Raw genomic sequence first — 144179 nt, forward strand, 5'->3', positions numbered from 1 at the left:
CTTATGAAATATTTAAGGACCTTATTTTATACAGAAATATCTGCTTAGTAACAGGCAGATAACTAGACCAAACATTGATTTCTAAATGACTACAATGTTTCCAGATTGAAAGTGAGAAGATCTTACATATTAGCATTGTGCTCATGTCTTCTGCTGATCTTTTGCTCTTATTATAGAAATTTGCCATAAAAGAAAAAAACAGACATTATTATAAAACATCATACTGGTCCTTCAGGCTTAACCCTAAAGGCACACATATAGCAGGATAAAGCATCCTTAGCTTTGATTGACTTCAGGTAAACGTCACAGTTGACAACCAAACATGCAGTAGTAACTCCACCTCATAATGAGATTTAGAAATAATCTGGTGAGAAACACAGGAACACAATTGGGAAACTGAACCAGAAGGAGCCCACTTGAAGCTTAAGCTAAAGATTTTACTCCCAGCTTTTGCCCAGATAGAGACCTTCATTTTTAACATCTCTCTGACTAGCTTATGGCATTTCTCTTGAATGGTTGATTACTGACTTAATCATCTATCAGACAATCATACCCAAATTCAAAATTCAAAACAGTTTCAGTTATAGTCCAAAAAGACAGTCCATTCAACCCAACAGTTATCTTGTAAATTTCTTTTCCCCTCCCCTCCTCTATAAATAACTTCTTAGACAAAAATATGAAAATATATATAAATAACATATGCACAAAATCATTCTATACATAATTTTATTTATCAGTTCTTTCTCAGTATACAGATAGCATCTTTCTTTGCATGTCCTTTGAGTATTTATAGTAATCAAAATAACTTAGTTGACAAAATTGTTCATAAAAACAATATTGCTGTTACTATATACATGCTCTTTTGGTTCTGCTCATTTGGCTCTTCATTATTTCATGCAAATCTATCCATATTTTTCTAAAATCAAGAACCTACAGTCTATTAGACGCTGTGAATTCCCAGGAGCAGGAACTGTCTTTTTCTTTGTATCCTTAGGACTTAGCATAATGTCTGTCACATAGTAGATATCTAATGAATATTTATTAATTGACTGATTACAAAGGAAAGGAAAACCAATTACTACTCTGTAGGTGCTTATTGTCTAATAGGGGAGACAAACTGCAGGAACAAAAAACTATCAATGAATAAAGCAATAAATGGGATGAATTGGAAATAGGTTCCCCCTCCCCCCCAGGCAATTGGGGTTAAGTGACTTGTCCAAGGTCACACAGCTAGCAAGCATTAAGTATCTGAGGCTAGATTTGAACTCAGGTCTTCCTGACTTCAGGGCTGGAGCTCTATCCACTGTGCTACCTAACTGCCCCAAAATGGAGAGTTTTATAGAGAAGCTACTGGAATTAAACAGAACTGGCAAAGCTTTCTGGTAGAAAGTAAAAATTTAGCTGAGGCTTAAAGGAAAATAGAGATGCCAGGAGATAGAGATGAAGAGGGAGAGAATTCCAAGCATTAAAGATAATCTGAAAATACATTGAAGAGGGAGATGAAGTGTCTTTTACAAAGAACAGATTGTAGAATAAGCCTAGAACAGGGGGAGCATATAAATAGGAGTAAGGTTTATGCCACTGGACATGTGGGAATATAGCAGACTGTGAAGATCTTGAAAAGTCAAACAGGATTTTTTATTCGATTCTGCAGGCAACTACTGGGAATTTATTAAGTGAGAGGGATGGGAAAGAGTTGACATGATCAGACTTTCCCTTTGGGAAATTCATTCTGAAAGCTGAGTGAAGGATGGACTGGAATTGAGAGAGACTTGAAACAGAGAGATCAACCAGAAGACTATTGCAAAGACAACACCCCAGATATGAATAGATTTATTAAAGTTATAAAGGAAGGGGCAGCTGGATGATACATTGGATAGTGTACCAGTCTAGGAGTCAGGAGGACCTGAGTTCAAATTTGGCCTCAGACATCTTATATTTACTAGGTCTGTGACCTGGAAAAAGTCACAACCCCAATTGCTCTTTAATTTTTTAAAAATCAATTTTTTAAAGCAGAGTTTAAGGGAAACCAGAAAGATGTTTATCAGCATTTATAAAGTAATAGTACCACAACTGAGTAACTCTCTTCCCCAATCTTGAGACTAAAAAGTCTCATTCCTTAACTATAGTGCCTGGTAGAGAACCAGCAAGAGGCAACCATGGGCTGTTATTTAAATTTAGCATTCCTTTCTGTAAATCCTTACAGAGTTGGTTTTCCTCACAATTCTCACCTTAGTAACTCTCAGCAAATATCATTGGTTGCTTTCTACATTACAGATCTGTTTGGTCACACTGCTTTTTTTTCTCAGCTCCAAGAAGATGGCGGGTATTTATTTTTGTTACAGGATCCCCTTTTATGATCTTTTGGTTGCTGCATTTGTATTCTCTCAAAGATGGCAGAAGATATATTGTTCTGCATCTTACAGACAGAATATAAATTTGAAATTCCCAGTAGATGGTTATTATTCCCTTTCCCAGGGAACTAGCTCTCTGTCATGGTCCACTAGGGAAAGGGCTTCCCAGAGACTATTTCTATAGAATAGATTTAGAGCCCCCAAAATACTTCCTCAACAGAATATCTCCATTTCTAGTATCTTCTTTTGTTCTCATGGCTCAGAATTCAAAGAAAGTTTTCCTGGAAAGTGGAGGGGGTGGGGATGTTGGGTAAGGATCTCTCTTGATGTATCTTCCTTTCCATATTGGCTCATAGTAACTGAAAGGTAGAGAAAATATATTATATTGTGTTTGTTGCAATATTTTTTATGCAGGCATTTGACTTTTTAGGCTAAAATGCCATCTCCACCAAGCTGTCTCATATATTCATATGCATATATACACATGTGTATTTAAGATTTTTTTAATAGATGCTACCACAGAGGCAATTTTGTTCAATAGTTTTATGATAGTGAAGCATAAAACAGAGAAAATGTGTTTCCCAAAAGTTTTCAACATATTCACAGAGAAGGTCCAACATGGAGTTCAAGTTGGAGAGTGTTCTCTATGGATTCTCCTTCTTATGGGATCATAGCATTAGGAATATCCAGAAATGAAGGCACTTACATTCTTATAGAGAAGACAACATGCAAACAACTATGAATGAACAAGATGTGGACAGGATAAAATAGAAATAATTTTAGAAGGAAGCCATTGACATTAAGGAAGATAGTGTATGATTGCATCACACATAACCACAACATAATTTCCTCAGTGAGTTCCACAATTATGAAGGATTCCAACACACAGGAAAAAGCAAGAGAATAAAGAATATCTGTTGTTTAAATTATGACATGCCATTGAATCCAATATGTTCCTCCATCACTACTTATAACTTGGATAGACACTGCAAATAGATAATGATGAACTCCAATTTGAGGGAAGAAGTGGTGGAGGGAATCAATATTTATTTGGGCCTACTATGTGCTGGAAATTGTGTTAAGCTCTTTTTATAAATTTGTTCCTTACAATAACTTTGGGAAGTAGATACTTTTCCATTTTATACTTGAGTAAAGTGAGATAAAAAGGGGTTAAGTGAGTTGCCTGGAATAATACAGTTAGTTAGTGTCTGAGGCCAGCTAGTTAGTGTCTGAGGCTAGCTTTGAACTCAGTACTTCTTGATTCCATCCACACCACTCTTAACCATTTTGTCATCAGCTAGTTATTGACTACAGGAAGCAAAACAAGTTGATTTTTTGAAACTGTGCAACACTTTTGATGTTCCCAAGCTGCTCCCTGAAACAAAAATTCATATTTTAAAGATAGATAATCTCTTAATGATACTACATGACTGTGAATTATGGAATATCAGCACAACCTGTGACAAATCAATTTGCAGGTAACCCAAAAAGCAATTAATAATGATGGCTTGCATGGCTTTGGAAATGTGTAATTGGAAAAGAAGGATCATGCAGCAAAAAATCAGAATAACATCCAGGATATTATAATGGTACCTAAATTCGAGAAAACTAGAAGGATGCTTGCAACATTGAGGGGACCTTTCATGGAGAATTTACAGCAAACATAGAAAAAAGTTCTACAAGATGAAATAAAGATGGGTTGTTATGTGCATCAGTTCTCTTATCAATGAAGTTATAAATCCTTTGAAATACTGAAGTATGAGGACTCTAATGATTAAGTCATGGGATTTTTGGCAATTCTTTCACTCGATCTTAATACCTCAGTTTCTCAGATTCTCTAATACCTCTATTTTAAAGAAAGGCAAAACACTACCTTCACAAAAATTTTGTGAGGAAAGTACTTTGTAAAACCTTAAAGTGAAAGAGCATTAAATAAACCTTTTGAAAATACTCAGAATAAAACAAAATAAAGTTCAGAAGGAACCACAAACAATGCAATTTTGTTGCACTGTTGTTAATCTGATAAAAAAATTTTTTAAAGAAAATTATGATTTATAGAACTACAGGGTTCATATATATTTTTTTCTTGGCCTATTAAAATATTAGTGTTTCTTAATTGTCAAGTTCTTAATAAGAAATTTTTCAAAAAATAAAATAAAATCTTAAAAGTGTTATGTAAACAAATGATATTGATAATGTGGAATGAATACATTGTGACTGTTAGGATAAAGATCATAGTTAAACATTTATTTTTTTAAGAAAGTAACATGAACAGCAAGTGATTTTTCTTGTGGTTGGTTGGCTGTTTCAGTCATGTCTGACATTTTAAGACCTTATTTGAGGTTTTTTTATTATTTTAATATTTTATTCATCCCAAAATTACATCTAAAAACAATTTCAATATTGTTGTCTGGACAGTGACAAGGTGAGAACTCACCTGGTAATCCTAACAAGCTACTATAAATATTTTTGTGAAATTATGTTCTTTTCCATTTTGTTTTTTGATCTGTGTAAGATATAGAGCTAGTAGTGGTATTTCTGGGGAACAGGTTATACATGGCTTTATAGCCCTTTAGATACAGTTCCAAATTTCCAGAATAGTTGAATTAGCATATAACTCCACCAACAATGCATTTGTATTTCAATTTTCCCATATCCCCTTCAACATTTGTTATTTTTTCCTTTTCTGACATATTAGCCATTCTGATAGATATATAGTATGGCACTTCATAGTTGTTTTAATATACATTAATTCTCTAATCAATAGTGATTTAAAGCATTTTTTCATATCATTATAGGAAGCTTTGATTATTTTATCTGCCTGTTCATATTCTTTTTTTTTTTTTAATTTAACACATAGAAAGTGTTATATATCTGAGGTCATATTTGAACTCAGGTCCTCCTGACTTCAGGGCTGGTGCTCTATCTACTGCACTACCTAGCTGCCTCTGCCTGTTCATATTCTTTGACCAATTATCAGTTGAGAGATTACTCGTATTCTTAAAAATTCAACTCAGTTCTTTTTTTGAGAAATGAGATCATTATCAGAGAAACTTACTATATTTTTTCATAGTTATGACTATTTACCCCTTTTGACTAATTCTCTCTCTTTCTCTCACTCTTTCACTCTCTGTCTCTCTCTCATTTCACCCCATCCTCAAAAGTGTTTTGCTTCTGACTACCACCTCCCCCCAAACTTCCCTCCCTTCTATCAGCACCCTCCCTTATTCCCTACTCCTTCAATTTTCTTTTGGAGTAATATGGATTTTGATACACAACTGAGCATGTATGTTATTTCCTCTTTGAGCCAATTCTGATGAGAGTAATTTTTTTCCTTTTTTATTATAGCTTTTTATTTACAAGATATATGCATGGGTAATTTTACAGCATTAACAATTGCCAAGCCTTTTGTTCCATTTTTCCCCTCCTTCCCTCTACCCCCTCCCCTAGGTGGAAGTTGACCAATACATGTTACATATGTTAAAGTATAAATTGAATTATATATATATATATATATATATATGTCCAAACAGTTATTTTGCTGTACAAAAAGAATCGGACTTTGAAATAGTATACAATTACCTTGTGAAGGAAATAAAAAATGCAGGTGGACGAAAATAAGGGTATTGGGAATTCTATGTAGTAGTTCATAGTGATGAGAGTAATATTTAAGCATTGCCTGCCATCCCTCCCATCTTCCCCTCCACTGTAAAAGTTTTTTGCACTTCTTTTATGCAACATAATTTACCTCATTCTACTCTCCCTTTCCCTTTCTCCCAGTGCATTCTTCTTTCTCAACCCTTAATATTAATTTTTTTTAGATATGATCCCATCATAGTCGACTCAAACCATTTGTCTTTGCCTTTTGTCTATGTATACTCCTTCTAACTCCCTGATAATTATAAAGTTCTCAGGAGTTATAAGTATTTTATGAATAGGAATATAAACAGTATAACCTTATTGAATCCCTTATGATTTCTTTCCTAGTTACCTTTTTTTGCTTCCTCTTGAGTCTTGTATTTGAAAGTCAAATTTTCTATTCAGTTCCAGTCTTTTCAATTGAAAGTTCTCTATTTCATTGAATATCCATTTTTTCCCTGAAGGATTATGCTCAATTTTGCCAATAGTTTGTTCTTGGTTGTAATCTTAGCTCTTTTACCCTCCAGAATATCAAATTCCAAGTCTTCTGACTCTTTAAAGTAGAAACCGCTAAATCTTGTGTTTTCCTGATTGTGACTCCACCATATTTGAATTGTTTCTCTCTGTCTCTTTATAACATTTTCTCCCTGATCTGGAATTTGGTTATAATATTTCCCCCAGCCTAGGGGAAGGGGGAGATGGGGAAGGAGGGAGAAAATTTTGGAACACAAGGTTTTGCAGAGTGAATTTGAAAACTATCTTTATTACCCATGCATATATCTGGTAAATAAAAACTATAATTAAATTAAAAAAGAAAAAGAAAACTATCTTTGCATGTATTTTGAAAAATAAAAAATTATTTTAAAAGTGTTTTGTAGTTTTATTCATATATTTCTCCGCAATATCTTAGTAGCTAAACTCCAACTTATTTTATACATTTTGTAGCTATTTTGAATGAAATTTCTTTTTTCATATCTTCCTTCAGGGTTTTTGCTGGTAATATACAAAAGAGCCAATGATTATTTTGTGTATTTTTCTGCTACTTTGTTGAAGTTGTTTCAATTAATTTTTATCTTACTCTAGGGGCTCTTTAAGTAAACATCACAAAATGATAATTTTTGTTTCTTATTCTTATGCTTATTTTTTTCAACTTATGTTTCTAGTTGTATTATAGCTAGAATTTCTAGAACTACATAGAATACTAGTGGTAACAATAGGCATCTTTGTTTTATTCGTGATCTCTAAATGGTTTCTAATGATCTGTAATATTTCTCCATTATAAAAAATGCTAGTTTGTGATTTTAATATATTAACAATCCATTTACCATTTGGTTTTTAATTTTCAATATAAAAGGATGTCTTATCTTGTCAAAATTCTTTTCTCTCATCTAACTTTGTGCAAGTCACTTAACTACTCAATATCTGATTTTCATTATCTATTAAAATGAGGAGCTTAAAATAGATGACCTTTAAGGTCACTTCCAGCTTTTTAGCTATGATCTTATGATTCTCTCTGTGTGTCTTTGTCTGTATCTCTTATTCACTTTCACTGTTGGGGTGGTGGTATTTAGTTGTTTCAGTCATATCCAACTCTTCATGATCCAACTTCAGGTTTTCTTTGCAAAGACAGTGCAGTGTTTTGCCATTTCCTTCTCCAGCTTACTTTACAGATAGTAAACCGTAGTAAATAGGGCTACTTGGCCAGGGTCACATAGTATTTAAAGTCAGATTTGAACTCAGAAAGATGAATCTTTCTTCCTCCAGGCCTGATGATCTATCCATTGTACCACCGAAGTCACTAAGACTATTCTAATATTTTTTTCATCAGTATTCATTAGGGATGCTACTCTCTCTCTCTCTCTCTCTCTCTCTCTCTCTCTCTCTCTCTCTCTCTCTCTCTCTCTCTCTCTCTCTCTCTCTCTATATATATATATATATATATATATATATATACATTTTTCCCCCCAGCATTTTCTCTTCCTAGTTTAGTTGTCAAAATCTCATAAAAGTGGTGTGATAGTATCTTTTCTGTTTCTATTTTTGCAAGCAATTTTCAAATTATTGGGGTTCTTTGAGTTTTATATAGAATTTATTTCTAAATCAGTTTGGTACTGTACTTTTCTCCTTTTAGAAATTTGTTTCTAGCTCATTCAATGTCTTTTCCCAAGATTATAATGTTTAACCCTCAATATTTTGTTCTATAAATATAAATAATTTATAATTTTAGTAAATTTTCATTTCATTTAAATTACAATTTTGTTGGCATATAATCAGAGAAAAGTTTATATTTTCTTTCATTTATTCTTCATTTATTGTGAATTCAGAAAACATTTTAGATATTGAAAGATTTTCCTTTCTTTTTTGATCAAATTAGTTTATCTATTTTTAGCTCCTCCCAAAAAAACCCAGCTCCTAATTTTATTCACCAAATACTTTTATTTTATTTTCAGAATGCTTTTGTTTGAATGGTTTTTAAAATTTGTTGCTTTTCATATATTTTACATGCACATGCAATTTTCTGACTTATTTTTCTTTTTTTCTTTTGAGGAAAATGTTTGAGAGATTTAAATCTTTCCCTAAAGACTACTTTAGCTGCTTCACAAAAGTTTTGATATGGTGTTTTATTATTATTTTTTAAATTATCTAGTGTTTCTTTTGAGTTTTTTCTTTGCCTTCCTATTTTTTTTTAAAAGCCTGTCAGTTGTTAAAAATTAAATTATTTCGCTTTCACTTAAGTCTGATTCCTTTCTTCAGAAGATTTTATTAATTATAATTATTGTGTCATGGTTAGTAAAGGATTTGACATTTTTATATTTCTTAATTTGAGAGGTTTCTCTGTTCTTGCATATTGTCAATTTTTGTAGAGATGTCATGTACAACTAACAAATATACACTTTTTAAAAAGTTAGTATTTCATGTTACCAGAAAATAGCTAACTTTTCTAAAATTCTATTCAGATCTTTAATTTCAGGCCTTATTTTAATAGATCTTTAAAACCTATTTAGGTCTTTAAATATAATTTTAAAATTTCATAGTTTTGTTATATTTGCTTAAGTCTGAAATGATCACATTGCAACTTCTAACTTCTATGGTTTTGGTATCTATTTCTGCCTATAATTTGATTAACTTTTATATCAAATATTTAGATATTTTGCTATTTGGGATTGATATTTTCCATTATTTAGGATGCTTTTAATTCAGTTTTTTAAAGTTTTATCTATTTTAATCATGTACTTTTTTATTATTGCCTTATTTGAAATAATTACCCCTCTTGCTTTTTAAAAATATTTATCTGAAGCATAATAAATTCTCTTCCAGCCCCTCATTTTAACTCTATATAAATTTGTTTCAAGTATATATCTTATAAATAATGTGTTAAACTCAGATTTCTAGTTCATTCTGTTACTCTACTATTTTATGGAAAAATTTAAACTGTGTTCACTATTAACAATTATTAGTTATATATTTATTTCCCTCATAGTTTCTTAGACTTTTTCTTATTTTTCCTACCTCTTTTTTTTTCAAGAATAGAAGAAAACTATGTGATAGATACTAGTAATCTATAATTTCTGTTCCTATCACTTATTTCCCAATGTTGTTGTGAAGATTAAATGAGATAATATTTATAAAGACTTAATACAATATTTGCCATCTACTGGGTACTATATAAGTACTGTTGTAATTAATATCATGATCATCATCATCACATCATTACTATTTCTTTACTCTTCCTACATATGCATTAAGCCAAATAATCTCTGCTTCTTAAACTTTCTCTTTCTCATTTAACACCCTTTTAAATTAGTCCATTGAAGATGAAGTCTATTGTGCTTGTGATGATTTCCTTTCTGAATCTACTGTACATCTTATTCCCCACTCCTTTCTTTCTCCCTGTTTAGTTTTTACACCAAATTCTGTATATTTTTGTGTATCTTTTACCCTTTCCCTCTTCCCTGGACTAGATAGTACTGAGATTCATGAAATACTTACCACCCTAAACACTCCCTCTGTGTCTGTAAAATTCTCATGTATCCCATTTAGGAGAGATAAATTCTTTTCTTCTACTCCCTCTCTCCTTCTCTAGAGTGCCATTTTCCCCTCTCTTCTTTTCTTTCTTAAAACCAGCAAAATGGAACAAAACTGTGTGTTGGCCTTGTGGTTATCTTTTTAAACTTCTTTTTTGATCCTTGAAGCTATTAGAATTCTTAAGTGACTCCTAACTCTTCCTCACCCAAGAGAATATAATCACTCCATCATTTTAAATTTCTTCCACTTTGTCAAAAGTGTCTTTTAGATTTCTCTTTATTTCAAAGTTTTTTATTTCAAGTTTCTACTCAACTCCAATCTTTTCATCAGGAATGATTAAAGCTTCTCTTATCCATTAAATATCCATTTTTTTCCCTTGTTGGATTTACTTGGTTTTGCAGGATAAGTTGTTCTTGGTTAAAAAGTCTTCAACTTTTAGTAAAATATTGTATTTTAAGATTTTCTCTTCTTAAAAGTAGTTGCTGCCAAATTTTATGTGATTCTGACTATAGTTGGTACTTGAGCTCTTTCTTTCTGGCTGCCTATAGTATTTTTTTAATTCATCATGGAAGTTATGGATTTTGGCCATGATATTTGTGATTGTTTTCAGTTTGGAACTCTTTTGTGATGATCAGTGTGTTCTTTCTGCTTTTGCTTTGCCTTCCTGTTCTAATAGATCTAGGCAACTTTCCTTTGTGATTATTTAAAATATAAAATCTAGGATTTTTATTTGGTCATTGTGTTAAGAGATTTGGGTGATTCCTAAATCATCTCTTCTCAATCTGCTTTTCAAGTTAGTTGTTTTTTGATAGAAGATACCTTGCCTTTTTTATTTTATTAATTCTGTGGTTTTATTCTAATACTTCTTATCTCATTGAGTCATTTAGTTTTATTTGCTTCATTCTACTTTTTTTTATTATAGCTTTTTATTTACAAGATATATGCATGGGTAATTTTACAGCATTGACAATTGCCAAGCCTTTTGTTCCATTTTTTTCCCCTCTTTCCCCCCATCCCCCCCAGATGGCAGGTTGACCAATACATGTTAAAAATGTTAAAGTATAAATTAAATACAATATGTCATTCTAATTTTAGGAAGTCCATCACTTGTAATACTTTCCATTATCTGTCATCATTCTTTAGAGCTCTTATTTCAATTATAATGTCATTTTAATCTTTTTATTTCTTGTAGCCATTTGTGGAGTTCTTGTGGCCAAGACAATTTTTTCCCCTGAAACTCTAATTATACTTGTTGACTTGCTCTCTTCTATGTTTACCTCTTGGATATTTTAACTCATAATATTCCTTAATTATTGAAGTCCCTCTTTGTGCAGTCAATAAGGAACTTTAAGTTAAAAACAAGTCTGAGATTATTGGTTTTAGGTTTCATTTTTACCTTTTCTCCCTTTCATTGTCCTTTATAGTAAGCACTTGTTCAGATTACAACAAAAACTAGTGTATCTTTATCCAGAGAGGGGGAAAAACACTTGTAAAAAACATAGCAGCAAAGAAACTCTTATGGGTAGCAATGTTAATTGGCCGTGTAGCAATGAAGTAGAAAAGAGGAAGTGAAGATACCAGTGTGGTAATTAGGTAATCCAGGTAAACAGTAAATTCTGTGTAGGCAGATCATTTAAGGCGGCTAAATCTGATAAGGTTTCCACTGTTGAAAATTATGTGTTTGTGGTTTCAGGGATTATCCTTAACAGTAACTCACTGCTAGGTCATATCTGCTTTGTCCCTCTTTCCTTTGCCTGGAAAGCAAAAGTTGTCAGACTTCTCTTGTTGACTCACAAGGTTTCCATCTACTACCATCATCCTTTAGTTCAACTTCTCAATGGTTAAACACTTCCTATCATCTCCCTTGGTGATAAGGAATTACATTCTGTTCGGAACATTCTTTTGTTTACTCATTATCAAACTCAATTTCTGGCTTGAGATTTTAGGACCGCTACATGCTCTGCTGCTTTTATACTCTTGGGTGGCATGGGTAGGTCATTTTTTTTTCCTCTCTTTTTCTTTTTGGACCCCTCCCATTAGCCTTCACTTCCCCTAGTATGTCTGGACTCAAAAAAATTGGTAATATTTAATGTTCTCAATCAGAGACCTGTAGTCTTCCATCCTGCTTTCCCCTGGAACATCCCTGGTTAGAGTGCCTCAGGTTTCTGCCTCTCCTGGAACATTTCAGATCAAGGCTCTTCCACTACCTACCTCACCTCTTGACCTTAGGCAACTCTGGCAAGACCATTATTACCAGCTTCAAGACTATTTGCCTGAAATCATACTGGATTCTCTACTGGGACCACCCCTTCTAGACATGATTTCTGGACATCTTTGAGCTGCATGGAGGAAATTGTTGTTTCTCTTTGGATTTCTTGATCATTATTCAATCTGGTACCCCCTTTTTGTAGTTTCTACTAAAATATAATACTATATACTATATATAGTATATATATATATATGTACATATATATACATATATTACATATACTACATATATGTACTAGAATATATTTAGGAAAACTGTGACTTTTCACAATACTATCTTTTTATTATTAATTATCTCTTTTTGGTGAGGCAATTGGGGTTAAGTGGCTTGCCCAAGGTCACATAGCTAGGAAGTGTTACATTTTTGAAGTCACATTTGAACTCAAGTCCTCCTGATTCAAGGCTTGATGCTCTATTCACTGCACCATCTAGCTGCCCCCATAAATACTAACAATGATTAGTCAGTGTTAAAGACTATTAAATTATAAACTTCTTCAGGGACAGGCAATATTGTTTTTCATTTTTATGTTATTAGTTCCTAGAAGAGTGACTAACACAGAATGGATGTTTTTTGTTGAAGTGAACTGATTTGGATTTTATGCTTGAAAGATATGCAAGAAGAGCAGAGTAGAGGAGGAAGAGCATTCTTCCTCAAGGGTGGGATAGGGAACCCCAGGAAGCAGAGTCATGTGCTTTGTGTTGGGGTAGTATTATTGTTTGTGCTTTATTAAGTCAATTCTGGGAAGCACACAATTATAGAACATCAGAATTGGAACAGCTTGAAAGGACATGTGGTCTATGTGTATCTGAACAAGAATTCTGTATTGTAGCCATGTAGCCTTTTGAAGATCTCCAATGAGAAGGAACACACAGATTTTATATTTCTTGACTAGGGTATATAGCTACAGAGTCTTGTTTTTATTTTTGTATTTCAATTTGAGAAGTAGGTGAAAGGGAAAGGAAATATAATGGCAGAGTTGCAAAAAAGAGGGTCATTGAAACTTTTTTTATTATTATTATTAGAAGAGAAAAGAAGAAATGACAAAAGGAAATACAGAAAAGCAGGATAGTTTGAAAATAACATAATCAATTTATCATTTACTTAACAAAGAAAATTAAGTTATGTAGCAGATTCACAGTTTTATGTACAATCCCATGTTTACTCTATTTTATATAGAAAAAAGCTCATTTATTTGATATTTTCTCAGATTAAAAATAAGATAAAATGCAAAAAAAAAAAAAAAAAAGAGAGAGAAGGAACTGCCTCCCTTTAATTTTAAAATTAACTGTAATTGCTCAGAGACTTTTGCTTTCATAAATACTAATTTTGGTTTTTCTTTTTTACTTCTGAAAATACTATTATTCCAAGTTCTGTCCTTTCTGACCAAGTACTACAAGTCCAATATTTCATAAATGGCTATTCCAAACAATCTATGATTTCATTACTGTGGGTTCTCCCCCCACTAATTACAATTTTTCTATGTATAAGTTGCTCTGTTTAAAGTCTTTGTGGCCCTCTCTAGTATGTTTATTCTAGTGGAGACATCCTCATCAGAGATGCTGAGCCTCAGGATTTTAGAAGCAAGAGAGTGCCTCCTCTGATAGATATTCATCTGTCAGAAATCCTGAGCCTCAAGATGCCAAAGGTACTATATATAGAGCCAGTGTTTTAGATGACTCCAAGATTGGAGTTGGGAGCTCTGTGCTCACTCCATATATGGAGTATTTTCTGGGTGTGCATCATCCTGTCATCCTATGATACAGATACAGAGCTGATATCAAACATGAGTTCAGTCCAGCTCCCAGAAACCCAATTACCATGAAAGTTATTTGCAGCTGTTGGGGTCTCACAATTAAAATACTGTAAGCCCCAGGATATTAGATGTGTTAGAGATGCTGATTAGATAAGGATTCACACCCATCAAAGATCTAGATCCTTAGGGATCCAAAGAGAGCTTAGTATTTCTATCATGTGCAGGACGATTCTGAATATGCTTCATGCCCACCACCTGGAGGCAAGGCTACTGACATGGCAGAGATCATGAGTTTATTTAGGCCTCAGAAACTGAAGCATATTGCTAGTCTATATGCCTGAGTATAATTTCCTAATGTCTTCAACCATTTATAGGTTCTGCTCTCCCATCTTTGAAGTGAATACCATTGGTGCCGTTTCGCCAAACAGTCATAATGAGAAGAAGACCCTGATTATTGTTTTGGTTTTTTTTTTTTCCATGCTCTGGTAGGCAAACTTTCAGCTTCTGCTCTACTTATCCCACTTTTTCAGAGATTTTCAGAAATCACTTCTTCCTATTACCACTATTTGGTGTATTCTTTGTAGGCAGTAGATAGTACAGGGGATAGATTGCTAGACTTATAGTCAGGAAAATTCTAAGTTCAAATTTGACCTCAGATACTTACTATGTGATCCTAGGCAAGTCACTTAATTTGTTTGCTTCAGGTTTTTCATCTCTGAAAGAAAATAATAGCACCTACCTCTCAGTGATATTGTGAGAACTGAATAATATTTATTTGTAAAGCATTTTGCAAAACCTAAAAAGCTATATTAATGCTAGTTACTATCACTCTTAATCATAAACACTTCAGTCTTATTACATGCATACTTTATATCCTCCTCTACCCTCACTGTGCCCTCTGAAAGCCTTTTTCTGACTTTTAAAAAAATAAGTTTTTATTTATTATTTGCTATTTCTTATATTATTATAGTATCCTATGAATCCCTTCTCTTCCCAGAAAGCCATCCTATATGAGAAACAGAAAATTTTTAGGGAAGAAAAAAAAGTCAACACAATTGATGCCTGCTCTAATTTTTTTTTAATGTAAACTTTTTTCCCCCAATTATATGTAAAGATACTTTTCAACATTCATTTTTGTAAGATTTTAAGTTCCACAATTTCTCCCTCCCTTCCTTCCCTTCCCCCTTTCCAAGATAGTAAACGATCTAAAACAGATTATACATGTGCAATCATGTTAAACATATTCCCACATTAATCATGTTATGAAAGAAACAGAACAAAAGGAAAAAAGCCACAAACATACTCGTGGGTGTTTTCAAGCACACATACACACACGTACACACACATAACCCCCTCCCCCCCCAAGAAAGTGAAAATAGCATGCTTCAGTCTGCATTAGGCTCCATTAGTTCTTTCTCTGGAGGTGGATCATATTTTCCCACAAGTCTTTTGGAATTGCTTTAGATGACTATTGCTGAGAAGAGCTAATTCTATCATAGTTGATCATTGCACAATGTTGCTGTTATTTGTACAGTGTTCTGGCTCTGCTCCTTTCACTTAAGCTGCTATAATGTTAATAAACTTCTTTTCATCTTCAATCTCTTTATTTCACACTTTTTCCAACTTCACACATTACATGGTACATTCCCGGAAGACACCTCCTTTAGTCCTGGGTTCTCTTCTTCTCTAAAACACAAGTACCCTCCCACCCCCAAATGTCCAGCCAGGGTTTCCCCACCTTGTAACTGGGATTTGAAGCCCCTTGTTTACATTTATCCCTATTAGGATTCATTAGATTCAGCTCCTATGTCCTAGCTCATTTTGTATCTTGCCTCTGCAACCAATATATTAGCTGATCCTTCTGACTTTGTCCTTTGCAAATCGAATGAGCATGACACACATATCTTTTAATCCAAATCATTGATTAAAAAAAAAATGGTTTGTTTTATATTTTAATGTATTTAATATGTATTGGACTACCTCCAGCTAGGGGAGGGGTGGGGGAAGGAGGGAAAATTTGCAACAAAAACTTTTGCAAGAGTCAATATTGAAAAATTACCCATGCACACATTTTGTTAATAAAAAGCTTTAATTTTAAAAAACTGATAAAGGTAAAAAAAATTTAGTTTGTAAGACCCAGGGCTATACATATCTCTGGGGCGCTCCCATAGACACTGTATTCTCAGTCAACGTTCATGATTGACCTGTGGGTCCAGTCATTCAATTAATTTCAAAACTACACAACTTTTATCATCTCATCAGTACGTCTCTGAAGGATCTCTCCGGAATTGTTTTCACTCCTGGAAATACGGTGGATTGTACCAAATCAACTGTTCTCAAAGGACCCCTGAGGATCCCTGAGACGGGGGTGCAAGAGATCCAAGCTATTTCCAGAATAATGCTATGACGTTAATTGTCTATTACAATACTCCTCCCGTTACCGACTAGACCGATTCGTGAGGTGGGACCTTCCTCCTATATCCCAAACAAAATGAAGACAGTGCAGTAGATATTAGAAGTGCAGCTGTCCGCAACACGGACAGGAGAGATTTGGAAAAACAGGTTTAAAAATGTCACTTTTCTCACTGATTTTTTTATTTTGTAAAATACTTATTTTTCATAAAAGTACCTTAGTTAACATATAACTGATTTATTGTTTTCAAATGAATTATGTTTACATTTCATGTTTTTGTTTCTGCCGCAGCGAGTATCAACATAATCCACAAAACCCGAAAGCCTTTGGGGTCTCTGGGAATTTTCGAAAGGCTCTCTTAGTGACGTCCGGCCCAGAGCCCAGGAAGTTTTAGATCTCTGGTCCTGAGTGAGCGCGCATGCACCCCCCGGACCTTGGTGGATCGCTGCAGACCGCCCTGATTACCCCCATACGGAGTGTCTCAGCTGTAACCTAAACTCCTCTGGTTGACCGCCAACCTCTCGGCCTCAACTTTCCAGTCTGTAAACCGGGAACAAGGTCCTAGCTCCTGAGGCCCCTCCCGGGGAGGACTGGAAGAGGAGTCCGACCCGCGGGAGCCCACAAAGCCCCAAACGCGCCCCGGGGAGCGACACCGCGGAACAGCCAACAGAACTCGGGCCCTTCCCGCCGGAATATCTGACGCATTCGCGCCATCCCACCTCCCAGAACCCCAGAGCTCCCGCCCCTTCTCCACAGAAGCCGCCGCTCCTGCGCCCCGAGAGGAGCCAGGCGTTGTGGATCCATAGCTCTAGACTCCTCAGTGTTCGGCGATCAGCTCCAAATGCCTACGCCCGCCGACGCTGCCGCGTTACTATGGAGACGGAGCTGCCAGTGACAGCGGCCTGATCCTCGCCCGGGCCGGGCCCTGGGAGGGCGCCGCGGGCGCAGCCCAGAGCCGCGTGGGTGAGTGAGGGGCTTTCGGAGGGGAACTCGAGGAACCAGCAGGAGATAAAAAAGTTCCTGGGGTGGGGACGCTATGTGGAGATGGGGATTTTATGGGTAGTGCTCCGCCCCTGGCCTGGACTCGAGCCTCCCCCTCCCCCTCTTAGGCTTCCCCTCTCCTATCACTTTGCTTACTTTCTCCGGCTTTCCAGCTCCTCTTCGCCCCTGGCCCTCCTTCTTACCCCTCCTCTTCTTTCCAGCTCCCCCTCTCTTCTGTTAAACGCTCCCTCGCTTTCTCCTCCTCTTCTTCCCTCCTCGCCCCTTCTCTTCTTTCCCTTTATTTCACCTCTCCCCTCATTTCCTCTTCTCTCTTCCCTTCCCTTCTCCCCTCCCCTCTTCTCTTTTCCTTTCCTCCCCATCCCCCCCTTTTCTCCTTTCCACATTTCCGTAACTCCCCTGGGTTCAGTTAAAGCGCGCCTCGGTTAAAGGCAGACTCCCCCCACACCGCATGCGCAGCCCCATTTCTCCGTGGATGCCAGGCCTGCATCCTCAGCTGGTTATTCTATGGGCCTCTCCACATCAGCCTGTCCTAACCAGGACTTGCTATATTGTGACCCAACTTGGCCCTCTTTCTAACGTTCCCTCGGCCCTCGGAGCTACCCTTGAATGGCCCCTCTTCCTCATCCAGTCCTCCCGGAGCCTTGTTCATTTCACCTCCTCCCCAGCACCTCTCCCTCGGATTGACGCTACCACCTCCTAATTGGCCTCAGTCCTTCCAGGCTCTTCCCCTCAATGTCTTCTGCCCTTTAGCCAAAACCTAAAACCCTAAACCACAGCTCGGGTCCTGCCGCTTCCTCCTGCAGAAATCCACAAAAACTTCTTAATGGCTCAGGATAAAACAACATCTTCAGGCCTGGTGTTTTAAAGCCCTTTTCTCCCCTCCCCCCTTCCACATGACTCTTACCTACTTTTATTTCGGATTACTCATCAGTTCTTCCACTGGTACCTGTTCTCTACACTGGGCATTTCCACTTCCTTTACATAGGGGGGCCTCTATATCTTCCTCCTGTCATATCCCTAGCTCCTTCAAAGAGTGGGTCAGCCCTCTCTCCTTATCCCTCTTGTTATTAACACTCTCTTGAAAGTACTTTGCATTTACTTACATACATTTTGGCCTCCTCAGTAGAATGTCAGCTCGTTGAGAGAAGACTTTGTGGTTTTTGTCATTATATTCCGAATGCCTTCACAAAGTACGTTCCACATAATAAGGATTTAATATTTGTTGGATTAGAAGGATAGTGACTTTGGGGCAATGGATATACAAGATAATGGAAACAACGAGAAAGTGTGTGATAGAAAGCGCATAGTCTCTGGAGTTAGAGGACAGCATTTCAGATCTCATCTCTGAAGCATCTTGTGTGACCATGGGTGCATGTCCCCCCTCCTCCCTCTCAGAGCCTCCAGCATCTCCTCTGAAAAACTGGGGAGTTGAACTAAATGTCCTTTAAAGCTCTTTGCAGCTATAGGTCTGTGGTTCTTTGTAAGGAAGAAGAGAATTGAGATGCACATCGGTGGGAATATAGAAAAGAGACAGGGGATCAGGAGATGGTCATGGAGGTGGTAAGCTGAAAATGCTGAGATGAAGGAATTGGGGAGTCAGAAAATGGGATCTAAAAGATAGGGACACAATGAGTTATAATATGCATATAAGAAGTGTGGAAATTCAAGGAATTTAAGAAGATGAGGAATAGAAAAATGGGGGAAATAAAGAGAGGAGATGCTAGACAGGGAAGAGCTACTATAAATGATTTCATGTAAACATGATTGCAAATGGGTATCAATTTCTTTCATCTGCATGATGGGAATTTTTATTTCCTTTTAGGTAAATAAAGGACTATCTTGACAAAAAGTCATTAGTCTCTCAAGGTGTTTTTGCCATAAAGGAAAAGCCAGTTGCAAATCCACTATATGTAATAAAACATTGATGTGTGATAGTAACAGCAGATCTTTGGATAAACTTGGGTTTAGGAGCTTATTTTCAGGTTGTAAAATGTACCTTTTTTTAGTGAGACAAGATACATCCTGGAAATAATGTAATTTAGGATGAGTTTCAACATTACTTAAGGTACTGACCAATTTGGGGATAAAACTCATTGCTTGATGTATATTTAGCAATGTGTATAAATGCACTGGATGCCATTGTAGCAAAAAGACTGTGGCCTCAGCCCAGTTATTTTGATACATAGTATTTCTTGCATGTAGTTAAGTCTGTAATGTTAGCAATAATATGTAGCTGCTTTTTCTTACAAAGGACAAATTCTGTCCTATTTTTCACTCTCTCATGATCCAGCTCTTGTCATGGAAATATTTGTCTACAAGTAAGATGTGACTGTACTTGCAAGTGGCTTTTAATCACAGATAAACAAGGAAGCTTCAAGCCCAAGAATCCAGGATCCTGATTACCTGGTTTCATGAAATAAGTGAGTGGGTACTTGTGTTCTGCTGTGAAGTAACCGAGGTACAGAAAACCCAGGGATAGTAAACAGATTCTCTTACACAGGGAGGAGGAATGAATGGGCGAGTTCCTCTAGCTGAGAAAGCTTTGTCTGAGGGTTATGCCCGGCTTCGTTATAGAGACACCTCCTTGCTTATCTGGCAGCAACAGCAGCAAAAGTTGGAATCTGGACCCCCTGGGACTTACTTGAGTAGGAGCCGGAGCATGTGGTACTCACAATATGGAAATGAGGCCATATTAGTAAGAGACAAAAACAAACTCGAAGTCTCTCGGGATACTGGACAATCAAAATTTTGCACAATTATGTAATTTTGATGTGAACACTTAATTCTTGAGTCCAAACATCAAGAATTAGCCAAGACTGGACTTGGCTATGTTATTTCTCATCATTCCTGAGATGATTTTTTTGGAACATTAAGCCCCTCAAGGGTCAACTTTTCAAACATCAAGTGTTATATGGAAGAGAGGAAGAATAAAGTAGAATTTCTACACTCTGAAGACAATTTAGTTCTAATTGTAAATAAAACAATACTGCTGCTACATTTGGCTACATTTAGACTATCCCATATAATGAAAAACTGTGAGGTATTGCTCGACAAGGATTTGGTCACCCCATGATCTTGTTAACTGTGTACAGTAATTTTTTCTGCTTCTAAATGGATCGATATAAAATGCCCATTTAGCCAAAACAAAACAAAACAAAACAAAAAACCTTGGAGTGGCATGTTTGTGGGATTTTGTTGTATTTTTTTAAAAATGCAAACTTCTGCCTACTAAATAAGAGTACTGATGTCAAAAACAACAGACTTCATTTCACATGCAGTACTACCAATAGCTAGATAATACAAGTTTATGTTTGTAGTTGAATTTCAACGTATGTCACCATAATTCCATTAGGAATTTGGTTACCCTGGATATTTCTAACTTGTGGTTGAGATTGTTCACGTTTTATTTAACAGTGATGATTTATATGTATTATGTTGTGGCATGTCATGCATTTAGGGCTTGTCCACAAGTACATTCATAGTAGCATTAAGGAAACAGATAATTTTCAAACACTATGATAGACTCTAAAGAGTTAAATTTAATCATTTGAATGGCTAAACAAGGTAGGTTTGCAACTTGACAGTGTTTCAATATATATCCTCTTGTATACTCTGTTACATTCCACCATCATTTACAATATTTAATGTATTTTTGGTTCTGTGTTTTGCATACATACTGATATGGATATCCTAAATTGGTGGTTTCTGTAATCAGTCATTTTATATGGATTTGCTGTCTGCTGTAATTAAAATCTTCTTGGCTACATAAATGTGGAAATGTTTTCTGTCACAGCTGACGTCTCTTTTCTAAATAATCCCCCTTTTTAGATGTCTGGCAAAGAACTCGAGGAGCTAACAATGATCCTGTCATGTGAAGTCCATAGGCCTTGATAAGATTGATAAGATGGTTATATTATTGTCCACACAAGAATAAATTTGTGGTTTTCTTAAGATACATTTAGGTTATTTTACAAGAGAAAAACTGGGTTCATTTCAAATATCCATAAGGTTGACAGATGCTACTCTTAAGATGTGTCCTGATTTACAAACCCTTTCTCCACTGTGGCAAAGCCAATTTGTAGGTTTTGTCATTGGCTTGTCCATGGCTGCGTAGCCAAATCATGCTACTCTGTTGGTAGTACAGTACTGCTTGCTTAGTTCACTGAAATCCTTTTTTGCCTGCAGAAGTGTCAGTTAGGACATTGATGGGCAGTAACAGGGACTTATTTACTGTTCAGTCATGTCCTAGTCTTTGTTAACTAGGAAAGATACTGGAGGAGTTGATGAGAATTGAGTAGCCTAGGGTCAGGCAGATGGAGTCTGGGGACGGATTTGAACTCTGGAAGATGAGTCTTCCTGACTCCAGGCCCAGCACTCTAATCCACTGCGCGGTCTAGCTGCCAAGTGACTTCTGGAGCACTGAGCCTCCCACACTTAAAGATGATCAGTCTACCAGAATATTGCAACTTTGCTTCCTTTTGGTGCCTGGCAAAAGCAGAGACAAAGCTCTTAGGTGCTTTGTCAGTTTTGACACCACAGTTTTACTCTCAACTATATCTACTCCTTTTTTTTCAGGTTAGATTTATTTCAGGTTATGTTTCATACGTATGTCTAAAAACCTAACAAAATTTTTAATAAAATTGTTTTCTTTCCCACCATCTACTGAGAAAAAAAATCAAAATAAACTCTGTACCAAATATAATCAAGTAAAACAAATTCCTGCATCAGCCTTGTCTAAAAATATGAGACAGCTAGGTGGTTCAGTGGGTGGTGCAATGGGCCTGGAGTCAGAAAAAAAAAAAAACCTGAGTTCAAATCCAGCCTCGGACACTTAAAAGCTCAGCAAGTTACTTAACCTTATTTGCCTTAATCCACTGGAGAAATGGCAAACCACATGGATAGTTAATAGTGTACTAGAGTTCACAGAGTCATGCATCAAACATGATTGATTAACATCTCAGATTATCTCTTGTCAGGGGGAGCTAGATGTTATGGTGGATAGAGCACTGAGCTTAGAATCAGTAAACCTCATCTTCATGAGTTCAAATCTAACCTCAGACACTTACTAGCTGAGTGATCCTGGGCAAGTCACTGAACCCAGTTTGCTTCATCAATAAAATGAGCTGGAAAAGGTCAACATCTCAGATTATCTCTTGTCAGGGGGAGCTAGATGTTATGGTGGATAGAGCACTGAGCTTAGAATCAGTAAACCTCATCTTCATGAGTTCAAATCTGGTCTCAGACACTTACTAGCTGAGTGATCCTGGGCAAGTCACTGAACCCAGTTTGCTTCATCAATAAAATGAGCTGGAAAAGGAAATGCAGACAGCTGCAATGTATTTGCCAAGAAAACCCTCAAAATGGGATCATGGAGAGTCAAGAACTGAAATGATTAAACAAATATATATCTCCTTCTGCAGCATGCTTCCTCATCCTCTGGAATCTCGGTGGGTCATTTGATTGCTCAAAGTTAAATAGATACCTGACTTTAAAAACAAATACCACTAGGCACTATTTCACCGAGTTGAAAGGGCCTTATAGATCATTTGGTCAAAAAGAAAAAACTTTCATAAAGGGAAAAAAAAAAAAAAAAAAAGGCTCTGAGGGTCAAATGACCTTCCCATAATCACACAGCCAGTTTGTCAGAGCTTGAATTTGAATTATCCGTCAAAGACATTTTTCAAGTCTAATTCTTACATACATACATTTTTATTGCCCATCCCATAATATAAAAACTTTTCCAAGAAAGTAAATGTTAATTCAATCCTGAAGATAAATGGGAATTTTTTCTTTTAAAAGAAATAGTGTTTACACAATTTTATTACTTCAGTGTGTCTGATAAGTTATATGCACACATATGTTTCCTTTCAATAACAAAAAGTAAGCATTCTGCTAAAAAAGAGGAAAAGTTTGTTTTTAAAATACTCCAATGCAAAAAAGCTAAACATTGGATGTAGGAATGTAATGAAAATATTGCTTTAAGGATTAAAAGAAAAATAAAAACAAAATAGAGAAAATGGTATGAAGTGATACAGAATAAAAATAGCAGAGTTAAAGAATATTATACAAAATTGCACTAAGGTAAATAAAGTCAACATTCAAAGCAACCTGAGAAGACAAATCGATGATGCAGTAAAATTAACAAAACCAAAACAATTTTTACAGTAACATTGTTTTAATGTAATGACCAGCAGTGATTTCAGAGGACCTCTGAGGAAGCAGGCACCTACCTCCCCACAGGTTCAGGATACAGAATTTGACATTTTGGGCCAATATGTTTTGCTTTGCTATGCATTTTTTTTTTCCCAATGGAAGGAGGAATCGGAGGAAAAAAATGCATGTTAATTGAAACTTTTTTTAAAGTCAACATTGAGAAGCAAAAACATTTTTATCAAATGCAGTTTCTATTCCATGTTATAAAACACAAAAGACATTTCTCTCCTTTTTTAACATTAAAAACTCCATTCTAAGGAAATATACTTTGTATATATTTTATTTTTTAAAAAGTTTTTATTTTTGTCTTTTGTACAAAATTATTTTTTTAAGTTGAGAAAAAAATCTTCCATTAATTCCATATGGAATAGTAGAATTTGGCTTTAAGTGGAAATATAAGGATACATTAATGAAGTATCCACTGTATGCATTCATAATTACCTCAACCATGTTTTTTAGCATTGAGTAAAATGTATAAAACATGCTGTTAAATGTCCATTTTCTTTTGATTATCTCATTTTGGTAGGGAAATGACCCTGGATGCTCAGTATTTATGCTGTCAGAACACTAACTCTGATAGGGAGAGATAAAAGTTAAAACAAACAAACAAAAAAAAACAACCTTAGGGACCTGGCAAACAGACTTTCTGTCTGTTGTCCAAGGATCATCCTATTGAAGTTCAAAGAGGCTAAAGTTCATGTTGACCACATGTAAATTTCTCAATTACAACAATTCACTATGACAGAGAACACATAGTAGTGGTGACTTGCATTAACGAATAGAATATCCACACTTAACAGTGTTACAGATCCTGGAAGTATTGAAATCAAAAGATGTGAAACTGAAGAAGAGAGATGTTGTATGAAGAAGCATACAAAAGAGAACACTTTTTTTGTTGCTGTTTATTATGAAAACAAAACAAATGCCCCAGGAGAAGGGTCCATGATTACCAGTAACATCAAAGAGTACTTGCTACCTTTTTTTTTTTTTTTTATTCAGTTGTGTTGAGGCCAGCATTGCAATAAACAAGCTAAAACTACTTTACATTGACTCATTTTCAGTAACTGACATTTACAGGAATATACTAGAAACGGCACTAAAAAGTTTAAGAAAAGAGTTACGGTAAACTTGCATGCACATCATACAGAAAAGTAACATTTTAAATATAAAAAAGAAAAACTTTCTGGAAGTGTTATGCCAGTATCACGGAATAGCGCTAAAACTGTGTCAAATCCTACATTGTTGGTTTTGTGTCTTATCTCCAAACAATTGTAAAAGATGTAAATGCTGTAAAAATGTATCTTTACATTTTAAAAGCAAGATAATGCTGCCCAGTCTGAGAAATTTTTTCTAAGTAAATTATGAATTCTATATAAGGCCTGCCCCACAGCCTCTATGATTTTATTTATATTTTAGAATAGTTTGTCCTTTTTTGACCCCTTATTAAAAAGCTTTTTTGTAATGCCTCTCTGACCCCATCCTGCTTTTAAAAATATTCTTTCCCCAAAAGTGAAAATTTAATATTGGTCTACAGTTTTCAGGACTAGAATGATTCTAATTAGATAACTGCAGTCTTCCTTACCACAGAGGAAATGGTAAATAACCTGATACTGGGTATATTGGGAGGTTCTCTTCTCCTCTCCCCACCAAAGGGGAAAAAAAAAATAAGTTTTGCAGTTTGAAACAGGGAAAACATAAGTTTTAAAACTATAGCACCATGAAATTACAGTTCTTTTTGTTGACTTTGCCATGAGTCAAATACAAAGTCAACAGATTCTTTCTGGATAAAGGAGTAAATTTCATTAGCTTAGGAGATATATTAATCCCTGCCCTCTTAAAATAAACTGATAATGAAATGCTTTGAAATTTCTCACCTGTACAAATATTTAGAATTATGTAGATTTTCCCCCTTTCATTTTTTTCCACAAGTGAAACTTTTTTTTCCCCATTCTTTGTTCATTAGTGATTATAACCACAAAAAGAGGACTCTTAAGAAGCCACTACTCAGCATCTCTTGGTGGTTTTATGGTATATATTTCACACTAGAATTGGTTTTGTATTTAATAGATGTTACAAATCATACCATGTGAGACTTGTCTATTCATTCCCTCAAAATAATAGTTTAAATATATATTTAAATTTTTAAATAAAATATCTGAAAATCAGGGCAAAATTATAAAATGGTAAGCTAAAAATTATCTTTAATAGAACAAAGGTGAATAAAAGTTTTAGTAAACTGGCTCAGTACTCCCTTTTGCATGTTAATTTAAAAAAAAAACCCATCAAAACAAACCAAAAACCCAGTAGTTAGCAACTAATATTCCTTCATCCATTTCCTCATCACAGTATGACAAAAAAGGATAGGTGGTGGAGTCAGAAGAGATTTTTTAAAAAGTTTTCCCTATTATCATATCACATATGAAGATTCCACTGAAATGCTGGTGGATATCACTTAGAGATCCATGAAAAAAATAGTCCAACTACTGAATGAGATATATCAGTTCCCATCTAGTACTCAATTCATTGATTTTATTACATGAATATAAGTGAAAATTAGGTTTTGATACATAACTTCTGCGCTAAAGCATAAACACTGGAGCAGGGAGCCAAAGTGGGGCCAAAAAAGGCATGTGAAGAGGTCCATGACAACCTCCTTCAAACACAGAGGAAGCACTTGAATGGGCCTAGGTCTCCAGAGGCCAGAATTTTCCTGCCTCCACTGCTAGAAGCCTGGGCCTCATAGCCTCTGGGGGCCACACCATCATGCCAAAGGCCAGGATAAGGCAGGGCAAGGACTACATCTTTTATACAAGCTGGGCATATAACCCTTTCATTCTTAGTCCATTGGCAATGCCTGACCCTCATTCTGGGCAAATTGGGCATCCCTGTGCTAAAGGCTGTGTGACAGCCTGCTGGAAAGACAAAAACAAAACATAACCTTCTGTTAAACTCTGTATATTATTATTATTATTTTACAATAAAAAGTTAAAAATCAAGACTTCGATTTACTATACATTTTTTTTCTCAGATTACAAAGTTTATATTATATAACTGGGGGTTCCCTAAATTGATTTATTTTAAAACTGCCCTAAAGAGACCTGTGGCAAATACCAAAAAAAAGGAAAAAAAGGAAAAACAAAATAACAAAAAAAAATTTTTTTTTAATGTGCTGCAGCTGGAAGTTATCTATACCTGTAAGTCTCTAAACTCTGTACAAAAAGAACCCAACAAAAGAAGTTGTAGTAGTAGGAAGAGGAGGAAAAGAACAAGAAGATGATGAAGAATGAGAGTACATAAACATGATTGAGCACCAACACAGGCAACAGGAAACTGTAGCACCTGTAGGTTAAAAGTCCAACATATTTAAATAGGGTCTCAGAGTCTTATCTTTTGTTTAAATCATTTAAAAAGGTCTGCATTTCTGCTGTTATTTTTATGCAGTTTCTTTGTTGTTATTTTTTTCAAAAATGACCAATGATGTTAATAAATAAAGTATTTATATATACATGAAATCAGGGAGAATGGTTATGGAGTGCGCTGCAGCAGTGCAGGTTATGCATTAAGCTGGACTGTCATAGAAAATTGCTAAGCCTTACAAAAAAAAAAGTCTCCTTTTTTTCTTTTTTTTTTTTCTTTTTTTTTTTTTTTTTCTGTGTTGAGGTAAAAGTTTCAGTGTTTGGAAACCTGCACTCTGCATAACACAGCAGTGGCGTTCCCTCCTAGGAGCTCCCATAGTCACAAGAATTGAAAAATTCAATATCCACACCCCTTTTCCCCATCCTCCCATTCCCACACCCACTCAATTCTCAGGTTAGGAGCTGTAGCTCTCTTCCCTTTGCTTAAACCCAGCCCTAGTTCTCACAAAACAGGTACATTGTTATCATCCACCATATAAGTGTACTTATTGGGGGGGAAAAGATGATAGCATTGGATATCATTACACTGTAGACTTGAGGTTAAGAATACTAGTGCTAATAACAAATACAACAACTATTTCCAAAGCTAACATCTTTTGGATTCAGTACCGTTTTATAGAAGTTTCCTTAAAAAGTCCTTCTGGGGCTGAAGATCAGGGTTTGGGTTTAAGAAAAGGGATGTTTGCAAGAACTTTTTTAGACCACATCTTAAAAGATTTTTTCTATGGATATATATCATTAGTATTTGAAGTTCTTGCTATCTCCAAGCATTCAGCTTCAGACAAGATTAAAAAGACTTTATGCAAGAGTCAACTCCTTTTTTCATAAAGTCTAATACACACACACACAAAAAGATCTTTGACCTATTAAAGCAAAAATTGGAAGATATCATTTATAACACTGAATTAAAAAAGAAAACCTGCACACCATGGAACAAAAGTAGTATATTAACCATAGAAGGGAACACTGCAGAGTTATTATTGTGAGTGATGTCCATTTTTTTTGTTTAAGTCCAGAGTTTATTCTGAGTCACTGCTGTCAGAGCTGGATCCACTTGAACTGCTGCTTCCAGATTCTGAGGAGCTGCTGCTGCTAAGACGGGATGGACCTCCAGAGGGGGCAGAACCAGATTTTTCTGATGGGAATATATAGTGGGTTAGAATTCATTCATTTCATTCATCCATTTATTCATTCAGTCATCCATTCATTTATTCAAGTGCCTTTTGAATTCAGAGCACCATTATTTTAAGTTGGGTTTTCAAAGTTATCCTTATGATTAATATGAATTAGTTAAAAAAAAAAAACCAACACAAAACTACACTGGATGCAAAATGGGAGAACCATTGGGACATAGTAGAAAACAAACCACATTCTGGAAAGAATCATAGAACTTAAAAAAAAAAAAAAAAAAAAAAAAGACTTCACAAGAATAGAATTGGTTGGAATGGTTAACAGTGCTTGTCAGGCTCTTTCTAGGGCACTGTCCAAAACTATATTTCATAATCTGAAGAATATAAAAATCTGACTTGAGAGAGGATTTATTTAGTGAGTCTAAATCACATTTTTTAAAAAAGAGACTAAGAAGTTGAAAAAAGAAAATAAGGAAAGGTTGAGGAGCTCATTTACTTACCTTGAAGATGAAGGTTAAGAAAGGTGTGGGGAAAACCATACCTTTCAGGAATTAGATTAAAAAGAACCCACTCCCTGGCACTAACTGAGGAGTTATCCACAGGGAATTGGTGGAGTCTCCTCTGGGGATTTAAAAATAAAAGCATTTTTTTATGTCTTTATGACAAAAGTTTTATAGTCTCTTACAGATCTCATTATCTGACAAGCAGAAGCACCACAATGATTCTTAATCTATACCTTCTCAGTGGTTCTATGACTTCCACCAAAGAATAACTGAATAAAATTTAATTTTACTGGTAATCACAAATGGGTATCTAATATAAGCAAGCTCATAAGAAATTCAGGCTTATATAGCCCTTATCTCTTGGTAATTCACCCCCAAGCCTCTTTTCTGCTTTGCTTCATCACCAGTTTAAATTCTGAAAAGTAATAGGGAAAAGGTTTGAGCCATGAAAATTACCTGTGCCTAACAATCACTCCTCCTTCCACCCTGCTGTTTCCCAGAAAAACCCTCTGAATTAAAGACAAAATTCTCCACTGAAGAAAAAATGCCGAAATACCTTTCTTAGCAGGTTTCTTGTTGTTATTTAGCTGCCCACTCACGTCCTGTAGCCTCTTTTCTAACTCTTTCTTCTTTTCCTGAGCTAACTCTTCTTTAGATTTTGCTGCTTGCTTTTTCCCCGTTGCAGCTGTGAAGGAATATATAATATCTGAGACTGTACATTGGAAGGGGTGATATAGAAAAGGAGCCTGTCAAGGATAATATTCATTTTACAGGACCGAGAACTGTGCAACTCCATTTTAGTTACTTGATCATTGCTGTGTTGTTGCATGGTCATTAGGGGGCTCTCTGGGTGATTGAGTAACCAAAGAGTCCCTTAAACCGATTCCCAGGAATAGTTTGGGCTTTGGAATGAACTCACTTTCCTCTGTAGCTTTTATTCTAAAGTCAAGGTTCAGAGTCTTAAAAAATAAAAATGTTCATGTAATAAACTACATAGTTTAAAGGTAACTTACCACACAATTAAATGGTCAATAGTTATAGTGTGGTTTCTTTAAAGGTAACTTACCACACAATTAAATGGTCAATAGTTATAGTGTGGTTTCAGAAAGTGGATTCATCTTTTCTGCTCTGGTAAAAATAAGCTATCCCACTAACAAGTTCGGAAACTTCCATTTGTCCCCAAACTTTAAGTTACTTGATATATTTTGTAAATCTGATTTGTGAAAAAAACGCAGCTATGCATACACATGAGAGCACAGCCTGCTGCTTTTTCTCCCCTCCTCTGAAATGAGACTATAAGCCAGGATTCTCGACGAGTTCACCTTTGTCTTAGCAGACAGACACAATATGGGTTGAATATGTACTCACACTCCCAAGACCACTAAGGCTCCATCAGTCCTTGTGATCCAGACCGTTCATTCACTGATCATCAGCCAAGATCAAGAAGCAATGACTCCCATGAGAGGAAGGGAAAAGGGGAACAGGGGAGAAGAACGACACGGAGCAGCATGGGGGACCTTCCTTTGAAACATCTGGTTGGGGCCCCAGTCAAAAGCAGGATCTCGAACTAGACGGAAAACTGGTCTGGCCTCCACAAGGAAGTAGTTATAAAATATTAAATACAAGAAAAAGCCAAAACCCAGATTTTGTGCCACTGCTTCTGCAAGTCCAGCATGGTCAATAGTCAATGGAGCTGGGAAGGGAGGTACAGTGTAAGGATTCTTCAAGGTGCCCAGATGTAGGCAGACAAACTAAGTCCTAAATGACGGAAAAGGGAGGGAATCTTCACCTGCTAAGGTCATAGAGGAGCTACCCACCTAAATAGCAGCCCTGCTTCTTGCCACATACCAATAAAGATCTAAGTTCTGGCACTCAAAAATATGGCTAAGTTCCTAATTTTTATTCAAAAGCACTGGCTCATCAGCAGACTAGTAGCTGAGTAGCCTGGTAGGGGCTGAAACTTCTCTCAGCTCCAATAAACTAGACAGGTTTTCAAGAGCAGTATAGGGATCAGGGTGAATAAAAAACATTCAATAAGATTCTACATTAACCCTATGGCCAGTCAAGAATAGTTCTTGCCAGCATCCTGAGAAGGCATTAAGAAAGCAAAGAGAAGGAAAAAAAGTGAAAGAGATGGGATTTCTTGTGAGGACGGGGTATGTTGGAGAGAAATAGGGTATACAACCATTTGGTCATTTTCTCTTGAAACAAAACAAGGTAAAGTTTGTCACTCCAGAGTCATGAGGGCTATATAGGGAGATGGGTGAAAGAGTGAGAGAGGGAGAATTAGTAGGGAATCAATCACTTACAAAATGGTTTTCTTTGTTTTTTCTGTAAACATGACTTGACATATCTCTCCAGTTCTCGCAAAGTGGTGGGTTTCAGAGTTTCAAAATCAATTTCTATCTCATCAGGATTGGAGTCCCTGAGGGAAGGCTCCCGGGACTGAATGATATGGACCACCCGGCCCAGTTTCTCCCCGGGCAGCCGGTTGATGTCCAGGCTGAGCTGCCGCTTTTCATCATAGGTCATTGGCAAACCCTCTTCCTCCTCATCTGAGTCATAAGAGGCAGATGTCTGTTTTCCACCTTTCTTAGGTTGCCTGGAAGTGGAAAAAAAACAGCACACATTCCACAGAATGACACCCTAGAATCCAATGTTCCCAGAGTTTCTTGTTTTATTATGTTATCCTGAGGATGTACAAAGTTCAATCATCAGTCAGGGATCATCAGTCCCTATCTTAATGTGACTACTTCATAACACCTTCCAGTTAGATACAAAGCCCTGATACTATTTCTATCATCACACAAAATATGTAAGAATACATAAACCTCTGGTTGGGACTAAGCCTTGTCAAGAGTATCAAGCTCACCTTCACAATGTTCTGATTGTTAGTCTCTTTGAAAGACTTTTCTAGTCTTTCCATCTCTACTGTTAACTAGATGTGCCTTAATCTTTGCCATGTCTTTTTGATGCCTCATGATGCTTCTGGTATAGAGTATCTCTGACCTGTGTATATTCTTCTACTAATGGTTGACAGTGTGGAGGAGTGGGAAGCTTCCTTTACTTTCCAATTTCTCATCATGCTTGATTGGAAAATGATAAAACTTCTCTTCCTTCACCCACTTTCCCCCTCTTTTCTAGTTCATCTCATGGAAGTGATGGCTCTGTTTACTCTGAAAGTGTATGTCAGTGGATGGAGGGAAACAAATATGCATGATCAATCACAGGTCAAAGGATTTAAGCTAAAAGTATCTCTAGAAAATCCTCAATGCCAATCCCTTTATTTTAATGATGAGGCTCAGAGAGGAGAAAAAAGTAGTGAGAGTCCAAGTTAGTAGCAGTCCACTGACTCTGAAATCCAATTCTCTTTTTTTTATTGAAGTTTTTTTTATTTTCAAAACATTTACAAAGATAATTTTCTCAACACTGACCCTTGAAAAACCTTGTGTTCCAATTTTCCTCACTTCCTCCTACCCTCCAAAAATGATGGCCTATAATCCAATATATGTTAAATATAGTAAAAATATATGTTAAATCCAAAATAGATGTACCTATTTATATAATTATCTTACTGCAAAAGAAAAATCAGATGAAAAAGTTAAAAAAAAAATTAAGAAAATTCAAGCAAACCATAACAAAAAGAGTGAAATGCTACATTCCACCCTCAGTTCCCACAATCCTTTCTTTGCATGTTCTCATCATCACAAGATCATTGGAACAGGCCTGAATTATCTCATTCAATTCTCTTTCTGCTAAATTCCACTGACTATAAGCTCCTGTATCTGGGGGCTCTCTGTATGGCTACAGGGAGAACCTCAGCATTGTAGGAAGATGGAAACCAAGAAAACTAAAATGAGTTGGAAGAACAGCTGAGACCAGCAGGGTCATTACCTTCTGAAGCAAATAAGCTAGAAATAGAATAGGTTTCTCTAGATGGAGATATACATATGATATATATCATATATGTTAAGTATATATACATACATACTTCTTGTGTACAAATATGTATAAACATGCATACACATATACCTGTCTATATAGGCATTTATAACTATTTTCAGAAAGAAGGACTATACTTGTGATTTCTCTAGGATATGAAAATTCCCAGGTGAGGAAACTCTTTCTGGTAACCTAGCTAGCACCCTATCTGTGACTTATTGCTTTAAGAGAACAATTTAAGAATGCTGAGAAGTAAACTCACCTAGAATACAGAGGTCTTGAACTCAGGGCTTTCTAGCTTCAAGCACAGCTTTTTTATCCATCAAATCATCCTTTCCTTCTACAAAGGTATTTATATGACCTAGCCACTTAGATGAAAAGGACCATGATGTAATATTAATTGAATCAAGAAAAGGACTATTGCCCATTCTTCTGTATCCTAATCCTTGATCTAAAAAGGGACCAAGACAATAAAACAATAAAATCACATTCATCTGTACATGAAACTTCTAAACTCTCTAAGTTATCTATGAATTCCTATAGATTGGTAGTCGCCATAATCAGAATTGTGTCAATAAACACTTTACAAAGAAGCATCTGTTTTACAATGGGAAAAGCACTGAATTTGGAAACAACCACGCTCCCATTTTCAGTCCTGGCTCTGCCACTTGTTTGTGTGATGTTGGGCAATTATTTTCTGTATCCTTCATTACCAGTCCCTCAGGACCTCTCTGTTCTTCTAGTCCATCATGCCTCATCTCTTTGTCCTCCCTTCACTGTCTTGGCCAGTTATCCAGTTCAACTGTGTACTTTCCTCCATACTTGAATGCTCTGACTCCTTTTATTACCACTATCCAAGCCCTATTAATTTTCAACCCTAAGTATCATCCACTACCCACCTTCTCTGTAACTACTCTTTGAGTTGCTGAATGTTGCTTGAGAAAGAAAGTATGCAACTGTGCTACATAGGTCCAATACAAATTGATATTTCTCTGGTCAAATTACTCTATGTTCTCACTTCTACTCAGCTACCCATTCATTCTTTTCTAACTTATTTCTACAACATCTCCCAGAATGAATGTTCGAAAACTTCTACTCTTTATTCAAGTCCCTAAACTCCCTCACTGCCAGCTCTCTAATTAAGATGAACTTTATTTCCTACAAGGCCAGAATCGTGAGTTCCCTTGCTTCATCTATTTTACATCTCAAAACCCAGCTTGATCAGCTCTTCTCTCCTCCTCTTATAGAGGGAGCAAATGCACTTGGATAATGAAGCACATGAAACTAATTGCCAATTGGATGGTTCCCTATTAACTTGTTTGAAGGTTGACCTTCCCCAGCTATTCTGTGCTGACTTGATTGGTGGGACAAAGAGGGGGAAGTGACGTGTATGGGAGGAGTAGGAGGAGGAAGAGGAATTGAGACGCTCACTCTGAGTCTCTCGTGATGATGGAGCAAGGAAGGTGTGTGGGGAGATTGCTAAATTTAATCCCCTGACCTTGACCGTAAAAGATCAAGAATAAAGACGTTTAGTGATCCTGACTCCGGCTAATTTCTGGGAAGACAGAGTTCCAGTACTCCTCTGCTTCAGTTTCAGAGTCTTTGCCAAGACAGCTCTCTCCACTTGTGTCATTCAACTCATTCTTTCCTCCTCTGCCCCCATTTTTCGATCTCTATCTTCTCTGCTAATAATAAATCTGTTCATTAGCTCCATAATTTTAAAAAACCCACCCTGTTATTCCCTCAACCTATCATTCTATATATTTCAAATACGATTATATATATATGTATATATATATGTGTATATATATATGTATATATATATATATATATATGTATATATATGTATATATATAAAATATTTTCATTATTAACTTCCTAGAAAATAATCTACATTTGTTGCCTCTACTTATCACCCACTAATTTCTCTACTCTTTATAATCTGGATATCATTCAACTCAAATGTCTGATAGTTTTATTCATTTTCCTTCTCCTTCACTATTTTTCAGATTCTAATAATATAAACTACTAATCCCTCTCCTCTTGAGAGGGAGTCCTCCTGCACTTTCTCTCCTTCCTTGGCCTCCTTGACACAGAGATCTCAGTTCATTTTCTTGCCCATTTCCCAATTTTCTTTGATGGATCATCATTCCATCAATGCTCCATAAGCAGCTTTTTCTCCCAAGCATCTGTCCCAGGCTTGCTTCTATTCTTTATATTCACTTCTTTGGTAACCTCATCTCTGCCCTTATGTTCATTTATCATTTCCATTTAGCTAACTTTCAAATCTTTTTATCCAGCTATAACCTCACATCTCAACTTCAGGCCTGGTTCTCAATCCATTTCAGCTTAACCCAATGGTACCTCAAACTCAATTATGTCCAAAGAGGGAGCTCTCATCTTCTTCCCTAAATGTTCTTTTCTTCCAAACTTTCCCTCTATCTCTGTCAAGATCACATCCTCATTCTGATCATCTATATTTGAAACATTGGAGTTTTCTTTGCTCTCTTTTTCTCACTCCCCATATCCAATTGGTACTGAGTCCTGCCAATTCTTCCTCCACACACTCACATTCATTTACTTTTCTCCACCCACATGACAACTACTCTAGTTCAGAGCCACAATTAGACTTCTTAACCTCTCTCTTTTCTTATTTTCTCTCTCTATGACTCTCCACTCTTCATAAAGCTTCCAAAATAATCCTCTGGAGGCACAGATCTGGCCTTGTCATATACCTGCTTAATAATATGATTGTCCCTCACACACACCATGTTAGAATTAAAACTGGACTATGCTGGTCATTGAAGTCAACCTGCAGTCTCCTCTCTTGAACCTGTAACTCTTGTCTCTAGAATGTACTTCCTTCCTTTTCATCTCTATTTCTCAGAATCCTCTTGCCTCCTTCCAGGTTCAACTAAGGTGCCAACTTATATGGGAAACCTTTCCTGACTCCCTATAGTTGTTGCTGTTCTCTCCATCCTCAAATTATCAAGTATTTACTTATCTGTTTAAAAATCAGATTCCATTTTCTTTACTAGAAGATAAGCTCCTTTTCAACAATGCAGCATTTCAAGGCAATTCCAATAGACTTGTGATGGAGAGTGCTATCCACATATAGAGAAAGAACTATAGAGACTGAATGTGGATCAAAGCATACTATTTTCACCTTTTTTTTTGTTTGCTTGTTTTTCTCTTTTCTCATCTTTTCCTCTTTGACCTCATTTTTTGCATAGCATGATGAGTGTGGAAAATTTTTTTTAGAACTGCACATGTTTAAAACTATACCAGACTGCTTGCTGTCTTTTGGGGGGGGGGTGTAGAGAAGGGGAGAGAGAAAATTTTGGAACACAAGATTTTGCAGGGGAGAATGTTGAAGACTATCTTTGCATGTATTTGGAAAAATAAAATATTAAAATTAAAATTAAGGTAGGAAAAGATAAAGATAAGTTCAAGAATATTAGCTGTTTTGTCTTTCCATCCCTAGTTCTTCACATGATTTTTTTGTATACAGGCATTTAATAAGGGCTTATTCAGCTGAACTGAACTTCTAAAGAAAATTGTCTAGGGACAAGCAATCACAAGGAAATTCACCAGCTTCTTCAAGCTCCAAAGAATGATGAGCCCCTCAAGATTGCCTGGGCAAAGATAAATGCCACTAGTCTTGATACCCAGACTCCAGACCCATACTGGAGAATACAATTCTGTTGGAACATACCTGCTTGCTGTTGTTGTACTGTTGGCCTTTTTAGCTGGTGCTTTCTTCTGCTGGGTTTGTTTGGTCGGCTGAGCCACCTTTGCTTTTTTTTCCTCCTCGGCCTTCACCTTGTGCTTCTCTTTCTCCTTCTCCTTGTCCTTCTTTTTCTTCTCTTTCTCTTTTTTCTCTTTTTTTTTCTTTGGTTTATTCACGGGCGCCTGTGACAGAGCAGCTAGCTGCTCATGTACCGCTTTCAGCTGAAAGATAACACCCAGGAGAAGATGAGAGTAGGGAACAAAGAGCATTTACTAGAAAGCTACTAGCAAAAGTCTATGGGAAAGACGAAATCAAATGGAAATTGCATTGTAAATTTTTTTTTTTTATTCATTTTTCCAAATTATCCCCTCCCTCCCTCCACTCCCTCCCCCCTATGGCAGGTAATCCCATACATTTTACATGTGTTACAATATAACCTAGATACAAATATATGTGTGTAAATACCATTTTCTTGTTGCACATTAATTATTAGCTTCCGAAGGTATAAGTAACCTGGGTAGATAGACAGTAGTGCTAACAATTTACATTCGCTTCCCAGTGTTCCTTCTCTGGGTATAGTTATTTCTGTCCATCATTGATCAACTGGAAGTGAGTTGGATCTTCTTTATGTTGAAGATTTCCACTTCCATCAGAATACCTCCTCATACAGTATTGTTGTTGAAGTGTATAGTGATCTTCTGGTTCTGCTCATTTCACTCAGCAACAGTTGATTTAAGTCTCTCCAAGCCTCTCTGTATTCCTCCTGCTGGTCATTTCTTACAGAGCAATAATATTCCATAACCTTCATATACCACAATTTACCCAACCATTCTCCAATTGATAAATGGTCAAAGGATATGAACAGACAATTCTCAGATGATGAAATTGAAATTATATCCACTCATATGAAAGAGTGTTCCAAATCACTACTGATCAGAGAAATGCAAATTAAGACAACTCTGAGATACACACCTGTCAGATTGGCTAAGATGACAGGAACAAATAATGATGAATATTGGAGGGGATGTGAGAAAACTGGGACACTGATACATTGTTGGTGGAGTTGTGAAAGAATCCAACCATTCTGGAGAACAATCTGGAATTATGCCCAAAAAGTTATCAAAATGTGCATACCCTTTGACCCAGCATTGCTGTTATTGGGATTATATCCCAAAGAAATACTAAAGAGTGGAAAGGGACCTGTATGTGCCAAAATGTTTGTGGCAGCTCTTTTTGTTGTAGCTAAAAACTGGAAGTTGAATGGATGTCCATCAATTGCATTGTAAATTTTGAGAATTCTCAGGCTAAATACCCCTTTCAAAGGCCCCCACATCCAGAATGAGGTAGTGGAAAGGACTTAAGACTCAGGAGCCAAGAGATCTAAGTTTAAATACTGGCTCCCTGCTTATTATTTGTGTCCCACAGCATAACTAGTTGCCTTTTGGAATTTCAGTTTCCTCATCTGTAAAAACAGGATAAAACAATTCTAGTTACCTAACAGAGTTATTCAGAGGAAAATGTTTTATAAACCTTAAAGTAACAAATAAATAAGTTTATTTTATTATTGAGGTTTCTCTGCCTTAGGCAGAAATGCATCTAATCTATCCTAAATAGATAGGACTCTCTGAGCTTTACACATTTGCAGGGAAGCAGGTTCAACCACTGGTTTTAGGACTGAAGCAAGGTCTACCTGAGGCATAACTTAGATTCCCCTCTCTTTCAGGTTATAACTGAAAGCAATGATCTCTCTACAACTTGCTTCGAATGTATGTGTGCTCAGTCGTTTTCTTCAGTTATATCTGACTGTTCCCCATTTAGGGCTTTTCTTGGCAAAGATACTGGAGTAGCTTGCCAATTTTTTACTCCAGGTCACTTTACAAATGAAAAAAGGCAACAAGGTGACTTGCTCAGGGTCACACAGCTAGTAAGCTTCTGAGACCAGATTTGAACTGAGAAAAATAAGTGTTTCTGCCTTCAGGCCTGGCACCCTATCATTGGAATCACCTAAGCTGCTCTTTGCTTTAAAAAAATTCTTTATGATAGGAGACAACGTGGCCAATCAGTAATCAGTCTAAAAGCTCACATTAATGTAATCCCACAAAGGTCACCTTGCCAGGTTATAAGCAAAGAACTGCAAATCAATCCACTATTGGTCAAAAATATAAATGAGTAAATATAACCAAGGCCTTGAGTCAGCTTCCCATGACCTTTCTGAATGTGGTTTGTAGAAGGCTGGGCAGGCATCCCTCTGTGGCTGCAGATTAAGCACCCTTTAGGCCCATCCCCTATGGTAACCCATGTAATGACTGCTACTGATAACAATTATCAAGTTTTCTCCATCTTCCCAACATATTTCAAAGATGTAAGTTGTGGTTATTGATTCATACCCTGCCAATGAAGAAGCCACATCGGGCTTATTAGCACAGCATAAAAAGTAGTCCCTGAAAGGCTTTTTAGGCTATAATAATGTGGAGGTGAGGGAGAAACACAAAGTGTCCCCCCAAGCCCAGAATATTCTCCTCTGCTTTTTTATCTATTGGAGTCTCTAAATTCCACTTCCTCTACAAAGCCTTTTCTGATTCCTCCAAGTTTTTAGTACTGGCTCCCCTACCTCCTCCACTCCCCAACCACTTTTCATTTATCTCTGCATTATATTCCCTCCCTAAATTTTAAGTTCTGTGAGGGTAGAGACTTTTATTTATGTCTTTGCAAATCCAGGATCTAGATACAATATCTTGCATATAGTTGGTGTTTACTAAATGATTATTTTATATTGAATCAAATTAGGAAATGGCTGAGGACCAGTAGTAGAGGTAACTGGACTGGGAGTGGGTAATTAAGACTTTTTTTTCCTTTTTTTTTTTGCTGAGGCAATCGGGGTTAAGTGACTTGCCCAGAGTTACACAGCTGGGAAGTGTTAAGTGTCTGAGGCCACATTTGAACACAGGTCCTCCTGACTTCAGGGCTGATGCTCTAACCACTGCACTATCTAGCTACTCTGGTAATTAAGTCTTAATACTGTTAACTAGCACAGGAAAAATTGTTGGTGAAAAACGAATGTCAGTGAGTTATTTACTATTTAGCCACTTTATTTTGTAAATTATTTTATAATAATAATTTTTAAAACCTATAATAACAGATGTTGTTTAGTGATTTCATTTATGTCCAATTCTTTGTGATCTCCCATTCAGTGTTTTCTTAGCAAAGATACCATTTGCCATTTCCTTCTCCAGTTCATTTGACAGATGACAAAACTGAGGCAAACAGGGGGGCACACACAATTAGAAAGTGTCTGAGGTCAGATTTGAACTCAGGAAGATGAGTCTTCCTGACTCCCGATGGGGTACTTGATCCACTACGCCACCTAGCACTTCACAATTAACACTTAAGATTTGCAAAGCATTTTGCTACATTGTTTCATAAACATCACAACAATTCTGTGAAGTAGGTTATCATGGCTATTATTTCCTTTTTACAGATGAAGAAAGTAATGCTCAGAAAGATTAAGTAATTTGTTGATAGTCACATAGTAAGTGTTGGAGGTGGAATTTGAATCCAGGTCTTCCCTGATTCCAAGTCCATTCTATTTACTATACCATGCTTTGAACTAGGTAATAAAATATATAGAAAACATGTCTCTAAATAATCTCTGAAAATACTCCTCTCTGGATATTTCCCTAAGGAAGATAAAGAATGGGATCCAATGAATTGTAATCACATGGATTCTAAGATTTGTACGTTCATTTAAGAGTGTAAATTATTCAATAAACTACTCTCTAATCAGATCTTAGTGTGATGCTGCTCCGTTTTCCTAGATTTCATACCTAATAAGGAAGGTATTCAGCTATTCCACAAGATATCAATGCACAAGTATTTATTAAGTATGTGCCAGAAATGGTGCTAGTTACTAGGGACAAGAAGCAAAAAAAATGAAAGCATCTTTTCCCTCAAAGAAGTCAAATTTTATCAAGCTTCCAAATCAGTTTGGTTTTAAGAAAAAATAAAACTCATTTCCAACTGTAAATTGACCACTTATCTCTCTCTCTCACAAACTCTTTCAAACATCTCTTATCTTTCTAAGAAGTTTCTAAGAAGCAATGACATGTGTCCCACCTGTTCCTGGAGTTCTGCCAGTCTGGTTGCTCGCTCTTCTTCCGAATCTGAACTATCCGAGTCAGAGGAACTCTCCTCACTGCTATGGCTGCTCTCCGTGCTTTTACTGACGACAGGTGCAGCTGGGGGTGCCGGAGGGGGGGCCTCCACAGGTTCATCAGGCATTTTTGCAAACCTCATCTCAAACACATCCTGAAGAATTATTAGCAAAAGGATTGTTTCAAAAGGTAGCAGAGCCCTACCATAACCCCACTTTGGAGTTGAAGTTCTTGTTACTCTGGTTCAGTTTTCTCTGAACCATCTCTCTAGCACACTGAACAGCTCAACCTGATGGCCTCCTCTCTGTGCTTAGCTAAATAATTGATCTCTCTCTCTCTCTCTCTCTCTCTCTCTCTCTCTTTTTTGGCTGAGGCAATTGGGGTTAAGTGAGTTGCCCAGGGTCACACAGCTAGGAAGTATTAAGTATCTGAGGCCAAATTTGAACTCAGGTGTTCCTGACTTCAGGGCTGGTGCTCTATCCACTGAACCACCTAGCTGCCACCTAACTCACTCTTAAAATCAACAGGTGTCCTCTGTGTCAGAACCAAAGTTCCTCCAGCTCAGGATCCTGTCTTTGAGAGGGACAACCAAGGATGGTTATAGGGAGGATAAGAGTTGCCTTAAAGGATGTCACTTTAAGAGCTAGGAGGTGCTAAATGAATACTTAGTATGTATTATGAGCAGGGCCCTATGAAATTAGAAATGCTGCCCAGCCTCAGTGAGCTTACCTTCCACCTGCTCTTAATAACCTGCTACAAAAACTGGTCACTTACAAAAGCAACTAAAACCTTTTCAAACTAATTTACTTTTTTTTTTCTTGAACATTCTATCTGGGTAAAGAGTTATAGAGTTTCTCACCATCCTGATGTATCAGAGAAGACATACTTCTGCCTGTCCTACAGCTCTGTCCTTTTACTTTAAATGGATCCCATAATACAAGGCTTGGTGAACAAGTGTGTGTTCTTCCCCTCTCTATGTCCTTCATGGTTTCAGATATTTTAATCACATTCCAATTTCAGCTTTCCTCCTTCCAAGTGGAAGAAGAGTTTTTAGTCTATGCCATTGGGGCAGCACTGAGATCCCTTGGGGCTATTTGAGAAGAAAATGATGAAAGTTCAGTAAGAGAGTTATAGGACAAGAAAACCTATGCTTGCAATACAAACATCTATCACTACCAGCCCTCATTCTCTAACTTAGGTACTGACTTTGGAACTTCTGCAGAATCCAATCATTTCTAAATTTAAAAATTGCTATTTCTTACTCCTTAAATCAAACTGAAAACATTTCCTTTGCAAAAGCACTGGAATCTGATTTCTATTATCCAGCTTTTATAACTAGCCATTGTAACAACTAATTATGTTCATTAGTAATTACAATTAATTTGCTTCTTTGGACTTATTACTAATGAGCACTTTTCACAGAATTAAAAACCTCCCCTGATTATTTCAACTACCTTTTCAACTCTTCAAAATGTCATTTGGTCTATATTAGTCACACAACCAAGTTAGTGTCTCTCTTCCTTCAGGATCAACTGACCTACTATTATTGGCTGAAAATCTTCCATGCACCCAGCACATCAGTCCCCTTCCTGCCCCTACCTAGTATATAATAATGTCCAATTACCAAAATTGTGTTTTCTTTCCTTAAAGCCAAACATTATTACATTAACAAAGTGCTTAGGAGAGAAAATCCACCAATAGTAGAATATAATTATGAAAAAATGGGCAGTGCCAGGTTTTAAGTAATATTGTTATCTGTGCTATGCTGTCAATTTTTCCACCGAGTTAAGGAGATAAAAGGTTGGTATCTAATGTAAGAAAGCTATGGCCAAATTTAGATAAAAGGCTGTTATCTAATATAAGAAAGCTATGGTCAAATTTAGGGAAAATATGGAAAGTATTCCAGCCATTACACTATCCCCTTGCTTAACAATGTTTTAAATTTCCTGTCCATAAAGAGATGGTACCTGAAATATAGGGGCTTAGCAGAAGATCCTAAAGAGTGAATAGTCTAGTACTTCAAAGACTACTTAATTTAAGAGAGCAAGGAAAGACAAACTGAGAATGTTTTCCTTGCTCTCACACCTCAAAATTCAAATTCCTTTAAAACTTAAGATATTTTTAAATAAAGAGTTGCCCTTTTGGTCTTGGATGCTACTTCCTTGGCAATGATGAAAATTTCTGTAAATCAAAGTGACAATACATTTATATGGCACTTTGAAGTTTACAAAGCAATTTCCCCACAACAACCCAATGAGATGGATAGAACCAGATACTATTAGTCTTTTATGGACAAGCAAAATGAAGAGTCAGACAAGTTAAGAGGTGTGTATTTATGGCTATAATGAGCAAAGGCTTTTCTCTTCTGTTTATATCATACATTGTACAATCTCTTCTGATTCTTTACAACTAGACTGATAGCTTCCTGAGGCCAATAGTCCTACTTTAAATAGCAATTTCTTTAGTATCAACCTTAATACCAACTGATATATTTAACAACTTCATTTTTCAGCCTTTCCTGAGCTTTATCAGCTCAAAAGCACCACAGTTTTGGTTGGTCTACAATCCAAGCATAGGCAGATTAAATGTCTCCCAAAGTTTAGATCTATGGATGCATAATGCACATATTCTTCCCTCAGCCTAGAGGAGGTGGGAGGGTGGGAAGAAGGCTGCTTTGATTCTTCAGGGAAAGAGATACCTTTATAGATGGATTTACCTGAAGTTTCCTGGCCATGGCCACCACCTCATGGTCTGGAGGATTGTACTTGTAACAATTGGAGAACATTAACCGTATATCAGCTGCAAAGCCTTGTGCATCCTGGTACTCACGGCTGTCCATTTTCTTCTGCAAATATACAATCAAAACAGGGTAAATGTGTGCAATTAATTGATTGACTTGATCTTATCTCTTTTCTGAGGTGCTCCTAGAGTGCAGTGTTTAAACATATGCATGTGTTTCTGTGTTGTTATAGCTACATATCTGTATTCAAGTTAGCATAGAAATAAAATGGTTACTTATCAGTTCATATTTGTCACATTCTAGTAGCATAAGGAAAGACTAAATATCTTCAGTTTGGAATGGGAAAACCAAAACTCAGAGAGGTCAAAGATTTTGTTCTAAATCAATCAAATAAAAGTTATTCAAGTATAGAATCAGGACTAGGACCCCATTTCTTCTGACTCCCTACCTAGGACAATGTTCAATCTATTAAATTATTTTTCAAAGAAAAAAAAAAGGGGGGGGAAGATTTTATGTTAATCTGGCTCCCAGATAATTGTATTTCAGTATTTCAAAAGGAAGACTGGCAGATTATCCTCTCTAGTCTCTCACAAAATAAAAAAATTAAAAAAAAAAAAGATTTAATTCTAAATAAAATAGCAAGAAAATAATTCTTCCTAAGTTTTATAAAGATTATAGATTTACAAATATAAAACACAACAGAAATTCTACCCTGACAAGGTTTACTGTGATACTGAGAACTCATAAAATCATTTTTCTTTATACTTTCCCAGTAAGATTTATATATCACAAGATCTTTTTTTTCAATTGACAATGATAAATTTGTTTTAGCTTGAATTAGCTAACACATTAAGAAACATTTCTTTGAATCAACTAGTCTTGTAGAATTACATACAAACTTACAGAATTAATAAAGTCAGACACTAATTCATTTTACAGAATTGGAATCTTCGGATCTAAGAAAATTTCATTATATCATGTGTTAGATAACAATACCTATTACCAAAGGAAAAGTGTTATAGCACAGCTCTATTGTAAGTATATGCCCCTAAACCTCCCCCAAAAGGGGGGAATAAATAAGGCTCTAAATCCAGGGAAATTAAGAGCAGGATTGGAAATCTCAGGTTTAGGAAAAAATTCCTGAATCTGAAGGTGAGATGAAGGAAATGGTCAGGACGACCAAGTACTGCAAAGAGCTATAGAAGCACTCCTAGCATGCCATTAGAGTAGCCTTTATTGGATTTCCTTACCCAAACGTTTGCCTCTCAATTGTGATTTTGCCTGCAGAACAAACCTCTGGTTATTATAAAATTAACAGGCAAACAGAGTTTGTTTTTTAGAAATCCATCTTACTGTGTATCTTTAAGGAGGCTATTAAGAGCTATTGAGGGATACCTATAGGAACAGATACCGAATTCAAATGACATAGATTTCTATAGTACTTTTAGAAAAACTAAACTTTAATTGGCTAAAAGATTTCAAAAACAACCTGTGAATTAAGAGTCATAAACTCTTGATTTGCTGTATTATTAGAGGCATTAGAGACATGGTAGTTAGTGTAGATTACTTCCCCCCACTCGTTTCCCCCCCCCAAAAAAAAATCATGCTTATTTTGTTGCAATGATCAGTCTTTAGCAAAAATTATCTTTACATTTGGCTTAAATGACCATTAAAGTGAATCTGCACTGAGTACCTAATGATTGATTGGTGGGGAGAGTAGTAGTACCAGGATTATAATAGGTAAGGGGATAAACTGGCCTGGGATTAAAAATATGAATATCTAAATAAGAATAAAAAAAAAATTTATGAGTAACAAAACTTAGAGAGCTAGATAAAGTTATGTAGAACATGACAGCTATCTCTACATGACTAAATCACTATCATGTGGAAAAGCGATAATGTTTATTTTTGTGTTTTCTAAGGGCAGAACTAGAACCTGCCAGAAATTATAGGCAGGCATATCTTGGATCAATATAAGAACTTCCTGACAAGGAGTTATCCAACAATGAAACAGACTGCCTAGGGAGCCTTCGTGTTCATAGTCACTAAAAGTATTTAAGAAAAGGCTAGATAACCATTCATTATGGACACTAGAGTAGAGAATTTGCTAAATGATCTCTAAGATCTTTTCCAAATCTAGGATTATATGATTTAAAAGCAAAATGAAGCAGATATAATTGGATTATGTGTTGAGTTGAACATTTCCATATTGTTTTAATATAGGAAAAAATTCTGGACTTGTGCCATAGTCTGGTTATGAAAATTGCACCTATGATTTCTGGTGCCATATGCATATATCCCCCTCAGAGTTGATGCTTGCAAAAATCTCAGTACTTTACTACATAGCTTTCATGTATTTCACATACCAGACAAAAATCCCTTTAGAGTTTAAACTCAAATCTAGACAATAACCACACCCTGAGTTTCCCTCCCCCCTTAGATTATAAATTTATGTTTTGCCTATCTCAAATTTTCTTAAAATCATATCACAAAACAAAGATTAGATTTTCTCTTTGAGCCTTCTGGTTTTGAGGCCATAGTTAATAAATATGGTTTACACATTGTTTCATTTGGTTTCATTGGTTGAGGGGAAGAGGTAGCAGAGAATATGTGCCAGTCCATTTTCTTACATCATAACTAAAGATCTAAAGCTCTCTAAAACCAATTAGAATAGAAAAGTTTACTTTTCAAATTTTTTTATCCTTGCTTCTAAGGCAAATCAAATCCCTAGAATAAATTACGGTAAAGGACATTTTGTTTTGGTCTAAATTCAAAACCCACTCATTATCCCACTGACAATCTAAAATCAGTGCAATAACAAATGCCCAGAAAAACTCATAATGCAAAAAAGTATAAAGGAGGGATAGAGGGATTGGAGTGGGGAAGAGAAATCAATTACTGCCTTCTAAGTTGCCTTTGGCTGGAAAATGTTCTACTTCGTCTTTTTGGGCGTTCTCATGCTCTATCTAAAATTTGTTCAGAAACGTTTAAAAGAATTTGGAGCAGTTTTGGGGAGAGGCTGGCCAACTTCCTGACTTTACTCTGACATCAAAATTAATCATTTCCTAAAACTAATTTGGTGATGTTTCTAGTACCCAACTGTGACTGTCCACCTGGGCTTGTAAGGATGTTATGACAAAGGTAACTCTGATCCTTCTAACAGCATTTGAAAAGGTCCATGGCATCCTTGGAATTCATAGGTTCTTGTCATAACCTGACCATCCTCCACATTTTTGTGGCTTAGGAACAAACTCTTAAACATTAAATACATGTGTTGAGTGATGGAGAATTATTAGGATTAGCTGACATGTCAATCTTTTTGGTCTAAATAATGGAAAATGGAATTGTAAAATTAAACCATCTCAATTCCTCCAAAGCAGGACCACTTCAAAAGTCACAAAAACAAAAGCACTACTACATACATGCATACATGTACAAAGGCAAAAGGGTTTCAAGGGCAAAGCAGGAGAGATGCTAACCCATTTAGTAATATTTCTCTCTATCCCAGGCATTCAAGTCAACAGAATTGGGACTGAGAGATCAGAGGATCATGGTTTTATAACAGAAGTGACCTGAAAGGCCATTTAGTCTAACTTTTCTCATTTTGCAGAAAGTGACTTGCTTAATTGTCATTTAATAGCTGGTAAATCCAGGATTCTAATCTAGAACTCTGATTCCAAGTCCAGAGTTTTTTTCCCACCTCTGCACTTGTATTCAAGTTAAGGGATTTTGAGAATAACGACCCTATGACAGAGTGGTTTGGTTGTCACTGCTTTTAAAGGGCTCTAGTAACAAAGACAAGACAGCAAAGCAATATGAGCTAGCTGCCTTTTGTAGCTACAAGAGCAGAAACCCCTAAGAAGCACTGACTTCACAGGCATCATTGCCTGCACTTGTTTTGGAAGAAATCTTTTCACCCATTTGATATCCAAATCCATAGAAGCTGCACAGTACCTGAAACATATGGTAGGTACTTTATAAATGCTGTTGACTGAGTCATTCCATTCTTTTAACAAACCCCAAATACCTGGCTCTTCTTAAGGCTAACATACTTACATAGTATGTCTCTTCTGATGGCATCAAAACTGTAGCATGAGCTGAAAATTAAGTCAGGATGAGTTTTGGTCACTCTACCATTAACCAGCTATATGAACTAGGGCCAGTCATTTCTCAAATTTAGACCATGGTCTCACCATCTGTCAAATAATGGGGTCAGACTATATGAACTTTCAAATTCCTCTAATTCAGTGAGCATTTCATTCACCCTTTTCATATCTCTGATGTATGGAAAGAAGACAGGAAATGCTTTTATCTTACAGATGCAAAAAATCAGGGCCCAAATAATCAAATAGCTTATACAAAGTCAGTAGCAGAGTAGAGATTTGGGAATAAAATTTTTAAAAAGGCAATTTGGGAATGTTCAAATTGTAATATTAACCTATTTGTTGACCATTCTAAGTCACGAGGTGGGAAGAACCTAGGGCTTCATCTATGTAACAAAACAAGACCTAAAGACAATGACAAGTATCACACAATTGCAACATAATTTGGAACCAAGATCAACCTTATAATAGAGTCTGAAAATGTTGACTTCATTATATTAGTTCAGTATAATGTGGAATCTGATATGCCACAAGTGAACCCATTCCCCTATTACATTAAAACCCTACTCCAAAGCAACCTAGATAGTAATTGCTTACTCCATGCCCTACTCTCCCCAATGCCATAATAAACCATTAGATATGGTTTGTCTCTATTTTGAAGATGCCATAGTTAGAACTTACAGGAGTTAAGGTATGTGCTGAGGAATTGAGAAGCAACATCAAGAAGATAAAATACTGTTCAAGTTGAAGTTACTATCAAATAAGTCTGACCTACAAAGGCCTAAAATTAAGATTTAGGCCTTATGGTCAGCAAGACAGACGATGACTCTCCCTCTGTAAAGAGCAGAGCTCAGGCAACCACGCTAGAGCTGCTCACAAAAAGTCACATGAAATGGGCCACTGAATGCCCCAATTGCCAATGGCATTCTTCAGAATATAAGCAACAAAAACAAAGTTGGATTTGGGCTGGAGCTTAGAAAGAGATCTGTTGGAATTGAAATGCTGCAGGGGACAAAAGTTCTCAATGAGAAACTCATGTGTTGTTCTAGCCAAAGCTCATGAGGAAGGAGAGAAAAAAAATAAAGATTTATGTCAATGAGCAAGGTCACAGATGGCTCAAACTCTATGAAGATCAACCAAAAGTAAAGTAAGAAATTCAAAATCCAAGTTTGAGCCAAGAGGCCTTAACCTCTGTTTTCATCCATTTTTTTCTTTATTCTTATTCTTACTTCCCTATTTCAAAAATACAGACTCATTCCTATTCTCTGATTAGACAACTCTACTCAACCCTAAAAAATGTATAGTCCTTACTGTCGTGTTTCAGGGGGTCAAAAAAAAGATTGAACAAAAAAGGACCCACCCCCGTTTCACCAGGAAAAATGGAAGATGGACGCTACCAGGGGCCTGCGCCACGTCTCTACCCTGTACCCACACTTCACCACCACTGGTTTGTTTAGGTTACCAATAGTGACCAGAAAGGCAGGTCTGTGAATTTATAAGCAGGAGACTTGAGAAGTTAAGTACAATAGGTGTACTTAGAAACTCTTAATTCCTTACCCTTTCTGAACAAGGACCCCACCCAGATGCCTGAAGACAGCTGGCCCTTTGACAAGAAGAGGTAAGTCACTAAGTTAGGCAGAAGGTGGCAACTATATATGGTTAATACATGTTAATAACAATTCATATTAACTTAGCACCTGTGGGCTCAGGATGTCAAAGGGCTTTTTGTTCTCAATTACCCCCAGTTACAAAGGGGGAGACTGAGATAGTGTTCTGTGTCACACAGCCAACCAGTGACACTAGTGCCCTGCATCCTTGAACCCTCAGTCTTGTATTATAATTCTTAGGCCATATTCTTTCCTGCCGGCATGAAGTATAACAACAGCCGACGATCAGGGCAAGAAGCTGTCAAAGCAGCTAATTCAGCTGAGGTCTCAAGAAGGAAATGGGATTCAACAGTTTCAAAGAACGGGGTTGTTGGGGAGCAAGATCACCAACCAACCACCCAGTATGGTTTGGGTTCAGGGGAATGGACTGTCAGTGGTCCCTTCCAGCCCCAGGAGGCCTAAGGCAATATTTTGTGCAGAGATCTCTGGGAGGTTCAAGATCACCTTTCCTAAAACTGACCCACCCCATGGAGCTGCCTAAAAGGTCAGAGAAAGCTCCAATGGGCTAGACACACGTTAGACGTGGCACATACTTTAACAGTACTGAGATCCATAGGGTGTTTGATAATATCGTGATAATCATGGAGTTCCAAAGCCTCTGCATCCACAGGCTTGTAAAACGGCCAGGCGTAGGCAGCATGTTTCTTAGAAAGCATCTCTTTGAGGATGCTGTCACAGTACTTGAGGTGCTCGGAGAGTTTGCCCTTCTTCCCCGCATGTTGGGGGACCTCCCCATCTTCCAGATCTTTCTTTGGTGGTTTAATGGGTCTGCCTCCACTCTCTCGTCGGGCGACCACCTTGGCCTGCTTAGGGTCTGACAGCGGGGTGGGCGACTCACTCCGGCTGGCGGTGATTGCTGAGGTTGTCGGCGTGGTCGTATCTGCTTTTCTCTTCACTCCCTTTTTCTAAAACAAAGAGGAAGAGAAGGGAAGAATTTGTGAATGACAGCAACAACTATTACTTGTATAACAATGGTCACAGGATCACAGATGGAAAGGATCTTCGAGATTATCTAAAATATATTGCTAATAACAATTCATATTAATTTAGAACCTATGGGCTCAGGATGTCAAAGGGCTTTTTGTTCTCCATTATTCCCACGTTATGAGGGGGGAAACTGATCCATAGTGTCTAGCATCAAGGTTCTTTGAAATGATCAGACCCCATTTCCTTCCTAGACCTCCACTGAATTAGCTTGCTTCAACAATTGCCTGCCCTGATCATCAGTTGTTAACAGAAAAGAATCTGACCTAGAATTATAATACAAAACTGAGGGTTAGAGGCAGGGCTCTGGTGTCACTAGTTGGTTACTTAATTCAAAACCCTTATTTTGCAGATGTTAAAATGTAGCATACTCTCCTCCTCCCCCCAATGCTAGTGGACTAAGTCACTGAGGCCCCTGGTCTACAGTAGGGCAGACATGCTTACTTAAACCACTTGGATGAGCAGGCAGTCACCTACCAACAGTGCTTCCTGTGAGATCTGCCTTCTCCATTGTGCTGTTAAGATTCTAAACAAGGCAACATGGTCACCTGAAGAGAGAGCAAGGCTGACCTATTAAGCCACCAGCACATGGAGAAGGGCGGCAAACTTCTCAAATACTATGAGAATCCTCAAAGAGATGCTTTCTAAGAAGATGGCTTTTTCCATCTGTCTTAAATCTATACCCTCTCTCTCAATTAAAATATGAACTCCTCAAAATCAGGGACTGTCCTGCTTAGCAGAGTGATCAATACACAGTGTTTGATAAATGCTTTTTCATTCATTAAGAGATCTAAACATCCGATAGGTATTAAAGGTAAAGCTGAGACTGAAATACAGGTCCCCAACTCCAAAGCCAGCAAAAGCACTCTTTCCACTACACCATTTTTTTTTTTTCGGTCAAGGAATTCAGCAGAAATCATGATCACTTGCTGGATAAAAAGCAATGCAGGATGCAGTATCACAAAGAATATAAGAAAACAGCTCACTTTGTAAAAGCGACACTGGAATACCTGGAACTCTCCTAGAAAACAAAGCCCATGATTGCACAACTATCGGGGCTCAGAGTTCTCAGCTCCATCATGTACTCCATAAGGACAGAGTCCACATTGATTGTGGACTCTCTCATGGATATAAAGCATTGTATAAAGCTTAATGCTGTATCTGACTCTGAGACCCCATATGAAGTTTTCTTGGCAAAAATACTTGAGTGGTTTGCCATTTCTTTGCCAGCTCGTTTTAAAGATTAGGAACTAAGGCATCAGGATTTAGTGATTTGCCCATGACATACAAGTATCTGAGCTGCATTTTGAACTCAAAGATTCATCTTTCTGATTTTAAGTTGAGTGCACTGTACACCTCATCACCTAGCAGTCATTACTATCTAGCCCGGGGTCCTGATGCATGAAGAAATGCTTATTGCATATTTGTTGAATAAATAGTCACCTCTCATATGCAGAATATTGTGTTACAGATATCTGGAGGAACTTTCTGCCCTCAAGGAATTTTTAGTTTAGTTTAAAAATTGAGACATCTATGTAAAATGAGAAATTGTGTGTTGAGGAGGAGCCTGGGGTCCAATGTGCCTGACTGAAACTTATCTGTGATCTTGAATAAATCATTTAACTTCTCTGGGCCTGTAAAAGGGAAGGAAGTTGGACTAGATGACCTTTAACGTTCCCTCTAACTCTAAATCTATGATAGTGTGGATACTGGACTTGGGGGCCAGAGAGAATCTCAATAAACATATCTCTCTACCATTTCAGGAAGCTCTCAAAAGACAAAGATATTTTTCTGCTTCTTCATAGCCCCCAACCATTTGGCACCATGTCAGCACATTCATTTTGACCTGAACCAAATATTTATTAAACTGTAAGCCAAGCACAACTAGGTGTTAGTTGAATTGAGTTGCATTATTACTAGAAGCAATTGTTAACACTGATAATGAAGAGGAGGATATTTGTTTACCCTTTTATAGTGCCTTATAGTTTATAAGTATCATCATGTCATAATGACACAAGGGAGATAGTGCATATGTTATTATTATTAACAAAATGATATAGGAGAAAGAGACTTGAATTTGGAGTTAGCAGTCATGGGGTTGGATCCTGGAGCTCACAGGTAGCTTTTGGACAAGACATTTCATTTGAGATTTGAGTCTTTTCATTTGTAAAAAGAGATATAATAATGCTTGCAGCTATGGTAATATGACTGGATTCTTGAACAAGAAGTAAAAAAGACCTCGTTTCAGAGCCAACTCCAACCTACATTGGTTCTGTAACCCTGGAGAAAGCATTTAACCAGCCTCTCAGTACCCTGGCCAATTCTGTAAGAATTCTATATGTTGCAAAGAAGTTATCAATATACATCAATGGAGAGAATTTCCTCACCAGGAGTTCCCTAGATAGATAAAATCACAGTCCAAAATAATAATGAAAACAAGTAATAATATTGTTTATACTACAAAACTAACAAGGTTTTTATGGGGCAAGCATTCTGAAAGCATGTATGTTAATACATGATGAGGAAAGTGTGTTCAGGAAGATGAAGGAACCTCCCCCAACATATCCCAAGCTGATAGGCAGTACAAACAGGACCTTCAGTTCAGGTTTTAGGTGTCCAAGTTCAGTGCTCTTTTCACTATATCCCTTTTCCCTCCCCACTACTCCCACCCCAAATACTGCCTCCTTCTCTGAACTCAAATTTCATCTACTCTGTACAAATCCTATATGGGACTATTTATTTACATGCTGTCTCTACATTAGACTGAAAGCTTCTTGAAGGCAAGGGCTGTCTTTGCCTTTCTTTGTATCTCTTACAAGTATTTAATAAATACCTGTCAATTAACTGATACTGTTAAATTAAAAATGGTCCTTTTGTAATACAAGTGAAGACAGCACTGGATTGATCCCCTAAATGAATCCTCCCTTCTTTTACAAAGGCTACATACTACACTTGACAACCTGTTCATAATCACCATCTACTTTACATAAGATGGTGTAAACCCTTCACTGGGTCAAATCAATGATCCATGAAGTTGTTCCATCACTCAATATAAATTTAAGACAACTGATGAGCTCAAATCAAAAGACAAAATTCTAGTTTTTTCATCCAAAGAACACCAAAAAGCAGTTTTCCCATCAGGCAAATTAAGAGAGACTATGTGCTATGTGCCTGAATAGAAACAGACCAACCCTGGATAAATCAGGCTGCAGTAAAAAAAAAAAAAAAAAAAAAAAAAAAAATTAATTAAAATGGAACACGTATTCAAGACTCAATTAGCATTCTTCATGTTGCTGCTCCTCATTCCCATTGATAAGACATAGTATAACTCTGATTAAGTGTGGGAAGGGCTGGCAAACATGTCCGTGCCAGAATAAATTTTAGTGAGTTGATTTTATCTGAGAGTCTGAAATAATCAATCCTCCTACTCTGGCAGGAGATTCTAATATTAATAGCACATTTTTTTAAGGCATAGAGGGAGAAAAAAAATAAAAATAAAATAAAAAACAAAAAACAGACAACATTAGCAATTCATGTGAAATTAAACAAAGCATTCAAGTCTGTAGCTAGAGACAGAGTTTGATAATTCTTCCCTGCCAAGTCTGGCCACCTACCTCCAAAAGCCTATAGGGCGCAAAGGGTATTGCACCATGGAATCTACTCAAAATCTATTCACAACTTACAGCCTGGGGACTTGGGAAGGAAAGACATTTTTTCTTACCTTTACTACGGGTGGTGTAGGTGGAACCACAGGCATGATGGGAGTGGCAGGAGGAGGTGGGGCCACAGTGGAAGGGACCGTGACAGATGGGACATTTGCAGTGATGGTTGGCACTGGAGTTGCTGCAATCACTGGCGTCTGGGAGACAGCAGGAGGTACATTCTGAAAGGGAGTCGGTGGGGAAACAGAGGACACGGCTGCCGCTTGCTGTGCTCCTTGAAAGTAAGACGAAGAAAGATAAATCCATCTGATATCTGCTCTCCTCCCACAACCAAATCAAATTAGGAGCCAAACTGACCTCCTCCATAAAGCTTTGTGGATCACCCTAGCCAGAAGTGAACTGTCTCCTCCTCTGCATTTTTAAAACATTCTTGTCTGTACTACTCACATGGCCTTTATGCATTGAGAATTGTGCATTTTTTTGTAATTACTGTGCTCTTTTATTTCCTCAAAGTCTGTCAGCTCATAGAGAAAAGGAAAAAGTCATACTCCAAATAACACAGTGCTTTTCTTTGCATGCAGAAGGTGCTCAATAATGACATGCCAAGCAAATGAATGAGCATGGTTATAAACTTCACAATAGATTAGAAGGAATGAATTATTTCTACATCTTTTCAATGAAATCACTAGTTTATGCAAATCCTAAGCTGGTGAACCCTGCCATGACCTGGATGACAGCAGCACAGTCAAACTCTTACCAAGCAGGGATCTCTTCTCAGTGTCAATTCACTTGGTGTCTTGGTTCATAAATCACCTAGGACCACCAAGCCTCAGACTACTGCCCAAGACTCATCTATTAACAAAGCTTCTGCCCTTCCTCCCTCCTCCCTTCAACACTGTTGGCCAATGAAAGATGACTAAGAAGAGACAGTACCTTTCACTTCTAACACCAGAATATAGGTTTGGGATTTTTTAAAGTGCTTTCCACAGTTAGCAAAACCATTTGACTAAAATATAATCCTCTTATTATTCTTCTTTTCAGATGAAGAAACTGAGACTTAAGAGAATCTGAATGATCCACAAAAGGATTCAGAACCAGGTCTTCCTAACTCCAGGTACAGTATTCTTTCAACCACATCAGTGGTTCCTTCAAGCCTGGTCCTGGGACTCCTGGGAATCTCTGAGACCCTTTCATAGGGTCTTTAAGGTCAAGACCATTTAATACTAAGATACTATAATTTCTGGTACAATAAAATTCTTGCTAAGGGGGGGGTGTTCCTTAGTTTTTAAATATAAAGGAGTTCCAACACTAAAAAGTTTTAGCACCCACTGCACTGTGCCATGCTACTGCTCACAATCCCTCTCTTCCTTCCCCAGGACCCTGGAGGATGATGTATTCCATTCATCAAAATACCTGTATTAAAAAAAAAAAAAAAAAAAAGAACATATCCCTATATGAGAGGAAAGCCAAATCACTAAGATATGTTAACTGAACAAACTGATTCATACATTCATTCCTTTTCATTCACTATTTGCCAAGTATGGACAGGGTACTGTGCTGATGGTATGTATATAGGGTGTCTTGCTTGTTCTGTAGCAGCCATGATCTATTCCACAAATAGGCAGCATGAGGCCAAAGAGAACACATTTAAAAAAAGGATCACTGTCATTGTGAGGCTACTTCAGGAACAGTAGGATATGTTCATTTCTTTGTCTCAACCTTAAAAAAAAAAAAAAGAAAAGCCAGGTGTTATCAACTCCACATCCCACAGTTACCTGCACTCTGTGCTCCCGCTGCTGGTTTTCGACCTTTGCCCTTAGGAGCTGGTGGTAATAATTCCACTTCCTCTTGGGGCATCTGGGCTACCTTCTGCAGAAAAATTTTCTCTAGGGCTTGGGCCATGAGGACTATATCATCTGTGGGCTGGAGAAACAGAACAAGGCCTGGTCATCAGTGACTGGAAGAAAGACCAGTGCTGAAACAACTATTGTTGAAAACTAAAATTTGGGAGGTTCAGATGAGAGGAAAAACTGGATAATGGTGCTAGAGTTGCACTGGAAAAACAAAATAGCCATACCCCCAATCAGACTAAGGGAGAGTATGCTCTTCTTATAGCAAATAGAGCCAAGATACATTCAGGGCAATCCCGAGAGGTTGACTCTAAGGAGGTAATGACATTGGGTATTATACCAAATCAAGTCCTGAAGAGCTACAATTAAAGGGGTATTCTCTGATCTGGGCTCTGACTCACTATTAACACTGGGATATATCACTTTACCCAAACACTTGCTCTTTCAACACCAAAAAAAGCTTCAGACCAAGAAATTGGAGCAGAATAAAGCAATGTGGTTACTCCTAAGTGGGTATTTCATATCATTTCAAGAGGACACTTTGGAAGGGTAAATTATCCCTCATCAAAAGATAAAAGCCAAAGGCTTGGTATTCCTCATACAGTGTTGCTACTTTAAAAAGAAAAAAAAAAAAGCCAATCTTTTACCTTGTTATAAATATAACAATTTGTAAACATTGTGTTGAAATCCTGCATACATTCACTCGCACTCCAATAATAATTGTTTTCCAGTCTCTTCTTAATAGTCCCCATGTCCATTGGATTTTTAATTATTTTATGATAATCCTGTGGGAGAGATTTTAAATGTATCAGTCCTTCATAAGTCTTTTAAAACAAGCCCACTGTGCTCTCTTGCCACTTTTTTGGTCTCCCATATAAGCCAGCATCCAAGAATTTTTGTGACTCTTATCACTAGTTTAAAACAAGGCAAAGATATTAAGTAAAATAAAGGAAAAGTAAATCAAAAGTAAACTAAGGTTAATAGAAACATTTGTCCACTTCTCCTATCTCTAGCTATTATGCTAAAGTGATCTAAAAACTCTTGATGTCAGGGAAAAGATCCCATCCTCTTTTTAACCTTATAAAGAAAAAAGATACTTTCTCTGGTAATAGGTGATAGAAAGACAGACAGCCTAACTTAAAAAAAAAAACAAAAACAAAAACAAAAAAAAAAAACCATTAAGATTGAAGGGAAAGGCTGTGCCTTTTCATAAAAGAACCCTAATTTATATAACCAGAAGGAGACAGCTCTCATGGTACACAATAAGATCAGAAATACTATGTAGATTTGCAACGCCATATACTGGGGATGCCCTTATCTAAGAGATCAGCTTTTTATGGATGTAAGATTAAAGGCTCAGGATGAATTTGTTAATCAAAATGAAATATCAAACAAAGCACCCTCTACAAGGAAGATGAAGTCATCTTACTTCAGGCAGTTCTGTGATGTGAGTATTCCCTCCACTGATACAGACTGCAATCCTTCTAATAAACTTAGTACGTAGTCTTAGAAGGTGTTTCTATGGCCCACAAAATTCTCCAGGACAATTCTCAAGGCTACCAACAAACTCAAGATCAGGACTTTCCAACTGCAAGAATCCTTTTTAATTCTGTAGCACCTTCCAGAACCTAGAAGCTACAATCATGACCCTTGGAAACCCAAGGTTACCTCCAAACCATAATGGGGCATCAGTAATGGAAGGGAGATATTAGCTGGCCTATAAATTCAGGGTTTTACATAATTTCCTTATCTCATCTGATCCTCACAATAACCCTATGAAACAGCTAAAGCAGGGATTGTCATCATCCCCATTTTACAGGTGAGGAAACAGATAAATGAAATAACTTGCCCCTAGAATCAAAGCTGTAGAGCTGAATCTTGAACTCATTCCTACTTATTCCAGGTCTAGTGACTTCTAAATAGGCTGGCAAAAGGAGGATTCTAGAAAGATGTAGGTGGCTAGATATCTATTATCAAAGCTCAAAACACAAAGAACAACATACTCACAGGTAAATTCAATTTAATTGCATCTACTGGTTGATAGAAGGGCCAAGCAAACTGATGCTTCCACAAAGTTTTCACCACAACATTCTGCATGTACTGCAGCTGATTGGTTTTCCTCCCAGGCTTGTTGGGATTGGTGACTTCTGGGGGGGGTGGATTCACAGGGCCCTGAGGAGCCGGAATCGCTGATGTTACTGTCGACATTTTCTGAAGTCTCGATCTCACTTACTGTCACAGCAGCAGCTAGGAGATTCTCTTTCTTTCTTTATGCTCCCCGAATAGGATTGACATCCCATTTCCAGGGCCCAACCATGCAACCTGTATCAATAGGAAGAATGACAAAGAAACAAACTGAAGACACCAAGTACTAACATCTCTAAAGACTTTGGGACGCTCTGCCACTATTCTTCATGTGACCTGGGAGCAGACAGTAAGCATATCCATTCAAGGGCCTGACTGTCAATTCACCCATGTGACAGGCTAGAGCAAAAATAAATAAAATTAAATAAAATTTAATTTAATTTAATTTAAAAAAAAAGAAAAGAAAAGAAAAGCAGCCCCCAGCCTCCTAGCAACTTTGTTACCTTAGAGCACATTCCAGTCACCATTTGTCTGTAAAGTTTGTTTTTTTCAACCCTCATCTGTCATGTGGCGACCTCTCTCAAAAGATGGCTTAAAAAAAATTAGGAGTGCAAAGAAATACAAGTGTTTATGAAAGATAAAATATTCCCAGGTCACATGTCTCACTGATATTGAGAGAGAGTGAAAATGCAACAGCATTAAGGTGATTAGGCAGCAGGTGGTAGAGAAGCATTCTGGGAGATATTGTTACCTGGTGCATTCTAACTAATGCTCACTTAGACACCAAGTTAAAACTCCCCCTGCTACCTACTTGTTGGAAGATGATTGGTTTCCACTGATATCTAAACCTTTCTTGATTGTAGCAATTTAAAAAAATGTTTACAGGTAGAAAATTTAAAAATCGATCTACATAGTCAATGAAATACAGGCAGAGCTATAGTAGAAATATAGACATTCACAGTACTACACAGGCAACTGACTACCTGAGCTTCACCTCCCTTATATACTAGGATTCTAATGTAACCATGAGAACCAAGGAGAAGGGGTTTGTGATGGTTAAGAGATTGTGACATGAGTGATCACTCAGCCAATCAGATTTTAGGAAGGGAATCCACCCTGAGAGAGGCCCAGAGAAGGCAGATAGCCGTCTGAACCCCATTCATCCTGTCCATCTCGGTTCCACATCTTTTATGCAGATAATTATTCATTTCTTAAATGGAAATCTGAACATTAAGAAACTTAAGAGTCCAGGTACCTACAAGGCCCTTGAATGTCTATATTTCTGTGAACAATACCATCATATCCTGAAAATGTAAAGGTCAGGGTGCTCTTCCACAGGACAATACCAATTGACTAATTCAAGCAGGATCTAAGGGAAAAACAAAACTAGCTGGCCAATACCCCAATTGTTAGTTGGAGGGTTGGGAAACTGGCTCCCTGGAGGGCAAGGAATCTCAGAGCTTGCTTCTGGCGGGGAGCCTGGAGCCATCTCTGTGGGGGGCTGGGAAAGAAATCAGGGCAGCTATTCCAAGGAGTCCCTCTGGACTGTCTTCACTCATCTGGCCAATGGACATGACTAAACTTAGATTTGTCTCTCCATTGGTCCCATGCAGATTTTACCTACCCCAAGTCTCAACTTGAACGTCTCTCATCTTGAATAAACAAACGTTTTAAAAGAGGACCATGTGTCACTGCCCTATTTGCAGGTTTACTTTCTTCTATCTATACCATCCAAAGAACTTATGGGGAAAATACTCGATCAGGCACATTTCTTCCATTTCCAGACGATTCTATTAAGTTAAACCTGTTTCTTTCACCATCAACTTCCAAGCCAAAGGGCAGATTCATTAGTAATCTGCTCTATTACATGAACAGTCACTAAACCTGGTTAAAATCTACACAAAATAACCTTTTTGCCTCTTTTAGCTTTTTCAAAGGACTCTCAATTGTAATCACTCCAAAAAAGCTTAGTAGAATTAGAATTAAAATTTTCTCTAAAGCACACTTCTCATTTCCCCAAATCTTGACTTCTTTCATTCAAATAAGTCGTCCTCTTCCCTGCCTCCAAAAGCACACATATGGGAAAATTATACATATCTATGTGAATATGTTAAGATAAGCAAGGACTAAGCTTTGGTTTGCTATGTATAGAGTTTAGATAAATATTAAGCAAGAGAAATGTTTTGTTGGTTCAATGTCCAGTATGTCTGTGTTGGTTTCAGTGGCCATTAGACTGCTTTCATGACTGTCTGGACCCTTCATTTCAAATAAAAGACAGCTAAAAAGTTTCCCAGTTCCCAATTGAACTGAACCCAGTGAGGCTGCCTGGCTCATTCATCCCCTAGTGGATTCCTGCTTCTGGGCTAATGTGACTAACTGCCCTCTGCCTGTTTTGTTTTTTTTTTAATTAAGGAAATATAAATCTTCATTCATCATTTTTATCTTCTTCTGCAGAGGCACTGACTTCACAAGCTTTGTATCTGGCTACAAATTTCTGACTGGAAAACAGACAGAAGGGAACTAAATTCTCTGCCAGGTTACAAAGTCACCAGTGGGAAGAAGAAAACCACTTGATTATTCATTGTAATAACATCAACTCCTCAAATTTCTAAACTACTGCAGGTCCTAGGATCTAGAACCAAAAGGGTTTTTTAAAGGTCATCTAATGGTAGCTTAAACTCCTCCCTCCCAATCTTACAGATGAGGAAACAGAACCTGAAAGATGCCCATCTTGTCCAAAGTCACCCATGTAGCCAAATAAAGACTGAAACACTGACTACAAATCCAAGGTTCTTTATTATGTCACATTTACAAAGGATTTTCTTCACAGCAAACATATAGGAGATAAGTATTCTTATCCCCGAATGAGAAAAGTGAGGCTCTGAGAGGTTTTTTGTTTGTTTCTTTTGTTTTGCTCTGTGTCACCCAACTTGTTAACAACAGCAAGGCTTAGGTCCAAAGCCAGGTCTCCTGACTCCAAGACCAACATTTCTCCCTCATCTATCTCCCCCTCGCACACGACCCCTTCCTCGGCTCCTGTAAACCATCTCCTTTCTCTCCTGCCAGTGTCTCCTACATTTAACAAAAATAAAAAAGGTCAATGGCTACCAATGGTTAAATATTTCTGCAGATGTTTGGGACAACAGTTGGATGCTGAATCTCTTCCAGTGACCATGGCTATTCCAAAGAATCAGTTTCCCTGAACTACTTGCTAGTCAAAGAACAGAAGTATGAATACTCATGGTCTCTTCCCCTGGCTTCAAGCTAAAAGGTTTGGAAAGTACAAACACCAGATATAGATTGGCTAAGTCAAGAAACAAGGAAAAGCATAGAGATATACAGTCTGACAAAATGCCAGCCAAGGGTGAGAAAAGAGATGGATTGTTTGAGATATCCAGGTGTAATCACCTTTAAGGAAAATAACTCACTTACTTTGGTGCTTGGAAGTTAAAACAAGCACGTGAATCTGAACTAAAGGAACTAAAGAGTAAGGAAGGGAAGAGAGAAAGTGAAAGTCCTCTGAGGCATACTTATTCATCAATAAGCAAGGGCCATTTAAATAAGAACTGGGATCTTGACATAAAAACCTATAGAGTCAGAAAGGCCAAAGGCCTTCCTCAAACAACTGTAGCTCTTCTCTCCTTCCTCTTCCTCCCCTTGTTCTAACTCTTTCCACCTCCCAAATTAACAATGCTGACTTAACTCATCAAAGCAAGATTAGACTTTCATTCTTCTCAGTCTACCAAGAGGCCTGCAGAGTGCATCCTAGAAAGAAAAGCCAGTTGACTGGAAGCAATATGATTTGCCTTCCTAGTCCTAACTCTCTGATTTACAATGCTGCCTTGGGTCTATTACAAAGTCTTTTTAACATCAGCTATTTCTCCATAATACTTCTCACCTTTTTAACATAAACTGCAAAAGAGGAAAGCCTGGGATATTTGGAACAACTTCAGGAAACAAGTTTCAAAGAATATCAGACTATGATTCTAAAGGGAAGTGCTGGCTCTCACAGGCTGCAGGCAAATCATAGAACTCTTAGGTTAAAACTGGATCTTAAGCCATTCAGCCTATCTCCCATTCCCTAGGGCAGTAGTTCTCAAAATTTTGTTCTCAGTATCTCTTTATATAATTAAAAATTATTGAGGATCTGTCCAAAGAGTTCGTTATATGGGTTATTTTGAGATAGTTACCATTATTAGAAATAAATAATTTTAAATTTGTAGACCCTCTGTAAGGATTTCAGATTATCTCTAGGATTCTCTGGACCACATTTTGGCAACCAATGCTTTAGAGAGCCTTTCAACATATTTGTTATTTTGGGAGAGTAATGGGGGAGGGGATGGAGGGAGGCAACTATGCAGTCTACAAGCAGTCCCAATGACTGAAACTAGTATTCAGGGCGCATTGATGAGGGTTGGAGGAGAAAACCCTGGCCCCTAAAATTAAGAGGCAGCCTTGACTCCCACCAAAAAGTAGAAATTAAAGAGTAGCTGCTTCTCTTCATATGGGTTTGATTAAAAATATGTTGCAAATAGGACAAAGGGAAGAAAAAAGCCCTCTTTGACCTTTGCCAAACACAAACAAACAAAAACTACAACATACTTTCTATCAATGACACAAAAGAACAGATGTGTGCAAAGTAATTGAAGTCTGACTTCCTGTTAATCCAAGAAATTCAGGCCTCAGAGCAGAGCTGTGGGCTCAATGGGAGGCCCTAGGAGGGGGAAGGGCAGGAATGGAGTGCAAGTCTCCAAACACAGGAGGATTCAACGATAGACACACTCCATGCTGCTCTGCTGATTTTGCTGCTGTTGTTCAATCCGCCTTTGAAGCCTGGGAGATCAGTACTATTGGAAGAAAAAGAATTGCCAAAGACAGAAATGCACTGAAGCATTTCAGTTTTGTGTTGCACATTTGCCAAAAATGGACGCAATGCTAGCTATACAAGTTAGTGTGTGTTTCAAAAATAATGTTTATCATGGAATTAACCCAACATCAACTCCTCTGGGACTCTGTGAGGGTCTTATTACATGCTCAGGACGTGCTACGTTCAGGATGTGCGTGTGAGGAGAGAGTTGTAACAAAATCCACAAGTCTGACACAAAAGCTATCTTTGTCACTGGCACACACCTGCACTGCCAGGGACAGATGCCCAGGTGCCCAGATCCCCTAACCACCGCCTCCCAGCCCCTCTCTGGTAAGACCTAATGGAAGAAGGCACCTCTCATAAGGATCCAAACACTCAATACCCAATTTTTTTTAATCCTTTTGGCTTCTCCCGTATTACTAAAATGACCAAAGGAAATGCTCAACAGTCTCATCAAGCCAAGCGGAGGGAAATATCTTGGGAAAGGGAGGAAATGAAAGGAGGCTTTTGGGAGCAAGGGAAAAAATGCCTAGGAACAAGGAATAGGAGTTTTAAGTTGAAAAGAACTTTAAAAGATATAGAACTTAAACCCCTCATTCTGCTGAGACTCAGAAAGGGACAATGACTTGTACAACCAAATGACACAGGTAGTTAAGTGGCACACTTGGGATTCCAACGCAGACCTTTTGACTCCACATTCACTGTTTTTGCAACAAAGTCCAGAAAGTTTCCCTAGGGCTTGTGAATCTTTTATATTTTCACAAGATCAATGGATCATAAAAGTATCAACATGGGGCATATCCAGAAGAGATGGTTAAAAACACTAAGCCTCTCCAGAGAAGTAAAAATCAATTCCAAACCTTACTAGTTGAGTAAAGGGTTATGATAAATATAATATAAATTGGAATATAATTGGTTATCTGTGTGCATGCCTTAAACTCCTCCACTAGACTAAAAGCCCTTCAAAGGCATATCATTTGTTTTAGCTGTGTTCTCTCTTCTAGTCACTAGTACACACATTGCCATATAGTAAACACATCACAAAAGTTAGCTGAGAAAAATGTATGAACAGCTAGCTGAATCTATGGACTCATATCCCCAATCTAATTCATCAGACGGTTAATTATGGCAACAGTCTTGGCAACTGGACATTTCCATACTAGGCTGGGAAATGAAAGTGGGTCAATTTAAAAGCCAGGAAGGCAAGGGCTATGGACAATGATGCTACCATTGTCTCAGTACACAACAGAACCAACTTTTCAAAAGATATCTATCCATCTAGGCTGAGAAGGTCTTGCCAATCAATGGACAGACTCACTCTTTCCCCTTCTCTTAATTTGATACTATCAAGCACTGACCCAGCAAATGGCATTACCAGATCAGGGACTGGCTATTTAAATTTAAAAAAAAAAAAAATCTAGGTTCTACCCAATCTACATCAGAGATTGATTACTTTGCTGGTAATCCCTTTGAAATTGGAGTCTGGGGAAGTAAAATAGATGATAATAGATTTTACACACACACACACACACACACACATGTTCACAAGGGAAGTTATTGCCTCCAAATATAGTGGCTGGGCAGGCCAGGAGAGAAAAACTGAATGAGTCACCCATTGTAGATTTCTGAAGCCTAACAAAAGCAATCTACCACAGAACAGAACCCCCAATTGGATAACACCAATCATTTGTCATCTGGGTCTTCTACTGGGCGAAGGGGGAGGGGAATGGATTCCTGAGGGGCAGGAAAGAGGCAAAGTGAAAGGAATCTGAAAACAATCCTACTGTTTCCAAACAAAATTGAGATCTTAGTGACTTCAAATCACTTCACATCTTCCTCTCTCAAAGACCATGGCACATTTAACAAGCACCTACTAGGTGACTGGTCATTTTTTACATGCAGGGATGCTTTTTAGTAATACAAATTTTAAGTTGGAAAAAACCTCACTTAGAGATGATTTGCAACAAGACCACAAAGGCAATGAACACATATGAAATTCAAGTCGTGGCTACTTGTGGTCATTAAGATTATGCTGTGTTTTCTCATAAACTCAATGCTACTTTGTCAGAATGCTACTCAGTCTTACTTTGCTTCCCATCTGTTTCTATGGGCTAGCCAAGCTGTGCACATGTCTGACCATGTCACTAGCCTGCTCGATAAACTTCAGTGACTCCCTATAATATGTAGCATCAAGTAAAACATACTGTTTTGCATTTAAAGTCTTTCAGAACTTGGCCACTTTCTACCTTCTAGCCTTGTACATTCCTTCCCTTCAAGCCCTCTAAACATACAAACTGGCCTGCTGGCTGTTCCTTATATATCACATTCTATTTTTCTGTCTCCATGTCTTTGTGCAAGCATTTCTCTTCACCTCCACCCTTTAAAATCCTTAGGTTCCTTCCAAGTACAGATCAGATACCACTTCCTATTTGAGGCCTTTTCTGACCTCTTCTTCTCAGCTACCAGCTGTTGGTGCTCCTTACCTCATCCATCCACCCAAAAATCTTGTGTATATTATGTTTATACTTCTATGTCTAGATGTTGTTCTCCCTGATAAGCTCTTTAAGGACTGTTTCTTTTTTCTCTTTCATCCCTGTATAATGCCTACATAGTAGGTGCTTAATAAGTGCTTGATCGATTGGTTATACTATTGGCCAAATTCCGATCCTAAAATTATTTAGAAAGCTCACAGTATAGATAGATGTGATTCCAACACTGACATGATGGCATCCTAATATGCAGGACAATTTCCTAAATTGCAAGGGGGAATGACAATAATCCCATATTTCTGAAGTACTTCAAAGTTTATAATGAGCTTTCCCCACAGGATCATAGATTGAGAGATGGAAAATTTTCTAGTTCAACTTATTTTACAGCTGAGGAAAATGCAGCCCAAAGAAATAGTTATTAGTCCACAGTGATAGTGTTAGTATAGTGCTGTTTGAATTCACTGCTGTTTACTCCAAATCCAACATTCCTCTTATATCACTTTGCCCTTTCCCTGGGGCAGGAATATAAAACAAGCACTATTTATTTCCATTTTACAGATGAGGGAACTGAGGATCTGGGAAGTTATATGACTTGCCTAGAGGCACAAGAATTGTACAGCTAAGTATCAGAGTTGGGATTTGAGACTACCTCTCTTGCCTCCAAATTCAATACTTTTTCCAACGAATGGGTAAAGACAAGAATACTATGCAAGACTGTACATTCATCCTCAAGTAGAACTAAGAGCCAGAAATACACATTTCAGAGATGTGGTATGCTTCCAAAATTCCTGGAGAAGACTCAGAATAGTCTTCAGGGCCAGTTGCTCAGTTGGCTTGATTTTGGGGGGGGGGAAAAAAAAACAAAATAAAACACTAGATTTAAAGCCTGAACAACTGGGCTCTATTCCCAGCCATGCAGCAATCTACCTATATGATAATGGACAAATTTCTCATTCTCAAGTATAAATGTCTGAAATGAGGAATTTGGACTAGATGACATCTAAGATCCTTCCTGCTCTAAATACTGGAATCTCTAGATCTTTTCCCAATGAAGGATCTTCTCTTTGCTTTTCTTTTCAATAAGGAGGGAAAGAGGGACTCCATAATAACAAGATTCTCCTCTTTCCCTTTCGTTTCCCTAAGCTGGCTTAGTTTGACGGCAGAAGGAGGCCCTCTCCTGTATCCAGCCATAGCTATAGGAAGCTCAGTCTCCTGGAGACGATCCCCATTAAGAGGTAGTGGGGGAGGGGAGGGGATGAGAGCCAGACAGAGTCAGTATCTAGAGAAATCTGGTGGGGTGGGGAGCCAGCGCCTGTCCCTAGAGCTGCCAGGAAAAAATCCCCCAAAGTAGAACAACTAGAAACAAAATAAAAATGCAATCTCCCAAATCAAGAGCTTGTCCTCCAATTCACAAATATCCTTAAGTAGTCTTTCCCCTTTCCCCTCAAAGGAATGAGCCACATTTTGGTACCCCTGATCTTCATTTCAGGCTTCACTATTTAGAACAAGTCTAGGTATATAAAAAGAGGTTTTGAACTGGTTGCTCGGCATTTCCCATCCATTATAGTCAACACAACAGTTTAAAGCCCATCAGGACTGGAAACCATTTTCTATAATGGGAGCCTAAAGGTTTTTTTGATACATATAATGTAGCACCAATTAATTTTCCTACTTAAACCTCTCATAGTAAAGGAGCATTTAAAAATCTGTTCCCCAAGCTGTCAGCTGTATGGCATTCACCACACAACACACCCCAGCAACCACTTTATTCCAAAAGCTATTTATTGCAGACACAAAAATCTTATTGAAATAAAATAGGACAAGCCTCCCATTCACTCATGAGGCTTTGTGTTCTGAATGTTTGTACAACAGCAGAGTAGTCTTACTCAGCAGATACTGCACTTTCTAGTTCTGTTTGTAAAACTATTTAAATTAATCCCAAAAGCACGTTTTAAAGTATCTTCCCTTCAGAGTAATTCAGACATCACTGAAAATTTACCATGTCCCTTAAACATGGTATATTTTAAAATATGTGTATATAAATTTAATTACCATTAATAAAAACAAATACACAAAATTAAGAATAAAAATAGAATCTTACAAAAAATCCATAGAATATAACAAAGTAGAAGCAAACAAATTAATAAAAAACAAACAATTGAGGAAGATGTTTACTCTGTGCCCCTTTCCAAATTTGTCTCAGGTTCCACTTCCTTAGGTTTTGCTTTCCCTTTTTTAAAGTACAGTAGTGGTCAACAAAACGCCAAATATGAAGCTGAACAAAAGAGGTAATGTGAACAGGCAATGCATATCTGGGTCAAGACAATCTGAAGATTGCTGAGAAATGAAACATTGAAACAAGTCACAAAGCACTACAGTTATGAAAGAAAACCCAGAAAGTAGATGACTTGCAGTAAGACCTTGAAAACTGGCAAATTGTAAAGTTGGATTCTAGGAACTGAATCATCCAAGACAAACATATGTTGAAATGCCAAAAAAGTTCATTGGACTAAAAACTACATACAGAAGATGCATCTATGCCATAAATTGGAACAAATTCTGATAACCTAAAATTATCTCCATGTTGTTGTAATAATCTTGATTTTTATTAGTTTGAACTCTGGAGTTTGGAGATAGAAGATTTTCTCAAACCACAGGCAAGAAGTTCCTTTCCTTAGATGGAACTTTATCATAGTATCTATAAAACAGAACAGTGTGAAGTAATAGAAAGAGCACTGGAGGAAGGGGGACAGCTAGGTGGCGCCGTGGATAGAGCACCAGCCCTGAATTCAGGAGGACCAGAGTTCAAATTTAGTCTCAGATACTTAACACTTCCTAGCTGTGTGACCCTGGGTAAGTCACTTAACCCCAGCCTCAGAAAAAGAAAAAAAAAAAAAAAAAGAAAGAAAGAAAGAGCATTGGGTTAACTGTCAGGATTCCTGGGTTCCATTTCTGGCCCCAAATCTGTTTCTTCATCTGTCAAATAAGAGCTGACTGATACATGGTCTTTTTCAACCATATATTTTTAAATAAGTTCTACATTTTCTGACCTTCCTAGTTTAAGCTATATTATATGCTATTATAACATATATTCTAAGGTCCCTTCTTGCTTTAATATTCTATGATTCAAAGAGCAATTTTTCTTGACCACTCAATAACTTTTTGGGAGCATGATAGGTACTCGCCACAAGGACAGGGGATTGAGGAAACAGATTTCATTAAAATGTATTTCAACTTGCAAACCTAGATATTTAACTACATGACACACTTAAACATCATAAATGAAGTATAACAATCAAAAAAGCAGATAAACAATTTAAAAATTGATCAACTTGGGGAAAATGAGAAATGGAAACGTTAGGACTTGTGCATTTTTACTAGCATTATTTACTAATGCTACTTAGTTTACTAAAATGCATTTAACGCATTTACTAGCATCACTAGCAAAAGCACATCCTTTGGCTCATTTGGTTGCAAGGGGATACACTAAAAATCAGTTTCATTTTTAGAGAGAGAATCTGCCATTTGTAAAATTAGTACCATACCACATCTCTACAAACCTTCGTGTAATAAATTCTCTCTGGTATTAAAGATCATCCTCTCTTGTTTACATTTTATGAGCAGTTTTTTACTACTATCAGCATCAAGACCAAACCCATGAGTAGTGCTTTAGAGTTTATAAAGCATTTTAAATTCTATTACCTCATTCATCTCTACCACTAACCACTCTGTGAAGGAAATGGAGCTGATATTATCATACTCAATTTTTCAGATAAGGACACTGAGGCTCAGAGAGGAGAGATTCATTGATTTAGAGTCAACAAGGTTTGTAAATGGGGAGCCAGATTTTCTGGCTCCAAGACCAGGGCTTTCCCCACTTTGATACCCTACTGCTGGACATTGCCACCACTATCAAAGCTCTACAGAGTTTTTTGTACTGTTCTTAAGCTGTTCTTAGGAATTAAGGTTATTATTTCCCATTTAAAAGGTGGGGTAGTTGAAATTATCTGCAAAAGGGCAAATACTACTACAATCTCTAACCATTACTGAAAGCTCATAGTGTGCTAGGTGCGGCCCAGACCATACACAAAATACATAGACTCCTAACTGTTAAGGAGCTGCCATTCTAAGTCACATGAAACTGGATCTAAAGAAGGCAAATCCTTGCTCCTGAGAATCTTGGTGCCTGGCCCCTGTGACAGACTGAGACAACTGTTCCCTGAATGAAATAAACCAGTGCATTCCAATGGAATGCAGGCAATCATCATGCAATGAGATGCATCTGGGAGTAAAAGCCACTAGCCCATGGCAGGCTCCAAGCACAGGCTCCCCCCCCCCAACACACACCGTTGTCTTCCCTTGGGGGACTTCTTACCAGAGTCCAGGCCTCCTAAAATCTTGACTATTGCTTTGCAGTACCCCTTCCCTGCAGCTCCAGCATATACTCAGCTAAGCAGAGTAAAGAAACTAATTTACCACAACACAAGGAAGTCTTGGGACATATAAAGTCTGAACAAAGGGAATTAGAAATACAGTTTAAAAAAATTTTTTTTCAAAGAAATCTCTTTTCTTTATTGCAACTTGGGGTAGGTTAACACATATATCGGGTCCTAAATCTAGTAAATCTAGAGATTTCCAAATTCCCCTATCCTTTTTAAAGCCCAGCCTTAGCAAAGAGCTTCTCACAGCTCTTTAGTTCATGCAACAGGAACATCATCATGGCAGATAATTTCTGATGTACAAGACCACTTAGGCACATCATTTCATTTGATCCTTATAACAATCCTTTGCAATAAGCAGTACAGGTATTATTCTCCTCATTTTACAAATGAGGAAACTGAGGTTTGGAAAGAGCCTAAATATTTTACTTGGCCCTGGTCATACAGCTGAAACAAGATTTGAACCCAAGTTTCTTGGTGAAAAATCCAACCATCTTTGTACTACTTTGAACACTACTTCTCTAAGAACTGAGGTCTTTTTTTTTTCCTTTTTCTTTGTTAAATCCGAACTTTACTACTGAGTCCCAGGTTAAAAATCACCCTCCTTGAAGTTTCCTCATACCACACTATCTACCCCCCCCTCTCCCATCCCCATTCTGGAATTTCCTTGAGTTCTGAGTATAGAATTTCACCGAAGTATCCTGGGCACCCAGATCCTAAGATGATGCTGGTTTTAGCCCTTAATGGCTAAATGTTAACACTTACTCATTGACTCTTGCTTTGAAGTCTTGTCATACTTTCTCAATCCATTTTTTTTTTAAACTTCATATTTCTTCAGAAACCCTTCGCCTTCTGTTCCTTGTTTTGTTTTGTTTTTGAAAAAAAAACAGCATCACAGGAGCTTTATCACAGGATTACATGTCCAGATCTACTTACTGGTCACATTTCTGGCTTTTCTCTCTTCTTTTAGACAGATCCAGGATTTTATTTACTACCGTTTTTATTTCTTCCCTTTGCAGGTAAGGAAAGGGGGGAAGGGATAGTCTATTCCAGAACAACAATCTACATAAAGATAAAACAGGTGAGAGGTATGCTAACCATAGGTGTCCCTCTTTAAGCATTTAACTTTTTTTTTTTTTTTTTTTAATTAAGCACTTCCATTTTTTCCCCCAAGTATTCATCAGGTCACAGGATAAAGAAATTTCATAATGGGAAAGGATCGTTGAACATAGAATGATAGAACTAGGGGGATTTTAGAGGGAAAAAAATGGAAATTAAAACAATATTTGAGCTGGAAGGGCTTTAGAGATTATCAAAGTGATCATGTACACATACAAAAATTAACTGGCAAACAAGTTACCTGCATGTAGCCTTTGCCACCTCCACCCACAATCATCCACCTTATAAGAGGAAGAGACCCAACTATTTGGAGTGAGAGACTTTCACAGGGGCAGCAAGTCTCTTCTGAACAATTACTTTGGTTAAGTACAAATGCTTCTAAAATGCCAAAGTCTACCACTCGCAAACAGTAGCAAAAGTAACTGTCAGAGATCTAATTCAACTAATTTATTTAGGGGGCTGAGGATGAATTATAGGGTCAAGGAAGATAAAAATCATCTTGTTGGAATACATGAGAGCCACCTGACTCCTGGAGATCAAACCCAGAATGGATCTCCTCTTGTGAGAGGATGATACAAGGAGACTGAGAGGCAGTTGCTGTTCTCTGACCTCTACCATTGAGAGGCCATTTCGTCGTCTGACCTCTCTCCTCTTCCCTTTGCCTCCAATTTATCTCATTCCCAGTCTAAAACACCTGTATCAGCAAAGGCTGCCTTGCAACCCTTTCAGATGCTATGATCCACAACTGTGGAGGCTCTAGGAGAATTGACTTGACCCTTAACAACTGAAGATGTCCCTTCACTGATGAATGCAGTGATAATTTAGGAAAAAATTGTGGCTTATGAACTGTTTACAAACAAAACTTCCCTATATCGTGATTTGCTTCACATTCACATTATCAAAAGTTCCTTGACAATTATTTAGCCTAACCCTTTCTTTGTATAGTCTATAATCAGTCAGTCATCAAGTATTTATTAAACACCTCCCAGGTACCAAGTACTATGCTAGGTGTTGGGGATACAGAAAACAAAAAAAGTAAATACTCCCTCTTCTTACTTGGTACCTGGGAGGTGTTTAATAAATACTTGATGACTGACTGATTATAGACAGGATATGTGTGACCCAGATTAGGAAAATGACTTGCTTATATAAATTTCAACTGCATTAGCTTTCATCAATGAAAGAATCTTAGCCTATAGCTCTCCCACTATTTGGATACCAAGGAAAGTATAACAAGAAGACTCCTGTGTAAATATCTGACAGAAGCCACATATCCCTGTGGGCTATGCACATGCCAGGAGAGTGGGTAAAGAGCCCTGATTTTGGAGTCAAAGGAAGGAAATTTTAATTCCTGCTCTGCTATTTACTACCTGTGTGACATAGGCAAGTCAATTAAGTTCTCTAGGTCTCAGTTTCCTCATCTGTGAAATGAGTCAGTTGGATCTCTAAGTTTCTTTCCAAATTTAGATCCTACCAAAATAGATGTTATAGTAAGATCCAACAATATAAGAAACAGAGAGAAAAGCAACTTACAGAGAGTAATAAAAGTGATTTTCAAACTGCTAACTAATCCAGCTCATTGAAGGGTTGGAAAATTAATTCCAATCCTTGGAAAAAAAAAAAAAGAAAAATTCCCTAATGGAATTATATAGACAACCCATTCTATTTTGAATGAAGTTGTCAACTCAAAAGTAACAGAGAGCTAACATGAGCCACAAACATCTGCAACTGCTAATTGTGAAATGGGAACATCTCCATGTTTGGGATGGGGGTGAAGTAAGTGGCAAAGCATTTCTAGGGCTCCCCAAAAAGACTACCTACATTTGGATCTCTCCTCCAGAATATCAACCAGCTTTGTTTTCTCTTATAGTTTCTCTGAAACAATCTCCCATCCCAAATGACAAGTTTTAATTCATGTCCTCCTCAGACTCTGGTAACAACCAAAAAAGGATAAAGCAACAACACAATGCAACAGCAGAATATGTTGCATTTTAATCCAAGCCAGCCCCAGGAAATAGCCCCACACATTTCAGTCTGGAAAAACATATTTGCATTTTTTTTAAATGGCCATGGAAAGAGTCCAAATCCCAATAGAAACACACAGAATAGAAACATTTGTGTATGTCAAGTACAGCTGAAGACAACAGCTCCAGCAAATATTTCCCTAACTCCTAATGGGATGCCTGCATGAAATTTACATTAGAGCTGCTCTTTAAAGTAATAACTTGGGAGTGCTCATCAAATTGCAAAAAGTTTGGAAGCAGACAATTTGGATAGTTCAATTTCTCTCTCAATTGAAGCCTTTAGTAAGTTCCACCATATTCCACCCCCCCAAACCACACTCTTTCCACGGGGAGAATTAAATGTATACACTTTCTATATAGTTATATGATTTCCTTTCCTTTTCTCTACCTGAAGAGTTTAGGTTTCTAGATAAAAACTGGATTTTGATGCAAAAAGAATTCAGAATCATTACATCTGAGGAGCAAACTGGTCATGGTGGTCTAAAAGACAGTCTTGTGATTTCCAGGGGACAGTGTCCTTTGGAAGCTATGGAATTTTGCTATCACCTGATTACACAAGATATTCATTCATATACCAGGCTAAATGTCTCACATAGTTATTTATGTTTTGTATTATTATTTCAAAAATCATAATGCTTCCAATTCTATGACCATTTTGCCCTGGACAGTGGATTCCTAGAAGGCAGTATTTGTGTTTTGTACTTCTAAGATACTCCCACCATTCTAAGTCCAGGGCTGAACAGCCAATAGGAACTCAATTTTTTTTTTTTCAGTTGATTTGTTGTTAGTTTTCTTTAATTACTGATGAATTACAAAATAGTAAAATTCTAAAGTATTTTTGTGCTTTCTTAAAAAGAATTACAATTTGCACATAATTGTGCCTCTAACATTATCAGATTATACTTTCTAAATATTCTATAAATGTTTCACCCCAGATTAACATTTAAAAGACAACATCAAAACCCCAAATAAACTCTGCTATGAAAAAAAAAAAAAAACCAGTTTGTTTCTCCCACCCTCTACCATCCAATTTCATTCCAAGTTTTATATTTTACCCAGTACTCAGAGAATCTGCCACTTACTGGATCTCCAACACACTTCATCAACTTCTGTCCACCAATATTTTCAGTGGCCTTCAAGGGGGCAAAAGGCATTCTCTGAGGTGCACCTTTTTCCTGGGTCTGACCCCATGTTATAGTTGAGCACTAAAAACAAAGTAAAGCAGAAAACCAAATCTAGAGGGCTGGTTGCTAATAAAATAAAAATTGTTTTTTTACAAAGATACAATAGACTAATACCACAAATTGAAGCATGATTTCCACCCATTTACTCTATTCCCCAACAAAGATTTTCTTGCCTCTCAGGGACTGGCAGAATTTTTAGACTACAAGATTTAAAAAGTTTGCAGCATGTAAAGAAGGTTTTCCCACCCTCCCCATCCCATCCCTTCCTCTATTCTTTCTGAAAGATGATTTTCAACTATCTGGTAGGAGACAACAGGAATATACATTCTGTAGAATAGTATACCAGTGTGTACTGGCACACAGGAATGGATTTTAAAAAATCAAATGGAAAGAGATGTTTAAGTTACTGTGTTTATTTTAGAGCAACTGTGGATATGAAGGAGATACAAGATCACATTGCAGAATAGGGCATGATACCAAATCAATTCTTCTTAGTAAAAACTTGACCCAAATACGTGAGACACATGAATGTTGCTAGGACTCCTGTTTTATCTTTCTGTACCCAGCGCTGCCTTGGCTGTGGAGGGGAGGAGAGGCAGTCAAGAAACAATACAAGTGCTCTTTAGGCTGTCATATCAAGCCTCCCAAAGGAGCATGGGTAGAGAAAAGCATCCATGAACATAATTCATATGTTCCTAAAGCATTCATCCTCTTAAGGTCCAGGGAAAAAAAGTTTATCATTCATCCATCCCACTCATTTTAATCAATCAACAAGTATTTATTAAATGCCTACCAAGCGATGTGTTAGATTCTGGGTGAGAATATAAATACAAAGACAGAAACCATTCCTACTCACAAGGAGTTCACAATCTAATTTGAGAGACAAGCACATATATAAGTATGCAACATAAAATATAAAGTGAACACAAATAAATACAAGATAGTTGAGGAGGGAGGTTATTAGCAGTAGTTTTATATTAAATATTTTTTTTAAATAATGGTTTTGGAGAGAATAGTTTAAGGAAGATTATCCCTTTTTTGTGATTCCTAAGTCACATATCCATACAAAACACATTCCTCATTCTTTTTCCTGCCCTCTCCTTTAAAAAAAAAAAATCACCCAATGTACTATGATTTTTCATGTTCTGGAATTTATATCAGGGTTACAAGAACCACAAGGCTTCTACTTTAATCATGAAATACTCTTCAGGACGAATAAAATTGCAAGCTTATAAATAAAAGGGGCAGAAAGGACTGGTACCTACTAATTGATCAAATATTCAATCATTTTACATACTCTGAAAAACAGCAAATAGTAACTGTTATTTAGTACACTGATTACAGTAGCTATACCTGTTAGGTTAGAGTTTATGTTCATTTTATATACTAGTATATATGTATATATATATATATATATATATATATATATATATATATATACATACATGCACACTTATATGTATGTATGTTACATATAATTATACAGATTTCTCTATACACTATTTACTATACTATACATTATATATATATATTTAAATACACATAAATCCTGCCTAGGAATGGATCTCTAGAGGTAGCACAAATCTTTCTAACATGAACGTTTGAATACAAATAATCTGACAAAAAGCCAAATGTTTTCATTAGAATTAATTACATCATTAAGTTATCTTAATTTTAAGAGATACGATTAATCAATAATAATATTTTATTCTTCCATAAACAAAGTAAATAAAATGTCCAAGATCACAAACTGAAAATGTTATGCATTTCATTACAGGCCAATTATTTATTTTCACTGGCCACTTCAACTAACTGGCATTTTAAGTAGGCACCCAGTGTCTTGTAGTTGCTGCAGAATGTTCCTCACTACTGAAAGCTGGACCTATTTACTGAAAAGTTAGAGGGCATTCTAAGAGTCAAGGATGGTCAGTTTCACTTTTTTCTTTTCCTCCGGGAGTTTCACTTTTTGTTTTGGGGGCTTTAGTGGGTTTCAGAAAAAGAAAAGAATGTTTACTAATACTGAAACTTATTTACAAGTTTGCTTCTGAAACATGTGCAAGCTGATTTCAAAGGAACAATATAGTAGTTCACATTTCAAAGGTTACTTTTTAATACCTGAAAATCTTGAAATCTATACTCCATCTAAAATTGAGTCTGTCAACTTCAGCAACACTTATTTTTTAAAGTTATTCAGAATCTAGAAAGACCTTTAAAAAAAATCCATGCAAATGAAATTTGGTTTCAGCATTACCAATAAGGTCAGAAAATGATCCCAATGTCCTGATGACACTATGTACCCTATTATTTCACCATCTGGAATCACTGGACCACTTCAGATTCTGAAGGCAGCCCTACTAATCAGTCACTTTATTTGCAAATATGATGCTTCACTGCTTCAGTATCAACCAGGGCCAATAGGCCATATTTCTGAGCTCAAGATGTAATGTTGTTAAGTACTAAGTAGATATTGAATAAATAATTGTTGATTGATAGCTTGGTACTTCCATTAAAAGGAAAAATGAAGGGAGTGGGGGAATATTAAAAGAGAACAGAACCAGACAGATATTTTTTAAGAGGATGGGGGAGATTGCTCAAAGGTTCTTTTATCTTTGTTTAAATTTACTCCATCGAAATCTCACTTGTTTTGGAGACCTCACCCCCCTCCACCCCCCTCCTTCCTCCCTCCCTCCCTCTCTCTTTCTCTCCTTGTCTCTCTCTGTCTCTCTCTCTCTGTCTCTCTCTCTCCCTCCTTCTCTCTCTCTCCCTCACACACACCACCAACACACACACACACACACACACACACACACACACACACACACACACACACACACACACACACACACACACACACACACACACACACCTTCTAACTTCACCAGCATGCTAGGGGGAAAATGCAAGTGGTGGTGATGACAGGTTAGGGCACTGTGAAACAGAAGGCTGTTAGCCAAAAATTTAGCGTCCCATTGAAATGATAAACTACAACAGAAACCTTTGTAACCCATTATTTAAAGGTCCCTAAAAATGTAAGTTAACAAGATGGACTATTATAGATGCTCTAGAGTAGCTATGGCCCATCAAATCAATGATCCACAGATTATGAGCATCCCATTCACTTTCAATGCCTTCATCTTTCCAAATCAATCCCATTTAGGAGAAAGGGGGCAAATACTAGGCTGGGAGTTACCATCTTCTCCTTGAAAACTTTGCAAAGAAAAAAAGAAACCTTGCCTTCTACTGGAGTTTCATTTCAGTTCCTCATGAACACAAATGAGGGGGGAAAGAACAGTCAGTCTCCTTCGCCAAGTGGGAGCAAGAAGGGATTTTGAAATGATATTCATTCCCATGTGAGTTGAAAGTCACTTTGGCACAATCCTGGGAGATGCATCGTAAGCCAAATTGGGGTGGGAAAGAAAAGAAAAACCCATAATATATCCCACAAGATCCGAGTGGCCTTGACAAATTTGCTCAAATACACTATTTGCTCTGGGTTCGAATTTTTTTAACTCCAGCCCTTTTGTGAGGCCAAATTCTCTTCTCTGTGTCCCTTCTACCGCCGCCCCCAACCACGAAACTTTGGGCAAAAAGGCCAAAGAACCCGATCGGAAGGAAGCCCACCTGGATTCCGCCTCGGGAGCGCCTCGAAGTGCGGGTAACCTAGGCCAGGACGAGCCACCCAGCGCCCGCCTTGCTAGCCCCCGCCCCGAGGCCCCCTCTCCGGGCCTTCGTTCCCGGGCGCTCACATTTCCCCAGGGCCCCGGTTCCAACTCCCCTCTTCCCCCACCCCCGTCCTTACCCCAGCCACAACTCAAAACTGGACGGAGCCGGGAGGGACGACCGAGGAGAGAAGGAGGGAGGGAAGGAGGGAGGAAGGAGGCGAAGGAGGGAAAGGCGGAGGGTGGGGGCGGCTTTCTCCAGCCGGGAAACTCGCCGCGGATCGAAACTGAACAAGAGCCATTTGCTCGCAGGATCCTCGGGAGAGCCGCCAAGGCCGTGTCCGGCTGGGGCGACCTCGCCTCTGGGGCAGCTGGGGAGGGAGCCTTGGCTCACCTTTTCCTTCTCCCCCTTATTTTCCCCCTTCAAAAGATGGCGGGCACAGGGAGGGAAAAAAATTCCCTTCCGTGAGCGAGCGATGGACGAGGCTGGCTCCGTGCGACCGGCCGGGGCTCCCCTCGCTCCAGTCCCGCCAGTTCCCAGATTGGGAGCGGGGGGTGCCCAGGTTGCAAGGAGGGTGGCTGAGGAGTCGGGGGGAGGGTCACACCGAGAATGGGGCAAGAAGGCGCCCCGGGAGGCGACGGGGGAAGGGGAGGGGGCGACTAAGGAGGTGAGCGATCGCAATGCAACCGTCCGCCGGGGCTCCTCCTAGGGCGCCCCGATCCAGAGCAGAGGAGAAGAGGGGAGGTGGAAAACACACACACAACACACATACAAAGACACACACACACACACACACACACACACACACATACACACAGAGACACAACCCAGCCAGCTACAGTGTCTCGGTTCCCCAAGCTGGCTTTGTTACATTGTTGCAAAGCACAAAGGCTGCAGAACCCAGGGAGCGTTTTACTCTTTCCACCAGGCACTGGCCTTTCTGAACAGGCTTCTCCTTCGCCCCCACCTCGCCCTCCCCCCAACCTCCCAACACACCCCCCCGCTAGAAAAGACGGATCGGAGATAGCAATGCAACCGCAGCACCAAACGAATATAAGGGTAAGATTAAATAGATTACTTTGCCCCGGCAGCTTCAGCAACGTTTGCCTTATAGTCCCTCCGGTTGCTCTTCTTTTTATCCTCGGCAAGGCAGCATAATAGATGCGCTAGAGCTATGTAGAGCTCATGCGCTACGGCGCATGGCCTGGCGGGAGTCGTAGTTTGGAGTCGGAACCCACACCCGGGCAGCCAAAGGGAGGCCGAGACCCTTCAGACTACATGTCCCAGCCGAGCCGGCGCCGCCTTTTTCTCTCCCCCGCCCTCCCCTCCTTTCCCCCACCCCGCCCCCCCTCCAGTCTAGGGGGGGGAAATAGGGGAACGGCAGGGGGGGTTACCCCCAGGTCAGAGCGCGAATCGGGCATTTAAGCTGGCATCTAGTCCCCGGCATTTGGTTAGTGAGATACGGCTGAGGGGGTGGGATGCTGGAGGCAGCGGCGGAGGTGGGCCCCAGGGGAACCCAGTAAAGGAGAGAGAGGATCGCGCCTAGAGAAAATCCCGGCTTCCCCTTGGTGTTCTCCTTTGCCTCGTTCTCCCGAGGTAAAACGAGTCTGGGACCCTTTCAAAGTGTTAGTAGAAATCTCGAGCTGAAGAATTACCCCCATCCAGCCCCCGCCCCCAGTCCTCAACGCAGAGCTCCATTCTGGTTCCCAGACTTTGCTGGAAAGGGCAAGGGTGAAAGAGAGGCGTCCAGCGGCCCTTTTTTATGGAGAGTGAGAGAGAAAGGGAGAAAGACACACACGGGGGAGGGGGGGGAGAGAGACAGACAGAGACAGACAGAGACAGAGAGAGAGAGAGAGAGACAGAGAGTGAGTGTGTGTGTGTGAGTGTGAGTGAGTGTTGGAAAAGGCGCTTCCATTCTTACACCCCACCCCCACCCCCCAGACCCTCTCTTGGATTCGGAGTCGAATCTACAAACTAGAAACCACATAACCAGAGAGAGACTCACATTTTTCCCTAAGTCGCCGAGACAACACGCCCCCTGAGCTGTGGGCAGCTGCGGTGAGCTGGCTGGGAAAGTTGGCGTTGTTTATGAATTTCCTGCCACCACGGTGAAGACTGAGAGGAAGCGCGGGAGGAGAAGGGAGAGAACAGGTCGACTAGGGCAGTTAGAGTAAGCTCCAGAAAACATGCGGATCCCCCAGGAAAGGAGCCAGCAACAATTGCCCTGCAGGTGAAGCCGAAATAACCCTTGAACTTCAGCATAAAACAGCTGGGTGAATCATTTGGGGATGCACATACCTGTAGAGGCCGCCAGTGTTTATAAACAAACATGTGTTAATTAACATATTAATTTAGTAGGAGAGAAGAGGCTTTCCATACCAAAGAATCTACCACTCACCTTCGGATAAACGGAAATGTATCCAGCTCCATCCTCCATCCTTGGCAGTGGGGGATGGGGAGTTTACATTAGATAATGTTTAACTAAAGATGCACTTTATCTGTCTAATGAGGAGGTTGGACTGGATGGTCTCTTAACATCCCTTCCAGCTCTGACAGTGTATGTTCTAACATTCCATATTCCAGATCTGATATTCTGTGTTCTAACTTTTCATGTTCTAAAGTCCCTTTCGGTTCTAATAGTCTAGAATTCTACATTATCTCTGATTTTAAAAGGTAGCCTTAACTAAAATGAATCTTTTCATATAAACTATCAGTTAAGATTCAGTGTCCTGGATGTACACTGATTTGACTAATGAGGTTTGCCCACCTTTGTAGGCATAGGGAAATTATATACTCGAAAGACTATTGGGAATCAAATGTCCCTGCTCAGCCACAAAGTAGCAGTGTCACCGGCAAACATCCTTGGACCTCAGTTTCTTCTTTTAGAGAATTGAGCGGGTTGGATTAGAAAGTCTCTCAGGTACTTTCCAGTTATAATATTCTGTATTCTTTCTGACCATTTTTAACCATCTTATCAGTGACCCTGGTCTTCAAAAATTCCTTCAAAATGAAAATTCTCTCATGTGATTAATCCATAAAGGTCTTTCTGCACATATGTATAAAGCTGTATTTTAGAACCATAGAATTATATGAGATGTTAAGAGATCCATCTCATCCCAACACCTTGATTTTATGGATAGGGAAACTTGAGTTTCAATGAAATGAAATAATGCATATTGTTAAGGTGGGAAGATGACCTTGTAGCTAGGATTTAAACCCAGATCTCCACTAAATTACATATCCAACACTCTTATTTACCTCGTAATTCCTTTCCTAACTACTTTTGTCTAGCTTGTCTGCAGCAAAATAATTTGGAGCCAATCAGTTATTAGCAATATAGCTAGTTTACACTGCTGACAAGTTATTTGCCATTGTAAAACTCATTCTTTCCTTGAAATTTAGGTAGTGCTACAAAGTCAGTAGCTTCCAAACTCAAGCAGTATTTCCCACAGATGTCCCTGCCATTTAATATACACAAAACAAAGTACTTTTTAATAAATTATCTAAAAGTGACTGTGGCTTCCAGAGCCAAAACCTGTAACAGGCAAAGTAGACACCTAATAAGAGTACAGTGTACAAAGGAGCAAAATGAATGATGGTCTTGTTTGGTTTCTAATGCACATTTTTTAAAAATCCCGTTCTCCCTGACATATAGACAGTTGAGAAAAGTCATTTTGTGTGATACAGTGAAAATTAAATCTTCCCACAGATAGATGAAGTTCTCAAACCCAGCATGTACAAGTACCTTGTCTCAGTTCTGGTGACCTCTCTCCTATATAGGAACTAAACCAACACGTAATAAGAGGGAGTTTTGAACTAAAGAATATGAATCTTCTCTTGCAATTATCCTGTCCTTTTCACACTAAAAGTGCCCAATGACCATCATTCTTAGACATAAACCTCAGGTCTAATCTTTCCACTTCACGCCCAGAGGAATCTTTGGGGAATCATACCTATACAATTAATTCAATGAGACTTTTTTTTTTTCAGGTAAATTTCTTTATTTTTCATTGAAAAGTCCCAGAAGGTAAAAAAAGAAAGCTGTCCTAAAGTTGCACAAATCATTATTCACAAAGGTCATTTAAGATGCACTGGGAAAGTGGAAAGAACCTAGAAGTTGGAGTTATATCTAGGTTCAAATGCCAGGCTTAGTCACTTATTCCCTCAATGAACTTGAGAAGGTGATGTGGTAACAATGTAAATAGAAGTGACTCTGGAGTAAGAGCCTCTGAGTTCACCACAGATTATTAACCTTTGCAGGCCTCAGTTTCTTCGTTTGCAAAACATGGGTATCAGATTAGAATGTCTTTCAAGTCTCTTTCATCTATGACTTTACTTTTCTGACTGTTTTCTCAAATAAACGGAGGGAATTGGGTTGGATGATCTTTCAGCTTCCTTCCAGTTCACATAGGCAACATTCTATCATTTATGTGATTTGCCACTGCTTCTCAGCAGCTTAAATCATAAGATACTTGAAGAGTCTATGTTCCTTTGTTTTCCTCATATCCTCAAATACAGTGCTCTACACATAGCAACAACTCTGTATATGCTTATTAAGTCAAGCTAATATATCTTCAATTATCTCTGCTGAATTCAAGCTGGTAATCATGGCCATTTAAACTTTCTACCCTTAGTTGATTGCCGCCTTTTGTCTTTTCCAATCTTACTATGCATATTTTGCTCCTATCAAGAAAATCTACTTACCATCACATTCATATCTACTGCTATAATCCATACTTCCATGCTTCTGTCTAGATTCTAGACATCCTCCCATTTCTCTATGATATTGTGTTCAATCTCTATCTTGAAAATTCAGTTTAAGACTCACCTCCATGAAACTTTCCTTGATTAAGTGCACCTGGCTCTAATCATCCCTCAGTCATTACTGTATTTCCTGTATATTGGCTAACCTGCAAAGGCCTCAGATAAAGATCTGGTCAAGTAAATTCAGAGAGGAGGAGGGAAGTATGGGAAGGAAAGAAGGTAAGGAACTGTGAAATAAAATGCTTGTCTTATTTTAATAATTTTTCCACTGCCTAATACTCTACTCAAATTATAAGTGGCCCATAGCACTTACTTTTGGAGCTTGGATGGTTTTAAAAGATAAAGCTATCAGATCTTTCTTTCCCATGCCTTTTAATTTTTCTATTTTATCTGCCTAAACTATAGCCTCTTTCTTCCTTTTACCCCCTGTTTCCTAAAGAAACACCAAAAATTAAGTTCTGAAGAATTTTAACATTCTTCTTTATTCTGAATCACAAAAAAGGGAAAAAAACCTAAAACCCCTATTTTGGACATACACAGCTGCCCAGCTCCCTCCTAAACAATTGGCTTCTTCCACTCTCTTACCCACAAGCTTGGACTTCCTGAAACTGATCAACTCCATAAAGCAGAGGACAGCTTTATTCCACTTTAGCAGGAAGTCACCTCTAAAAAGCGAAAGTATGAAGTAGTCTATGTGTGAAGGAAACTTGGATTTTTATAAAAGTATTTTCTGTTCAATAATTATTTGGTAATTAGAGGCAGTATTTTTGAATTTGTTCTTCTAACTTGGGCTAGGGATGACATTTGCCTAGCAATAAAAAAAAAAAAAAGGCCCTCTTAGCTAATTAATAATACTAATAAAGTGCTAGGGAACATATCTGACCTATTTAAGTGATTAAATTGTTTTAATCCTTTTAGGTGGAAGCATATACAATCTAATTTGTGCTGGATATTGTAACTTATATATTATATCTGCATAATATACTTAATGGAAATAACCAAGGAAAATGACCTGAGCTGGGGTGTTAACAGTCTTCTGGGGAAATGTATACCACTGCCTTCCTAGCAGGGTTGTAAGGAGCACCAGGGGAATGAATTAGTGGAGCTCATATCCTTCAGTGTCATGGAAGAAAAATCACACTGGAGTAGAGTGTCATTTTGTCAAGTAATAAAAAAGACCCAACAAGTGATCATAGAGGCACTCAAGCTAACACTGGATGGCCATTTGTGAGGAATATTATAGTGGTCTTTCTTTTTCAATTAAGGTGAGAGTAGATGGCCCCTGAAGTCCTTTCTGACTCAGAAATTCTAGAATTTTGTGTCATACCCCCAAGAGGAATGCAGAAAGAGTTCTTTAAGACAGGCATAGCACACCATCAAATTGGTAAAGCTGACAAAAAAGAATAATGAAAAATGTTGGAAGCACTGCAGGAAAACAGGCACATTAATGTACAATATATTGATAGATCTATGAATTAATCCAGCCATTGTGAAAATTTGGAACTATAGCCAAAAAGTTAATAAACTGTATATACCCTTTTTGTATCAATAGAACTATTAGACCTGTACCCCAAAGAGACCAAAGAAAGAGAAAAAGGATTCATTTGTAAAGAAATATTTACAACTCTTTGTATTTGGAGACAAAGAATTGTAAATTAGAGGAATGCCTATCAATTGAGAAATTGCTTATCAAATTATGGCATATGAATACTAGTGGAATGGAATATCATTATGATGAAAAGTACAGTTTCAGAGAAATCTGAGAAGACATATAAAAGGGATATAGAATTAGGAAAGAAATCTAGGGGCAGCTAGGTGGCGCAGTGGATAGAGCACCAGCCCTGAAGTCAGGAGGACTTGAGTTCAAATCTGGTCTCAGAGACTTAACACTTGCTTCCTAGCTGTGTGACCCTGAGCAAGTCACTTAACCCCAATTGCCTCAGCCAAAAAAAAAAAAAAGAAGAAAAAAAAAAAGAAATAAGGAAAGAAATCTACTAAAGAACAATATTATTAAAACAAATAATTTTGAAAGACTTAAGAACTCTAATTAGTGTAATTAAGTAACCATCACTACAAGATGAAGCATACTACTCAATTCCTAACAGAAATGTCAGGTGATAGATTCAAGATGCTGAATGAGACATTCATTTTAGATATAGCTGGTATGAGAATTTGTTTTGCTTAACTATGCATATATATTAAAATGATTTTTTTTTCTTTTTTTCATTGTGGGGAGAAGGCAGGAGGGAGAAAATGTTTATTTAAATTTTTTTAAAATTTAAATTTTAAAAAATAAAATACCACTCATATTCTCTGTGATATTTTCTATGATCAGAGAATCTCTTGAAATAAGATACCTGGAGAAACCAGTACCACTTGAGCTGCCACTGAGGACAGTATAAGAGATCAATAGGAAATATCAGTAGAAATTGGCACAAAAAAATTTACTATATGAGGGACTGTAATTGGCCCTGAAGAAAAATACTATCCTAAGCTCTTTTGAATGTTTAGGGATGATGATAGAAATGAATGTCTATAAATTATGTGTGCATTTTTCTCTTTCTTCTTTTGAGAAAGTGGAATCATCATGCTTCCAAATGGGAAATTAATGCCAGTCTCTTCAGTTGTCCAATGGAGAGATGTCTCTAGGTGGAAACTGTAGTCAAATGAAATAGGAAATTTCTCCCCCACTCCCCAACATAAGATTATTCTTGCTATGGATGGCCCTTATGCAAAGAGGCAATAACTATCATAATAATTACAAATCATCTTTGTGTACTAGAAGATCCATTAAAATGTTTAATAAATAAAACTTTAACTTCAGACCTACTTAAATTCATAATTTGTTGTAATTAGAAAGAATCTCACTGATCATTTAGAGATAATCAACTCTCTCATTTACACTTGAGGAAAATGAGTCCTATATTGGTAGCTTGACTTGCCTAAGGCCACACAATGAGTAACAAATATGAAAATCTCCTAACAATTAGAGTTGTCCAAAACTGGAATAGCCTGGCTCAATTGGCAATGACTTCTCCATCCTTGACTATCTATGCAAAAGTTAGGTGATCATTTGTTATGGATGGTGAAGGAGATGTTCCTGTCCAGGATTAGATGAACCCTGTGGGCTTTCATAATGCTGAGATTTTCTGATTCTATGTCAATTGATGTATACAACTTGAGTAAGGTCAAAGGATGTATGCAGTTGAAACCAAATGGAATTAATCTTGAAAGTGATAAAATGATTTTTTTAATTCTTTAAGTCATTTGCTATATGTTTAAACTCCACTTTGTTCACATATGTTAAAGTTTGATTATAGTACCAAAAGGAATAAATATTTCTTAAGTAGTATTCAAGTAATATTTAGAATTTCATTTGAAGAAGCCATTTTTATGATGTAACCATACAAAACTCATCTTTGCAAATAAGTATTTATCAAATGACTGGTCAATTAACTGAATAAGATTCGGTCATTGGAGATTCTTGGAGAACAAGAACTTTTGTCATTTTACAGATGGAAAGTGTGATAAACTTACAGACCAAAAATAAATGAATTCACTGAGAATAGGCAAGGATTCTGGTAGTTCCAATACTAAACCTTAGTTTCAGCTATTACACTTAATTGCATGGAATTAGTGTTATAACTAGGAATTTTTTTATCTGCTACAAAAAAAAGTTTATGATAGGGAGATATAGATGGTAGAAATACAAAGGACAAACTGACAAGGATGAAGGGGGTTTGAGGAGCGTTCCATAGTAGCAGGAAATGGAACTATTTCCCTAAAAGTCTGTTCTATGGCCCCAAAGGAATTGGAGAAAAAGGAAAGTCCTGGGAGATGGGCAACATGACAATGAGTCTTCAGTAGGAATGATTCCAGGGTCATGCCATTTGGCACAGTTCAGAAGACAACCACGAGGCAGTACTCTTCAGATCACAACAAGGAAAAACTATTCTAATCTCTAGGCAGGAAACACCTTCCACAGATGTCTGAACTCTGGGGAAAAGCCTATTTTACTTACTGCTATATGGGGAGTCATGGCTCAATGAGCCAAAACTTAAAAGAGGAATGTGTATATATGTATCAAATTTGTTTAAATATAAAAAGGCTAAATCCATTGCAATGAATCTTTCATTACTCCCCTGTATCTCTACCTTTAAATGAACTCATATGGGAATACATTGAGCATCCCTACACATCCATGCTGTTTTCTATAATGTGGCAAACATGGTCTAACTGAAGAGCAATGAACCCAGTGTCAGAAAATTTGGCTCTGAATTCTGGCCCTCCCAAATCCTAGCTATGTGAGTTGGTGAGTCACCTTCTCAGGCTTTTAATGGGTAAAAATAAGGGGGTAGAGGTGTGCAATTTAGATTCCCTAAGGTCCATAGGTCCATTCCATTTCTGAGATTCTATAATTCCAAGATATTTTTTTCCAAGTTCTTTTGTTAAATTCTAATTTTGCTACATTGATTATCATTTGAATTAAGGGAATCATTGGGGTTGAACTCGGAAATTCTCTATTCTACAATGCTTTTCTTTTTAATGGAATTTGACTTGGAATTAAAAGTGTGTGGGCATATTGGGTATTGTAGCAAGCAGAATGCTCCTTTTCCTAATTGGCATAATGAGAAGGAATCAATGCAAATGAGTTTTTGCAAATCAAATCACATTTTAAATGCTCTAAGAGAGCTCAAAGAGGAAAGGAAATCTGCAATGAATCTTTTGTAATGTAGCTGTGTGATCTTAGGGCAGTCACTCAACTTTTCTGTGCTTAAAATTCTTCATCTACAAAATGAGGGATGTGATAGATGATTTCTAAGATTTGTTCTAGCTCTAACAGACATTTATACATTCTATTACTAATCACTCTGTGAGATGTCTCTTCTATGTATTTCCCATTTTTCTGCATCCTATGATTCTATGAGAGGCAACATGGTAGAGCAGACAAAGAGAAAATAATTGACATATTTGTTTTACAGAGAATTCTCTCTTACCTCATTAAAAAGGGGGATAGGAAAAGGGAAAAAGAAAAGAGTAATAAGGGAAGGATACAAGAAGGGGAAGGGATTTAAAAGGAGGGGGGAGGGATACTAAAAATGGAGGGCTGCATGACACAAGTGGAGTCCATAAGTTTAATACTGGGAAAGGGGCTGGGGGGGGAAGGGGAAAAAAAGCATAATCGGGGGATAATATGATGGCAGGAAATACAGAATTAGTAATTTTAACTGTAAATGTGAATGGCATGAACTGTCCCATTAAGCAGAGGCAGATAGCAGACTGGATCAAAAGTCAGAACCCTACAATATGTTGCTTACAGGAAACACATACAGAGTAAAGGTAAAAGGCTGGAGCAGAATCTATTATGCTTCAAGTGAAGTCAAAAAAGCAGGGGTAGCCATCCTTATCTCAGATCAAGCAAAAGAAAAAATTGATCTAATTAAAAGAGATAAGGAGGGAAGCTATATCTTGCTAAAGGGTAGCATAGACAATGAAGCCATATCAATACTAAACATATATGCACCAAGTGGCATAGCATCTAACTTCCTAAAGGAGAAGTTAAGAGAGTTGCAAGAAGAAATAGTAAAACTATAATAATGGGAGATTTCAACCTTGCACTCTCAGAATTAGATAAATCAAACCACAAAACAAATAAGAAATTAAAGAGGTAAATAGGATATTAGAAAAATTAGGTATGATAGATCTTAGGAGAAAACTGAATAGTGATAAAAAGGAGTATACTTTCTTCTCAGCAGTACATGGAACCTATACAAAAACTGTCCATATATTAGGACATAAAGATCTCAAAATTAAATGCAGAAAAGCAGAAACAGTAAATGCTTTCTTTTCAGATCACGATGCAATAAAAACTACCTTCAACAAAAAGTTAGGGGTAAATAGACCAAAAAGTAATTGGAAACTAAATAATCTAATCTTAAAGAATGATTGGGTGAAATAGCAAATTATAGAAACAATAATTTCACTCAAGATAATGACAACAATGAGACATCATACCAAAATTTGTGGGATGCAGCTAAAACGGTAATAAGGGGAAATTTTATATCTTTAGAGGCTTACTTGAATAAAATAGAGAAAGAGAAGATCAATGAATAGGACTTGCAACTTAAAAAGCTAGAAAAAGACCAAATTAAAAACCCCCAATCAAATATTAAACTTGAAATTCTAAAATTAAAAGGAGAAATTAATAATGTTGAAAATAAAAAAACTATTGAATTAATAAATAAAATTAAGAGTTGGCTTTATGAAAAAAACAGTAAATTAGATAACCTTTGGTAAATCTGATCAGAAAAAAAAGAGGAAAATCAAATTGTTAGTCTTAAAAATGAAAAGGGGGAACTTTCCACCAATGAAGAGAAAATTAGAGCAATAATGAGTTACTTTGCCCAACTTTATGCCAATAAATTTGATAACCTAAGTGAAATGGATACTACCTCCAAAAATATAAGCTTCCCAAAATAACAGAGGAGGAAGTAAATTGCTTAAATAGTCTTATTTCAGAAAAAGAAATAGAACAAGCTATTAATCAATTCCCTAAGAAAAAATCCCCAGGACCAGATGGATTTACATGTGGATTCTACCAAACATTTAAAGAACAATCAGCCCCAATGTTATATAAACTATTTGAAAAAATAGGGAATGAAAGAGTCCTACCAAACTCCTTTTATGACACAGACATGGTACTGATAACTAAACCAGGTAGATTGAAAACAAAGAAAGAAAATTATAGACAATTTCCCTAATGAATATTGATGCTAAAATCGTAAATAAAATATTAGCAAAAAGGCTACAGAAAATCATCCCCAGGATAATACACTATGACCAAGTGGGATTTATACCAGGAATACAGGGCTGGTTCAATATTAGGAAATCTATTAGCATAATCAACTATATCAATAACCAAATTAACAAAAAACATATGATCATCTCAATAGATGCAGAAAAAGCATTTGACAAAATCCAACATCCATTCCTACTAAAAACACTTGAGAGTATAGGAATAAATGGACTATTCCTTAAAATAATCAGGAGCATATATTTAAAACCTTCAGCAAACATCATATGTAATGGGGATAAACTGGAACCTTTCCCTGTAAGATCAGGAGTGAAACAAGGTTGCCCACTATCACCATTACTATTCAATATTGTATTAGAAATGCTAGCCTCAGCAATAAGAGGCAAGAAAGAGATTAAAGGAATAAGAGTAGGTAATGAGGAAATCAAACTGTCACTCTTTACAGATGATATGATGGTATACTTAGAGAACCACAAAGATTCTGCTAAAAAGCTATTAGAAATAATTCATAACTTTAGCAAAGTTGCAGGATACAAAATAAATCCTCAGCATTTTTATACATTATCAACAAAATCCAACAAAGAGAAATTCCATTCAAAAAAACTGTCGATAGTATAAAATATTTGGGAATCTATCTACCAAAGGAAAGTCAGGAATTATATGAGCAAAATTACAAAGCACTTGCCACAAAAATAAAGTCAGATTTAAATAATTGGAAAGACATTGAGTGCTCATGGATAGGCCGAACAAATATAATCAAGATGACAATACTCCCTAATCTATTTAGTGCTATACCAATCAGACTTCCAAGAAACTATTTTAATGACCTAGAAAAAAATAACAAAATTCATATGGAAGAATAAAAGGTCAAGAATTTCAAGGGAATTAATGAAAAAAAAGTCAGATGAAGGTGGTCTAGGTGTACCTGATCTAAAGCTATATTATAAAGCAGCAGTCACCAAAACTATTTGGTATTGGCTAAGAAATAGACCAGTCTATCAGTGGAACAGATTAGGTACAAAGGACAAAAAAGGGTACAACTATATCAATCTAGTGTTTGACAAACCCAAAGATACCAACATTTGGGATAAAAATTCATTACTTGAAAAAAACTGTTGAGAAAACTGTTAATTAGTATGGCAGAAATTAGATATGGATCCACACAACACCATATACCAAGATAAGATCAAAATAGGTCCATGATTTAGGCATAAAGAATGAGGTCATAAATAGATTAGAGGAACAGAAAATAGTCTACCTCTCAGACCTGTGAAGGAGGAAGGAATTTATGACCAGAGGAGAATTAGAGATCATGATTGATCACAAAATAGAAGATTTTGATTACATCAAACTAAAAAGTTTCTGTACAAAAAAAAAAAAAAAAAAAAAAAAACTAATGCAAACAAGATTAGAAGGGAAGTAACAAATTGGGTTATATACTATAACACAGTTAAAGGTTCTGATAAGGGCCTCATTTCCAAAATATATAGAGAACTGACCCTAATTTATAAATGGTCAAAGAATATGAACAATTCTCAGATGATGAAATTGAAACTATATCTACTCATATGTTCCAATCACTGTTCCAAATCACTGCTGATCAGAGAAATGCAAATTAAGACAACTCTGAGATACCACTACACACCTGTCAGATTGGCTAAGATGACAGTAACAAATAATGATGAATGTTGGAGGGGATGTGGGAAAACTGGGACACTAATGCATTGTTGATGGAGTTGTAAAAGAATGCAACCATTCTGGAGAGCAATTTGGAACTATGCCCAAAAAGTTATCAAACTGTGCATACCCTTTGATCCAGCAGTGCTACTACTGGGCTTATATCCCAAAGAAATACTAAAGAAGGGAAAGGAACCTGTATGTGCCAAAATGTTTGTGGCAGTTCTTTTTGTAGTGGCTAGAAACTGGGAAATGAATGGATGTCCATCAATTGGAGAATGGTTGGGTAAATTATGCTATATGAATGTTATGGAATATTATTACTCTATAAGAAATGACCAGCATGATGAATACGAGAGGTTTGGAGAGACTTACATGAACTGATGCTGAGTGAAATGAGCAGAACCAGAAGATCACTATATACTTCAACAACAATACTGTATGAACATATATTCTGATGGAAGTGGATATCTTCAACATAAAGAAGATCCAACTCACTTCCAGTTAATCAATGATGGACAGAAACAACTACACCCAGAGAAGGAACACTGGGAATTGAATGTAAACTGTTAGCACTACTGTCTTTCTATCCAGGATACTTATACTTTGGGAATCCAATTCTTAATGTGCAACAAGAAAATTGGATTTACACACATATATTGTGTCTAGGATATACTATAACACATTTAACATGTATGGGACTGCCTGCCATATAGGGGAGGGGGTAGAGGGAAGGAGGGGAAAATTCAGAACAGAAGTGAGTATAAGGGATAATGTAAAAAATTACCCATGTATATGTACTGTCAAAATTTATCATTATAAAATTAATTAAAAAAAAACAAAACAAAACAGTAGAGCAGAGCGCGCAAACTGGGCCCATTTCTGACATAGTGGCTATGTCAGAAGTCACTTCTCTGTGCTCTTAAAAACTCCAAAACTACTTAAATTACACACAAGGTGCTGACCTCTATTGGTAGGGAAAATTTCCTCATCTGAAAGTTCTCTATATCAATGAAATTATAGGTCTAGTATTTATCCTTATAAATTATACACACACATGTATATACACTTGTAGGTAGAGCTATATTTATCTTTCTATGTATGTTTTAAATCTTTCCTTCCCAATGGCTCCAAGAGCATTGTGGTTTTCAGAATATACTATAATTAACCTATAGGATTCATTACCCTCCAATTCTGTTAAGTTTTTAGAAAGGAACTTCTTGATGAAAAAAGTTTATACAAATTTCTGAAACTTTATTCAATATTAGGCTTCAGTCTGAATAACTAAAGGCACTAAGACAATGACATGTAAGGAAGTACGAGGGCCACAGTTAGAATATCTGCCCACTGCCTCCATTTTATGCCCTCAAGAATATTTCATGTATTATAGGGGGCTTGCTAGCCATTTATTTTCTAGTTAGGAATATAAGAGGGGCATTTTCCTGAAAATTATTACATAGGACTTCAGAATTTCTCATTCTCACTGTACTCTCTGTATTTTTGATTAGAAAGAAAGATAATTCTCCATGTTGCCTTAAATCATTACAAAGTGCTGATATATCAGTTGACCAAAGAGGGGAAAAAAAAGTGAGAATAGATCATGTACAAATGCACAATGAACACTTGGCTGTAAGTTTGGTCATTATATGTGTCTTGTTTTCTTTCTGTATTTTTATTCCTCAGCTTTGAGTGTATGTGTATACCCATATATAAATTATGTGTGTGTATATGTAGTACATTTGCTATATACATACATATATTGTTTACTTTTTATATACATGTTCATTCCAGAGAGCCTAATTTATGACAATATGCCATTTCTAGAATGGAAATAAATCAGGGGAGTGATTAATTGTAGAATTGTTTATTTTAGACTTAGACAATACCTTAGAAATCTTATATATCTCCCTTTTGATGCAGGAATACTTCTATATTTCCCTGACAGGTAGCAATCCAGCCATTGATGGAACATTTCTGGTGAGTGATTAGAAGAATAATCCTGAAGCAGCTTATTTCATTGTCAAACAGCTCTGTTAGGAATTTCCTCATGTTAAGCTAGAATGTGCTTCTCTGGAAATTCCACTCCACTAATCCTTGTGATGCCCTCTTGGTCAACAGAAATCTATCCCTTCTTCTTAAAGAACTTTTAATGCTCCAACCAAATCAGATTTCTTGCTTTTACCTGAATATCTTACATTTTTTCCTTTTCCCTGCCTTGTCTAGAGTAGGAATATCATTCCCTCACATTTTTGAATGATGCTATCCTTTCCATTCTTCAAAGCCCAGTTCTAATACCACTTTTTTAAATTAAATCTTTCCTGACAATTTCTACTTCCCACTCATCATGTTTTCATTTCCACCTTCTCTAAACTGTTATAGGATTTTGTATATCTCTAATGATTTCATTTTTTTCCTATCTTATTTACCTATACCCATCCCCTTTCTTCCCTATTAAACTGTAAGCTCTTTGAGGGTAGGGACCACATTTATTTATCTTTGAACCTACCACAGTAAATTATACACATTTAATTGCAGACATTACAGATTTATCTAATTAACAAATTCTCTACATGATAATAGTCATTTTGTGTTCCCTTTTCTTTCTTCCTCCCCCAAAGCATCTTTTTTTTTCCAGATGAAATATCCCCAGTTGTTGCTTTAGCCATTCCAAATAGAATACCTTTCTCTCTTCTTAGGTGCCTCACCATTTTTTAGTTTGTCCCTTGTTGAGTTTGCATTACTGATATTAAATAGGGAGTAATAATCTCCTAATATGATTTCCCTGTTAAGCCTTGTTCCTTTCCTCCTCCTTGTCACCAAAATCTGAAGGGGTAATTTCAGCAGCAGTTCCTTCAGTGGCATCCACCTCAGCAGCATCCACTAGTGACATAAAATTTCCTCTTTTGGTATTTTTCCATGGTGCCTGAGTTGATGCAAGATACTTTAAAAAAAAGTGACAGAAAGCATCTAGATTATAAGTCTTTGTTTTTTCCACTCTTGTACTATGTAGAGTCAGAAAAGGACCTGATGATCTTATAATCATAGGTGTAGGTCCAGGAAGGATCTGAGGCCATTAACTTTACCCTCTACATTTCAAGATTAAAAACAATGAAGGTCCAGGAGCTTTGATAACCTGCCCAAGACCTCACAGGTAATAGGTACCAAGACTTGGGATTTGAACCCAGATTCTCTAAGTTCAGAAACATTATATTCAGAACCACACTGCCTCCTCTTGACTAAAAACAGGATGTTTATTATGCTTATGTTTATTATTACCCTAAGTAAGCAGATCTCAATTATTGTCATGAGTGAACCCATCCCTATAAGAACCTTTAAAAACACCTGGGATAAATGGAGTTTCAGAAACCATCAAAGGCTAGAAGTATAAGGGGATGTGTAGTTGAAGGGAAGTAGACCAGAAAGTAAATTCGAGTGAAATTGATTAGGAATTTAAAATATTCCCAAAAGAGTTACCATCCTTTCCTGCTGTGGATAAGAAGACTAAGGAGTATTTATGCCAAAAGAAGAGGGAGTGTTTTTTGCCAAGTATAGGAACTATGCGAAAAGTGTAAGTTCAGAGTTTCAAATCAAAATGTGAGCCCTTTGGCATTTTTGACATTCCTTATACCAAGGAAATGAAATTTCTCATTTCCAAAGGGGGAAAAAAGTGATGGGATGCTAGGTTCATCAAATACCAAGCGTGGATTTGATCACTTTCACATTGTGTGAAACTTTGGTAGGGATAGGAACAGGAGGCAGGAAGGAAGAAAAATAGAAATAGTTAAATGTGTTGTTTTTTAAAGCTAATGAACCTTATACTTGATTTCAAAATGTGATTCACAAATAAAAGATAGGGTAGGCATGGTTATATAGTAGTTTGAGGATTTCTGTGGGTTGCATATTTAATAATGAATTAATAGGGTGTTATGGGGAGTTTAAAAAGACCCACTTTAATGGGGTTTTGGCTACAGTAAAAGAGGCCCAGCTTCCAGAAATAAAAGGGAACAAGGTCTACCCTGCTCAGACATAGCAGGTTCATTTTTGAATGCCACATTTTAATAAGGATGTTGAAAAGTAAGAGATTTCTGGAAAAACCCTACCAAGATGGTGAAAAGCCTCAGATTTTTACATATGAAGATCAGGTGGAAGAATTATAAATGTTTAGCCTGGGGAAGAGAAAACTAAGAGGTACATGATGATTACCTTCCAAAATATGCGAAGGGCTGTTTTGTAGAAGAAAAAAATAACTTGTTTTGCTTGGTTCCAAAGGATAAACCTTGCAACACTGCATGGACATTGCAAAGAGGCAAGTTGAGGTGAAATCAAGAGGTCTAAAAGTGAAAAGGACTACTCTTGAAATGATGTGTATTCCCCCACATGGGAAGACTTCAAACAAAGGTTGGATTGCTACTTCTTAGGTAGTAGTAGAGAGGATTTTTTTTTAAAGTTTCATTTGGATTGAAATTCTGAGAAAGATATTTGAAAATATCACATTAGGTAAGAACTTGGTTTACTTGATTTTTTTAAAAAAAGATGCATTTGGTACATCCCATCACTTCAACATATACATACCCTGCTTCCCCATATAGCTAAAAAGATAATGAAGCAAAACCATCTGCTAAAATGACCACATCTGACAGTATATGTGATGTTCTGTTTTGATAATGTATTCTCCTAACCTCTCCAAAGGTGCCTTTTTTCATCTCTAGATGATTTTTTTGATTCTGCTTACTTTAATGCACTAATTTATACATATTTTCCCTTATTTTTCTGAATTCTCCAAATCCATAATTTCCTACAGGACAATTTGTTGTTCATTCATTTCAGTCATGTTTGACTATTTGTACTTTATTCTTTCCTTCCCCAGCTCATTTTACAGATGAGGAAACTGAGGCAAACAAGGTTGAGTGACTTGCTAGGGTCACACAGCTAAGAAGTGTCTGAAGCTGGATTTAAACCCAGGTTTTCCTGATTTTAGGCCTAGCATTCTGCTTAGTACACCACCTTGTTGTCCCTTTCACTTATAGTCATTTACCACAATATGTTCAACAATTCCCCAATTGATGGGCCTTCCCTTGTTTGTACCCTACCAGGTCCTTCCTCACTTTGGATCATGGAATAAACCAAAACTACCATCTACATCCTGAGAAAGTATCTTGGCAGCAAGATCACAGGTAATGAATGAATAATTCCATTCATTATATACATCAATAGGGCTGCTTTCCTAAACATTAGGAAACTATTAAGTCTTAAAATGTGCAGAAATCCCAATCAAGCAGATTCTGTAAATTCTGAAATAAGGGACTTAGGTCTTAGCATATGCTAGGGAAAAAGGACATATGCCAAGGACCTTTGGCCAAGGATTCTGAACCATATGTGGAAGGAATAGGCACAACAACTGGCTAGAAGCCACTCAGTATAACTAGACTGCAAAGTGGAACACATCAAAAACCTACAGCAGGAACTTAGTTCATACAACCACATGGAAATGAGAGGGAGTCTTAAAGTGAAAGCATTATTGAATTTTATAGTTATAAAGCGCCTCAAATATAAATAACAAGTCACATGACTAGGTGGTGCAATGGGCAGAGTGCTGGATTTAGAATCTGGAAGACCTAAGGTTCTAACCCTGCCTTGGGACACTTATTAGCTGTGTGACCCTAAACAAATCATTTCATGTTCTCAGCTTTAATTTCCTCATCTGTCAAAGAGGGATAATAAAAACATCAACTTCCTGTAGATCATATAAGATAGCATATACAAATTACTTTTTGAACCTTAAAGCACTGATTAAATGCTAGATCACATTCCAGAGCATTTTAACATTGCCCAAATACCTTCCTCACAACAAACCTATGAGGTCGTGGTCCAGGCAGCTAAGTGCACAGTGGTTAGAGATCTGGGTTTGGAGTTAGGAAGACCTGAATTCAAGTCCAGCTTCAGATACTTACTAGCTTTGTCTACTGGGCTGTTTGCCTCAATTTCTTCAACTGAAAAGGGAGAATAATAGTAATACTTATCTCCCAAGACTGTGGTGAAAATCAAATGAGATACGGTTTCTAATATGATTAGTATAATACTTAGCATCTAGGAAGCATTTATAAATACTTATTTCTTTCCTTTCCTATTTGTAGTAAGTCTTCCAGGATTATTTGTCAAGTTCATTGGGAGCATTGAATTTCAAAAATTGCTTTTATGAAAATCAGATGAAATACTATTTGTAAAATGCTTAGCACAGTGCCTGACACATAATAGGTGCTATATAAATGGCAGTGATGATGGTGGCAGTGGCGATGGGCAGGAGTTATTGCCTCCCCCTCCCCCCCAGTTTACTGTCTCAGAGAGGTTAAAGGGATTTCCTATGATCCCATGGCTAATGAGTGCAGCTATGAACTCCCTTAACCCCATATTCTAATTTCTTTCCAAAATACCATCATTATTCTCCAAACAGAATTGGACTATAGATCATCATCCAGTCTAATATACATGAGAAAAGTGGAAGGATAAGGATTTTTTCATGTTATCCAACCAGTTAGTACAGAGGCCATCCTAGGGATCCTCTTTACCCCATCCAGTAACCTTTCCACTAGATGACTGAACAATAGCAGACTGCCCTCTGTTGAACACTGATATACTACCAAAAACCTTCCTTCAGTCCCGTTCCTTGAGCCAACTTTTTAGAAAGAGAAAGAACCCATCACCAGCACAAATGGACTATGAAACTTTAGTTGCAAAGATGAATTCTTCTCATCTAAGGCTATTCCAAACAAAGGAAAAGACAGGCACTGAGGCAATTGGTATCGAATTGCATCTTCTGAAGCAAAATAAAGAATACTTGGCTGCTCAGAAGTGGAGGGTCAAAGCATAAGTATGTTTTTTGTTTGTTTTTAGCAATCTCTGGTTTTGAGGTCAAAAATAAGGATATGCCATTTTCCACAAATCATTTGATCAATCAGCCACCAGAGACCTTGAGTGATGGTGTCAGGTCTAAAAGCCATTTGACAAAGTCCCAAATGCTCTGACTTTGTCCTTCATTGTTCAACAGTCTGTGCTCTAAAGGCCTAATTTTTTCCAGGAGGAATTAAAGCCTAAGTTTATCTAAGAAGAAATTCCAGTATCAATTCTCTTTATGACTGATGAATCTGGCTTATTCCCCAGAGAAAGGAATAATATAAAGAACTATTCACAGAATAAGAGGTAAGAGATAATAAGTAAAAAGAGTTAAGAACATGACCTTTCAGTGTAATTGAAAATCTCATGTGCTCTTTACTCAAATGTTCTAGTATTCCTTTATTTCACATTATACCCATTTTTCTTGTATCCAAAAAATTCCTTTTAACCAGGCACCCAGTTATCCAGATGATATTTAATTAATTTGACATAAGCAATTATCATGACAGGCTCATATGGGAGACAGAGAGGTTGCCTCCAGGTCAATATTACTTGGATCCTCATCCCACTTCTGACACATACTGGCTCTTTGGCCTTAGGTAATGTCATGTAGCCTTGCAATGTTCTTATGTCAGTGAAAATGAAGGTCTAGTCAAAAACATTTTTTAAACAAATAAACAAACCACTAATAGTGCATTCATCACTTATTTACTGCCTCTATTCAGTTTAGGAAGCTAGGTAGTACAGTGAATAGATCCCTGTGCCTGGAATCAGGAAGACCTGAATTCAAATCGTGTCTCAGACATTAACTAGTTGTGTGACACCTGGATAGTAATTCATTTCACCGCTATTGACCTCAGTTTTTTCTTTTGTAAAGTTGGGATAATAAGAGCACCTACCTTCGAGTTTGCTGTGAAATATTTGTAAAGTGATTAGTAGTACAATGCCTAGCCTATAGCAAGCACTTAATAAATCAATGCGTCTTCCCTTTCTTACCATTCTTTTCCTTTTCCTTCTTGCCTGTAGCAGACCCTCCTGGATTATTTGTGGAAATGAACTGGGAGCCATTGAATTCAGAAGACTGTTACTCAATTCTATACCTCTGTGGGATTGCCATCCTAGAAAATATTTAGGAGTAGCTAAAGGAAAGTGGGAGGAAGACAGGTCATTATAGATTCTCCTACTGTAGACAAATTTCCATATCTCAGATTTATTTAATGCCTGAGAAGATCTGATTGACCATGGATGGGGAGTGGGTTGGAGACTCTTAATACTGAGATGCAATTGTGTTGTTTTCTGCTATATTTTTGAACTGCATTCTTGTTTCTAAGTGCCAAGGGTAATGAATAAGTACTCACCTTTATAGAGTGCCTTTGGCAGTCCTTAAACTCCTTTCTTCACAACTCTGTGAGGTCAGTAATCCAGGTATTGTTATTGTTATTTCCATTTTATAGAGAATGAGTGACTTCTCCACAGTCACATAGTTAGAGGATCTCCTGGCTCCATCTCCAGCTCTCTATGCACCATAACACACCACCTTTTTATTTAAATGTATGCATCTATAATTACGAATTCTTCTCCCTCTTTCTCATTTCTATATTCAGTCTATTGCCAAGACTTGTCAGTTTTACCTTCAAAACATTTTGTGTTTATGTTACCTTCTCTTCTTTTGACACTCCCTCCACCCACTGGTATAAGCCCTCTTCGCCACATGTCTTTACTATTGCCATAGAATGTTTTCTGGTTTCCCTTTTTACATCTCTTCTTCTCCTGACCATTTTCCACTAAATTATCAAAAGTAATCTTCCTAAAACATGTATCTGATCATGTTACTCTACCTTATTCAATAAGCTTCAGTGGCTCCCTATTTGATCCCAGTGGCTCAAATATAAAATTCTCTGGCATTCAAAGATCTTAGCAACCTGGCCCCCTCCTACTTCCAGTGACTCTGGCTTCCAGGCTTTTCCTGAAAGAAGCCGCTCCATCTCAAAACTATAAATATTTTTACTAGGCTGACCCTCATACCTAAAACATTTTCCCTCACCATGCTGGATCCTCTGGCTTCTTTCTGTAAGAAACCCTTCCTGATTCCCCAATAAACTAGTGTCTTCCTACTGTTGATTTCAAATTTATCCTATATGTCAAATTTGTAAACAGTAGTAACAGACCTGTTATGCTAAGTATCTTGAGGGCAAAAACTACCTTTTAAAAAATAGTATTTTATTTTTTCTAATTATGTACAGAGATAAATTTTTAACATTCATTTGAAAATTTTGAGTTCCAATTTTTCCCTTCTTCTGTCACTTCCCCACTGTCTAAGAGAGTGAGCAATTTGATATAGGTTTTATATAATATATATATATATGTATACACACACACACATATATATATATGCTATAAAACACATTTCCATTTTAGTTATGTGAAAGAAGAAACAGACAAAAATAAAAAAATAAAGTGAAAATAGTTTGCTTCAATCAGCATTCAAACTTCTTGAGTTCTTTCTCTGCATGTGAATAACATCATGATCTTTAGAATTGTCTGGTATCGCTAAGAATAAGTTATTCTTAGTTGATCATGGTACAATGTTTTCCTGATTCTCATTTTATTTTTCATCAGTTCATGTAAGTCTTTTCAAGTTTTTCTGAAATCTGCCTGTTCAATCATTCCATTCCATTCATATACCACAACTTGTTCAACTGTTTTTCAATTGATAGACATTCCCCTTCAATTTCCAATTTTTGCCTCTACAAATATTTTTAGTGCAAGTAGATCTTTTTTTATTTTACTTTCCTTTTGATCTCTTTGGGATACAGACCTAATAGTGTTATTATTTTAATAAAGAGTATGTACAGTTTTAGCATAGTTCCAAATTGTTTTCCAAAATGATTGAATCAATTTACAACTCTAGCAACAATGCATGAGTGTCCCAATTTTCCAAATCCCCTGACAATTTTGTCATTTTCTTTTTTTGTCATATCAGGTAGCCTGATAGGTATGAGGTAGTACCTCAGAATTGTTTTCATTAGCATTTCTTCAATCAATAGGTTGATAAGAGCATTTTTTCATATAATTATAGATAATTTAAATTTTTTTCACCTGAAAACTACCAACTCATATCCTTTGACCTTTTATCAATTGAGGACTTGTATTATCATAAATGTGACTCAGTTATCTATATGTTTTAGAAATGATGCTTTCATCAGAAACATTTACTGTAAAAATTGTTTCCTAGCTTCCTTCCTTCCTTTTAATCTTGTTTGCATTGGTTTTGTGTAAAAACTTTTAATTTTATGTAATCAAAATTATCCACTTTACATTTTATAATGCTTTCTATCTCTTGTTTGGTCATAAGTGAATATGTAAAAAATATTTTATATTTGTGTTCATATAATGCCTGGGTTTGTCTTGGAAGGTAGATGTCCAAGTATTTTATATTGTCTACAGCTATTTTAAGTGGAATTTTTCTTTCTCTTGCTGCTGGGATTTTGTTGGTTATATGTAGAAATGCTGATTATTTATGTGGGTTTATTTAATATCTTAAAACTTTGCTAATGTTGTTAATTATTTCTACTAACTTTCTTAGTTGGCTGTTTAGGATTCTCTAAGCATACCATCATTATCATCTGCTAAGAGTGATAGTTTTGTTTCTTTATTGCTTATTCTAACGCAGTCAATTTCCTTTACTTCTTTTATCCCTATAGCCAACATTTCTAGTACAGTATTGAATAATTTTGGTGATAATGGGCATCCTTGCTTCACCCTTGATCTTATTGGAAAGACTTCTAGGTTATACCCATAATAGAAAATGCTTGCTTATAAATGCTATTTATCATTTTAAGGAAAACTCCATTTATTTCTATGCTCTCTAGTGTTCAAAAAATTTTTTTGAGAGGCAGAGTTGGGGTTAGATTATCTGCCCAGAATCACACAGCTAGCATTAAGTGTCTCAAATCAGATTCTATCTACTGCATCATCTAACTGCCCCAAAATATCATCCAGGCTATGAATTGTGATTGTCCAGTTTTGTTTTGTTTTTTTCTTTTTTTGGTGAAGCCATTGGGATTCCCCATGATCACACAACTAATTAAGTGTCTGAGACCAAATTTGAACTCAGGTTCTCCTGACTTCAGGGCCAATACTCTATCCACTTGCACCATTTCTAGTGTTTTTAGTAGGAATGGGGGCTGTTATTTTGTCAAGGGTTTTTTTCTGCATCTATTGATTTATTTTGGTTTTATTATTGATATGGTCAGTCATGCTGATGGTTTTCCTAATATTGAACAAACCTGAGCAGGGATTGATTGGCTTTTGCCTTTTTTTTTTTTTTTTTTTTTTGTATCCTCAGAGCTGAGTACAGTGCCTAACACAAAGAAGGCACTTAAATGTTTATAAACTGACTGACCCTGATCCTAGTTCCATAGAACCCAGTTCAATTCAACAAATGTTTATTAATGGCTTACTGTGTACAAGTAGAGTGTTAACTTTGTAATCACAAAATCAAGGTTCAGATCATAGCTCTGCCAATATTAATTTGTGACCTTGAGCAATCATTTCACCTGTTTTGCCTTCAGTTTATATGTAAGATGAGGAAATTGAATTAGATAACCATTAAAGTACATTTTTAGCTCTAAATCTCTAATACTATGCCAGACAAAATAACTCCAAAGCCACCCAACCTCAAAAATTTCAAAATCTAGTAGAAGGACAAGGTGTGATTCACTGTAATACAAGTTAGACAAAAGAGCCAAGGTCAGAGAGTCATGAGAGGATCAAGACAATGGGATTCCCTCCAGCTGGGAGAGACAGGTAAGTCCTTGTTGAGGAGGTGGGCCCTGAATGAAGAGAAAGATATCAAGAGGCAGTGATTATGGAGGCAATCTTTTCTGGGCAGACTGGAAAAGTGAATTTTAATTATGGTAATTAATCCATCATAGCCTTAATCTCTTTTCATTTTCAGTGTCCACGCTATGTTTGCATACTTCATTAGGAAGCCTAAATCCATGAAGCTGCTCTCAAGATTCTATTGTACAGTTACTACAGGTATAACTGCAGTTATACACAGACTTGTAGCTGTCCTCCAGCTGCTTAAACAAGCATTTAATAATTGGCATGTGGTTTGCATAGGGAAAACTTGTCCTTTACAAGGCATGAAATATTGAATCCTTTGTAATCACAAAGAAAAGATACCTTCATCCACAGTCCTGGGTGTGTACTTCCCAACCGTGTTCTTCTTTGTCTTTATTTAACTTTTCCAGGAGAGTGAGAGGAAAAGAAAGTACACTGGTATTTTATTTACTGATGTTGGGAAAACTCAGACTGGAGAAGTTACATCCATTAGTTAAGGAGTCTGAGTGAACCTGAACTTTTTGATATGCAATCTAATGCTTTCTCATCTGATTGTGCTATTGCAGTGTGTGTAAGATTGTACAGTAGGCTTGAAGTCACAGGATCCTACTGCTGGAAGAATCTAGTAAAATGACTTGCTGGAAGTCACATGATAATAAGTGGCTGAAGTTGAATTTTGAACCCAGATCCCTTGATTCCAAATCCGTAATCCTTTCGACTATACCATACTTTTGCTGCTTCCCATTTCCTAATAACTAAACACTGTCCAGAAAATATTCCAAAGGATCTTGGCTCTGCCACTTTGGATTTGAAAAAAATCAAATGCAAGGTTCATCAGTATAGGAAACTCTGTTAACTCACTGTCAATATAGATCTCTGCAGGTCTTAGAAGATTACTGGGGACACTGAGAGATTAGGTAACTTGCCTAAAATCACATAGCCAGAATGTGTCAGAGGTGAGATTTAACCCAGATCTTCCTCAGAGACCAACTTTCTACTAACTATGCTATGAAGCTCTTGCTACTCACACACAGTAGATAATGAGGTCAGATCCATGTGCTCTGTCCAGAGCTGAACTTATTTCCTACCTCAAGTCTTTCCTCACTCTATTCCTCATATATGGGGGCATGTGCTTAATACAAAAAAAAAGATTCTGGGATGATGCCGCAAGAGTAATCTTTTGATCCCCAAAATAGCAGTAGGGGGAAGTTAATGGGTATCAAAGAAAATTGGCACAATCACCTGAAAAAGCAGTCTACTTGATAGAGCTTAAAATGATGGATTCCACCTTCTGGTATTATTTTTCTGTGTATGACAACTTTGCAAAGATTCTCTTTTGAACTTCTCATGGGAAGGAAGAGGATGTCTTCTTCTAGCAGCTATGGCAACTTCTTAAACATGGCAGCAGGCACATTGAGCATTGTCCTTTGCCTTGGCCCCCTGACTACCTCTTCTCTTTTAAGTTTCTTTCTCTAAACATAGGTGGTCCTGAGATAGTTGTTCCCAGTCTTGACAGCAACCTAGTTTGTTGTTGTTGTTGTTTTCAGGAAGTTGTGAGCTCCTGAGTTCATCAGGCAGAGTTGACTGACAGTAGCAAGATTTTCTACATCTCAGAGAAGGTGACCAATGACAGGAAAATAAAGCCAAGCCATAACCTGGCTTAGCATAAGACATAGATCCCAAGGGTATTACTCAAATAGCGAAGAGTTGAGGTTAAGGAAAAATAGGTTTTCATCAGTCTCATAAAATGTTTCATGCCAGGAAAAGATAATGACGAATGTTGGAAGGGATGTGGTTAAACTGGGACACTGGTATATTGTTGGTGGAACTGTGAACAGATCCAACCATTCTGGAGAGCAGTTTGGATATGCACAAAAAGTTATCATATTGTACATACCCTTTGACCCAGCAGTGCTACTACTGGGCTTATATCCCAAAGAGATCTTAAAGGAACCTTTACGTGCAAAAATGTTTGTGGCAGCCCTCTTTGTAGTGGTAAAGAACTGGAACTGGAATCAGCATCACAGAGCTCAGCCAGTGGACCTAAGTTCCCTTTGGGTATACTTCATTTTATGTCTATAACAACTCTTTCTGTGGTAGTAAAGAATTGGAAAAGGATTAGGTACCCATCAATTGGAGAATGGCTGAATAAGTTATGGTTTATGAATGTTAGAGAATATTATTGTTCTGTAAGAAATAACCAACAGGATGATTTCAGAAAGGCCTGGAGAGACTTACATGATCTGATGCTGAGTGAAATGAGCAGAACCAGATCATTATACACGGCAACAAAAATACTATATGAGGATCAATTCTGATGTAGGTGGCTCTCTTCATCAATGAGATGATTCAAACCAATTCCAATTGTTCAGTAATGAAAAGAGCCATCTACACCCAGGGAGGACTGTGGGAAATAAGTGTAGACCACAACATAGCATCTTTACTTTTTCTGTTGATTTTTGCCTGAATTTTTTCTTTCTCAGGTATTTTTTTTCCTTCTTTACCCGATTTTTCTTGTGCAGGAAGATAACAGTATGTATATATAGATATTGTCTTTAACACGTATTTTAACATATTTAACATATATTAAACTACCTGCCATCTAGGGGAGAGGGTGGAGGGAAGTCGGGAAAAATTTGGAACAGAAAGTTTTGCAAGAGTCAATACTGAAAAATTATTCATGCATATGTTTTGTAAATAAAAAGCTTTAATAAAATAAAAAAATAAAAAGTGTCTCATGCTTTAATATTTTAAGTATTGACCTTCTAGGAGAATATAATAAGAATTATGGGTTAGTATTTCCTGTTTTGAGTAGTTTTCAATAGGTGCTTATCAGTCTTTTTGCATTTTTAAGCATTTCTTTTCTGTGGAGCAAACAGCTTTCTATACTTGATTAACATTGTATTTTGCCATGTTTTCCTTCTTTGAAAGATTCCAAAATTGAGCCAAACCTAATAATTAAGTGGTTCCCCCCAAAAAAAAAACCCTCCCCCTCAAGAAAAAAAGTTTATATCATGATCCCATTCAATGAGAATTTTGTTTCTAGAAATTGGAATATTCTAAAACAATTGACCATGCTCTCCTATTCCCAACTGGAGAACCATATCCTTTTATGCTTTGGCTGGTCCCTTTTTCCTTCCTGTTAGCTAGAGCTTAAGCTGGCAATTAAGGACTCCCTTGAATATCTGGGGTCATATTCTTTCCTGTTTATACAAAGCCCATGTGATAAATTCACAGTATTATTATATATTATTACAAAGTATAAAAACCTTTAGTACTATTGCACCATGACTCATTTGCCCTGAAATATGTCATATGGGCAATTCTATACAACTATAAATCTGAGTTCACACAATTTTGTAAGCTTGGAACCTAGATGGGCCTGAAGGCAGGTGATAAGACTCTCTGCTATTCTGCTACCCACCAGCAGCCTAAACCTGCTGAGACCCATGCTTCCCCTGTGGCACAGCAGATCCTATTACCTGCAGCTGTGAGGGCAAGTCTGTGCTTCATTATATCAGTAAGAGGAAAGACAACTCATGTGGAAGAGAAAATTAGAATGACTAATGTGTAAAATAGTTAGCAGGAAGTAAGGAATGATTGGGAATAGACAAGGTCCAGGAGGGCTCTGGGACGATGTTTTCCAGGATAAGAATGTTTGTAAAGGCTCCAAGCCAGTCTCCAGATGCAGTCTTTTGTGTGTGCTAATATTTGTCAATACTTGCATAGCCTTTGTTCTGACACCAGGTTCTTGCCAGTTGCTGGTTCTCCAGATGGAAAAGGGAAATCAAAAGTCCACCAAGGGACCAGTGATGCTAAATCCACAGACTTCAGTCAAAGAAAATAAATCTACACTCAGGCTCACATAATTGTTACATCCCTCAGGTAATTTCTTCGATGTGTTCTATTTATTACCCATGAGTTTCTGTTTTCAATGTTTTATTTTATTTCCTAAAAGGAAATAAATAAGAAAAAGAGTAAAGCAAAGCAAGGGGGAACAGATAAATATTCACAATCAACAGAGATTTTTTCAATTCATCATGGTAATTTGAAAAATAAACTTTTACATATATCAGGAAAAAATAGCAGCAAATAAAGGTAGAAAAGATACCCTGTACTTCTTGCACAATTCCTACACAGTATTCAGAGGCCTTCTAAAGCAACAAGCATATTCTTTTAACATTTTTGTCTATTGTGATTGTATTTATTGCTTAGCGTTTTCCTTATACAATTAAAGTTTTATTCCAATATGGGGAAACAGGGTAAGAAACTATGTATGTGAGTGACAAACACGTTGAAAGAAAAGTTAAACATGTTGCATGTCATTTGCTTTTTTAAAAGGGATGTGTATGTGTGTGTGTGTGTGTGTGTGTGTGTGTGTGTGTGTGTGTGTGTGTGTGTGTGTGTGATAAAGAGAGAGACAGACAGAGAAAGACAGAGAGACAGAGACAAAGCAGAAACAGAGAGAGAACTGGTCTAGAGAAAAGAATTAAATCTTTTTCAAATCATTCCAGTAACTGGCAAATACTGGCATCAGGCCCATTTTTGAAAGTCTGATTTAACTGCTGCTGTTACCTGTTAATTAAAGGCTTTCCCCTTCCCTGAAATCTCATATTCCCATTGGTGCTATGGTAACATTGACACCAGAACCCTAAGATCAATAGGAAAATCAGTGTCTGAGATCATAAATATATTATGGTCAGAATCAACTGATATCCTTTGTATCATGCAGTAAGTGTACTACAGGGGAATAACCCCATCCAGTCCTTCACAATCACCTCCATGATATGTTTGAGGAAGACACATTTTCATTTTTCATCACTGGTTTCTCTACAATGTATGCCTTGCTATATATGGATCCCTTTTCTTATGTCTGCATGAACCTTTCAATGTTTGAGTAGTAGAAAATGGTCAGCATCTTTGCTTTGCGTTTCTGAATAGAGTATTTTGACGATTAGCTTTTAACATTTGTTACTCCCTTTCATAAGCAATAAGCTACTACCGCATATCCAGAAGTCTTAAATTGTGTTTTTTCTTGTTTCAATTTTGTCCTTTCAGAGTTTGACATGTCACAAAGCAGACAGCTGTGGAATGAGCCTACTGTAATCCTTTAGATTTTAGAAAACCTTTTCCACCTCTATTTCAATTGGTTCTCAGACCCTGAGGAGGATGGAAGAGAGACAAAATACACACTGCATGGAAAAGATGAGATGAGGAAAATAAGAAGGGGCCTCAGTGTTTCTTAGGGGAAAAGAAAGGAAACATTAGAGCTAGTCACGAAACTCTCTCTGGACTTTTTGCCTTTGTACTAGAAGTCCAAAGTAAAATCTATAAGAAAGAACTTTTATGTTTTAAATTTTATGTTTCTTATACAGGAAACATTCAGTGATCTGTGGGGGCCCAGGTCTAGTCAGTTTTTCTTTTATGTTTGGAGAAAAAAACATTGTCCTCTTCAGCTTATCCTCAATCAGGAGCAGGGAGAACCACCAGAACTCATACCCCTAATGCTAAAATAGCAGGCCCACTCCAAGTTTCTTTCTAATCGGCCTCTCCCTATTCTGAGCTCTCTGGATGTTAGTCTTGCAGAACCAGGATGAGATTTTCTCCAGTTCATTGGTGCTGTTGATTTTTGGTGGGTACTTAAGAGAGTTTTGGCCAGTACGCATGATTTTTTATTTTTTTATTTTGCTAAAGATAGATAGTCCAACCCTAGTAAATAACCAGAGTATGAGTTAGGCAGTAAACCAGTGTCTGAAAAATTATCTAAGTGGTTGGCAATGGAAGACAAGGATTTCAGAGATGCATAAGGCCTTGGAGAACACCCAGGTCAAGTGCTTTATTTTATAGGTATGAAAACTGAGAGGCAGTGAGATGACTCAATGGATAGAGTGCCAGGTATGGATTCAGGAAGACCTATCTTTGTCAGTTCAGATCCAGCCTCAGATATATGCTAGTTGTATGACCCTGGGCAAGTCACTTAACCCTATTTGCCTTAGTTTCCCCATCTACCAAACAGGCTGGAGAAGGAAATGACAAACCACTCCAGTATCTTTGTAGGGAAAGTTCAAATGGGGTCACAAAGAACTGGACATGATTGAAAATGACTTAACAACAACAATAATAATAATGGAAAACAAGGAATTGGCCTAATTAAGTTCACATGGCTAGCCGTGGTAACAGGGCTGAATCTAAAACGAAAGTATTCTGACTGCTATTCACTTCTCTCTTCACTACATCACAAGCCAGGCTCGTTTTCTAGATAAAACTGCTTGTCAATAAATACCTATCTGTAATGTGTTTCATCAAATATAAGGAGATATCACCTATTGTTTTGAGCAGCCAAAGTCAAAAGAAACATAGTTGGAAGAGTCCCTGGCAATCACCCAGGACAACCACCTCTTTGGATGAAGAAACAGTGCCCAGAGAGATTAAGCAAGTTACCTTAGATCACAGTGATAGTTACAGAACTAGGATGATAGTTCAAAATCAGTCAGTTCAAGGCAGAAATTATTTTCGAGTCCCAAACAGAGACAGAGGAGAGGAAGAACAACTCCAAAAAAGGTGATCTAGAGAGCAGCTAGAGATGGTAGATGGCAAGTGATCTCTTTGTATAATACCTATTTATGCCTGAGACAATGCTTAAAGAACCATATTGTTGTTGTTTTGATTGGCTTCCTCTATGCAAAGGAAATTTTTAATAAAAATATACATGGCAACAAGAAGATTATGCTATGATCAATTCTGATGGATGGGGCTCTTTTCAACAATGAGTTGATTCAAACCAGTTCCAATTGTCCAGTAATGAAGAGAGCCATCTACACACAGAGAGAAAGAACTATGAATGTGGACCAAAACATATCATTTCCCCTCTTTCTATTGTTGTTTGCTTGCATTTTTGTTTTCCTTCTCAGGTTTCTTTTTTTTTTTTTTTTTTTCCTTTCTAGATCCGATTTTTCTTGTGCAGCAAGATAACTATATAAATATGTATACATATATTGGATTTAAAATATAATTTAACATATTTAACATGTATTGGACTACCTACCATCTAGGAGAGGGGGTGGGGGGAAGGAGGGGAAAATTTAGAACAGAAGGTTTTTGCAAGGGTCAATGTTAAAAAAAATTACCCATGCATATGTTTTGTAAATAAAAAGATATAATAATAAAAATAATCTGCAAAAAAAATTAGTTCTAGGAAGAGTAAACAAAGGCAGTGAAGTCACATATGTCTTGTCCACATTTTCTTCTCTCTGTATTCTCCCTAGATAACTTCATCTGCTTCCATGACTTTAAGTATCAACTGTATATGGCTATTTACCAAATTTATATAAGGAAAGTCACTTAACTTCTGTTTACCTCAGTTTCCTCAACTGTAAAATGAGCAGAACAATAGCAACTATCTTATAAGATTATTGTGAGGATCAAATAAGATAATATTTTTGAAGTCCCTGGTACATAATAGGTACTATATAAACACTTATTCCTTCCTCTTCCCTTTTTCCTGACTGAGTTCAGTGTCTATCCACTATAACATGGCATTTTCTCTCTTTTCATAAACTTTTTTTTTTCCAGGCATAGTCTATGTACCATTCCCCTTCCCCTTAAAAACTTCTCTAATTCCCACAGCTATTAGAGTTCTCGCTGCCCCTTCAAATTATCTTCTATGTAATTATCTGGAAAGATAAGTTCCTTGAAGGCAGGAACTGGTGTCTTTGCATTCCCAGCACACTTAGCACTTTGCTTTGTAGGTATTAGGTCTTTCCTAAAAGTTTGTTGAATTGAAGTTACTAATGAATTAGTCAATTAGCAATTCTATACTTGGTATTGTCCCAAGCATTTCCTTCCTTTAGACTTCACTTAGAGGAATATTGTGGAATCAGATGGCTTCTGAGTACTCTTCCACAGTGATTCACTGAAGCTCTATTAATTTCTTTTATGTGTAGATCCTGAATCCTCTACCAGATTGTAAACTATTAGTCTATATGTTTTAAGCATTGCATTTAACTATTTACAAGACATTATTAGATTTTGGGGATACAAAGAATAGAGTAGCATGAAAGGAAAAGAAAGTTTGTACCATTAAGCTTAGGGGTGGGGGGTGGGGATCTTAATGCAACATAATTTGAGGAGTGAAAGAGCTATTGCAAGGAAGTGGATCAGAAAGGGCTTCTCAAAGGACACTAAGGACTAAGGAAGGAATGCTTTTGATGACTGGGGAAAGACAGAGAAGCAGAAGATGACATGACAAGTCCATGGGGCCAGCAAGTAGATGAATTCTACTGGAATACAGTATGTATAAAAGATAATAATATGAAAAATGTCTGGAAAGATAATTAGAGTAAGACAGGAAAAAAGTGTTCTTTTTATTTCGTTTTTAAAAAATATATTGGAATTTTAATTTTTATATCATCTAAAATAATCGCTTTTTCCTTCTCCCAACCCTGTTTCAGAGAGCTATCCTTATAATAAGGTGGGGAGAGGGGGAAAATGCAGTAAAATTTGACAACTTACCAAAAAAATTTGGTGTTACATTAAATATTCTATACCCAAAATCTCCTACTTTTGTAATGATGACAGCAATAGAGGAGATGTCTTCTTACATCTTCTTTGGGTGAAATCTTGATTAGTGTGAGTATCCTGTATTTACTTTTAATGTTCCTTCTATTCGATCACCAAAATCATTGTGAATATTGTTTTCCTGGTTTTGTTTACTTCAGTTTGCATCGATTCACATGTCTTTCCATGATTCTCTGTGTTCATTATATTTATTATTTCTTGTAGCACAACTACATTTACATATCATAGTATGTTTAACCATTACCCAACTGATGGGTATCTATTTTGTTTCCAGTTACAGCTGAAAAATACCAGCACAAATATTTTAGTATAGATGGAACCTTCCTTCCTTCCTTTCCTTCCTTCTTTCCTTTCCTTCCTTCCTTCCTTTCCTTCCTTCCTTCCTTTCCTTCCTTCCTTCCTTTCCTTCCTTCCTTCCTTTCCTTCCTTCCTTCCTTCCTTTCCTTCCTTCCTTCCTTCCTTCCTTCCTTCCTTCCTTCCTTCCTTCCTTCCTTCCTTCCTTCCTTCCTTCCTTCCTTCCTTCCTTCCTTCCTTCCTCCTTCCTTCCTTCCCTTCCTTCCTTCCTTCCCTTCCTTCCCTTCCTTCCTTCCTTCCTTCCTTCCTTCCTTCCTTCCTTCCTTGCTTCCTTCCTTCCTTCCCTTCCTTCCTTCCTTCCTTTCCTTCCTTCCTTTCCTTCCTTCTCCTTCCTTCCTTTCTTCCCTTCCTTCCTTCCTTCTTTTCCTTCCTTCCTTCCTTTTTTTTGTCATTGATCTCCTGAAATCTCTGTATCAAAAGGTATGGATATTTCAGTAACTTTGCATAATTCCAAATTATTTTCCAAGAATGGTTGAACTAATCCATAGAACTACCAAAAATGCAATAGTTGTGCCTTTCTTGCATGCAATAACCCTTCCAAAACTGGCTATTCTCATCTTTTGTCATCTTGGTCAATTTGCTGGGTGTAAGGTAAGTCAGTATTTTGATTTTCAATTTTTCTATTATCTATAATTTAGAACACTTTCACATTTGGTTAATAGTTTGCAATTTGAAGGGGTTTTCTGAGCAACATTGTGGCACAGGGCAAGAACTAGGGTGAAGATCACATGAGTGGAGAAAATGAGACAGGTACATGAAATGTGGAGATAGAACTGATGTATCTTAGCAACTAACTAGATGTGAAACTAACTAGATGAAAGTGATGAGATAAAAACTGTGAATTTAGGAAACTGGATGGGAGGCAGTGGTAGTCTCAATAAAAATTGATAAGTTGGGGGAGTAGGTGGGGAAACAATTACTATTTACATTTAAATATCTTTCAATTTAACAAATATTTACTGAATATCTGGTAGATCTATGCCACAGCACTCATCTCACAGGATTGTTATGAAGATCAAATGAAATGATGTATATAAAATGCTTTTCAAACCTCGACTAAACTATAAATGTCAGTTATTATTATTATCATTATTATGTATCAGGTCAATCAATCAACGAGCATTTATTAAATACATACTATGTCCCAGGCTATGTAGCTACAAAGACAAAACTGGAATAATCCTTGCCTTCACAATATGTAAATATATAAATGTATTAAAAATGTATACAAGATAATATTTGAAGGGGGAGACAGAAGACACTTGCACCTGGGGGTTTTAGGAAAGGCCTCTTGTAGAAGGCAGTGCTTAATGCAAGCTTTGAAAGAAACTAGGGATTCTTAAGAGGCACAGGAGAAAAGTGAATTCAGGAATGTATGGAAGCCCAGAGATGAGACATGGAATGTTGTGTGTGAGGAACAAAAAGTAGGTCAAATTGACAGGCCCATAGTGTTTGTAGGAGAGAGTAGTATATAATAAAACTGGAAAGGTAGGTTGGAGCTAGATTGTAAGGGACTTTAAATGGCAAGCAGAGGAATTTGAATTTGATTCTACAGAAAATAGGAATTACTGGAGTTTACTGAGCATGAGTGAGGGAAGCATGTTTAGATGTTTGGTTTAGGAAAATAATATTGGCAGCTGTATGGAAAATGATTGGAGAGAGAAGAAACTTGAAACAGGGAAACCACTTAGGAGACTATCACAGTAATTCAAAACAAGGGTGATAATAGTCCCTCTTTGTGATAGAAGGATGAATAGGAAGAGGGGAATGGATACAAAAAGTATTGTGAAGATAGAACTAATAAGATTTGACAACAGATTAGCTATGTGTGGCAAATGGTAATGCAGAATGGAGATGAGTGAAAGTGAAATTCACTTGAGAAAGTGAACCTCTGTGGCTAGAAAGATAATACTTAACAGAATTAGGAAAGTCAAGAAGAAGAGTGGGTTTTTGGGAAAATATGTTTGAAATGTCTTGGGAATGTGAAGTTCAAAATATTTAAGAGACAACATGATGTGGGGCCAGAGGGAGCTGGGGGAGGGACTACAGCTGAATATCTGAAAGTTATCTATATAGAGATGATTGATAATTGAACACATGGAAATTGAGGCAGTAATTGCGACAATGTTTTTCTCCCAGCAAGGTGAGAGTATCTAGGAGGTCAATAGATCAAATGCTTCTGAAAAACCAGAAAGAAGGAAAATTGAGAAAAGGCCATTTCAAAATAAAGACATACTGATAACTTTGAAGAGAGTAATTTCAATTGAATTATGGAGTAAAAAGCTACATTGCAAAGTTTGAAAAAGTGAGAGGAAAGGAAATGAAAGAAATGAAAGTAGAGGGTTCTTTTTTTGGGGGGGTTGATTGTGGGAGGGAAGATAGACTAGGATACCACTTGAAGAGATAGGAGGATATTCTTAGTGAAGTACTTTCACCCCTCTTCAGGAGCTGTGTCCCCACCTTGGCACTCATAGCATGGCACCATAGAAGGTTGTGTTCCTGTAAAGGTGATTACTCTTAACAAATTCAAAATTATTCTGTGGGTCTTTAATTATAAAACTATGGTTCCCAAGTTCCAACCAGTAAGCTTACTTTTAGTGGTTAGTTAAAAGATAAAATTAACTCACAGCAAGGATGTGTAAGATGGTATAGTAAAAAGAGTAGCTACAAAACATTTTCCTTCACCATTAAACCAGGAGTGCCTTGTCCCACAAATACATAATAGTGTTCATGGCAAGATTGCTTTTAATTATGTAATTATCTGCTTATGCACATAAACTTAAGAATAAAATAATACAAAATTACTTATGTAGGGAACACATGTGGCTAAAGGAAGTCAAGCTTCTTCTCATGGTATCCTGACACTGCTGCCCCTTAGGTGTAGCTTCCTTTCTGTGTGGATCACTCATCTGGGTCCCCTGGGTCTACTATTCTCCACAGCACAACTCTTGACTTCCAGGTTTCCTGAATCCATAGTTGACTCTCTTCTCTGCTACCAGAAGTCAGCTTCTTTGAAGGTGCTTCCAGTCCCCAATTCCCTGTGTCTGTCTCTCTGCATACCCTTCTGGATTTGGTGGAGCTGCTGGATTTTGGTGTACTGGGCAAGAAGCTCTTCTGTGAAATAGCAAGGCCAGTATGGGGAGGGGGGGAAAGAAAATCCTGCCCTCTCCCTCTTTCTGGTAGAGACTCAGCAGTCATACTCTACAAAAGTACTCCCAGCTTCTGTTCTTTGACCAATATGAAATATAGAAGACTTAGCATTTAAAAGCCAACTGAAGGTGTATCCAATTTTTATTCAGCAAATGGCCAAATGCTATTCCAACTTCATTAGGGTAATTTCTTCAAATTCTGTAAAAAGTAATGTGTTATAAGCACATTTCCCACTGGTTTTTAAAACAAATTAACACTTAATTAGTTCTGTTATCTGCCCCTTACTTTCTGTTATTATAACAACTAGGTTGGGAGAGAAAGGGAAAAAAAACAAATTCTCCCTGATATATAAGGATGGGGGAGACCTCTGTGTCCTGTACTATTTCAAACTTATTATATTTCTCCCCAAATCATCCCTCTTCCAAACTTCGATTTTATTATTAAGACATCATTATCTTTACTATCAAGATACTGGAGTTTGTAAGTTTAAGGTCATCTTCAACTCTGCACTCTGCTTGTTTATAGGCAATCAACAAAGAAAGGAGGGGGGGAAGAGAGAGAGGGAGGGAGACAGGGAGAAGGAGAAAGAGGGAGAGTAAGGGAGGAAGAGAAAGACAGAGGGAGGGAGGGAAGAAGAGAGAGGGAGAGGAAGGGAAAAAACAGAATAAATATCTGTAGGGATAATCTGCTAAAGGAAGTAGGAAGGAATGGGAACAAGAGGGCAGGTAGGTGGCACAGTGGATAGTACACTGGCTCTCAAGTCAAGAGGACCTGAGTTCAAATATGACTTCAGATACTTGCTAGGTAGTGTGTGACTCTGGGCAAATCACTTAACCCTGATTGCTAACACATCCACCCACCAAATCCTTCCCCCTCAAAAAAAAGGTACAGTTAGAAGAGTTGATTTTGTTAAAAAGAAATACCACCTCTTCATTAAAGACAGAAAGAATGGGGGCTGAAGTCAAAGAGTTTTGAAATGTTGAAGAAAAAAGGAGCATATTGTGAATAAGCTTTATTTTTTCAGTGAAGTACAAAACAATGTCCTCAATCAAGAGAGGGTAGATGGAAGGGATGATGTGGGAGGCCTGAAGAGAGAAGAGAAAGTTTGTAATATTTGCACTGGGGAGTTTGATTGATAGAATGAATGAAAAAGGTCTATTATGTTCTTACTATGTTCTAGGACTATGCTAAACAATGAGATATAAATAAAAAGAATTTCTGCTCTCAAAAAGCATTCTAATAAGAAGAGATAACACATTTGGGAAATCCTGGATGGGACAAGGGTGAAGTCCAGGGTATAGTTAGAGGTCAGGTTGGAAGCACCGAGAGACAAGAGTAATAGCATTGAGCCAAATATCAAGACGACCTTGATAGAGAATCAGAAAAGTAAAATAATAGCTAAATGTGGTATCCCTACTTGAAATTAAACATTTAAATTTGTAGCAGACCCAGCCAACCAGCTTATATGACGACTTCCAATGCTATTTAGCAATTTATAAGTACAAGGAGAAAAGATATATACTGTTCAAGACAGACTATGAATGTACCTAAAAAATATAAATTGGGCTGCTAGGTGACACAGTAGATAGCATATTGGGCCTGGAGTCAGTCTTCTTCCTGAGTTCAAATCCAGTCTCAGACACGTAATAGTTGTGTGATCCTGAACAAGTCACTTAACCCTGTATACCTTAGTTTCCTCATCTGATAAACTAGAGAAAGAAATGGCAAACCATTATCAGTATCTTTGCCAAGAAAACCCTAAATAAGATTCACAAAGAGCCAGAATCTACTGAAAAATGAGTAAACAACAAAAAGAAATATAAAGTCCTGTGAACTTTCCAAAGAGTAGGGAAGTGTTTCTAATTGGAGGCATTAGGGGTAAGATATGGGAAGACTCAATGTTTTACCTGTATTAATATGCCCAACACAGGGAACAATGCTGTTCATAGTGGTAGTGATAATGATTTTATATTGCTCTCAAAGACATGATAAAACAGTTTTGAAGGCAGGACTACAGCACTTGGAATAGTGAATAACATAAGACTATGAAGAATATGAATGTTAAATTGCAAATAAGAGAAATGATTATTAAATAACCAATTACTATGAAAATCAAGGGGTTTTGTTCTCTTTCCAGATCCTCTCCTCTACTAGATCAATCAGCATCTACAAGACAATGCTGATAATGAGATTGGATTAACTTTCTCCTCAACCTAGTTCAGACCTCTTTTTAACACAGACCTCACCCCAATAAGGAGAGTCCCATTCTGTTCTATTCTGGATGGGGTAAATGGGTAGATCCTTTGGCCAGATTGCCTGGGTCTCAGAGTAGTCTGATAGTAAAAGTGACATAATCAAAGTCATGTGCAAAAAGCAAATGTGCACAGCCTTCATTTGAGCAGATTTACTTCATTATAATATTTATTCTTATGCAATTTTAACCAATCAGAGTTGATTGAGGCCTGTTGTGAATTCCCACTTTTTCAAGGGCATGTAAGCATCAAAAAGTCACCATGATCAGACTTTTGAGAGTGGGTTATCTATTATAGGTTATCTATTAGCAATAATTAATAAAATGATTAATTGCCGAGAAGCTATGTTTCCCAATTTTTTTTTTTTTTTTTTAACATCATGCTTAGTGTCCTAGGGATTCAGAAAAAAAAATAAAGGAGGATTGGACTGATCAAAAAAGGCCTCATGGAAGAAATGGGCCTTGAAGGATGAATTTAAATAGGTAGAAGAGGAAGGTATTTCAGGGAGGTAAGATGACATGAAGGAAAGGCAGGAGCTAGAAAAGAGAATAATTTTAGCTTGATTAGGACAAATGTTTGAAGTTAAAATAAGAAGCTGAATACAAAGGGCTGGGTCAGGATTACTAAAAAAAAAAAAAAAAAAGACATTGACAAATCCAGGACCACTTGCATACTAACCCATGTCACTGTTACTGCAGTTAAAGAATTCAAGTTTTGTCACTAATACTATGTATGACACATACATAGTATGAATTTAGACAAGTGACTTATTGTCCCGGGACTCAGTTTTTTTATCTGTAAAATGAAAGGACTCTCCTAGGTGACCTCTAACATCTATTCTACTTCTTAGAAAATTCCTTCAATTAAAAAGAGGAGGGATGGCTTTTTTTTTTCTCCTGAAAAGGTGCTCTTTTTGCAGCACCTTTATGTAGCATTGGAACTGCAAAACCTATTCAATATCTCCTTAGTTTTTTTTTTTTTTTTAGATCATCATGATCTAATGATGAAACCAAGATGATGTAACAGGAGTAAAGAGTTATTATGGATGTCAGAACCACTTTCTATTTTAAATGGAGATAAGAAGTTGGTCACCCCCAAAGGATTGAACTGCCATCTGCAGAACATATTGACAGTGCAAGAATCCAATTTATCACTAAGAGTGAATAAACATATCTGAGATTTTTGGCTCAGAAAATTTTACCCAGTATTTGGCACTTCAAGCTGCAGCTTTCTTTTTTGCTAGAGGCTGTATTTTCAGAAAATTACTTCTTGCCCAACTACTGTACCTTCCGAATTTTTAAGTGATCGTGCACTCACAGCACCACCTAGGAGTAAAATTGTAAAAATACAACAAGATTAGGAATTTAACAGGCCCCTTCCATAAGAGCAAGATCTAGGGACCCATGGGAAAAAACAGGAAGAAGGAAGACCAAAAGAAAAATGTTTTTCCATAAAGAGACCACAGGGCAAAGGAGTTCAAACTATAGGAGACAGGAATAGTAAAGAAATGTATATCTGAGATGAAAAAAATAGAAAGTAGGAACAAAGGGGATCAAAAAGAAAAGAAAAAAACATTTTAAGAAAAGAGATGTTAAAGCGGAAAAATGGAATTCAATTTGGCTTAAGTAAGGTAGAAACTTGTGGTTTTAGAGAAAAAAGCAGTAATCCGGGTCCTAAAGAGTAGATACCCTATTCAGTGAGTATCCACATATTGCAAGCATTGCAAGCATGCAATGAAAGGAAAACCTGAATGCAGCCTCACATATTTACTAGCTAGTGACCTTGGAAAGTCACTTAACTGTTGCCTTCCTCAGTTTCCCCAACTGTAAAATAGGGATAATGAAAGCTCAGAATAATAAGAGCATATAAATCCCAGACTTGTTATGAGGATCAAATGAGATAAAAGTGCTTAGCACTTACAATGATTTCAGCAGACATTGCCCACTATGGGTCATTGCTGGTTGGGGGAAATCGTTGTTTTGGCACAATCAGTGACTGGCTTTGGGGAAGGAAAAGAGAGGAGGTTTTGCAGTGAAGGTAGAAATCTTATCTGACAAGGGGCTAAAATTATGGAGGCTTGACACAAAAGCAGACTGACCTGGAACTCTTTGGGTCTCTGGTTGTCTTTAACAGCTATCCAAGAACCAATGCCCATGGAGTACAGATCCAGTTTCCTAAACAGTGAGGAGAGAGCTGGATGCAAATCCTCTGTTCCTGGGGCTACTTAAGCAGCCCTAGATACACAATCCTCCCTAACTGCCATTAGAATCTGCTATTCTCCAAAGCTCTGGTCCTAGTTATTAAAGGGACAGTGCTCTTAGCAGGATATCTTTGAGGTGACTAACCTACAGCCACCATTGAAATAAATGCTTGGTACTTCAAAGGAATAGCATGTGACTCCCTTCGCCAATGTATATTGCAATCCTCTTCACAATGTACTAAAAGGTCTTGAAGCAGAAACAGTGTTATGCTGCAGCCAGGTTGGTTATATAATTTTAGATTTAGAAGTAGGAAGGTCCTCAGATTTCATCTAGTCCAACTCTAATTTTACAGATGAGGAAATGGAGGCATGGGTCATGTAGATTACTTTCCAAGGTCAGAAAGGTAGAATCAGAGATGGGATTTAATCTTTGATGTAACTAGAGACAGGGACTCATTCTCTTTGTCCTTGGCTGAGCCAGTTCTCAGAAAGCAAATCCAAACCATCTCTAACTTGGTTGGATCTACCAGAATTCCTGAGTCTTTGAGAACCCAGTATCACCTCTATTCATACTATGAAAGATCAGAGGAAAACTATAATGGGGTAGGTAGGTGGCTCAATGGATAAGAGTGCTGGGCCTGGAGTCAGGAAGACCTAGGTTCAATTCTGGCCTCCTGATATTTAGTAGCTGTATGATGTTGGGCTAGTCATTTAACCTCTGCCTCTTTCCACTAGAGAAGGAAATGGCACAACATTCCAGGATCTGCCAAGAAAATGGGCAGAATGGTCCACAAGGTCACAAAGAATCAGACATGACTGAACAACAAATTATCACAATAATATGATATCTGAACTATATTATTATTATTTTTAGAGGTTTAAAATTTTCTTTTTTTTATTTATAATTTTTTTTCACAGTATATATGCATGAGTAATTTTTTTTTATAATATTATCCCTTGTATTCATTTTTCCAAATTATCCCCTCCTTCCCTCTACTCCCTCCCCTAGATGACAGGCAATCCCATACATTTTACATATGTTACAATATAACCTAGATATAATATATGTGTGTAAATACCATTTTCTTGTTGCACATTAAGTATTAGATTCCAAAGGTGTAAGTAACCTGAGTAGATAGACAGTAGTGCTAACAATTTACATTCACTTCCCAGCGTTCCTTCTCCGGGTGTAGTTGTTTCTGTCTATCACTGAACTATATTATAGTACTTCCTCCCCCTCCAATATTCTCACCCCTCACAAAAGAATTCAAAGTATTTAGTGAATTTGATATTTTACCTTTTGGTAGAATATTTCTAAAGCACAAACATATGAATGTACTTTTTTAAAAAGGCCAAAGTTTTATGGAAATATAAGGTATTATTGTTGTTTTTCAAGTCTACTTCTGTGAAACTGTTCTTAACTAGTTCAGGCTACCCCATCCTTTAACTCATGTAACAATTTATAAAGAGACCATTTGACACAAAGAGCTATGGCATACTTGAGGAACCACTGCTTTTGCAGCTATAGATCCAGCTTAGGTAGAAACAGGGATTAGCAGTATCTGACACTCCCTTGACTCATCCACCATTTCCCCCTTAACAGATAATCATTCTTAAGGCTCAAAAGCAAGGAAAGAAACAAGCATTTATTAAACTCTTACACTGTGCTAAGCACTTTTTATCTTATTTGATCCTCATAACAAGTCTGGGATTTATATGCTCTTATTATTATTATCAACTCTGGGCTTTCATTATCCCTATTTTACAGTTGGGGAAACTGAGGAAGACAACTTTCCAAGGTTACTAGCTAGTAAATATGTGAGGCTGCACTCAGGTTTTCTTGCCTCCAGGCCCAGCACTTTTATCTATTGTATTACTTAATTACAACAGAAGATATTTTGTTTATAAATTATGGAAAGTCCCAGAGAATAGATATTGAAATAGTTCTGACTTCTCACTGTGGGGAGAGGAAAGGTGCTTCCAGAATAGAATATTGTATATCCTGTGAGAAGTGCTTACTATGACAGATATTTTTGTTTTGTAGTTTTTTTTAACAAGCATTACCAAGCACTGACTATATATTAGGCTCTGCTATGAGTTCTGGGGACCCTGTTCTCAAGGAACCTGCATGCTAACAAGAGAAGATAATGTTTACATATGCGGGCATATACAGAATATGTACAAAATAAATACAAGGTAGTTTTTTGTGGAAGTGCACCAGCTGCTGGAGGTCTAGGAGGTGTCATAAAGAAAACAGCCCAGTTTTGAGCTCTGAAGAAAGGTACAAGGAATCAGTAAGGGGGAAGGTCACTCCAGAGAGGGTGGGGGTAGGGATCACTACAGCAAAGGCTCAGGACAGGAGATAGAGAGCCATGTGTAGGAAATAGTCAATAGGGAAGGGAGGGGGAGTGAAGCACCATTTATATATACTTTGAGCTCCCTGCTTCTCAAATCATACATACATATATAAATGTGTGTGTGTGTGTGTGTGTGTGTGTGTGCTCGTGTGCTTACCATGTGCAGGGTATTATGCTAAGTGTTTATGATCCCTATTTTACAATTGAAGAAACAGACAGAGGGTTAAGTGATTTCCAGGATCACATTGCTTGCTAGTGTCTGAGGTCACATTTGAAATCAGGTCTTCCTGGCTCCAAGTCCAGTGCTTTCTGAATGCCACCAGCTGCCCAGTAGGCTAGCATTAAGTGGATTTTATCATGCAAGGAGAGGAAGGGGAGGTAGGAAGGAGCTAGGTTATGAAGCACCTTAAAAGTCAGAGAATTGATTTATTCCTAAAGGTAAAAGGTAAAAAAAAAAAGTCTTTAGACAAAGACTAAGAGACTGTGGAAGTAGGCCAGGTGAGAAGTGATGGGGGCTTAGCCTGGGCTAAACTAAATGTAAATGTAGGGGACAAGACATATGTGAGATATGTGCTGGAGGCAGAATTGATAGAATATGGCAATTGATTGGGTATTTAGGGTGAGTGATAGTAAGGAGGTGGAAGACAGTGAACCTGGAAAACTTGAAGGTTAGTGGTGTCCTTGAGAGTAATTGGGAAGTTTGGAAGAGGTTTGAGTTGGGGGGAAGGGAGGAAGATAATTTAATGAAATCTGCAAGCTGTCACAACCCATCCAATTAGGTACATCCCGAACAACTCACTCTGCCCCACCCAAAATGAAAATGGGGAAGTCAGCCTCTTATTCACCAGTCACTGTCCCACCCAAGAATCACTGCCCTGGTGCACAGAGCCCATTTTCTCAAGACATTTGCCAAAGATACTTGGTGTGATCTTGGAGGCAGGAAGTCAATACAATTGGGGGAAGGGCTTAGAATTTTCCCACTGGCATCTGCAGTTTAAGCTGTGGGTGGCTGGTAGCAATATAAAGCTAAAATTGGCCTTGGGGGGTTAACACTCACCTCTAAGAGCAGAGGTTGGGAGCTCATGTAGGTGGGAAGGGATAGAGGAGGAGGGTATTAAGGAAAAGGGTAAGCATGGTTGTGTTGGGGACAGTTCATGAAGGTGGGATTCAATCCATCTTCCCAATCACTTTTCACACTGGTTGATCACACCCAGACTGTATCCTGCTGCAATCTGTAGCTGGACTCCCAGTGACCAATCATACTGGATTTAACTAGCTTAGGCCTCAAAGAGGAGAAGCCATCTGTTGCCATTTAAGTATCTGCTGCCTTTCCAGTTTGGTAAGATTTTCCATTGGAATAGCCCTTTACACCTCAGGGTCACCTTGGTATAATGAGGCAGCACAGGAGATGAATGATAGCCTAATAAAAGTAGAGTATCATCATTATCACCATCCTTTTCTAGCTTTTAAGGCAAGCTCTTTTGCTACTCACTGGTCCAACCCTAATTTTATTAATTTCTGGGAAAATACTCATACTCTTAAGATATCATGCATCCTGATATACAGTCAGAAAAAGTTTCAGATCTGAGTTCTAGTTCTTGTTCTATTGCTTACTGTGTGACTTTTAATTTCTTCATCAGTAAAATGAAGTTAATTATACTTGACTCCCAAGTCAACTCAATTGATACCTAGTTGTTATTTGCTTGAAGCCAAAGACTAACTTAACTTTCTTTGTATCTGCAGTGCTTAGCACAGCATACTAGGCATTTAATGTTATTGATTGACTGACTGCTCTGCTCTTGTTTCTTTACCGAGAACACATCAAAGCCTTAACCTTTCCGTAAATGGAACTCCTGCCCGGGAACCCTATTCTCTTGAATGGTGAGTATCTCATATGGAACTATTTCTGGCCAGGTCAACCCCAGAAATGCTTTCCCTCACACCAAGCCATGTTGTCACCACTTCTCTTGTATGGGATAACTTATCCTCTCATACCTCTCCTCCCTTACTTACCCTTAAAATCAATAGTGTAGTTGATACTAGAAAGGGCATGTCAATCTACCTGGAAATAGTTCCACTTCTTATCTTTCAGAACTTTCCAGACCACCAAAATCCCTTCCTGGCCACCACTCCCCTTTATTTATAGTCCATTAGAATGTAAATTCCTTGAGGGCAGGAATTTGTGTTCTTAGTGTTTTGTATAGCAAAGGGAAATAGTAAACATTTAATAAGCGCTTTTTAATTCTCTCTTGGTAATACTTCACTGAGTTGTAAAAGAATGTGAAAGTACTTTGAAATGGTGGAGCATTATTTAAATACAAGACTAGAAAGACATAGTAAGTCTATGTCTATAGTTTGACTAATTTCATATGCTTTGAAAATAAATGGGATTGTTCGTGTTCTTATGCTGTTCTTACCTATCAAGTTGTCGATTGCACCCCATATCTCAACAACATAGGAAGGGCAGAGAAAAATGTCATAAACTCTCCCCATATATTGGTTAAAAATAAATGTGGAGGTTTGAGGCTGTGTAATTAAGGGAGAATCCCAAAGGAGTCTAAAATTGCAAGTAATATCCCCAGGTTGGGAAAGGGTATTTCCCAACCAGGGATATGTTCCAACTAACTAGCCTAAGGATGTTGTGAGATGGTTATAATCTGTAGAAATATTACGGAGGAAGCAAGAACTGGGAGGGACCTTGGAGTTCATCTAGTCCAATCCCCTTGTTTTACAAATTAAATATATAAACTGGGGAATACATAGAAAAAGTATACTTGCTATAGAAGATATGACAGTCAGAACCAAAATCCACAATTGTAGCTGTGGTTTTTCCATGTACCAAACTGCAGGACCTCCCAGCATGGCATGCTCTCTTCAGAGATGGTGCTGGATGCTAGGAGCAAAGCAGGATTGAATTAGCCCAAAAGAAACATAAGATGTGCAAAATTAGAGAAGCCATCCCAAATGTTCATAGGGATTATTTGTGTCTGACCTTTGGCAGAGCATTCTGAGATCATTTTGGTCTGATCAACCACGTCAGATACACTGTAACTGGACTCTTAACATAGTGATGGCATTTTGGTCTTCTACAAGTATGAAGGACAACCACCACCATTACTGTCTTCCCTAATTTAGATTTCAAATAATAATTTATAAGAATCATAAATTCTGAGAATTACTAAGGAATTCTCTCCTGATGCTGTGAACAGAAAAGAACCCTTAATTGTGTGACCCCTGTTAAATTCAATATCCAAAATAAAACTTTCCCCCTGTACTTAAATCTTGCTCCTCCAAATTTCCTGGTCACCCAGATTTGTAATTTAAAGTAATAACTGACTCTTCTTTTTCTTTACCTCCTAATCCCTTTATATTCAACCAGTTCCTAAGACTTGTAGATTCTATATCCATTAACATCTCTCATTTGCATCCTGTTTAATTTGGTAACCTCACTTTAATTCAAGCCTTTTGATTGCAGTATTATAATAATTTCCTAATTGAACACAATGCAATCTGGTATGCTAGGAAAAATGTTGGCTTTGGACTCAGCCATATATTAACTGGTTCCATTTTAGTCAAATCATTTCACTTCTCAGGGCCTCAGTTGCCTTATCTGAAAAAATGAACAGGTAAAATTAGATAATCTCTGAGGTTCCTTCTCTAATCTATTCTCCACCTACCCACTAATCTAATCTTGTTTAGGCCAGAGTGTGACCTTGTCACTTCTCCACTCCAAAATTTTCTTTTTTCTTTTCTTTTTTTTATTTTTTTTTAATAATAGTTTTTATTTACCAGATATTTGCATGGATAATTTTACAACATTGACAATTGACAAACTTTTTTTTCCCAATTTTTCCCCTCCTTCCCCCCCCCCCCAGCCATGGCAGGTTGACATGTTAAATATGTTAAAGTATAAATTAAATACTATATGTATACATGTCCAAACAGTTATTTTGTTGGACAAAAAGAATCAGACTTTGAAATAGTGTACAGTTAGCCTGTGAAGGAAATCCAAAATGCAGGCGCACAAAATTAGAGGGATTAGGAATTACCACTCCAAAATTGTCACCGGCTCCCCACTGTCCCAAGTTTGGACTGGCATTCGGTGCCTTCTGTAATCTGGCTCCTCTTTACTTGTCCAGCTTTGTTTCTCATTCCTAGCTCAATGTGTTCTAGTCAAACTTCCTAATCTCTGAATCTGGCGTTTTAAATCTGACCTCAGTGCTTTCTGACAGACCAATTCCTCCTTCCAATAATAGTAGTAATAATGACAGCTTTTAGGTAGACATGATTCGTTTTAAAGTTTTCCAAAGTAATTTTTCACACTGACCCTATAACACAGATAGTGACGTATTATTACCCTGATTTTACAGATAAGGAAACTGAGGCCCAGGAGCACGGAATGTCTTGCCCAGGATCACAACTGGGCGCTTGCATTATCACCTGTGAAGTCACCCCTTGGTTTTTCTGTTTCTCAATATACGCACGCACGGCACACACGTGTCTACACACATACCTGTGCACTTTTTCATTATTAAAATTTAAACCACACGGGGAGGTTCTATGAACACGTATGATCACCACGCACACGAGACTCGTTTATGTATGTATGTATCTGATGTATAGGAAATCAAAGACACGTGCCTGAGTGAAAGTTATCGGAAATATGCATGGACAATTAAATAGGCAAGTGTATGTATTTTACGTTCCTAGAGATTCAGTTTCCCATGACTATATGTACACTCTGGGTGTGTTTAACCAGTAGCCCAGAAGCCGCCGTTTTAAGCTTTACAAATGTAACACTTGGGGTTTGAGTTAGGGACGTTTCTTTCCCGTCACGCCCTTCAGACGCAATGAGAGCGCGCTAGTAAATCCTTAAGGAGTTTCGCTATCTGAGAAATTGGACCTCTGCGACTTTCCGTAGCCCATCTCGGAAACAGCCCGTATTGTGTTCTGACCCTCTCTTCCTCCTCCTCCTCCTCCTCTTCCTCCTCCTCCTCCTCCTTTTCCTCCTCCTCTCTCTCTCCCAATCCTCCGCTCCGCCCTGCGCTCGCCCCCGCCCGGCCGCCACGCATGCGCCCGGGGAAGTCGCCTGTCCACATTACCCGCCTGGCGCCGGGAGGAGGAGCCTGCGCTGCCGCTGCCACCTCCACTTCGTCCCGGCGGGCGCTTGGTCGTAGGTCCTCGCCCGGGCCCAGCCGCGCTGCGCTCCTCATGAGCGGCGGCGGCTGATGAGGCTTCGCCCCGAGCGGAGGTGAGGTAAGCCCGCGGCGGCCGGCGGCCGGCGGCCGGCGTCCGTCTGCGTGTCTGCGCCCGGCCTGGGCCTGGGCCTGCGAACCCAGGGGGACGGCCGCGCCCGGACCCGGACCCCGGCCGCCGGCCAGCCCGCAGGCAACGGGCCTGCGCCGCCTCGGCCGCCTGCTCGCAGCCCGGGGTGCGGCCCTCAAAAGCTTCCCCCGCCGCCCCTTTTCCGCAGAGAATCTGGTTCCCCCCGGGTCCCTGTGTCCCGCAGCCCGTCAGGGAGACCGGGCGCGTAGGGCCCCCTCGCCCCGGGTGTCTCCCCGCTCCCATTGCACCGCCTCCTCGGTCTCCCCTTGATGGGCTCTTCCCTCCCCTCTCCAATCCCCGAGTAAAGACCATGCCCCGTTCCTCCCCGGGAAGACAGGCCCAGCTTCTTCCTTCTCCCCTCATCCTCGCACAACCGAGGCGTTGCCCCCATTCCTGCCTCCAGGTAACAAGCCCCAAGGCTTCGCCCCTGCTCCTCCAGCGCCCTCAGAAATAGCTGTCGGGGAGCGGGGAGGAGGCTTCCCTCTTCCTGCACTCCCGGCCCTAACTCAGACCTCGAGAGGCATCTCTGCCACCCCCGTTTCCAGGGCACTAGGGACCGACCACTCACCCAGTCCAAGCTGCCCCTGCTCCAAAAACATCCAAAGGTCCGGGTTTGGGGTCAGAAGGCTCGTTTTGCAGCCTTTATTCCTTCTAAAAACACCTGGGCGTGGATTTAGAAGGAATGCACTGATGTATTCCCTTTTTTCAGCTCCAGCTGTAAGCCCCGAGTGTTTTCCCCGTACTGCTCTTTATCCCGGAAGAAGTATTACTCCTGCAACGGCCAGATTGAAGCCTGAGCGGGTCACGTTCATGCCTGCTCTCTTCAGTAACTGCCCTTTCAGTTGTTCTCCTCCTCCTCCATTCCACTCAGTTACACAGACATTCTGGGCTGCTTCTGCCTCCTCTCCCTAAAACCCCGAGCCCATAGATGGGCACCGAGAGCAGCTTTCTCCTTCCTTTGGTGATCCCTTCAGGGTGTCTCCTTCCCAGTCATCCGTGTCCCAATGCACTTCCCCTGATTTCCTTACTCAAAAATCCTGAATTTGGGGTCAGACTGTTAATTTGGGCTTCTTCGTCTTTGTGATTGCAGGTTTTTGTTTTCTCCCTTAGCCACAAGCGAGGAAAGGCCACTTCTCTCTCTAGGGTGGGTTGGGAGGCGGGGGCTCTTTCTATCCTTCATTGAGTAAGTTTCTGGGCTTACAGAGCCTTCTGCCTAAGACCTGCTTATGCATTTGAGGGCAGAAGCCTCTTTTTCTTCCCTTCAGCCAGTAGCCCTCAGGTGTGTTCCTGGCCTGAGCTCATACTGGTGTGCTCCAATATTCTGATATTTCTGAAGTGGTTAGGCTAGCTATGAAATGCTGTTTTTTGCTCTTCATCTCCCTGATGGATCCTTTCTTCCTTTCCTCTGGCTCTCAGACGATTTAAACTTTGCCAGGTCCTGACCATCAAGTCTCCCAAACCCTTCCTAGTGGTCACTGATTAAAATCTCTGGGTTTTGTATGGGGAGAAAAATAACTTAATTGTGGGCCTAATATTGTGCTTTTTGGACTTCCAGAAGACTTATAAAGTGAGTGATTATGATGTAATCCCTCTCTCCCACTTCTACCCTTTTTTCAATGATACTTTGGCCATTGTTAGTATTATTTTTAATGGCTTTTTCCCCTTTAGTGCAGCCAGAAGTTCTGGTAAGACATTTAAAATCAAGTTGGAATTTATTCTATCTAAATTAAATAAAGAAATTATAGTTTCTAATCTCATGATATTTAAGGTTTTCTAATGGAAAAAATTCAAGGCTTTTAAAATAGATATTTACCTCTTCTCATTAACGTGGTATGTGCTTGATATGTAGCCAAGTATTGGAAGTTAGTGTTAAGGTACATCCGAGCTACTGATCCAATAAGCAGGTGAAATAATTACTTACAGTACAGATTTTCAATACTTCCCATTGTCAAGCTGAAATCTAATTGAGCTGCAGTAGAGATTTTTTTCCCCTCATCTGCAGTATGAGTCTTGATTGCAGAGTATCAGTGCAGCATTTTAAGCTTTGCTACAAAAGGCAAAGCAGTTGAAATTCCAACACAAAGCTGACTTTGGCTTGCGCTTTTCAGCTGTGTATCCTGGTTGTCTCATAAGCCAATGAGCTCTGCTCACTAGGGAAACATTCTAAAAAGCATCCTTATGCCTATAGTCTGGAAGCTGTAGCTGTAGCTAACAACCATAAGGCTTTGATAGTACACTGGGCTTGTATTTTAGTGTATCTATTTAACTTGTTTCACATAGTATGTGACTTGGAATCAGGGTGACTTCTGAAACACTGGGATTTATTTTCTCTTGTCACTTAGTTTCCTATCTTATGAATTTAAAAACAAAGGGGGGGGGGAAACTTTTAAAATAATCTTTAAAGAAATAATTGGAGTTCAGCTATTCACAAACAGCATTCTTAGATTTTTGAATAACATTGAAAAATAACTAGATAATTTGGGATACTACTACATATGGAATACAAAGATAATTCAAGGATAGCTTGACATGAATAATATACTGAAAGATAGGAACAGGAAACTTAAGATTACTATATGATTTCTCTAAATGAGTTTATTTCAATTATAATTTTATCATTAACCTAACAAGTTTTTACATGATAGGGTTCTGTATTATGGCTAAATGTTTATTAACTTTTTCTAGATATTGCTATTTTAAATAAAACTTTCTTTTAACAGCGGTTGTCCCTGCTTCTTCCTATTCCTTTTACAGGTTCAAATTATCAAACACAGATTTTCTTTTCGCTATTGAAGCATTCTGGTTGATCATCCTTTCATCCCTAAAGTACCCTCAGTCTAACTTGCTAGTTTCAGAACCATGGCAACAGAAGAAAAAAAACCAGAAGCAGAAGCCACAAAAACACAGTCTACACCTTCCTCATCAACCAATCAAAGCAAGGTGTGTTTTTAATCAATCTCCTATACTATTAGGTGAGATTAACATGTGAAGACTTATTTTGAAGTAAAACTAAACCAAAGATGGGTATGTTAGCTAAACTCAATTGATTGCTAGATTTTCAGTGTATTTTTTACACTCAAAAATCTGGTTAATGCTATAAATCAGGGCTTGCTTTATGGTTTTGTTGATTCTGTAGACAGTAATGAAAAAAAAGGTAATAAAAAAGATTAAACTTAAAAATATGTCATTTATATATATTTTTTTTACTCAGAGAAAGGTTATTAAATATTTACCAGCACAGTGGGGTTGATCTTTTGGTCACTTAACATATTGTAGAAAATGTTTCTTTTTTTCACTTAAGTAAAATGATGTTGATGATACTTTTGTACCCATTCTGACTTTGTAAGGATCATAGTTGGCCATGATCATTTTCTGATGTTTAATTTTGTTCTTTCTAGCCTGCACCTGTAAAGCCAAACTACGCATTAAAGTTCACACTAGCAGGACACACTAAAGCTGTATCTTCGGTAAAGTTTAGTCCAAATGGAGAATGGTTAGCAAGTTCTTGTAAGTATAATCCTAGTATCTAATTTGGTTATTGAGAAAATTGAAGCTGGGATTTCAGTCTTTGAGATGCTGCTGATTCAGAAACTCTCATATTAAATTATGTTGTTCTTGTCAGGATTGTTGACAATCTGAGTTGAGGAGACCTCAGGTTACTTTAGTCTATTTATATCTAAATAGGAACTCTGGGAGAATCCACTTTGTTCTGAGGAAACTCACTCCCCTTTTGGCTAGTTCCAGTTGGTATATATAAAACATAAATTTGCTTCTGAAATTGAGCTCTTATCTCCACTTCTGTCCTATGGAACCAATGAGAAGTTTAATTTCTATTTTATATGATAATCTTTAAACTACTTTAGCATGTTGTGTTTGGAGCTTTCCAGGGATCTTACAGACAATATAGTCCAAGCCCCCTCATTTTACAGATGAGGAACCTTAGCTCCACAAGGGTAAGTGACTTGTACAGATTCGTAGCTAATGGCATAATAATGCCTCATTCCTCAAGACTTAAGTTGAACATTTTTCATTGCTCCCTTCCAACATTTCAGTTGTTCCAATAACATAATTTTAAGGTGCTTAAAAAAAAAAAATGTGTCCAGATTTGGATAGAGAGTTTCAGATAGAGTCATGTTATGTTTTACTGTGGTCTTTTCCTTTGTTCTAATAGAAGCATAATGTCCAGGCTAAGATGGCATTCTTCTGCTAAAGTTAGACCCAGGTAATGCTTTAGTGTATGGAGATGACTGGGTTCTTGAAAATCATTTGTAGAGCACTTACTGCAGCAGAATTGATGCAATTAGTTGGGAAGACTTTAAATATAGATCTTAAGGGCCTATCTGAGAATCAATATAGCCAAGATCAGAAGCTGACTATTTAGACCATAGCCATCATGAGTACCATCCACTAAGGCAAAGATTGATTTCTATTTGTATCAGTTAGGATGCCCAGATCAATGAAATTTTTGATCCCCAAAGTAAAATGAAATTAATTCTTTTCAGCTGCTGTATTATACTGCCTCATATAAATCTGAATCTCCTAAAAACTCTCAGATCTTTTATGTGAACTATTGTATAGCCATATTTTCATCCTTTACTTTTGTAGTTGTATTTTTTTTCACCCAAGTATACAACTAATTCCAAATAGATTTGGCTAATTGTTCTGCCTTGTCAGATTTTTTTTGTACTGTGTCTTTGCCCTTGTCAGGCTTTTGTCATCCTCATTCATTAATGAAAATTGATTAAAATGTTGAACAGTGCACTGGGGAATCCATTTAGACATCTCCCTTCAGGTTACTTTAACTTAGTAGTAACACTCTTTCAAGTCTAGTTAACACAGATCCTGTTTTTAGAGTACTCCTAAAAAAGTAATCACATTAGGTCTTATTTATATAAGACTGGAGACAGACATTTAAATTCTATTTGATTTATTTAAAACTTGAGGTGTGAAATGAAGAATTAGTATCTGAAAACTTGCAGGGACAGTTCTACCTCAAGAGGTATGTATTGTGTACTTACACTAAGAAATGTTACAGTTTTCCTCTTAATCTTGGTACTTGAGGACTAATTAGAAAAAGTCTCCTCACTGTTTGCCATTAATCGAATAAAGGGATAAATATAGTGATAAAGCACATTTTTTTTTGCTGTAGTCAGAACACCTTTTATCCTACTTCAATGTAGACTCTTCACCAGAAGCTGGAGGTAGGGAGATTACCTCATAAGGTAGCTCTTAGCATCAAGCGAAACCATATGAAAGCCAAAGTTATTATCCATCTCTAATAGACTAACAATAAATATTTTTGTCTTTTAGCTGCAGATAAGCTCATTAAAATTTGGGGAGCATATGATGGAAAATTTGAGAAAACAATATCTGGGCACAAACTGGTAGGCTTTATTTTTTTCCCAAAAAAAAAAAATAGCTCTTTTGAATTTATAAAATATAAGTTGATGTATTATAGTAGAATTTGTAGTATAGTATAGTACTTGTAGCATAGTATAGTATAGTAGATTTGAGGAGATAAGAGCATTTTAAAAGCTTAAAAGGGTGGGCTATTGGCTTCAGATTTAGGAGTGAACTAATTTAAAGTTTTGCTATATTTTTGTCACTTTTTGCAGCTGTTAGGTCATTTCATGAATATTTCACCAGTACTTGCTAATTTTCAACAAAGCAGCTAAATTTGGTGTCTTAGTACTTCATATCTCTAAGAATATAACACTTCTTATGTATTATTAGCTAATCCTTGTCTGGCAATTAAGTGACTAGTGATTATTTATATATTTACCTAATTGATATCTCTTGCCTTTCTTATTTGGAAATTAATCTGCTTTTTTCCTTTCCTTTTTTTTAAAGGGAATTTCGGATGTTGCCTGGTCATCAGATTCTAATCTTCTTGTGTCTGCTTCCGATGATAAAACTCTTAAGATATGGGATGTTAGTCTTAGTAAGTAGTGAGTTAGATTCCACATAAACCCTTTCTTCTTCCCTTCTTGGTATCTTATGACTTTCTATAATTGAGAGTATGGACAAGAGATTTACTATTTTTAAGCAGTATATTTAGGGCAGATCTCTTTCCCTTTTTGGGTAAATAAAAAATGAAGTACTATTTTTTTTTTTTTTTTTTTTTTTTTTTTTAATACACATTGCTTTATGAACAATGTTGGGAGAGAAAAATCAGCAAAAGGGAAAAACCATGGGAGAGATTTAAAAAAAAAAAAACAACCCAGAAAAAAGAAGTGAACATAGCATGTATTGATTTACATTTGGTGTTGATTTACATTTAGATCTTTTTCTGGATACAGATGCATTTTCTGTCCAAAATCTTTGAATAACTGAACTGCTGAGAAGAACCAAGTCTTTCATAATTGATCACCACACATTCTTGCTGCTATTGTGTACAGTGTTTTCCTGGTTCTGCTTGTTTAGCTCAGCATCAGTTCATGTAAAATTTTTCCAGCCCTTTTTATAATCGGCTTGTTCATCATTTTTTATAGAACAATAATATTCCATTACTTTCATATACCACAGCTTGTTCAGCCATTCCCCAATTGGTGGTCATCCAATCCTTTTCCAATTCTTTATTACCACAGAAAGAGCTGTTAGAGACATAAAATGAAGTATACCCAAAGGGACCTTGGGTCTACTGGCTCAGCTCTGTGATGTTGTATAATCTGTAGGATGAAGTATGAAGTTGAAAGAGAGTCTAGTTTCTAGGTTTAATTTGAATAATGATTTCTAAGTTTAAAATTTTTTAAGGTGTTTTATTTTTTTTATTAGTTTTTTATTTACAAGATATATGCATGGGTAATTTTTCAGCATTGACATTTGCAAAACCTTTTATTCCAATTTTTCCCCTCCTTCCCCATCCCCTCCCCTAGATAGCAGGTTGACCAATACATGTTAAATATGTTAAAGTATATGTTAAATTCAATATATGTATACATGTCTATGCAGTTATTTTGCTGTACAGAAATAATCGGACTTTGAAATAGTGTACAATTAGCCTGTGAAGGAAATCAAAAATGCAGGCAGACAATGATAGAGGGATTGGGAATTCTATGTAGTGGTTCATACTCATTTCCCAGAGTTCTTTCCTTGAGTGTAGCTGGTTCAATTCATTACTGCTCTATTGGAACTGATTTGGTTCATGCCATTGTTGAAGAGGACTTTATCCATCAGAATTGATCATCATATAGTATTGTTGTTGAAGTATATAATGATCCTTCCTAGTTGTGTGATCCTGGGCAAGTCACTTAACCCCAGCCTCAGGAAAAGGAAAAAAAAAAAAAAAGAAGTATATAATGATCTCCTGATCCTGCTCATTTCACTCAGCATCAGTTCATGGAAGTCTCTCCAGGCCTTTCTGAAATAATCCTACTGGTCATTTCTTACAGAACAATAATATTCCATTACTTTCATATACCACAGCTTGTTCAGCCATTCCCCAATTGATGGTCATCCAATCTGTTTCCAATTCTTTACTACCACAGAAAAAGCTGTTACAGACATAAAATGAAGTATACCCAAAGGGACCTTGGGTCCACTGGCTCAACTCTGATGCTGTATAATCTGTAGGATGAAGTTTGAAGTTGAAAGAGAGTCTAGATTCTAAGTTTCATTTGAATAATGATTTTTTTTTTTAGGTAAATAATAATATTTTGGGGAAAAATAACTTGGATTTATGCTTTTATTTTTAGGGAAAGTGTCTAAAAACACTGAAGGGTCACAGTAATTATGTCTTTTGCTGCAACTTCAATCCCCAATCCAACCTCATCGTTTCAGGATCTGTAAGTTTTTAATTGTGGCATGTAGATTATATATGAACATGTATAATCAAGGGAACAGGCCAGTTTTCTATCATACTTTAGTTTTTAATCATTTGGGGGAATAAAATGGGCATGATTATTGTTTTTTGCTGTCCAAAGCATAAAACAGGTTGCCATTATTGTAGAAATTTCTTATTTTGACTGTTTAATGTTTGCTTTTCTCCTTTAGTTTGATGAAAGCGTAAGGATATGGGATGTAAAAACAGGAAAGTGCCTCAAGACATTACCTGCTCATTCTGACCCTGTTTCAGCTGTAAGTCCTCTTATATACATTACAACTTTCATTTATGAAGTAAATCATGGCACAAAAGGAAGGAAGACCTGGATTCAAGTCTTATGTCTTCTATATCATATTGCCTTTGTGACCTAGACACAATAATTTACCTACCATTCAACGTCTTAAAAACTTTCTTAAGACTACAAGTTACAGGTTACTGTTTTTCATTGGCAAGGAGTTTCTTCATTGAGAGTTCTCTACATGAATGAATAAAAATGAGAGAAAAATCCATAATTTATGGACTTGACAGGAAAGTCTTTTTTATTTACTTGAAGATAAAGCCAGGGTCAGCTAGATAGTCCAGTGGATAAAGCACAAAAAGATTCATTTTTATAACTTCAAATCTAGTCTCAGACACTTATCAACAGTGTGATCCTGGACAAGTCACTTAATCCTATTTGCCTCAGTTTCCTCATCTGTAAAATGAGCTGGAGAAAAAAAATGGCAGGCCACTGTAGTATATTTGTCAACAAAACTCCAAATAGAGCCGGATACAACTGGAAAAATAACTATACAACTACAACAACAATAAAAACCCACGAAACTAAGAACTAAGCATTAAACCACATAATTAAAATTTATTTATATGAACATTGATCAGTTCTTTTATGCCTTGATTTGCCCATCTATAAAACAAGGGGAAACCCATTCATAGCATTTGGAGAAAGTGAAATATGATAAAGTTAGGGAAGCATCTAGACTACAAGGAATTCTTAACCTTGCTTGTGTCACAGACTCTTTTGACAATCTGATGAGAAATCTACAGATCTATTTTTCAAATTTTTCTAAATATGTAAAGTAAATAGAATCACAAGGAAATTATTCAATTATCAAAATTTTTTTTAAAAGTTCACAAATTAGATTAAGAACCTCTGCCCCTAAGTCAGTAGTAAATTTTTTAAGTGCTTGACAAATAGGGTAGAGTGGATTATTAGCCAGTGTTGCTAGGGTGATGTGGAAAGGACTTCAGGGAACATATGTAGAATTTCTTGTAAATTTCATAGACATAATAGGAAAAGGACATGAGCAGAGCATAGTATTGGGAATAATGGCCACTTTGGTGGTATGCATAGACCAACCAGAGGTTAAGTAACTTGCCCACACTCTCGCATATCTACTAAAGAGTTTTAGCATTGCTCTTCTACTAAAGAGATATGTGATCTTTTACTTGAGACCTATTTATCTTTGATAAAAGACAAGGTTTTAATTTTCAAATTTCCAATTTTAATTTCCAAAGAGAAGTGCAGATCAATTTTAAAGCCTTAAATGGAGAGACTGAAGCTAAAATAAGCATTCTATTCATATTCCAAGTTGAGAGAGTAATTCAGCCTCCATCAGGTGGTTCAGAACTTCTTTGGACATACTTATTCTAATGTAAATAGCACTCCTCTGGGGATATCTGGAATGAGAGGGTAATGTAATAGTTATTTGCATACATATTTGTCTTCCCTGGCAGATTAGGACTACCTTTAGAGTTTCTCAATAAATATTTACTGAATCCTAGACTAAATTAGGTATGCCAATAAATGAATACCAATAAATTAGATATACCAAATACTAAAGAGTATGTGTACTATCCTTCCTGAAATATAATGGGCATACTGTTTCTGAGGGAAAAACTTAAGTTCTACTAGAAGCAGCATGTTTATTTTTCTTTTTTAAAAATTTTTTTATTAAAGCTTTTTATTTACAAAGCATATGCATGGTAATTTTTCCAACATTGACCTTAATGTATAACCTTTTGTTGCAAATTATCCCCTCCTTCCCTCCACTCCCCTAGATGGCAGGTAGTCCAATATATGTTAAGTATGTTGAAATACATGTTAGATCCAATATATGTATACATATTTATAAAGTTATCTTGTTGCGCAAGAAAAATCAGATCAAGAAGGCAGAAAAAGAAAAACAAAAAACAAAATGCAAGCAAATAACATAAGCAGCATGTTTCAAAGTAATACAGAAAATTTTAGGAGGACAAGAGTATTAATAACTAGAGTAGCTAGGTGGTATAGTGGATGGAATATTGGACATGAAGTCTTGAATTCAAGTTCAGTCTTAGACATTCACTAGTTATGTGAGAATAGATAAGTCACTTAACCTGTGCTTGTCTCAGTTTCCTCAACCGTAAAATGGGGATCATAGAAGAACCAACCTTCTAAGATTAAGGATCAAATAAAATAAAATAATATTTCATGTTTCAAGAGTGCTTAACTAATATCTAGCACATGGGTACAATATAAAATTCTAGAAGTTGCTGCTTCTGTTACTACCACTGCAATTATTATTAGGATAGGCTTCATGTAAGAGATGGCACCTGAATTATATATTGAAAGAATTTGTAGAATTTTCAACTTAAAGATGAGGAACGAGTACATTTTCATGCATGGGAAACCTATTCATGCAAAGACACAGAGAAGGGTGATGATGACTTAAGTAAGAATGAGAGTAATATGAAATAAGTCTTGAAAGGCAGCTGAAAGCTAGATTATAGAGAGTTTTAAAATACTAAGCTGAGAATTTTATATTTTATTTTATTTATCTTTATTTATTTACTTTTCCTTTTTTTTTTAAAAAATTATAGCTTTTTATTTACAAGATATATGCATGGGTAATTTTTCAACAATTGACAATTGCAAAACCTTTTGTTCCAATTTTTCCCCTCCTTCCCCCCACCTCCTCCGTCAGATGGCAGGTTAACCAATCCATGTTAAATATGTTAAAGTATAAGTTAAATATAATATATGTATTTGTATTTTTTTTTTTTTTTTTAGAGAAAATAGAGGGCTGTTGGAGGCTTGGAATGAGGAAGATAGGTCCAGCTTTCTTAGCAATATTAACTTATGGCTTTTTAGAGGATAAATAAAGAGACTAGAAAAAGATGAATTAGGCTTTTAAGTTGTTCAAGTGAGAAGTGATGTTATGAACTAGAGTGGAGATTTTGAGTCCAGAAGAGGGGATAATGGATATAGAGTTAGGGTCAAAGGACTTGGCAACTGAATGAATATAAGGATTTAGAAAGAATAGAGACTTAAGTATGACCAAATCTTAGTAACTAGAAAGATGGTAATGTTAGGACAAAAATGAAAGCTTGGAAGAAGTTGGATTTTGGGGGTGAATGGGTGTTGGGTTGGGGATGGGGCGAACAGGTTAGGTTTTGGCCATGATTTTGTCTCCTATGGGATATCTAGCTGAAAATGTCTTTTAGGGAGTTGGTTATGTGGTAGAGTTCAGAAGATGAAAACTAGATATATAAATGTGGCAATAATCTATCTAAAGGTGATAGTTGAGCTCATGGTAGGTGATAAGATTTAACAAGAGAGTGAAGGGAAAAGGTTGGGAGATATCATTAGAGGGCATGAAGAGAAGGATGATTTATTTGAAAAGACTGGAAAAGAACAGGTTAGAAGGAGAACCAAAAATTGAGAGAGAAAAATGTCTTGAAAACTTACAGAAGAAAAAAGCATCTGAGAGGGTCCAGGAGTGATTGTTTGACAGTGTCCGGAACTGTAGAAAAATTGGGAAGGTTGGACAATAATAATAATAAGTAATAGTTATTAGATTCAGCAGTCCATGTAAGTTCATGGAGAACCATACAGTAAAATAAGTCACAAATCCAGGATTTCTATTTTTAAAATTATTACCTAAATTATAGTTTTAATGTCAATTTGTACAGCATCTGAGGCATCTGAGAGTTAAAACTTTTAAGAACTAAAAAAAGTATTTGCTTTATCTCTTGCTCATTTTTAGGTTCATTTTAATCGTGATGGATCCTTGATAGTATCAAGTAGTTATGATGGTCTCTGGTAAGTATAAACTTTGTTTTAGCCTCTGCCTTAATACGATTTCTTTGCATATATCAGAGTAATATTTAAAATGTCATTGAAAAACACAGGTCTGACAAAAGGCAGCATGATTCAATAGAAAGAATCTTGGATTTGGAATTATTAGATGTTGATGCTTGAGTCTTGACCTCTGCTGCTACTACTTCTGTGACCCTGAACTGGTCATTTACTTCCTTGACTCTCGATATTCTCCTCCATAAGAGAAAAATTGCATTATACCTCTAAGGGCTCTTTAAAGTCTAAATCCATGATCTAAAATGTAAGACTGATAAATGAGATTTAAAATATTCCCCCAGTAACCAATCATTAGAGAATAAAAGTATTTAAAGATGAAAATGTAATCCCGTTAACAAAAAAATTATTCAGATTCCTTAGTAAACAGTGAAAAGCAAATCAAGACAATTTTAAGATCTCCTACCATCTATTAGACTCACAAAAAATAACAGAAGTGAAATTCATTTTATGACAACAGGTGTTCTACATTAGTAAGGCTTTTGAATAATGCAAACATTAAATACAAATTACAATGAATATTCCAGCACATCAATTCTATTGTCTAAGACGTCATCTTTAAACTCTTATAAATTAAGATTGGCAAAGACAATAAACAGAACAACAGTTAATGTGGAGTCACACTAATCGTGGAGCTGTGAATTGGTCCAAACAGAAAATAATTTGGAGTCATATGAGAGACTTGATGAGTCCTACTTTGTTCCAGAGGACCTAGTATTGAGCAGGTACTCCATGAAGGCACATGATAGATCCTATTTTTAATAAAATGTTCCTAGTATTCTCTTTGTTAGCAAGCAACTGGAAAGAAAATAAACTAGGGTTGGTTGCACAAATTGTGATGTGAGAAAATACCATAAACAATGAAAAATGAGTTCAGGGAAACAAGAACATGTGCAATGTGATGCAGAGTAAAGAAAAAAGAAACAAGAAAATATTTTATAAAATAGCTACAATACTGAAACAATATTAAACAAGTCAAGCAGAGTGTTGATGAATAGGCTTGAAGAACATTCCTCCCACGTAGGGGGCTATAGGTGGTAATGCAGAATTCATTGCCAGACAAGATTTCCGCATTAGTTAACTTGGACTTATGTGTTTTTTTCTTTTGGTGGGGGCCGTTAGATTGGTGTACTGATTAGTGCTGGACTTGTAATCAGATAAATCCAACTTCAAATTCAATTTCAGACACAAGCAATGTGAATGTGATCGGGAGCAACTTAATGAAAGTTAGTCTCATTGTTAAATGGGAATAAATAATAATAAAAAGAATAAAATGAAATCTTTGTAAAGCTCTTTGAAAATCTTATTGCTTTACAAATGCTAGCTATTATTGTTTTAATAAGGTTCAATTGCAAGAAGTGGAGAGCTAAGAGAAATTGACAAGTGTATAAAGAAAAGGCAACACATTGAAAAGGGAAAAAATTTTTTTTTGTAAAAATATTCACAGTTGCACTATGTGTAAGGCAGAAAAATAAAATCAGATTGTTCAGTCATCAAGAATGTTTTGACTACATTCAATTATGTTATAAAAAATTTTAGAGCAATTTAAAAAAATAAAGCAGTTGAAGAACTAAGAATGATTTTTTTTGGATGAGATCAGTCGGGACTGCATGTACATATACTTATTAAGTAATTGTCAAAGCCAAATATGGTATTTGATTACTTGTTTTTTTAAATAGTTATTTAATGCATCAAAAACTAAAATAATTCAGGGATGGGCTTTTATTATTTTGGCTTATAATTTAATCCTTAAAATTCAAAGACTTAATTTTTTTATATCATATTAACTTTTTTTTCCCTCAAAAGTCGAATCTGGGATACAGCATCAGGTCAATGTTTAAAAACACTTATTGGTAAGTAAACAGTTTACTTTTGTTTGTATTCAATGATTCATGATTCTCTGAGAAATTTTTTCTTACTCTGCTTCCATTCCTTTATATTTCTCTTCTAAAGAATGAAGTTAGTTAAAAGAAATCTTATGATAATAGACATTATTGACTTGGTGGCTTGAAATGCAAATAGAGAACTTGGTTTTGACTACTGTTAGCCCTTTCTCACTTCTTCCTTCATTGACATTTCTTGGGCTGGTTTTGACGTATCTCTCCTTTACATCAGATCAGATTTAAGATTGGTGTATTTTTGGTGTTTTCCCTTTATTTTTCCATTCTTTTCCCCAGGGGTTAGTTGTATCTTAGGTTCATAAAAGAAAATTAATTTCTATTTCAAATTACCTCAGTTTCTTGCTGTGTCACCTGAGAAAATTCTTGTTAATTTCTCCCTCCAACAATCATCCTTCTGAACACTGTATCTTTAACATAGCTTATAGTTGATCAAATGATATTGATATGTACATGCTCTGCTAGACTCGGGGAATATAATAAAGGAGAGGAAGTCTTGGTTCTTGCCCTCTAGGGCTCGACATGAGTATAAAATTTCTCCCTCAGAATTTTCCCTTTTCTCTGATCTTGAAGTGATATTTTAACAATTCTGTTTGGAAAATAGCATCCCATTTCTCTTTTTGAGAGGCAATTTTTTTTTTAATGATTTTGTTATTTCTATTGAATAGTTCTACATTTCTTTCCAGAACTATTAGAACAATCACAGTTTTATCAATGGGTTTGATTTCCCACTATCCCATACACATTGAATTTTTCCATCTTTTAACATTTTCATTATTTTGAGAGATGTAAGGCGATACTTTAAAATTTCTAAGATCATAGTTCAAAAGCTGATAGGTAGCTTTCCTATTTTGGAGATAAAAACATTGAGGCTCAGAGAGATTCAGTGCTTGGCTTGAGGTTACACAGGGAGGGAGTGATTCTGTATTTCTTCATTGATTAGATATTTTGAACACTTTTTCAGATTGCTGACAGATTATGTTTCTTTATAAACTGTGTTCATATTCTTTGTTAAGCTACTGGAAGGGCTAAAGCCATGATTGTGATTGAGAGGCAATTTTTATTCTTCACTTATTTTTCTAATAGATTAGTATGTTTTCTGAGATCACTAGCAATAATCTCCAGTCCAAATATAATGGTCTCTTCTCACATTTCTCTTTTGTTATTTCTTATTGCTGCTTACCTATCATCGTTGTCCTTGTTCTCTTTTCCTCTTTCCATATCATTAATTTTTACTAGTTCCTGGGGTTATTGTAACATTGTTTATTTTCTGATATCATATATAACTTTCTATGTCTTAGTCCTGACTTCTCTCCTTTTCTTTATGAAAGACCTTTATATTTGTGTAAAAATGTCTTGAAAAATGGAAATACACATTTGAAATTGAGCAAAATATCCTTTTGAAGTCTCCTCTTCTTTCTCTTCCCAGTTAGCTATCCTTATTTATTTTTTTCTATATTCGACTCTTTATTAAATATTTTAGTCTATTCTTGGCTATATATCCACTCAGTGCTCTGTGTCATTCCCTTAATCTATATTTTCTAATTCTTCTTTGTCCTTATACATATATTAATATTAATTAATACTTTCTTGTAGTTTCTGTATGGGGAAAAAAACATGCATTGTTGCACCATATTACTTACTGCATCCAGGCTTTTGTAGCACTCATTCTGTATTTTTTTCCTCTCCCTGTCCCAACTCTATTAAAGTCTCTTGTCAGCTAATATCTTTGATAGTTTGTTAAAAGTTGGGATAAGGGAGAGCCAAAAGAAACTGCCTACTATATAATTTTGCATAGACTTGGCTTCAGGGGATTACTGAAATAAAAGGATTCTGAAAAGCCCTTCTGAACTAGGGTTCAAAGGTCTGGAATGCAGTCTTTCTGTGAATAAACTTGATGATAGAATAAAAATAGTATTTCTGAGCCCTATTTCCCCTACCTAGGTAGAAAACAGGAGAGAGGTTCTTTAATCTTTCTAACTTTGCTTCAACTGCAATTATAAATTCTAGTCTTTACTCTTTTAATAAGTTAATTCATCTTTATTTTTGTTAATTTTTAACTGTTAACTTTTAGAAAGTTAATTAACTTGCCTTGAAAATTTCAAGTGCTGTGCCTTTTGGAAACCTTATGCATCTTGATTTTGAGGATATGGACCAAGGTGTGATGTGGGGAAGTAGAAAAGTTTGTATTCTTGTTTTGTAAACCATTGTCATTACTCAAATATGTCTCCAGAGATGTTTTGGGACTTACTTTCTTACATGGATCCCAGATAATATTGACAAACTCTTAGAATGCTCCTTAACATCTCAGACTCTTTGGTGAATCTGGCTTCTGTAGCTTAATCCTAGATTTGCTTAGGTTTTAGCAAAGACCTGTTTTAACATTTTTATAGTAAAAATTTTGTCTCTCGAAGATTTGCTTTAAGTTAAATTTTACTTCTCAAAAATCATTTATTTATTTGCTGGGGCAATTGGGGTTAAGTGACTTGCCCAGGGTCACAACTAGGAGGTCAGATTTGAACTCGGCACCTCCTGACTTCAGGGCTGGTGCTCTATCCACTGTGCCACCTAGCTGCCCCTAAAATTTCATTTAAAAAAAAAATTATCAAGTTTTTTTTTCTCCCTTTTTATCTTTTCCCCTTCCCTTGAAAAAACAAAATCTTGGAATAAATAATTATATTTAAGCAAACATATCCCCATGCCGATCATATTGCAAGAAAAATATATCTTTTTCTACATATTAGGCTGTCACTTCTTTATCAGGAGGTAGAGAATTTCTCATCATTCTTTTGAAATTATAATTTAGAGGCACTAGGTAGCACAGTGGATAGAGTACCAGCCTTGAATTCAGGGGGACCCGAGTTCAAATTTGGTCTCAGACACTTAACACTTCTTAGCTGTGTGACCCTGGGCAAGTAACTTAACCCCAGCCTCAGGGGCGGGAAAAAATTATAATTTATCATATTGGTGATTTCTAAGTCTTTCTAAATTCTTTTTATAGTGTTAATGTTATAAATTGTTCTCCTACATTTCGCTTCATGCTGTATCAGTTCATATAAGTCTTCTCAAGTTTCTCTGAAACCTTCTTTTTCATTTCTTACAGCACAATACTGTTACACTATACTGACCTATCATATTATGTTTAGCCATTCATCTTTTGATGAGTACTCCCTTAATTTCTATTTCTTTGCCATTACAAAAAGAATTGTTATAAATATTTTTTATATGTAAGACCTTTCCCCATTCTTTGTTTTTTTTTTTTTTTTGAGGTGTAAGCCTTGTAGAAATATTGCTGGATTATTTAGTAACTTTTTGGGCTTAGATCCACATTGCTTTCTATGATGGCTGTGCTAATTTGCCCTCCACCGATGTGCAGTCCCTCCAATATTTATCATTTTAGGCAGTAAGCCACCTACTTGTGAATAGAATGTTGACTTGGTATCAGGAAGATTTGAGTTTAGATCCAGCCTTTACTTCAATAGCTATATGATTTTGAGCAATTACATAACTTTTTTCTTCCATCTATAAAAATGAGAATGATATCCCCTCCCTCATAGGATTGTTATGAGGTTCAAATTAGTCACCTTAAAATAAAATGATTTGTAAACCTTTGAGTATTGTATAAGTATTAACTCCTATTATGTTTTTGGTTATTTGTTATCTTTGCAAATCTGGGTGTGAGATGGAACCTTAGAGTTGCTTTA

At 37.1% G+C, this 144179-nt stretch overlaps 3 protein-coding genes and 2 long non-coding RNA genes across 12 annotated transcripts in view; 4 read left to right on the plus strand and 1 right to left on the minus strand.

Annotated features, from left to right (window-relative positions):
- Positions 1 to 16805: 16805 nt before the first annotated feature.
- BRD3OS (BRD3 opposite strand) lies at positions 16806 to 21226 on the plus strand. The gene is made up of 2 exons (XM_074294065.1): positions 16806 to 17417; positions 19747 to 21226. The coding sequence occupies exon 2, from the start codon at positions 19966 to 19968 to the stop codon at positions 20218 to 20220; it is 255 nt and encodes an 84-aa protein (XP_074150166.1). The 5' UTR covers positions 16806 to 17417; positions 19747 to 19965; the 3' UTR covers positions 20221 to 21226.
- Positions 21227 to 26178: 4952 nt separating this feature from the next.
- Positions 26179 to 79611, minus strand: BRD3 (bromodomain containing 3). Of its 7 annotated transcripts, none has more exons than XM_074294056.1 (13): positions 79420 to 79611; positions 73653 to 73775; positions 57555 to 57869; positions 56195 to 56332; positions 55473 to 55620; positions 53757 to 53971; positions 49585 to 49956; positions 43258 to 43386; positions 40504 to 40695; positions 36376 to 36611; positions 31028 to 31320; positions 29275 to 29403; positions 26179 to 28220 (listed from the first exon to the last, which is right to left on the minus strand). In XM_074294056.1, exons 3-13 carry the CDS (start codon positions 57753 to 57755, stop codon positions 28105 to 28107), a joined length of 2169 nt encoding a protein of 722 aa, XP_074150157.1. In that variant the 5' UTR covers positions 57756 to 57869; positions 73653 to 73775; positions 79420 to 79611; the 3' UTR covers positions 26179 to 28104. The 7 variants fall into 7 exon arrangements, with proteins under 7 accessions (XP_074150157.1, XP_074150156.1, XP_074150158.1 ...); XM_074294055.1 differs by lacking the exon at positions 79420 to 79611 and adding an exon at positions 78493 to 78621; XM_074294057.1 differs by lacking the exons at positions 73653 to 73775; positions 79420 to 79611 and adding an exon at positions 78493 to 78618.
- LOC141557809 (uncharacterized) lies at positions 54737 to 55931 on the plus strand. The gene is made up of 2 exons (XR_012486902.1): positions 54737 to 54811; positions 55074 to 55931. It is a non-coding gene; the product is annotated as an uncharacterized LOC141557809 (long non-coding RNA).
- Positions 79612 to 80103: 492 nt separating the features above from the next.
- LOC141557808 (uncharacterized) lies at positions 80104 to 107628 on the plus strand. 2 transcript variants are annotated; one of them, XR_012486900.1, is made up of 6 exons: positions 80104 to 80334; positions 92615 to 92646; positions 95763 to 95843; positions 97745 to 97866; positions 106156 to 106293; positions 107467 to 107628. It is a non-coding gene; the product is annotated as an uncharacterized LOC141557808 (long non-coding RNA). The 2 variants fall into 2 exon arrangements; XR_012486901.1 differs by lacking the exon at positions 92615 to 92646.
- An 18789-nt stretch (positions 107629 to 126417) lies between these two features.
- The window catches only part of WDR5 (WD repeat domain 5), a 25556-nt gene continuing 7794 nt past the window's right edge, over positions 126418 to 144179 (plus strand). The window contains exons 1-10 of the mRNA XM_074294064.1: positions 126418 to 126554; positions 129378 to 129563; positions 130022 to 130130; positions 131934 to 132007; positions 132474 to 132558; positions 133052 to 133056; positions 134318 to 134407; positions 134616 to 134699; positions 138471 to 138526; positions 140384 to 140430. Coding sequence (XP_074150165.1) covers positions 129483 to 129563; positions 130022 to 130130; positions 131934 to 132007; positions 132474 to 132558; positions 133052 to 133056; positions 134318 to 134407; positions 134616 to 134699; positions 138471 to 138526; positions 140384 to 140430 — 631 coding nt within the window. The 5' untranslated portion in view covers positions 126418 to 126554; positions 129378 to 129482. The remainder of the gene's footprint in view (positions 126555 to 129377; positions 129564 to 130021; positions 130131 to 131933; positions 132008 to 132473; positions 132559 to 133051; positions 133057 to 134317; positions 134408 to 134615; positions 134700 to 138470; positions 138527 to 140383; positions 140431 to 144179) is intronic.

This window comes from Sminthopsis crassicaudata, chromosome 2 (assembly GCF_048593235.1).
Source record: "Sminthopsis crassicaudata isolate SCR6 chromosome 2, ASM4859323v1, whole genome shotgun sequence".
NCBI lineage: Eukaryota > Metazoa > Chordata > Mammalia > Dasyuromorphia > Dasyuridae > Sminthopsis > Sminthopsis crassicaudata.

Bases quoted from the DNA above. Each gene is read 5' to 3' on its own strand.
- BRD3 (XM_074294056.1), bottom strand. From the start codon at position 57,755: ATGTCGACAGTAACATCAGCGATTCCGGCTCCTCAGGGCCCTGTGAAT. The intron at 55,621-56,194 runs GTAAAAGATTGG...CTGTTTCTCCAG, and splicing joins ATTGTTATATTTATAACAAG to CCCACAGATGATATAGTCCT. The intron at 49,957-53,756 runs GTAAGAAAAAAT...TCTTTGTTTTAG, and splicing joins CTACACCACCCGTAGTAAAG to AAAAAGGGAGTGAAGAGAAA.
- BRD3OS (XM_074294065.1), top strand. From the start codon at position 19,966: ATGAATGGGCGAGTTCCTCTAGCTGAGAAAGCTTTGTCTGAGGGTTAT.